This window comes from Rissa tridactyla, chromosome 11 (genome assembly GCF_028500815.1).
Source record: "Rissa tridactyla isolate bRisTri1 chromosome 11, bRisTri1.patW.cur.20221130, whole genome shotgun sequence".
NCBI lineage: Eukaryota > Metazoa > Chordata > Aves > Charadriiformes > Laridae > Rissa > Rissa tridactyla.
Genome location: NC_071476.1, coordinates 8,655,698 through 8,797,702, shown reverse-complemented (window position 1 = coordinate 8,797,702; position 142,005 = coordinate 8,655,698). Strand labels below are relative to the sequence as shown.

At 44.7% G+C, this 142,005-nt stretch overlaps 3 protein-coding genes across 8 annotated transcripts; all 3 read left to right on the top strand.

The window, feature by feature from the left end:
- Positions 1-5,261: 5,261 nt before the first annotated feature.
- Positions 5,262-52,127, top strand: ACSL6 (acyl-CoA synthetase long chain family member 6). 3 transcript variants are annotated; one of them, XM_054217214.1, is made up of 21 exons: positions 5,262-5,495; positions 18,785-19,005; positions 20,205-20,319; positions 22,279-22,343; positions 22,815-22,916; positions 23,061-23,160; positions 23,695-23,873; positions 24,403-24,435; positions 25,544-25,595; positions 30,789-30,862; positions 33,707-33,919; positions 36,421-36,555; positions 37,661-37,795; positions 40,223-40,318; positions 41,139-41,211; positions 42,487-42,575; positions 43,154-43,270; positions 43,515-43,658; positions 44,479-44,580; positions 45,275-45,346; positions 47,522-52,127. In XM_054217214.1, exons 1-21 carry the CDS (start codon positions 5,417-5,419, stop codon positions 47,660-47,662), a joined length of 2,337 nt encoding a protein of 778 aa, XP_054073189.1. In that variant the 5' UTR covers positions 5,262-5,416; the 3' UTR covers positions 47,663-52,127. The 3 variants fall into 3 exon arrangements, with proteins under 3 accessions (XP_054073189.1, XP_054073191.1, XP_054073190.1); XM_054217216.1 differs by having other exon boundaries at positions 5,263-5,495; positions 33,842-33,919; XM_054217215.1 differs by having other exon boundaries at positions 5,265-5,495; positions 33,707-33,784.
- A 2,098-nt stretch (positions 52,128-54,225) lies between these two features.
- Positions 54,226-68,449, top strand: MEIKIN (meiotic kinetochore factor). Of its 2 annotated transcripts, XR_008468928.1 has the most exons (14): positions 54,226-54,449; positions 55,871-55,952; positions 56,182-56,260; positions 57,265-57,325; positions 58,016-58,159; positions 58,594-58,716; positions 58,953-58,992; positions 60,245-60,306; positions 61,093-61,187; positions 61,500-61,676; positions 62,036-62,116; positions 63,354-63,477; positions 64,951-65,093; positions 68,354-68,407. XR_008468928.1 is itself a non-coding variant. In XM_054217833.1 (13 exons), exons 1-13 carry the CDS (start codon positions 54,278-54,280, stop codon positions 64,995-64,997), a joined length of 1,287 nt encoding a protein of 428 aa, XP_054073808.1. In that variant the 5' UTR covers positions 54,226-54,277; the 3' UTR covers positions 64,998-68,449. The 2 variants fall into 2 exon arrangements, 1 of the variants encoding a protein (XP_054073808.1); XM_054217833.1 differs by having other exon boundaries at positions 64,951-68,449.
- Positions 68,450-68,712: 263 nt separating this feature from the next.
- Positions 68,713-138,113, top strand: FNIP1 (folliculin interacting protein 1). 3 transcript variants are annotated; one of them, XM_054217221.1, is made up of 18 exons: positions 68,713-68,912; positions 98,884-99,010; positions 107,842-107,985; positions 112,211-112,311; positions 112,556-112,630; positions 113,158-113,249; positions 115,809-115,892; positions 116,887-116,958; positions 117,704-117,839; positions 118,391-118,592; positions 119,397-119,482; positions 125,863-126,009; positions 127,956-128,125; positions 129,367-130,792; positions 131,158-131,326; positions 133,159-133,356; positions 133,755-133,870; positions 134,842-138,113. In XM_054217221.1, exons 1-18 carry the CDS (start codon positions 68,824-68,826, stop codon positions 134,918-134,920), a joined length of 3,513 nt encoding a protein of 1,170 aa, XP_054073196.1. In that variant the 5' UTR covers positions 68,713-68,823; the 3' UTR covers positions 134,921-138,113. The 3 variants fall into 3 exon arrangements, with proteins under 3 accessions (XP_054073196.1, XP_054073199.1, XP_054073198.1); XM_054217223.1 differs by lacking the exon at positions 68,713-68,912 and adding an exon at positions 88,769-91,941; XM_054217224.1 differs by lacking the exon at positions 115,809-115,892.
- Positions 138,114-142,005: the final 3,892 nt, after the last annotated feature.

The following is a 142,005-nucleotide window of genomic DNA, read 5'->3' as shown; positions in this document are numbered from 1 at the left end:
TTAGCAAATTCCCACTATGGTCTGGGACTGTAGCAGAGGAGCAGCTTCTGTGTATGCTGCTTGGGCAGACACTGGCCGGGGTGTCCGCAGTTGCTGCTAGATGGCACCAGTTGAGAGCTGCAGACAGGGAAAGCACCGAGGTGTTTGCTGAACTGGGATTAACTTCATTTTTTTCCTCCAAGGACAAGTGTGAGCTGGTCAGCACAGGACCCAGCACTGAAATTGCTAAACTGTTTTAATTTATGGGGGTTATTTTTGTCTTTGAAAAAGTACCTAGAAAGAGAATAAATCATTCTGCTGTTGATTTAAATGAATTGGAAGTGATCTAAGCCAAACGTGCACCGAAGTTACAAAAGATGTGAATGACACGGATTTAAGTATCTTTTCTGCTGAGACCAGTACTTGGGTATAGAAAGTGGAAAGAACATTATTTAGAGCTTGTTTCAAGATTCTTTCCAGTGGTGGAGAAAAAAAGACAAATATATCATTGAATGGTTAGAGTTGGAAGAGACCTTAAAGATCATCCAGTGCCACCCCCTGCCCTGGGCAGGGACACCTCCCACCACACCAGGTTGCTCCAAGCCCCGTCCAACCTGGCCTTGAACCCCTCCAGGGATGGGGCAGCCACAGCTTCTCTGGGCAACCTGGGCCAGGGGATCACCGCCCTCACAGCAAACAATTTCTTCCTTATACATAGAATATAAAAATAATAAAATATAAAATAAATAATAAAATTATAAAATAATAAAAATATAAATTAAAAATATAAAATATTATGATCCCTCTTGAAATGTTAAATGTATTTTACTTCGATACAGTTCAGTTTTAGGTAGAACCATTCCCCGTAACTCCAGATGACCTAATTCAGAATTATTTTTTCTTCCAAAAAAAAAAAAAAAGGTTGAAATGACTCCGTCCAGCAGCCCAGCTGGGAGCAGCCTGTGGGCAACTTGCACAGGGTCACCCGAGGGGTCCCCGCGCCCCGGTGTCCGCCGAACCTTTGAGCGGGGGATGGTTCCCGCAGCGCCCGGTTGGCTGTGGGTGTCCCCCCGCCCCGGCTCAGCCCACGCGTGTTTTGGGGACGCCGGGGGAGCGATCCCCAGTGACCTCCTCCCTCCGCCCCTGCGCAATGCCCGAGCCCGGGTTTTATTCTGCCTGAAAAGAGGTTTTTTTGTGGCGGCCGGGAGCAGCCGGCTCTCCCCGGGCAGGCAAATCCCCGGCGCTGAGAGGCTGCCGGGGGTGGTGTGATGCTCTGACCTGCCAACAGCGATTCAGCGCTCCGCTTCCTTTCGGAAAAGGCATTTGCATATCCTCTATTCACTTTATTTGGTTAAACACATTTGAAAAGGCAAAAGCTCTGGGTCATTGAGACTGAAGAATGGGCTGTCTGAGGGCCTCCCCCCACCTTAACTCTTTGAAACCTCCAGTATCTTAGAGGGACGTCTTAAAATATACAGAAAAGGGGACTTAAGGGCTGCTTTTCCAGCAGGGAAGGGAGCTGGAGATGGGGAAAAGCCTGACAGCAGGGAGGCAGAGGAAAGGTGCCGTACACCTCTGAACTGAACATTTGCTTTTGTGCAGCCGTAGAGATTTGGGGAGAGTTTGTAAAATTTAGCATGGACAGAAATGTCTTCATGGAGACTTGAAAATATCTGTGAAAATATGAGAGCAAAAGCAAGTTACAGTAGTGCCAGGCACAGAAACGTACTGCAGGGTGTGAAATCGGAGAGTGGAACTGACTAGAAACAAAAATATAAATAGCCTAATTGCTGATTAAGTTAACAAAATAATGAGAAAACCAAAAACAAACAAAACCCAAAACAAACAAACACAAACTAAGGCAAAAACAAAGATCCTGAAACATAAACCAAGTGGTTAAAAACATTCAAACAATGTAACCACGTGTTATTACTGTCAGAAGAAAGTTTTGGTGAAGTATTTAACTTCAAATATTTAAGGACATCTCAAATCACAGCCCGACCACGGATTTCTCAAAAACCTTCCGTGGGATGATGCCAACCCGGGGGTACCGGAGATGGGTGGCTGCTGTGGTTGGGGTCTCAGGGTGGTGGGTGCCAGGATGCTGAAGGCAGCCCCTTGGACCAGGGCAGGATGCGGCCCCTGCACCTCACCGCATCCTGTACCCACCGCGCTCAGCTGCAAAATGGAATCGGTGCTTCTGGATGCCTGTAAACTGTTTTGAGGATGACAGCTGGGAAGAGATGCATAAGCAAGAAAATCATTACCATCGTGGGTTTATTTTTATCCCCCTGACATCCATTGGCTTCCCTGCGGTGTAAGGAAATGGAGAGCCAGAGGGACAGGAGGCAGGAGGAAGAAACGTTTGTCTGCTAGCCTCATATTAGTGTTCCTAATTATTGAATTAATCCTCTATTCATACAATATGCTTCCTTCCTGCTGCTCTTTGTAAGTGGTCAAAATTATATACTGCATAATCAACACAAGCATAATACCCAACCAAAAAAAACAAAGAAAGAAAAAAGAGACTGCTAAAAAGAGAGACCTTTTACATTATTTTAATTAGTGGCTGGTTTCTATTTTTAATTGCCGCAGGATTTTCCATGGATGGGCCTTAAGGACCATGTTGGCAGGTTTCTGTTCTGTAACTGAAGCTATTGACCTGGGTTATGGGAAAGTCTTGAAAGACAAAGCAGCAGTTTTTATTGAGTTATCCTCAGAATTCTGAAGCGCTGTGTGGGACTCCAGGCCACGGAGCCATGAAAGGCCAGGAGCTCACGGGCCATTTCTGAGCCCAGCGTGGTTTCCTGGTGGCGCAGCCTCGGTCAGCTGCTCTGGTGGCTCTGCATCCTCCCGGCTATAAGCATCACTCTGTTTAAAATTCAACCTTAATCAGTGTTTCTCAATAATTTTGATAAAGCATAGAGAAATTCAATAGGTTACTCTCATCTCTCACGTTGTGTTCGACTGTGAGCATTAAAAGCACTGTGACTTACTGATACAACTTGTTTCTTTTCCTGGACAGGTGGGGTCTCAGCCAAATCCCATAAAAGTCCTTTTGAAGTCTTTCCATTGATTTTACTGATAGTTGGATCTCACCAGGCTTTAGACTGAGCAGTAATCAGCACAAAAGGTGAACTCTTATTTCCTTTGTACTTGTAGAGCATAAACATCCCTGCTACATAACTCACGAAGGTGAGGATGAGTTTTAGGCAGCTTTCTGCAGAAGCAGAAGTCACCTGGGTCCTGGTTTGAAGCACAAAGGGCTTTGTGGCTCGTCTTGCCTTGGCCGGGCCCTCAGCCTCTGCAGAGCACAGCTCATACATCTGCAGCAGGATCTTAACACAGACTTGAACTGTCCTCTGAGTCGCAGCGCCAAAGGCCCTTGGGAGCAAACCCCCTGTTTTCCTTCAGCTGCCCGTCCAAAAAAGGAGGCTGCCGTCCCATAAAAAGCTCTCCCCATTACTCTGCTCTGCAAATCCAAATCACCTGGCAGAAAATGCTGGGGCTCTGGGGAAGCTTTTATTCTGTGTACTACTCAGTGTGCTTATGTCCATCTTCCCTTAAGGTAGGAAACCTAAATCCGTTTTTCTCCCTTTGTTCTGTCTCATGTTTCTCCTATGGTTGTTCCAGCAACTACTGCTCAGAGTATTTACTGGGGAGGTGGAAGAGGCTGAAGTTGTCCTGAAATATGTGTGTTACTGAAGCCCCCCACCTACGCTGAGGGTATATTGCGCACTGCGGGCTCCAGGGAGGTAGGCAAGAGCATCCCTTACCAACGGGAGCTTGAAAGAAGAGCTCTTACAAATAAATGCAGCACAGTAACTTGGTTTTAATCCAATATTATCTTAAATCAGTATTCTCACATCCCCTTTGGAGAACTCCCTCATGAACACAGCTGTGGTGCATCTGTGGGCTACAGGCACCCAAGCGCCCAGCCAGCCCGCGGCTGCTCACACACCTCAAATATTTTCCTAAATACAAACTTTCTGTCAAACTATGGCTCCTGAAGAACAAAGGGGCAAGAATCTGAGCTGGTGAATATTGCTGAGGTCCCATTACACCAGCACTATGATGCTGATTTACACCTGCAGAGCATTTAGGCTAGTACTCCCTGCCCTACCCAGGCAAATTTATGAATTAAGCCTGATTGCAGAATACCCACATCTGAGCCAAATGAGCAATGTTTGACAAGCTTGCCTGAAATCTCATTAAATATCTGTCCCTCTTCATTCACGAGTGTTGAATGTTGTTCGAATATTCTCCATAGAGGCAGTATAAAGTGTCAGAGAATGCGGGGACTCCAAGCGCGTAATATTGCAAGTACAATTTAGGACACGTCAAACAGAAACTTTATGATAACAGTGGGAGTAGGGTTGGACGGCAGCGCCCCCTCTGCTCCCGTTTTTTCTGCTAAGCCATTACCAGACCCTATATATTGTTTGAGAAAAAAAGAAGGTGAGGAAAACAATAATGTCAATGTTAACAAAGCCAAGTATCCCTCCCTGGGGGGGCTAGACTCCTCAAGTGCCTTGCTAACTGCCACAATTCTAAGAAGGAATAACACAAATAACAGTGAAGAAGGTGGCAATATGGAGAGAGGCTCCTGGGGGGCCCGGAGGGGTGGCCCACCCCCGGGAGGGGTGTTATCTTAGCTCGGAAGTGGGGAGTTGGAGGCAATTAGAGACTGGTAGCTTTCGGTTGAAAGGAATGTTCTTTTAGTTAGGATGAACGTCTTAGCCAGACCTCTCAAATCTTAAATATTAGTCATTTTACCACCACAAATGAATTGCAAAGTTTTTGTTTTATCAGTGTAAATTAACACAAACTGGTTTTGGCTCAAATGCCAGTTTGTTTGGTGGGTTTTTTTTGTTGTTGGTTTGGGGTTTTTTTTGGTATCTGTAACAATGTCAGGATGTTGGCAATAGTTATTCTTTTCCTATTGTATTGATTTAGATGATTTACATTTATTCTACTCGAGCTGTGAAGTTCCTAATTTAGCAGATTAGGACTGGCAATGCAGGCTTTCTCAGCGTCAGAAGCTTTTCCCAAAGGAAAAAAAAAAAAATAAAACGATGATGCCTTTCATTTTAAACTGAGCATTTGCAGGAAGGCTTTGCAGCTTTACATCCAAAAGCCTCGCCTGGAGCCTGCGAAGAGCCGGAAAGCTCCCAGTGCGACAAACAGAGGTGTCAAACCCATGCAATGCTCAGGAGGGGAAGGGGGGGGGGGGGGTTCTGCCCATCTGCGGGAAGCTGGAACCAGGCTCCCACGGGCGGGATGCGGCGCCTCCAGTGCCTCAAGGGTTACAGCGGGGCAGGGCTGCAGCCGCGCTAATGCCGCCTAAGCTGATATTAGCCAAGCTTAACTTCTTTCACCAGTTTGCAGATGGGAAGGGGGTGGGCCGGCCCCTAGTCAGCAGTTCGTCGGCAAGTACATGAACGGCAGCCCCGGCGGCGGGAGCCCCAGCCATGAGCTGATGCCTGCCCGGGGACAGGAGCTTTTCCCTGCAGCTGGTAAGGCCCTGGCTGATTTTTATTTTTTTCTTTAAAGTTTTGAAATCCGGGTGAGGAGCCCGGATGGCTCCTGGCGGGACCCCGCAGGGCTTCGCCCAGCCCCGGGCTCTGCGGGGTCGGGCTCCGGGATGCCGAGGAGAACACCACCCCCAACCCCCCCCCCCTAAAAAAAGGGGTGCGGGAGACCCCTCTGTGCAGGTGGGGACCCCGCGGGCGCCGCCGCTGCGGAGATGGGTGGTCTCGGCTGCGTTTCTGGGGGTTGCGGTGCGGGGAGAGCCCGGGCATGTAACACCAGCACCAGAAAGAGTTTGTGGCTTTTGCAGTTTCCTGTTGTTTCAGATGTTTCTAACAGCCGGGGGTGGGGGGGCAAAGCTCCAGCCCGGCTCTGGCTGGAGATCAGAGCGCTGCAGGCGGCCGGGCCCGTGGGGGCTGCTGCTTCCAGCCCCGGGGCTCGGGGACCAACCCCCTCCCGGGGTTCGGGGACCCCCCCAGTAACTCCATGGGCTCACCGGGGACGGCAGCTCCGCCTGCACCCCGGCCCCGCACCGGGAACAAGGTCACTGGGATGCAGAGATGGAGGCTGGTTTCTGGGTCTGCCCCGGGGCGGGTGGCGGTGGGGGTGGGTTCTGCTGGTTTGGGTTTCGTTCCCCAGAACTCCCGGTCCCAACCATTAGGGCCGGTTTCCCAGAGCAGGAGCTCTGCAGAGGCTAGTGAACTTGTTTAATTGTGGTTGACACCCTGCAGGTTTCTAGGCTTTTTCCATAGTGTGTTAAAACCGCCTGGATTTCAAGGTCAGCTCTTCTGGGATGGAGGTAGCTGGTGGTGGGATCTCCAGATGTTGGTGGCTTACATGTGCCTTTGCCAAAGCTACACAGCGGTGGCAGGTTACAAGTGTTAAACACACTATGTGGTCTGGTTCCCGACCAAATGTGGTGGACTCATACCTCCTTTGAGCACATAACCACGTGCTCCATCCACATGGGAAGAGCTTGCTGGTGTGTGGGGTGCAAATGCTGGTGGGGTGTACCCTGGGGTAAGGCACAGAGCATGGAAACTTCATCTGTAGGCATAAAATACCCACTCTGGACGTCCAGTGTGGTTTCTTGCTTGCTGCATTGCGTTGGTGTGTGTCCCATCCTTTGGCGTGATGGGGACAGGTTGGGTTGGATACGTGAAAAGGATGCTTTCAGGGGTTTCATGTCCTGGAGGGTGGAGGGTCCCTGCTTGTTCCTGGTGGTTTAGAGCATGGTGGGCTGGCCATGGCTGCTCAGGACAGCTGCCCGGGTGGCTGTGTGCAGCAGCGGGGCCTCCTCGAGAAACCTGCAGAAACCAAACATGGTTATTTGCTGTTTTGCAGCGCAGTGAGAGAGGTTCCTAACGTGGTGACTGTTTCTGCAGTAATCAGTCTGTTTTTACTGGCTTCATGTGCAAGAAAGAAACTCAAAGTTATGTTCCTTTAAAAGCACAGTGATATTCTTGTGCATAGGAAATATGCAGAGATTATTTTGAGAATTTCTGGCTGCTTGCGGGCACCGTCTTTCGGTGATGGCTGTAGGCTGCTGGCGCGGGGCCCAGGCAGGCAGAGGGCACAGCGTGAGCTGGCAGGCCTGCGCACCGCGATTCTGCCGACTGTCCCATCCCACCGCCTGTCCTGTTCCATCTCATCCCATCCCACCACCTGTCGCATCCCATCTCCTGCCCTGTCTTGTCCTGTCCCACTGCCTTTGGTCCACCTGCAGCAGGAGGAAGGAGTTACTTCCCTTCGGGTCTTTTGGCATATGACCTGCCTCTTTCTTAACCCTTATTTTTTCGCCCCTCGTTGCACTCCAAGGTTGTCAAATGAGCCTTGAGTGACTTTCAAAGCCTTCTTTGGCTGCTAGTCTGCTTTGGGATAAAGCCCAGGCCCAATTCAGGCAGTCACGTATGTGCAGAGGGTCTGGATAAAACCCTGCTCTCTCCAGATGTACTTACACCCATTGGGTCCTCTCATTCCTCCCCATCTGCGTGGACAGGGTCCTTCAGAAAAGCACTACAACTTGCAGGGCACTTGATTGGTAATTTAGCTGATCTAATTATAGACAGCTTACTGTGAGGGACACAACCGTATTTATTATAGTTAGATCATGACATGACTGTTACTTTTTCTAAGCTCCCATTTTCAATGTCATTTTTCAGTGTCAGATTCCAGAGTGACTGTCATAAGGCCGCCTTCACGGGCACACGTTTGACACACAACTGGCAGAGGGCATTTTGGCCTGCTTGTTGTTCATCTGGCTCTGCTTTTACCGCAGACCAGTAAGTTTTGGAGCTCTTCAAGCTGTAATAGTGGCTGAAAGAGAATTGCTTCTTGTAATAAAGACAGTGCTTAGGTGTTACATGGCGTAAGCTAGCAGGTCTCGGTCTATGTCTTCTGCAGCGTCTGCGGTGCCATGCCGCATGGGCAGCATCCTGCAGACAGCGAGGGGCCTGATTTCCAGGATCTTCATGGCTGGAGGCAATGCCAGCTGCAGGTTGGCCCACTCAGCCCTGCTGCAAAAGGTTTGTGCATAACTGTTGATATTACAGAAGGCAACATGAAATTGAAATTTGATCAAGTAAGAGTTTCAGTCCAGTCTGAGCTGTCAGTGAAACAATGCAGGTGAGCGCATGGCTGGGAAGTGGTGTATAAAATGTTCCTGTTCTTTCCTGTCATCTGCAGGACTAGCTCTGAGCTTGCCATTCCGTTGTCTCTTAAGCGTTATGGAAGGTCTTCTATTACAAGCTTGTTTCGGTTTGGGTGATGCACTCCTGAAAGGAGGGTGTAGCGAGGGGGGGTCCGTCTCTTCTCCCAAGGAACACGCAACAGGACAAGAGGAAACGGCCACAAGTTGCACCAGGGGAGGTTTAGGATGGATATTAGGAACAATTTTTACACTGAAAGAGTTATTAAGCATTAAAACAGGCTGCCCAGGGAAGTGGTTGAGGCACCATCCCTGGAGGTATTTAGAAGTTGGGCAGACGTGGTGCTGAGGGACATGGGTTAGTGATGGTTTTTGTCAGTGTTACATTGATGGTTGGACTCGATGATCTGAAAGGTCCCTTCCAACTGAGACGATTTTATGATTCCCAGGGCTGCCAGACTTGCCTGAATAAAACTAAACGGCCACACAGGATGCTCAGAGCAGTATTCAGAAACCACTTTAAGTTGGTGCTGCCACCAAAAGAAACAGCAGCAACAAACCCAAAAATGTTTGCAGCTGGATCGGTCCCCCTGCGCTGCTGCGCAAACATTTGTGCTGGCGCCTGGGAAAGGCCGGGTGGGAGCAGGAACGGCTGCTTGCACTGGCAGGACTCGCTCTGCCATCCAGCCATGGCCTGGGACCGTAGAATTGTCTAGGTTGGAAGGGACAATTCAGATCATCAAGTCCAAGCGCCAGCCACATAGTGGGGCATTGCAGCCTGCGTGGGCTGGGCTGCATCCTGCTGCTGGCCGAGGGCTCTGGGCTGGGGCTGGGAGTGCAGGTGCAGTCGAGGCCGAGGCGCCATTGCAAATCGCATCCTCTGCTGAGCAATGAAAGGTGGTGCTTTCCATAAAAGAAAGAAAGGAAAAGGAGAAACTGGAACGATGACATGGGAATTAGCAAGGTCTGTAGCTGAACTGCCCCAGCCCGCCGGTCGCTGCGGTTGGACACCCCCTTCCTTCCCCCACCACGTCGGGCTGGTGGTGCATTGACCAGCACTGACACCCCTGTGAAAACCTCAGGTTACAGGGGTCCTTAGCTGGACTGTGGCCTCTACAGACAGTATTAAGGTTCGTTTAAATCCAATTGACGTTTGAAGGTGAATGTCAAAACTTTGCCCGGCAACAAGCCATGGAGCTCTTTTCAGAGCACCTTCATCTTTCCCCTCTGCAGAACTGGCCGTGGGTGGGTGCAGCTGCCTCTTCCCTCTCCATTCAGCGCGCTCTTTGTACTCTGCCCCAGATAACTATTTTTGTGCAATTATTTAAGCTGTTTGTTTGCTGCCTGTTGCACGGCATTCAAGAACCATATATGGGACAATTGACCATCAATGTCACTAAAAAAAAAAAAAAATCCACCAAAAAAAAAAGTCAAAAACCTAACAAAGCCCCTTCTTCTCAAGAGCTGAGATTTACAAACGATCACGGGCATCTGTGGGAAGTGGGGGAGCTTTGCAGACGCTCTGGAAGCAGCTTCCAGAACTGAGCCCCAGCCCTGGCAGGAGCAGCGCGGTGGTGCAATGCCCCACTTCAATGATGCCCGCAGGACACGGCAGTTAAACATGAGCCCCAGCAAATGTGCAGAGGAGTCACTGGCACCTGTAAACTTTGCCATAAGGCTGAGGGGCAAATTCTCTCCTGCTGGAGTCACCTGCCTGGGTTGCTCCCAGGGGCTGAGGAAGTGGCCAGGGAAGGATCAGGCTGTGGTTTCCCCAGATGAAACGTTGCAGCCCCCGAGCTGGTTTTGTCAGCGCCGTGTGAGCGGCCCCAGTAGAGCTGCAGGCAAAAGACCAAAGAGCCAGGAAACCACACAACTTTGGGGTTTGCATTTTCTTCTGTCTGAGTTATGATTTAGCCTGGGGGAATCGCCCGAGCCTGCTTTGGGCAAGCACACAGCTGGCACGAGAGAGATGTGGCACCCACCAGAGTGGGTGCAGAAATAGCCCGGGTGGGTTTTGTCATCTGAACTTCATCCTCTGCCACCACAGGCTGAGGTTTTTAGCCTGGTCAATGAAACCTTGTGACTCTGGTTCATCACATGCTGGCGCTGGGTAACGTTTTAAGGACATCTCAGCAGTTTGAGGAGCTTTTTTTGTCACCGTGCCATAGGCAATTGATAGACTTCAGAGGCAACAGAGCTCTGAGCTTGCTGAGTTTTTCCCTTCTAGTAGGAAACTTAAAATGCTTGCACGGGCTTCCTAATGCTTTGTTATCCAGACGAGTGACAGATTTGGACCAGGATCCCAGTCTCAACTTTCCTGTATGCGTGAGTCACGGTGGCTTTGGAGTACTGCTGAGCACTGCTGCGCCGATCTCAGGGGTGCGGAAGGTATTTCTAGGTTGATTCACGTCTGTGAGCAGTGCCCGAGGGCGGCGAGGAGGTGTGGGACCGGGGGATGCAGCTTTATGTGGGGATTTGGCATCAGCGGCTGAACGGGTGGACCCGGCGCAGAGGGACGGGGCATTTCCAGCCGTCCGGGTGGTGGATTTTGCTCTCTGAAACATTACAAGTGTGTAAAGTAAGATCTCTGCACAGCCACTGAATTATTTATTGAATAATTTCTTTTGGCAAGGGAGTGGTATGCTGTGGATATTTTAGATACTTTAAATACCTCTGTTGATGTGCGATTACTGTGCTCTTTCTGTAAAATTGGACTTTCAGGACACTGAGCTCCTTGTTAGCATTTTTCCCTTTCTGGTGGATGCTTGCAAAGATCTTGTGTCTTGCAAATGCATCTCCTTGCAAATGCATTTCTCAGCAGTGCTGGGAGCTGGAGGCCAGCGCCGCTCCTCCAGGTTGCTTGGAGATCCCCATCCTTTGTCTGTGCCTTGGCTTTGGCATTGGGGAGGCTGGAGGAGGCTGGAGGGTCAGCGGGACCCCTGTGCCCAACGCTGGGCTCTGCCACCAGCTGGGTCCCCGGGAGCCGCAGCGGAGCATGGTGCCGTGGTCGTGCTGAGGAGGAGCCCGTGCCGTTCACACACCAGATACCTAGTGGGCAGTGGTTTTTTCAGAAGCGTGAGATGTCTCTGCAATAAAGTTAGTGGCGCAAGTGTTACTCATCAGTCACCCAGAGCAGGGGGAGATTGATATATTTTTTTTTTTATTATTATTTTTTTTACATACATGCATACACAAGCATATACATCTGCATATGCAGATTTATAATTCTATGTGTATATATATATGTATAGAAAATGGTACCAAATCCTTTGGCAGGCTCCTCTCTAAGACAGTCTTTCTGCACCAGGCATTTCTCTGCCTGCCTTTCCTAAGTAATACTGCCACTTACATCACCGGGCCAAACCATGCCACAGCCGCAGCCACACGCTGAACCCCTTTCATTCATCCCTGTCTTCTCCATGCAGTAGCCAGAGGTCACGCGAAAGCATTGCAGGCTTCCTCCCGGTGGACTTTATTTGCCTTATTCCTCTCCAGCAGATCAAAGAGGCTTGACCTGGCTGTAAAGCCTTTTTCCATGGCAGATAACTCTGCCGTGCTGGCCGGGGAGGGACAGCGCTGCGGGGGTGAGGGGGAGGCGGTGGCACGGGGACCGTCCCCGATGGCCTCGCCGCAGCCCCACATCTGCATCCCGTGCCCCAGAGACCCAGTTCGGGGTGCACCGAGCCCCTGGCCAGCTCCACCGGCACAAAAGCAATTCCAGCTAAAGAGGCTTATGGAACCATTGAAACCTCGTTCCTTAATAGTCTTGTTGGCAAAGGGCCAGTTTAACGGATTGGACGTGTCTGATTCCCAAAGGAAGGGGAGAAGGACGTTTTTCATCAGTAAAAATAACACACAAAAATTATAACCTGCTTTTTATTACCTTTCTTGTTCACTGGGTGATTCTCCAGTGTCTGCTCCTCAGAGAGATGCCACAGCCTCGCAGGTGCTCTGTGCCTTTCCTCCCTTCTTCGCCATCCATGCCAATAGATGTCCAAGAGCAAATACCTATTCTCAGTCCATCACCTCTCACATCTTCTCATGTTGTCTGAGTCCTAGCATAATAATAACAAAAAAGCAATTTTATCTCTAAACTGATCCTTCTTCCCCCCCTGCCCTGCACCTTCCCAGTTATGACTCACTGAGTTACAGTGGAACCGTGCCCCATGAGGACTAATGCCTTTGCATTGATTCTTAAAATAAATATAAACGTATGATTTGACCCTGCAAAGACTTGTGTACCTAAGTAAAACACAGTAATTGTGGTTTATATGTTGTTGCACTTGAGAGTCGATTATTTTGCTCATAGGGGGTAAAATTAAGCATATGCAAGAGTTTGTTTTGGTGGGTAGGGGGCATTTTTTTTTTTTTTAAATGACAAACACAGTTTTGATGAAAATATACTGTCCCAAAAAATCAAAGCAGTGATACATCACCCGAAAGCCGTGGGAGTTCAGTTCAGTGTGATCTGACTGAAGGTGAGAGACATTAAATGGGGAAAAGGGCTACAGTGAAACGTGTCCTGCTAGAGGAGCAAAAGCAGGTAAAGTTTAAGAAAGTTTTAAACAGCATTAGCCTTGGCTTGGCCAATAATCCAAATAATTGCTGAATCCCAGGTAATCACAGCTGATTGATCCTTGCAGAGAACAGAGGGTCCCTGAGTACACATTGAGGTAAGTACGAGGTGGGTCAGGGCTACAGGGTCACCGGTGCCCGAGCTGTTCGCAGAGGGATGCAGGCCAGGTAATCTAGGTTTAGATGAGAGATTAGGAAGAAAATCTTTGCTGTGAGGGTGGTGAGCCCCTGGCCCAGGTTGCCCAGAGGAGCTGTGGCTGCCCCATCCCTGGAGGGGTTCAAGGCCAGGTTGGACGGGGCTTGGAGCAACCTGGTGTGGTGGGAGGTGTCCCTGCCCAGGGCAGGGGGTGGCACTGGGTAGGCTTTAAGGTCCCTTCCAACTGAAACCATTCCATGATTGTATATATTTTGGGTCACTGCTGTGGTGGCGTGTTTGTACCACAATCACACGTGTACGCCAGGAAGTACCTGCGCCAAGTATCACTCATCTTCTGCTTCCTTTTGGGGCTGTTGGATTTCTGCACGTTGATTCTTGCATAGTTTCAGATACTTTTGGTGCTTGTGTTTTCCCCTTGATGTTGTCACCCCCTTTATTCTTTCTCAAGTGGTTTGTAGGACTCGCGGGTTGTCTGGCTTCCCATCTCCTGGCAGTGCAGCTCTTCTGCAAGGTTTTCAGTAGTGATCTGTAATGATCAATACGTACATAATGACATTTCCTCTCTGTGATTAACACTGTTCAGCTGGCTTCGTGCCTGCTATAAAGTGTGGCATTACCATTTCCATAAACACCATAATGGAAAACTATTAAAACAGAATAAAATTGACCTAATCTCAAACTAGCTGAAAATAGAAAGGTGGCCATGTGCCCTGAGCTTCACAGATTTTCTCCTCTTTAATTAAGATAAATGAGAAAATAAGTCTGCAGGTTCACGACAGCCACAAAACTGGGCATTGCCTTTGTGGCTGAAGCACAACGAAGGCAGGGCTTCAGGTTTTGTGGTCAGAGATATGGTTAGATCACTTGTTCTCATAAAATCTTTTGTGTTTCTGCATGTGCAAATGTGGGTCCCATCTGCAGCAAAACGGACGGTGTCCCCCCTCCTCAGCTGAGCCCCACCACAGCCTAGACGGGCCTCGGGCTGGGCACCAAAGGTTCATCCAACTCCTCTTCCCACACAAGCAAAACTTGCGGAGGAGCATGTCAGAGGCTGGCTTGGCATCGTAATTACAGCAGTGATTAGGAATTCGTAGCCTGTGGTCTCCCAAGAGCTGCTGCCCCGGCCAAGACAAAGTCAGTGCTACCTGAGCCGCATTTAATGGCAGCAGCTCCTCCCAGGATTGCCGCCCCACCGCGTGCTTGCTTGAAGCTTGGGAAAAAGGAAAAGAAAAAAAGAATTGTACTCGGCAAGCAATGCACAAAACCCCCAAATGCCCTCTGCCTGCAGGGTTACAGCAGCCTCTGCGCACGTGTTTCCAGAAACACGGTAATCATTGCAATAGCTTTTGTTTAAATTAGCAAATGGGTTCCAGGGATGCTGTCCGACTAATACCGGCCAGTTTAGTGTGTCCCTGGGAATGCTGATGCTCCTTTGCCCTTTGTAAACAGAGACTCTCACACAGTGACATACTCAGAGGATGATTTGAAGCCTCATCTCAAAGTCACCTGGAGCTCGTGCTCGGAGCACTGTGAGCGTGTTTTCCTTCTGCAGGGGAAGGTGAGGGCGAATGGACCAAACTTTGCCGGGTGCTTTTCCTTCTGCAAACTTTCTGACACCAATACCATTCTGTGATAGCGACTACAAATCTCAGTCTGGGGTGATGTGAGAATGTGAGAAAACACGGCTCAAAAACCTCACGCTGTTTCACTTGAATGAAAAACCCTCTAAATCTGCCTCTCTGGATTGAGACGTTTTAGATCCTGTAAATTCCATTTCCTCAGTGAAACGCGTGAGCTGCCGGGGCCGTAGCCAAGGACACGGGGCTGCGGCGAGCGCCGGCTGACAGGGATATTCCCAGAATCACAGAATCGCCTTCCTCTCACCACAACTCACAAGGAGAGAAGCTGGGGGTCTGCAGGCTCGGAGCCATCGGGGGGGCAGCCGGCTGCAGTTCGTAGTTCCCCGCTGCAAATAGTTAATTCTCTCAGACAGACTGAAAAGCTGTACGTAGTGCTATAAAGTGCTATAATAGCCCTTTTTTTGTGCTTGAATCTAGGGATAGTAATGAGACATTTCGCCGAGTTTCCTACATAAAAGGAATCACTCACCTCTTCCCTCCCCCGCGGTGGATGTGTGGTGGGCAGGGAGATAAAGGCATCTCCAAAGCATTTCTCCTTCCCAAGCGGGTGCCCGGGTGCTGATGTAAGGGTAGGAAGGATGTGATTGCCCGGCTGCACAGGACGGGTAAAATTTTAATTGCATTATGCATACACCAGTAGTGTGAGGCTGTTCCCACACTGGTTCGTGTCACTAAAACTCCATTGACTGCGCGGGAGTTACGGAATCACTTCCAGCAGGAAGAGATCAAAACTGAATTGCACAATAGCGCTGTTTGTAACGCAAAAAAAAAAAAAGAAATAAATAAGCATTGTCCCTGTGGTGATGGCCTGTTGACAAAGGCTGGTGGGTGATTCAGAGCCCAGTGTCGCTCCTGGCTACCCAGAGAGTGGCTGCAAAAGCCCAGGTCACCCCAAGCCCTGGGCGTGGGAGGTTCCACGTGTGCCATCCGTCTGGGGCAGCCCTGGGCTCTCAGCCGTGGCTGTTCCCTCTTAACAACTAACCAGCATGTCTTCCTTTCTCAGAACCCCTTTCTTCTGTCCTCCCTTGCATGTTTCTTTCTCTTATCTCTGCCATGTGAATACTTTGGAATTCCAGTGGTAAATGTGAAGTCCCGTTTGGAATAACTGGAAATGTTGGTGTTTCCCTGGCTGCGTGCACAGCCGTGGTGCTCTGCCTGCTGGCAGGGAGCACACACCGCAGCCAGGCGTAGGATTCACTGTCGGTAACAGAAATGGGGCAAAAACCACTGGAAGAGGGATGCAGAGGGTCCTGAGGCCGAGCTGACGGCAGCCACTGGTCATGGTGCGCTTTGGGGTGTGTGACACTGCCTTGCTCATGGGAAGCCCGACCGTGCTGTCTTTTTTTTTTTTAATTATTATTATTTATTTTCCTGATCACATGAGAAAAATATTTGGGTAAGAGGGTGCTGGGCTGTTTCTTCCCTGTCTGGACCGCCCTGATCCTCCCAAACACACCTGGGCCCCTTTCCTGGCCGCATTCCCGAGGCAGGTTTGCTGCTCCGAGCAGATCAAGTACGGGCTCATCACGAATCACTTTGGGATGCAAAAATTAACTGTTGCAAAGTCCGGACAAGCTTTGTAGGGCAAAAGTCAAATGTGATCTGAAACGGGGGTTAGTTACTGAAGTTGCAGGTCTCAGGTCGAATAAGAGGATTCAAAGGCACCGGCAGCTTCCCTCGACCGGGTAAGTTCACGCTTGGGAACAGGATCTTGTTTTCGATGTAGATGTTTAGTCTTCCCTGAACTTAGATCACTAAGTGAAAGTAGGAAAACAGAAGCAGATGAGTCTGTGAACTTTCTCTTTACACGTCAGCACGTCTGCTTTACTCTGCCAGGGACCCCAGCACACTTGTTGCATCTGGGCAGAAAACTAAGTGGATTTCTGCTATCAAGCGTATCTTCTGATATTATTTCCCATTGCTGACACTTCCATCACTGTGGCATCCTCTGAGATGCCCGGGGGTGTACTTAAAATGAGTCACTGACTAGAAGTACTTACATGTTGGTTTTTTTCCTTTTTTATTTAATCATAAAGGATCTAAAAATCCGTGCAGACTTTGTGGTCACGGGAATCTCTTACATTCACATGGGAGTGGGCCAGCAGCTTCCCTTGAGCGGGGAAAAGTGAATTTCTGTTTTCCAGTCATACTTATTTATTTAATCCATCTGATGTGGTTATGAATGAAGGATTCGGGCACCTGTTCTGGGGCATGATCTGCTGCCTGACAAAAACTTCAGGTCGGTGGGAAGCAATGGCCCCGGCAGGAATTCAGCAGAAGGAGCAGAATGTGTCACGAGTGGTCAGAAATAATAAATGTACCATGAGCATTTGATTGTGATGAATGTTCTGATTGTTCCCCTGGGAGCGGGTGAAATGAGTGCAATTTAGACAGTTTCCCTGCAGGTCTTGTGCTGCAGCAGCCAAAGTTACCCGTTTTACCTCCAGAGCTTTGTGCGGGGGGGTGCCTCCCTGTTTGCAGGCTGGCCTGCGCCGGCTTCCAGAGCTCGCTGGGCACAAATAGGGGAAAAGGCTGCGAGAGGGTAGTCCTGACCTTCGGTGTAACCCAGACACTGTTCCCAGGAGGAAAAAAGCTGGTTTGTGTTAACGTCAGTGGTGCCATTGTGCGGGAAGCCCCGGCCCCTCCATGGGAGCGAAGCCCCTCCATTCATCACTCAGCAGCTCCGAAGCTGGAGCGAGGCCAGAGGGCAAGAGGAAAGGGGCTGCCTGGGCTCCTGCCACAGAAAAGCTTTTTCTTTAAGATCTTGTCTGCTGGTAAAGTCACAAATAGAGCTGTGGGGCTTAACAGGAAACCTTAACTGTGTGGATCCCCTCCCCTACGGCATCTGCTTGGCTTCTCCCTTGCAGGGCTGGCCGTTATTGGAGACTCCCTGGCGGGGAGTTGATACCGGGGCCGTTGCTGTAAATAGGAGTTATTTAAAATGCGTCTTGTGCACTCAACAGCCAAACGCGAGTCCCCTGAGGACAGCCTCCCCTTGCACCCGGTGAGGCGGGTGTCCCGCTCCTCTCTCCGGTGGCCATTTCTGTACATGCAAAAGAAAAAAGTAAGGCAACCTGCAGGGTTTGTTCTTGGGAAGATGCCACTCAGCGGCATGCCCTCTGCTTTCCCAGTGAGCAGCTCTCGGCCCTGAGCCCGGCACAAGCCAGAGCCGCCCTCCCTGCGCCCGCAGCACAGTGATGCTGCAGGTATAAGGGGGATGAGCTGGGGACGGCAGAGTGTCACCATCCCATGTCATAAAACTTCTCCCCTCGCCTGCCTCCTCCATGCACAGCCCTCTTCACACAAAAGGAGAAGAGTTTTTCTCTTTGCTTTAGTTTCGGACAAGCGCAGGGGCCACGGGGGTTCCCAGCAGACCCTCTGTGTCCTGCCAGGAGTCGAGGCTTCAGCCCTTCTCCTCTGGTGCCAGGGCTGCGGTTCTGCCTGCAGGGAATGGCCTGGGACTCGACCCTCCCGGCAGCCTCCTGTCTCCCCGTGGAGTGCTGGTGGTGGCGCGGCTGGTGGGGTGCAGGGTGGGGACCCTGCGGTGGCGTGTCCTCAGCCCGATACCCCGGCACTCCCTTATCCCCGCTCTGCAGTCACTTGTGGTTTCTTCCAGGAAACATTTGTGCGATGAAATGAAGCTTTCCTTGGCTTGAAGCACCTATAATTTACCCTGATGTAAATCATACGGAACCTGAAGTTGAGAATGTGGAGCTGGCGTAAAGGCAGAGAGTGGTGTTTCGGAGTGTGTCTGCACAACGTTATGCAGAGACACGCTGGCTTTGCCCCGCTCCACGTGAGCTGAGGCCTTGTGGCTGGAGCTGGCACCGTGCTGCCTGTCCCTGTTGGGGGCTGTGGCCACCACGCAGCCCCCGTCCTGCTCGGGGAAGGCAGAACAAGCTCCTGGCAGCCCTGAGGGTACAGTCATAGCTGGACCCCAGAGCTTGTCACAGCATCTGTCTGCTACAGATAACTGCAGCTGCATCGCCTGACCTACACTGGTACCCACGTGTCCTTTAGGAATGAGCTCTCTGCTCCTGCTCATCCTTGCCGGGACGTTTCCTCCTTTCTCGTATCTCTTCCGTGGATGGTGTTCTTCCCAAGTTAAGGTGGTTGTGTGCAGGCAGCCCCACAGGTTGGCAGAGCAGTGGGTTTGCAATGGCTGATGAAGAAAAGTGCGTTCCCCCCCCTTCCCAACCCGCGCTGACCGTGCCCATCCCACAGCGTGTCCTGACCGCGTCCTCCTGGCTCTTGCAGAGTTCGCTGTTTCACTCGTGGAGAAGATGCAGGCTCAGGAAATCCTGCGGAGCCTGCGGCTCCCCGAGTTCGACGACCTCAGCCAGTTTTTCCGCAACCTGCCGGCCACGGCGCTGGTGGGCATTGGTGCCTTCGCAGCCGTCGTGGCTTACTGGTTTGCCAGCCGGCCCCGGGCTGTGAAGCCGCCCTGTGACCTGCGGATGCAGTCGGAGGAGGTCGAGGTGAGGCCAGGGGCACACCAGACGGGGAGGATGGCTTTCGGCCGAGGTTTGCATGCCTGGAAATGAGCACAGGGGATGCCAAAAGGTGCTTTTGTTCGGTTTGAGGGTTCCCCAACCCCATCCTGAAATCAGTCATGTAATGCGCTACACCAGGGATCGCTTTGCTCCTTAATTCACCTTTTCCTGTAAACTGGAAAACTAGAATACAGCCCATTGATTTATTGTCTTAGATATTCCACAACATTTTGGTCTTAGCTTTGCTTAACCATCCAGATCCAAAAACTGCAGGAGCTGCCATTGCATGGGAGAAACCACTGAAAGGCAACAGCTGATAAGATCAAATCAGCCGGCACCTCTTGTGTGTGCCCATTACCGAGTTTGCTGCTGCAAACTTTGTAATGATAAGAAAAAGCAGACCCGAATCCATGCAGGGAGGCTGAGGAGTTATTAATTTCATGCTTGCAAAAGGTTTTAAAGTTTAATAAAGCTGCTCCATTTTAAAGAGCAGAAATATTTCTGAAAATTGTTTCCACTTAAATTAACATCTGAAAGTGTGATGAGAATTTTTAAGGTCTTTTGTGATGGCCCCTCGAAAACCTTATTGTCTTTAATTCCAACAACTTTTGAAAAGGGTAGGAGGGATTTACACTTTCCAAGCCAATTTTCCCCTGTGGTTATGGCTTCAGTGAGACTTTCTCTTGGCTCCCAGTCTGCTCCCGGTTGGGTCGCTCTCGCCCTGCCTGCCTCCTGCTCCTCAAACACCCTGACTGCACCCATGCACCGGGGTCTGGAGTCCGGCCTCTGCCTTCGTCTGTCCTTGGTGTTGGTCTGGATGTCCTTCAGAAGGTGCCCGTGGTGCCAGTCCTGGGGATCTGAGGAGCCCAGAGCAGTCGCCCTCCCCAGCACATCCCCACTCTGTTACTTGCAGATTTATAATTCCTCCTCAAATCTCCTTGGGAAATGGCAACCATCTCCTGTGGCAACAAGCCGGGTCAAGTGCTCCTTTCTGGGCAGGTGGTTCTCCATGTTACTGGGGAGCCAAGGTGGACGTCCCACCTCTCTTGTCCCGTTGGGTGGTGGGGCAGGAACACGGTGGTGGCTGCAGAGGTCTCTCCAGCATTTGGGGAGTGTGCTGCTTTATGGTTCGGGGTTTCCCCATCTCCCGACTGTGTCGCATTATGTCATGTCGTATCACACAGGGCCTGGATGGGGCACGCCGGTCGGTGATCGGGGACAGCCCGCAGCTGCTGACGCACTACTACGATGATGCCAGGACCATGTACGAGGTCTTCAGGAGGGGGTTCAGCATCTCAGGTGAGAGCATGGTGACAGGGAGGCCTGGCGGGGAGAGGTGAAGGATGAGACGATGTAGAGGTCCAAATGGTGTGGGAGGCTCAAAGGCCTAGGGAAGCTCAGACAGTGTAGAGGCTGAAAGAGTGTGGGAGGCCCAAATGGTGTAGAGGCTCATTTGGACTCAAAGATCAAGGGAGCATGGGAGGCCCAAAAAAGGAGTGGGAGGCCACCAGAATGTGGAAAGACACAAAATTGTAGAAATCAAGAGAGTGAGAGGCTGAAAGAATAGGGGAGGCACAAATAGCGGAGAGGCTGAAAAAGTGTAGGAGGCTCCAAGGATGCAGGAGGCACAAAAAGTGAAGAAGCAAAAAGAGTGTGGGAAGCTGGAGGAGATACAATCGCTGAAAGAGTATGGGAGGCCAAAAAAGTGCAGTGGCCCAGAGAATGTAGACCCTAAGAGAGTGTGGGAGGCCCAAAAACTACAGAGCGCTATTACGTGTGGGAGGCCAAAAAAGTGTAGAGGCCAAAAAGGTGTGGGACGACCAAGAAGAGTGGGAGGACCCACAAGTGCTGAGGCCAAAGACTGGGAGGCCTGAGTGGTGAGGTCTGTGGAAGGTCAAATGACTGTAGTGGCCCAAAGAGTGGGGGTGCCAAAAAGGTGTGGAAGGGAGAGAGGACCACAGAGTGGGAGGCCCAGCTGCAAGATCCAGAAAGTGGGAAGTCCAAGGGGTAGAGGCCAAGGATGGAGGAGGCCCAGCGAGGGGCAGGGCGGGTGCTGCAGCCTGTGCTGCCCATGGTGGTGCGGGCACTGGTTTTGGTGAGGGTTATAATTAGGGTTATTATTTGCAACGTGCATTGTTTTGCCCTTAATGCCATTGAATTTTACTGTGCAGTCTCTTGGTACTTTTTGCCGCCACTGGAAGGCAGCTTAACGTCCTGAATATTGCAGCATCAGCAAAGCTCATCATAAATTATTCATTTCCAGAACATTTATGAATACATTAAATGGGGCTGATCTGAGCACAGAACTGTGGAACCCAACAGAGCTTTTCCTCTGCTGCAAACGCAGATACTTATTCCTGCTTGTTGCTGCCTTTTCATCAGTAGCTCCTCCAGCTTACCTTTCATTCCACAGCAGGGCAGGGTGAGGGACTCTGCCAAAAGCTCTTAGGAAAGCTGAGTGTGGTGTATCAGTCCATCACCCTTACCCCATGATCGATGGTACCACCAAAGAGCGCTCGCACAGTTGTGAGACATCATTTCCCCCTCCAAAAAGCCACAGCGACTCTTCCCTGCTCTATCATAGCTATTTCTGTGTCCGCTGCTTACAACGTCCCGCCTCGTTGAACACACCAATTTCATGTCAGATTATTATTTTCGGTGCCACGAAAAGCCTCAGTGGAATCGCAAATGTTCCACCCAGCAGGATAGGGGTAAATAAATAACTGGCTAGGGGCATGGAGGGATGGATCTTGTGCAGGTAAGTACACTTAGCAAATTAATTAAACTTCTCAAATATTCCTCCTGTCACATAATGCTGCATATTGTCTTACCCTCCTCCGGAGTCGGCTGTGCTAAAAATAGCAGTTTTCACTTTGAAGTGTTTAAATCAAAAGGCAGCGAAGGCAGTGGGAGACGGTGTTTGAGATGAAAGCCCTCGTCAGACAGTAACGCTCATGCCGCCTTCGGAGAAGTGTCTTTAAATGAGGCTGTTTGGGGGCAAACTGCTGCCGTCCCCTCTGCAGCTTGGGGACAAGGACTGAAGTGACTCTGGGAGACCCCAGCAGCCAATCTCTCATAATCTGCACCTGTGTTTTTAATTTGATTGGGTTTGCTGTGAGCTCTGCCCCAGGAGTGAGAGTCGACCCTGATAACAACAGATTTACTCCTTGAGGGCTCCGCTGCATCCCCGCAGTGTGGGCAGCGCATTAACTCCCAGCACTCCCCTGTAACACCGTCATCTCTGCTTGTGTCTTCCAGAAAACGGCCCTTGCCTGGGGTTCAGGAAGCCCAAGCAGCCCTACCAGTGGCTGTCCTACAAGGAGGTGAGCTGGAAATGACACCACCGCGGAGTCCTCTCCCCCAGTGCCCTCGCCTGCCCGGCAGAAGAAGGGGGTGTTAAGGCATCCGTCAGTAACACGCACAGTCTAGACCAGGAGGTTGCCAACACGCTGTGCAAGGGCTCCTGGTTTCCCCAGCCAGGCACACCTTGGTGTTACATAGGTGTGTCGGGAACATCCCGGCATTATATAGGTGTGTTGGCTTTCGGGGACCAGCTCGATGCTATTTGCCCACTCTTGACTGCAGCACTGACATGCTCAAAGCCATGGGGCATTGCCAACCAGAGGTCAACTGCTAGTCAACTGCTAATGGCTCATGGTGACATAAAAAATTGAGCTTTTAGATAGCAAATACAATAATTTGAGAGCCTCCCTGTATAAGCTTAGTCTTCACTTAGTTTGGTATTGCTTATATTCCTCATTTTAATGTATTTTTTTTTTCTCTCCAAATTCCAGGTGGCTGAAAGAGCAGAAGCTCTGGGTTCAGGGCTTCTTCAGCAGGGCTGCAAGCCATCCACAAAGCAGTTCATTGGGGTCTTTGCTCAAAACCGTCCAGAGGTGAGGTTTGAAGTTCAACTTGATGCTTTATTGATAATGTTCCTGACTTGTGAGCTTGCTTTATACTTGAAGGTTGTTCTCAAGTGCGTTAAATCTGCCTCCATGACCCCCTTCTCACCTTCATGCCATGATGTCCTCCTGCAGTGGATCATTTCTGAGCTGGCTTGCTACACCTACTCCATGGTGGTTGTTCCCCTCTACGACACCTTAGGTCCCGGAGCCATTCGTTACATTGTCAACACAGGTAAAAACAAGATTGATGTAATCTTCTCAGAAACCAGTTTTGTTGCTCAGAATGGTTTATTTTCTTCAGCTTTCCAAATTTTACTCATTGAGTGTCTTGAAGTCACTTAGAGATGTTTCTGGGGAGCTGTGTCCCCATGCTGGGTCAGGGCTGCCTCTGCTGCATTTCCCACGCGCCCGGCCATGCACAGCCGTGGATGGGGATGCTCTGGCAGCGGGAATTACTCCACGGCCACCCAATCCTGTGCTGCTTCATATTTTGCCTCCTAGATTTTTTAGCCCACATGGTGAGCAATTTTAGTGTTTTGAACTGAATCCCAGGGTAATTGTAGATGTCAGCTACAGCTTCGGCATTCATTTAGGTTAGCTAAAATTGCAGTAATTTTCTAAGAGAAATATATGTTGCATTCTCAGGTTTCTGATGTTAGCCTGAAGTCAATATCAGAACTGATATAATGTTAGCTATCAGCCAGCAGCCTGTCTTGCATCAATAAAGATTTACTGTAAACAACTCCTTTGGCTGCTTTTCTTCCAGCTGACATTTCCACAGTCATCTGTGACAAACCTGAAAAAGCCAGAATACTCCTGGACCACGTGGAGAGGAGAGAAACGCCAGGGCTGAGCTCCATCATCCTGATGGACCCATTTGAGAAGGAGCTGACGGAGAGAGGAAGGCGCTGTGGGGTTCGCATCCAGACCATGCAGGAGGTGGAGGTAAGTTTGCTCTCCCTCTCCTTTTACTGTATTTTGTAGTTTCTGTTAAAAAGACAGTAAAATATCCAGGGACTTGTGAACTGCGTGGCAGGTTCAGTGTCTGGAGAACAGAAAAGAGCAGCTTGTGGCTGATACTGCTGATGCTCAGTGCAGTTGCCTCTCAGTGTTATTCCTTGTTGATAAGAGCCAACATTTCAAACTTTCCTGCTCAAATAAGGTATCAGCTGCTATTTAAGCCTGGGAAGGGGGGTTGCTGTTCGAGACACTGTCCTCCTACACGTAAACCTACAGCCTTACACTTTTACGAAGCAGCCTGGATTCAGCTCAACCAGCCCAAGCACTACGGAATCCAAGAATGGCATTGCAGTTGATGCAAGAAGCTTTGGATAGAAAAGATGACCTAAGTGTTAGCCACAAACTTTTCTGCTCTAGCTCACGCTCTCCCTTAGTGGTTTGCAGATTATTAGCAAGTGGGTTACACCACAGGAATTTAAGTGGAAATCATTTTTGTTACTTTAATGTCTTTCAGGACTGTGGCCGTGAGAGTCGACACGTGCCTGTGGTGAGTGTTGGCATGCCGCTTTTCCCCACTTATGATTGCAGCTGCCTACGTTACATACAGGTTGCCCAGAGAAGCTGTGGCTGCCCCATCCCTGGAGGTGTTCAAGGCCTGGTCTGGTGGGAGGTGTCCCTGCCCAGGGCAGGGGGTGGCACTGGATGAGCTTTAAGGTCCCTTCCAACCCAAACCATTCTGTGATTCTACGATTTATTGCACCGCCAAGAGAGGAAAGGTTTGCCCCGGGCAGAAAAAGCCAGCGTGTCCCGTGATGCTCTTGGGGTGGGAGGCAGTGGAGGAGCCCAGGGACTGTCGATACCACCCATGGAGATGGGCAGCATTTGCTTCATACCCTCCGCCTGGGACATTTAACTGAGGTAGCTCATCCTTGCTGAACATGTTAATGAGACAGTAATTAAATGCCATTTTTAAGCCACACTAATTCCACTACCTTACCGAAGCGGCACTGGGGGAATGTGTTTCCACCCTTGACTTTCCAGTGGGGTTTCTATAGCTCAGAAACGCTACTTGGCAGTATTTCTCTGGGTTATTTCTGGAAAATTGCATTGATATTTTTCATTGGCTGCTCATACTCGTGCAGAACCTTCAAAAGCAGCCTCTGATTTTCAGGCCGCTTATTTATTCGTCGGTGACCCAAAATAGCACACACATGCAGCAGTGCTGAGAATACAGAGATACTACTGGAAACGGGAGCAATCGGCAGCTTCGGAAAGCTGTCCCCTGTTGTGGATAACCACAGGTTTCCAGAATTTATCTGGAAATCAGTAAATTATCTCAAGTTTTCCCCCACACCTACAGGTATAGATGGTATCTTTGAAAATACTAACCGCAAGACAAATATTCCATCAAAGTCATCTTACACTAAAGCACGCCCTTAACGCAGCTGGAGCAAAACATATGGGAAGAATAGTGACTGCGTCAACTGAAGAAACCTGAGTTTTATGATGGTCTTTTATATTTGCCAAGGGGAATGAAAGCTTTTTATGACAGAGCTGAGATATAATTGGTTTGATCTTTAAGTTTATACAATGACAACAGTCTACCATTGACCCGTCTGCATTTGATTGATGTGATTTTCCTTGTGTATTTCTAGCCTCCTCGACCAGAAGATCTATCAATTGTCTGTTTTACTAGTGGCACTACAGGTAAAAGAAGATGTGTTTTAATCCTGACATGTTAGAAAAGATTATTGAATTATTTATTAGCACCACCTCAATATGTGCAAATGTGCTGCTATGCTGGTATGGCAATTTCTATGCATTTTTAATATTTAAGAACATATATGTGCATACGTTTCTGTAGATTGCAAATTAAAAATAATGCTATATTTATTTTTCACTTGAATTCCCTGACATACACTTTGGCAGTACGATTTTCCAGTTGTTTGGAAATCTGCCCATGTTTCTGCTTCCCCTTTGCAGCGTAGCTATGAAGCTCTTGATTGATGGGTATTTACCTTCTGCAGATGTTTTAAAAAAACCCGGAAATGTGAGTGCACAGCTTTCCATTCTCTGTATCCTAAGCACACCAACGTCCTCAGCACCTCTGTCTCCTCTGCTGTGTGTCCCAGCTTGCTGGCCTGTTGGCCATGTCCTTGGGTTGGCCCTGGGGCACCACGTGCTGGGGGACGGGCCTGGGCAGCCCACGCTGCCGGCACTCCCATGCCGCTGGACCCTTTTTCTTGGAGAGGAGCAGTGGCATTTTCCTACTTGTTCGTAGCAGGCACAGTGCTTTCTCCTCTCTCCAGACCCTGGTTTTCGTAGGGCTTGCAGGCCATGTTGGACGGGGCTTGGAGCAACCTGGTCTGGAAGGAGGTGTCCCTGCCCAGGGCAGGGGGTGGCACTGGATGGTCTTTAAGGTCCCTTCCAACCCAAACCATTCTATGAGTCTATGAATTTCCTACTCTCGAGAACTCGACCTACATAACATCTATCAAAAAGCAGACAGTGCAGATCATAGAATCATAGAATCTTCATGGTTGGAAAGGACCTTTGAGATCATCAAGTCCAACCATACACACACAAAAAAAAAACCCTACAATCTCTGCCACAGATGCACAAGGCATGAACGCTTGGGGAACTGCTTTTATACTTACCTGCAGGGAAGGACCACGCTCTGGGGGCTGCTGGAGTGGCTCTTCCAGGTTCACCTGGGCTCTGGGATTACCTAACGCTTGGTCCTACCCCAAAGGATTTGGGGTCCTCGATTTGGCCTCCATTCATTTAGGCAAGCAGAAGGTGCTGTTTGACACCAAGCTGCCCTCTGAGGAGGGAGCTGCTGCTCCACCTGCGGAGTGCGAAGCAGAGCAAGAGGGGACATCCTCATCTTCCACCTCCAGAAGACTCGTACTGCGCAGCAGGTAGGCAGCTGCTTTGTCAACTCCCGTACAAACTCAAAATGTGTTAAAAGGCTTTGGCTTTTTTACCTTCATGCATCGTTCTTAGTTCTGAGGTCTGTGCACTCCGGAGTACACGAGGCAGTGCACTGTGAGAGGAGCCCATGGCTCTGCTCCGTCTCGGCAGTGGGAATTCCTAAAAGGCAAAGGTTGAACCCAGTGCAGGAGGTGGACCTGACAGCCATGTGTGCTGGGAGCGCCGGCTCTGCTGGCACAAAGTGGCCAGACACAAATGGGAGCCGTGCCTAAGGATACATACGGTGGGGCACAATTTGTGTGAATTTTAAAGTGCAGAGCAATTTTTTTTTTCAAGTCACGTTTTTGTTGATATTTTTATTTCTAAATAAGAAATTCTGAATTGAGAAGGGGGTTTTGATTTTTCTTTTTTTATTTGCAAATGCAATCATAGGCTGGTTTCTTTCTGCTTTTCTTAGGAACGTGCCTGGAGTTACAGAAATAGGACAACCAGGGAGCTCGTTTGCTTTCTCCCACCCAAACCAGAGATATCAAATTCCGCAGGTTACGTGCAAACTAACCTCCCGCAGAGCAGTGCTTTGTGAGCCACCAGCCCATCCTTTGCTGCTGGAGGACTTTGCACATCACCTTCTGGCTTCTCCAGGCGTTGCATCAACACTCTGGTCTGGTTCCCGTGGTGTGTTTTGACGTAAAAGTCTTGGTTTTTTGTATAGCCCACATCAGCATATTTTTAACGATCAGAATCGGAATTTTTCTTCCAACAGATATGTACTCAAGGGATTTTTCAATTCTGAAGGGCTCTAAACATTTTTTATGGTGTGAAACAAATCTTAGCTACAGTTTGTAGCCTGGAATTGCAGTACTGGAAATAATTTTAGCTGCTTATAAAAAAAACCCAGAAGTAGACTTTAACATGTGCTGTTCTTTGGTAGGATGAGATGTCCAACTGCCTCCCTGGGGAGGAGGGAGAGGCTGAGGTTGCCGTGCTCAGATGACGAGACCAACTTTCATTGTTTTACCAAGAAACCATCAGCACCCAGAAATGGGCCAAAGCCACACAGATGCCCCCAAACCATCAGGATACAATTTTTCATGCAGGCTGCTCCAGAGAAGCAAACTGTCGCCTCCTCAAGGAAATGTAACCGACTGGATTAAAATTGCTTCCCAGCGGTTTCTCCCAGCCTGCCAGGGCACAGCCCAGAGCCTCCCAGCGGGAGGAAAGCACATGCCAAAGTGCCGATGGATCACGCTACCGAGTTAGTGCTGGAGCTGCTACTTGAGGTACCCGTTTAGTGAAGTGGAAAAGGTTCTTCTGTTGCTTATGAGAAGGGTCAAACCAGCCTGGCACCAGGACAAGGAGAAATTGCCATACCTGGGCTATCAACTGACTGGGATCACAGCGCACCCATTTCCATAGGAAGACACTCGCAGGTGTGTCTTTACAAGGAAATTCAAATTTGAGAGCAGTGTTACTGATTGATTTTTTTTTTTTAATTTTCTTTTTTTTTATTTAAAGGAAAAGCAGTATCACTGCCAACCTTTTTCTCTCGAAGTGTTAATTCTGGGAAAGGGCTCGTAGCAAGGGGCACTTGTTCTGCTGGCTCTTAAAACAGAAGAACGAAAAGAGGACAAATTTTACAGGAATTCCCCAGCCCAAAAAGCTCCAGCTCCCCCGTGGCAGTACGGTTTGTTGTGGATCTCTCCCGATGAAGGCTATCCTGGCTCTGATGCTGCTGCTCATGATCTTAAAGGTCCCTTCCAACCTAGACGATTCTATGATTCTACGCTCTGCTTTGACGCCGTTATCACTGCAGCTGATAATGATGCTCAACCTGCTGCGGGCAGGACATGGGGGAAGGATCCATGACCTTCATGCTGCTTCCAGGCACCTCACAGCGATTTGAGCAGAGGCACTGAATTTGCATTAAAAAAAAAAAAAGTCAGAGTAAGTAAATGAGTCTCAAAGCATCTGAGAAATCTTCCCAAAAAAGTCTGGAGAGCTGTGTCAAGGTGTGGGAGCCAGATCTGTGGCTGGTATAGCCGGAGGGCACAATTTTGAATTTCCAAACCAGCACTGAGCACATTCTCTCCACCGATGTGCAACCCGCCGGCTGCCGATGCAGAGAAATTCATGCAGTGTCGCGGGAACACGGCTACGTGTGGAATTGCGGGGGCTGAGCGTGCGCATTTGTCTAGACGCAACTGAAATAACTGGAGCACTTTCTGCGTCGTTGGCATGTGTTTACAACGGGCATCGGATCGTGGAGCTTTTCTTGAGGTCTGGATCCACGTGTGCACCCAGCTGTGAAAATAAGCACCTTGAAATGAAACCTGCCTGGCTGAGCCAGAGCCCACAAGCCCGTCTGTACAAGACATTAGGGCAGCAGCAGTTGTGGTCAGCAAAGATGTCAGCCCCAGCTTCGCCTCTGAGCTTCGGAGAAGGACGAATGTGAGACCAAAACAGCTCCTGTGCACCCTGTTCCCACGCAAGTGTTTGGGGCTGAAGTACTCAAAGGCACTTGGAACACCAAATGCGGATTTTCAGTAAAATACACTGTGTTCAAAATGTCCTGCTTTAGCGCAATAAATGCATGCAATAATTACTTTTGTTTGGGCCTTTATTCCGTTGTTTGCGAGGCTCAGTGGAAGCGATGTCGGCAAAGCCGGCAGGGCAGAGGGCTCGGCACCCGCAGCGAGGGGCTGCCGGCGATGCAGCCTTGCAAACCGCTCTGAAACTGGGAGAATTAAGCAAATTTTTCTGTGCTGAGACTGATTCACAAAACACCAGTGCCCCTTCCTGATCTGAGGAAGCCAGAATGAAGTTCTGGCTGATTTATAATTTGCTGAGGCCGTTGCATCCATCGTTAAGTGTAACGATGTGGCAAAGCTCCCGCCAGCATCCCTGCGGCAGGGTACCCGCAGGGAAAGCTCCTCCCGTCGGCTTTCGATCGAATTAAAGCAATCTGCTTAAAAACACGCTGGAGAGAGAGAGAGAGAGGCTGGCTCTGTAATCTTTATTCGAGCTGAGCTACACCTTTTGGAAAAAAACCCTTTGAGGGTAATGACGAGGGACAGTGCAGTGACAGGACACGCGCCGCAGGGATGGGGCTCTGGGCTGTGCTTTGTGTCCTTGGAGGCTTCAACCTGCGCGTTTGTTGTTTAACAAACACCGTATTTTGGCGTACGAACAGACACAAAATCCAAAAATTGTATTACGGTGCGGATTCTCAGCTCCGAGGAGAAAAGAGGGTGAAAAAGCAAATGCGGGCGGTGTGGAGGTGCCGACGGGTGACGCGCCGTGGGCGCAGTGCCCCACGCTGGGGTGACACGTTGGGGCTTTGCCATCTCCCTGTCCCCATCTTCAGGTCACCTCTGCTCCGCCGCTGACAGTATTAATGACTTCCCTTAATTGCGGTCTCGTGGGGTCGTCTTGTAGCCTCATTTCTACCATGTATTACCTGTTTTCTGTATTGTTTGGGTTATCCAGCGCGCTGTCTAAGTAAGAGTTTAACAGCCTTTTAAATGAGGTCTGTGGGTGTTCAGGATCGTTTTTAGTCAAAATCTGTATGAAATAAATCCTACCTGGAGAGGCTGGGAAGAACGGGGCAGGGCTGGTGGCCATGCTCACCAAGCGGCTCTGCCTGAGTAATCTCATAAATTATATTTGGGCTATTTTTGGTGGAAACTTGTTCAGAGTCCCCAGTAGAAATGTTCATGTTATACCATGTTTCCAGTATCATTTTCTTAAATTTTGAGGGTTGCAATAAGTGGTTTTGATGCACGTTTACTCCACAGTAATGACTACAAAAATTACATAGATTTTAAAATTCAAAAAGAGAAATTAATATTGTAACCATTTCCTGGTTTTTTTTGTTTGTTTTGTTGTTTTTTTGTTTTTTTTTTTTGTTAAGCTTTTGGAAATTACCTGCTGTCTCGTCTTTTAAAATCGCTCTTTGTTTCCTTTCAGGGAACCCCAAAGGTGCTATGCTGACTCACGGGAACGTGGTTGCTGATTTTTCAGGCTTTCTGAAAGTGACGGAGGTGAATACCCTGATTTAGAAAATGTTTCCATGTGCGGAGTGTGGGGGTTAAGCTGTGTCCCTGCAGGGGCTGGAAATGTGCTCCTGCAGAAGGAGGTGAAATGTCTCTTAGAGGGCCAAATCCGTGGAAATGGGAGCAGGTCTGAGCTTACAGCACTGGAGGGCATTAAATCCCCTTTCCAGCCCTGGCTCCCTGGCTCTGTAGGGCTTAAAGTGCTTCTGAGAAGCAACACTGGCTCCTGTAAATCGATTAATTAATTATTTTCAAATAATTAGGAGAGCAAACAAGCCCTGTGTATTTACAACTGGTGCTTCAAGAAGAGCACACGGTCCACTCCTAAGGGTGCCCACACAATGTCATCTTCGTTTTTTTTTAAAGCTTTCTGCATATGAAGTGTGTATATATGAGAACATGTAAGTTTTTATGAGAATGGTTAATGTCATTGATATTAAAGTATATCTCGGTTTCCATTATACATTTTTTTAAAAAAGCGTAGTGCTGGCCAAGTACCCGTATAATATGTTTCACGCAATGTGTAATCTTGTGTTTAGAAACAATGTAGGAAGCAGAATTGCTGTCGCACAACGTATTAAGGGTTATATGCAGTATGTACCTAACAAATATAAAGAATTTTTTTTTTTTTTTTGGTAGTAAACAGGCAATTCTATAAAGTAGTGATGTACATATGGGATGAACAATTTGTTACCTTACAGCCCTTGCTGGTCTTATCATTGGTGCTGCAAATACTGCAGTTTTATTATCTTAATCCTTGAACTTTCTGAGATTTCCAGGCTGCTGTTACAAAGAAAATTGGACACGTGTATTGTTGGGATTTCTCACATCACGTGTCCAAGCATTTGCAGGGTTGTGACTCCAGTAATTTGCGGTATGAAATGTCAAACCCAGCGGTTCGCTGCAGCCAGCCCTTGGGCTCCGCAGCGCAGAGCTTTCGCTGGGTTTGGAGGCAGCGAGCTGCTGAGGTGAAAGCTAATGCGTGGCTACGGCTGAGTTTCAAAGGGCAGGAACGTTTATTTTGGAAGAGAACTAATTTAGAGGGAGCTGAGGGAACTTGGCATCTTCCAGGACCGGGCCGCGGAAATGGATTTAGTGTTCGCTGACGGCAATGGGACTCTTTGGTTAATCTCTGTGGTATCAGATTGAGACCTAAGTCTGGTGTAAGTGGCGGTAAATTCAAGAGCTTCAGTCACCAGAGATTGTTGGCGAGAGTGTAAATGCCAGTGGCCGATCCGCACGATTTGGGCAATGTCTAATGACATTTCATAGTAATGAAAACAAGCAAAATGCAAAATACTTGAAGGTAGTATCAATTCATAAAATAAAAATACCTAAAGCTGAGAAGTACCATAGGTTTGCTGTTTATGTGCCAGTTTTGCTTAGTTCAGTGATTTTTATAAATGGAACAATTTTAAGTGAACCTAGAGCTTTATTATAAGGTTGATCCCAAATGCCAAGAAGCAGTTTTCATTTTTACATTTAACTGGACAAGTGTGCCAACTGTGAAATTCAATGTCGTCATTTTGGTCTGATTTAAAACCAAATCTTTTATTGTCTGGTCACTTTTAGCAGCGCAAACAAAAAGCAGCATAGCTAGTGATGCTAATGGTTTTACATTACTGTGCTTGCAGAAAATGAGGCCAATTTGAAACAACGTATAAATAGGTCTACAGGCCCTAATGCCTTAATTCAGAGTGGCACATAAAATATTGTGCAAAGGGATGCTGAAAACCCTGCGTTGTCAATCCTGTTTGACTTCCCTAGGTAGCGGTTGGGAGGGCATACCCAAATCTGACTTGCGCAGATTTAACTCCAATAAAATATTCCCCGAGGAAGAAACTCCCGTGCCTCCATCCACCACTGCATCCCAGGGCACAGACTATCGATTCTGTCACAGCAGCAGAGATGCAAAGTGGGTATAAACTGCTAATACTGGGAGCTAATAGATTTTATACCACTGGCTTTGGTGCAAGTTATTGGGTAATCAAGCTTTCAGGTTTTTTAATCCATAATATTATGACAAGCCTTACCCTTGGAAATGCAGGTAGAAAGGCTGATTTTCTTTTGGGGCATGGGTCAGGTAAGGCTCTCCGGGCCTTTGTTTACCCCAGCCTGTGAGACAGAATTAAAACCTTGGCACACCGAAGATTTTGGTCATTTTAATTTTTTGCGTAATCTGTCCAGCCTTCTTTTTCCCCACTGCACCTGTCTGTGGGGCAGTGATAATGCCCTTAAAATCACATTTTAATCACTTGAAATGATGAGAAACACTAACAGAAATCATTAGGTTTTGCAGCTGGAAAAAAAAAATCATAAATTTTTCTGATACATTCTGGTTCAAATCGATGATTAACCTCAGGAAAAGAAAAAACCTGTAGCTTTGGCTGTAGTAACACTGCGAATCTCTGATGGGCTCTGTGGGATGTGGAAAGCTGATGTGGCTGTAGAGCCCCGCTGATCTCCAGGAGGCTCCTGCAGGTCTGCACGTCCTGGGCTCAGTGTCTCGTGGTAGAAAGCAATGGATAAAAACTGGGTCCATTGTCAGGGTGAGCCTCTGTTTCCAGCGTGGCTACGATACGCCTTCTGCCATGGAGAGCCCTCTCCGTTGCCCTCTGTGTACATCTCCATGCTCTCTACTCCTCCTGCTAACCGAGCTTCATTGCCGCTGTGGCTTAACGCTTCACCTTGTATGCTGCTCCCTTCCTCTCTCGACAATCTTTACCCTTTTGCTCCTCTGGTGCCATTTTTCTTTTTATTGTTTTATGACTTTCTTGTTGTCTTCCTGTCAGTGTTTCTTTCCTTTCTGTCTCCCATGCCCTTCACCTGCAGAAAGTGATCTTTCCGAGACAGGACGATGTGCTCATCTCCTTCCTGCCTCTGGCTCACATGTTTGAAAGAGTTATACAGGTAAGAAACCTGCCTGAACTGACGAGGCCTCGTGGGGCTCCTTGTGTTTTCTTCCAGAGTCAGTGGTCTCCTACTTGTGCGGATGTACACATTTCCTATTTGCCTTTAGCACACATGTTTGAGAGAATGGTACAGGTAAGGTCCTAGTGTCAGTGGAAAACATCTTTTTCCACGCCAAACAAACAAACAAAAAAATACTAAATAACCAGCGATATCTTGTAGCACTAAAAAAACTTGTACTCCAGAAGCGCCACGTGCATAACACCAGGGCCCAGACGCTGGTCTCGGTGACATGGTCATGAGTCCAGAGCCATTCCAGGAGACTTTCCCAAGCTCTCCAGCTTACACCGGTGGCTCTGAGATTGGAAAATGGCCCTTTGTCAACAAGCAGGAGCTGCTACCTGCACCATTTTGGAGGCAGCTTCTCAAATCACTCTAGGATGAGGTGTCATGGGAGTAAAAGGATTTTTCGTGCCGTTTTCTACATCAGCTAAAATCCTTTTATTGCATAAATAATCAGATCTGCAAAAAAAAAAACAAGCCAACAACTTGCAGATACTGAAAAAGAGGAAACTAAGATCATGGTGTGACACACGTGATCCTCCTGGCAGGGCAGCGTACGGTGGGCATTAACTGGAAGCCAGCATCCCCTGGAAATAATGGCAAATAGAAGTGTTAACTCGTGCCAGCCCGCAGAACTGACATTTCATGTCTCTTTTCTGAAAAGACAGGTGATAATTTGTGCCGCAATCAGCGTGTTAGGCAAGTCAGCGAGACGATCACACCACTTCTCCCAGCCTGAGAAGCTGCAAACTAAAAACTGATCCAATATGCAAAGATTGGATCTGGATTCAGTTGCAGCTCTGTACTTCCACAGGGAGGACTGTTTCAGGCTGAAGACATACTTTTGAGTCAGACAAGCATTTGAATATAAGCCTCCCGCTTCTGAGTAACATCTGTGCCAGAAATAATATATTCTGCCCTGTTAAAAAAACAACTTGGAAATTGGAAGTGAAAGTCCATGAACGATTTGGAGAATTACAGCCCAGCCTATCTTCACTTGTAAGTCTCATTTTAAAAGGCAAGCTGGGCAGTGTGGCATCATTATTCAGGTAAACTGCTTTGCCAGCAAACAAGAATGTAATTATTAAAAAAAGTTTAATTTAATAATTAAAAAAAATATTTAAAAAATTATTAAAAAGTCATCTGATGGGGGGGCAAAAGTTAAAAACATTTGAAATATGTACATCTGAACCAAAGGATGTACAGGTTAATCCCCTCTACTAAGAAAAAAAAAAGATCATTAATATAAAGATTTTTTCAAAAAGGGTAAAAAGTCATTTTCAAAAGCATGCTGAAGAGCAAGCACTGTGTCAGCTTCCCTTGCTTTAGACAACATTATTGGTTCCTGGAACTTACAGTTAAAATTAAACAGATACCTTCTTCAAAGATAAAGATTTCTAATAGTTATTTATAATTCCCAATAAGACCACTGATTATATTTTCCTTTTTACGTTTTTTTTTTAAGTCATGTGCATGTGCAGTGTAAAACTGAGATTTGGCAGCGTGGTGTTCATTAAACCCACATCACATGCATAAAATTCCTGTGGTTTCAGTTGATGGAGAGACAAGCTCTAACTGGTTGACAGAGCAGTGAGAGCACTCTGGTTAGCATTACAGATTATTCAGGAGTAGCACAAGGAGACGTAGGTGTCTTTTAAAGAATTTTTAACTGTTTTAGTTATTTGCGGAGAAAAGTTGACACAAAGGGAGCTGACATTTTCCACCTGCCCCTTGCAGAGCTCAGACAGCTCAGGAAAGCTGAGGATGCCTCCTCCTGCTTGTGCTCCAAAAGCAGGGAAGGGATGCTGGTCTCGAATTCAGGAGCACAAGCGATAAAATACCAGTTTTACCCAGTTAGCAACTAGTCCTCTGACTACCAGAGCTGCCGCTTCAGCTGCCAGTTGGCTCATCGCAGGCAGCCTGCCCGGCCCAGTCCCGCACTCCCAGCTCCATTCTGATCTGATTAAAGTCACCTCTTTTCCTTCCAAGTACAAAACTTCTGGATCTGTAGTTTCCATACGAGCAAAGCACCTTTTATGAAGTGGGCTTCTATTTCTGGGATACAGGATCAGGCACTGTATTGCTAACGTAGTCTGTATTGTTGTATTTAAACAAAACTAAAGTATTAACACCTAAAAATCGGCTGACCCTCAGTATGTTTTACAGTGTTTCTTAATACTCATTTCTTTATTGACAACAGTTCCTTGTGCTGTGAGCTGCTGTGGTAGGTCTGGGCTTCAGAGGAGAAGTTCAGATCCAGAATCTGACCGTAACTGACTTCTCCATCCCCGTATGCAGGGGACGAGGGGAAATCCCTTCTAAAAGCTTTGTTCTTCCAGGAACAGTGGCAAATTTGGTGGATGCTGAATTGCCAGTACTGAAAAGTGCCCAGAACTATCCATCTATTTCTGTTCAGTGCAAAATTTACGTATATTTATATATATTTCTAAAGCCCCGTTTTTGCCTTACTGAGAGCAGACTTTCAGGAAAGGCACTTCTGCGCGTGGGAGGGATGCTCTGCCACGGGAATTCAAAGGGACGGGGTTACATGTGCTCCTTTTTCTTCCCATCAGTCTGTCGTGTATTGCCATGGCGGGCGAATTGGGTTCTTTCAAGGAGATATTCGTCTCTTGTCTGATGACATGAAAGCATTGCGTCCAACCATCTTCCCGGTCGTGCCGCGGCTGTTAAACAGGATGTATGATAAGGTGAGTTTAATTTTGCCCTTTTTTTTGTAATAATGAAGTTTCTGTCCCTTTAGTACTTATCTGAAAGAATTCCCGTAGTGGCGGGGATTTCCTGAGCAGGGGGTACTGTTTCTGCCTCACTGCAAACGCATTCTTACCCTGCGTAACTGATGCAGCCGCTCCAATCTGTAAGTCTGTATTATGTTGATTTACACAGACTGCAGGCATGGCTATTGCACGTTACTATGAAATCCCTCTGTATTAGGCTCTTCCCCTGTTCTCACTGAGGTTTCCAGTGACATTTCCAGAGACGAGGGATTTTTTCATCACAGCAACACCAGGCAAACCTGGAAGCCTTTTTGTGCCCTTCAACCAGTTTTGGAACTTGAATCTCTCTTTCTGGTGGCAATGATGGCTGAAAATCAGGAACTGCAAAAAGACTGTGAGGATTTAGGCGGTGTAAACGTGAGGTTGGCTTTTGGATCTAGAAATCTTTAAAACTAAGAGATGGTCTTGAAAAGGTATTTAAGCCAGACACGTCTGGTCATCATGGTAAATCTGTTTGAGCAGCTGGGAATATTTATTCCTCAGAAGACTTATCCTCTAAAGATGAGCTTAAGCACAAGCTACTGATTTAATTTTTTCCCAAGGTCGGGACTGTTGGCTCAGGGGTTCTGGTGCCTCGTTAGAGGGACGGGCACTGGGGGCTTCTCGTTTGAAGAGATGTAGCTCACGCTGGTGTCTGATTACGCTCAGGTAAATACAGCCCCCAGCGCCGATACCTGCTCTACCTGCCAAGTATCCAAGTTGCTCATTCCTAGTTGCTCAGATTTCATTATTTCACTGAATCCTATCATAGAAATCATATAGAAATAGCAGTTGTGTAAATCTAGGCAAAGCCCGCCCCATCATCCTCTCTCCTTTTCTCCCCCAAAGGAACAGGATGTACAATAGCAAATAGAGCGAAACAAGCCACTCCTTGGTTTTAATCCAATAAAAAAGCCATGGTGTAGTCTTATTTAACTCTATTGCTAATGTAACCGTGCCCTACCTGGCACGGGCAGCATGTAAAGCTGTAATTGTGGGCACAGCAGGCGATGTTTCCTCTCTCCCTGCGCTCCCGCAGATCTTCAGCCAGGCAGACACGTCCCTCAAGCGCTGGATCCTGGAATTTGCTGCAAGACGGAAAAAGGCTGAAGTTCGAAACGGGATCATTAGAAATGACAGCTTGTGGGATAAACTTTTCTTTAATAAAATACAGGTAAGGAATTTCAGAAAGGAGTCTAAAGTCAAAGGACTGTCATTTCTTCTACCAATGACTGATCTTCCTTGAAGTCAGCGTGGTCCGTTTGCCTGTTGATGAACTGCAGGCAACCGCTACTCACTAGCAAATGGCAGACGGATAAATTGAATAGAAAAAGGAAATGGAACGCAGTTAGTTATTGAATGACCTTTTGCATTAACTTTTGCCACATTTATTTTTATTTATGTATTTATTTTTTAAGCACCGTGCATAAGATGTCAAAATTTCAGCTTCTGTTAGGGATAGTTTTCCAGAGGGGAAGGGAGAAGGCAGACTAAGATGGCTTTTACCACATCCCCCCTTCAGGAGCACCGAGAAATATTTGGGTGCCGTACTTTGGACTGGGACCCGCCGTGGCTCTGTCCGTGTCCCATGGGGAAAGTGTTTCTCCTTGCTCACACTCAGCACCAGGCAGGAGAGGGGATCCCCTCGGAGCCACGCCGCTCTCCTCCCACCACAGATGGCATTCAGGAAGGTGCTCAGGAAAAGAGGAGTATGAGCAAAGAGACATCGCAGTAAAGTTTTCTGCAAATTCGCTATAGATATGATTTGGTTTAGGGTTGGTCTTCAGTTGGGCATATTCAAAACCACTTTTTTTTTCCTAGGAGAACAAGAATAAGGGTGTAGAGAAAAATGCAATGGTTTAACATTAAATGATTTTTAACACAAAATGGTTTAACAAGAGGGGAAAGAAATGAGAATGCCCTGCTGTGTGCCACACATCTCAGTAAAAAATGATTAAATTGGTTTAAACGAGGTTTTTTGGGCTCTGTACTACTCCAGGAGCCTCTGATTACTTCATTTTTTTTTTTTAATTGGATAACTTATATGGAGCCATGCCACTTTATTTTTAACTAGAGAAACTGACTGTCCTTTTTGTCTGCGGATTAGTTGTCCTCGGATTGCGAAGAGAGGCGAGTTCACAGGACGCTGAGGGGAGCGCAGACACGAGGCGAGACAGGCTGCATATTGATTCGGGATCTGGCGAGACTGGCAGACTCAGTCGGGAGCTGTTTTCTTTTGTGCTGGGCTCTCTTTTTACTTGTGGAATAAGAAAAAGGAAAGGAAGAAGGGGGGAAAAAAGAAGTAAGACGCGACACAGGAATTGATGTAATGCCCTCCACAAATATTTGAAGGTCATCTGCCTTAAAAAAGGGACAGCATTGTTTTAGATGGCTTGGGAAGCCAATTCATTAAAAATGATGAGGTGCAAATAAAAAAAGGAGGGGGGAAGAGTCTGGGTTTTTTACCCACTGGTTCCCGGAGCCGCTGCGTGTCCTGCAGGCCAGGGCTGGCTCCCTGCAGGTCAGCCCCGTGCCCAGGCGGCAGGAGGTGAGACCGAGCCGCTCTTCCTGCCCCTTGTGTGACTCCTGCCCCCTGACAACCAATGGTTTTTTCCTTTGGACACTAATTCTACCCGCAAGGGACACAGTTATTAAGATTTAGCTGGGGTTTTATTCCTAAAGAGAGATTCAGGGCCAGTTTGTATTTCTGCATCTATTCTAGAGAGAACATTTTAGAATCATGTAGAACCATGGAATTGCCTGGGTTGGAAGGGACCTTTCAGATCATCGAGTCCAACCATTAACCTAACTCTGACAAAAACCATCACTAAACCACGTCCCTCAGCACCACGTCTGCCCGGCTTTTAAATACCTCCAGGGATGGTGCCTCAACTGCACCAGTTCCAATGCTTAATAACCCTTTCAGTGTAAAAATCTTTCCTAATATCCATCCTAAACCTCCCCTGGTGCACCTTGAGGCTGTTTCCTCTTGTCCTGTTGCCTGTTCCTTGGGAGAAGAGACTGACCCCCCCTGGCTACACCCTCCTTTCAGGGAGATGTAGAGAGCGAGAAGGTCTCCCCTCGGCCTCCTTTTCTCCAGGCTGAACACCCCCAGCTCCCTCAGTCGCTCCTCACAAGACTTGAGGGTGCTCCAGACCCCTCACCAGCTCCGTTGCCCTTCTCTGGACACGCTCCAGCACCTCAAGGTCTTTCTTGGGGTGAGGGGCCCAAACCTGGACACAGCACTCGAGGTGGGGCCTCCCCAGTGCCCAGTACAGGGGGACGGTCACTGCCCCGGTCCTGCTGGCCACACTCTTGCTGTCACAGGCCGGGATGCTGGTGGTTGCCTTGGCCACCTGGGCACACTGCTGGCTCATGTTTAGCCGGCTGTCGACCAACATCCCCAGGCCCTTCACTGCCAGGCAGCTCTCCAGCCACTCTGCCCCAAGCCTGTATCGCTGCATGGGGTTGCTGGGACCCAAGTGCAGGACCTGGTACAATTTGTTTAAGTTCTGTATCAGCAACACTGACCGACACTGCCGGTTTGGCCACCAATAGTAATTTGTGATGTTTTCTTTTGTTTTCTCGTGCTTGCAACCAGGCAAGTCTCGGTGGGTGCGTTCGCATGATAGTGACAGGCGCTGCCCCTGCGTCTCCCACCGTCCTGGGCTTCCTCCGTGCCGCCCTCGGATGCCAGGTGAGCTGATGGAGATGTTCGTTACTGTCAGCTGGGAAACGCACTGCACTGAAGCAAGGTGATCGGTTGGGACCTTAGAACTGCATCTGGGGACAGCTTTCCTATTCCTAGCATGGCTCCAACTGGTGTCCCCACAGCTCTGCTCCCGTGGCCCTGGGCTGGACTGGGAGCCACTGGTGGCCCTGGGAAGGGAGCAGCAGGCGGGCACTGCTTGCGCTGCAGGCAGCTGCCAAAAAAATTCATAGACTCATCCCATCTGTCTCTCAGCACTTAATCGAGTATGTGCAATTAAATGCACTTGTGCATGTGCTAGGCACTTTGTTACAAGAGTTTTATTCTATATATAGATAGAGAAAGATAATCTTCAGATGGCAATTTAACCCACTGAAGATGTCTACTCCGTTATTTCCCTTTGACTGGGAAGCCCAGGGCAACTAAAAGGCTTCACTCAAGAGCCTAAAATTAGTCAAAAAAAATTAAAAGGTGTATTTACAAAACATCCCACAAAGAAATATCTTCTTTTCCCCACTAATAAGTTCCTCTCATAGAGTAACATTCTTCCTGACTCAAAAGCTAAGTGCTTGAACTTGTCTTCTTACTATTTTCGGCTCTACAGAGCCATGGTAACTCATAGGGTTGTAAATGACATCTTGTATACAGTGATAGCCAGGGGAAGTGTCCCTGTGGTAAATGTGCGCCTGTGTGTCACAGCTGGCAGGATCAGCTCACCAGACGGTGCAACAGAGGGCAATTCTTCTAATTTTATTCTTTAATAGTGAAATTATCTACGCTGCTTTAAAGATACCTGTTTCTTTGTCAGGTTTATGAAGGTTATGGCCAAACAGAATGCACAGCTGGATGCACCTTTACCACCCCAGGTGACTGGACATCAGGTAAGAATTTTCTTCCACCGCTTGTAGAATGCACATTTCTTTTGAAAATTCCGGACTGTAACATCGCAGGGTGTTAGGCAGCATTCACCACCGTGTGGATAATCTTCAGCAAATGTGGTGTTCTTGAAAGTGTCACTAGTCCAGAATAAATACACAGGGATCGGACGTTGGGCATGTTTGCCTGGGGAGGTTTGGAATTGTCCCATAAGCTGTTAGTTACAATAGTACACCTTTGCGCTCCTGGCCTGTGAGTCCTCTCTAGAGCATTGGAGCTGAATTTAAAAGAACATTTGTTAGAATGGAATGCTGGAACAAAGAAAAGATTAATACATTCATGTACTTAGTGAGCAAACCCAGGCTTCGAATACAGATCCACCACTACTCAATACTTTATGTATCTCAGGCTTTCAAAACTTCTGAGTCTTGTCAAAATCAGATAAAAATTAGCACTAAGTAAGATTCAGATAATACATACAAGTATTGCGGCTTAATTTCTTCTTAATATAATTCATCAGTATTTATAAAAATTTTCTGAAATGGGTATCATACCCATTTAAATGAACACTAGTAGGAAACCTGGACATTGGATATCAATGGCTCTGGCTAGTTAAACATTTCCTTCTTTCCAACCCAGATTTTCCATGGCTGGAGAAGAACACAGACTTTCTTCTCCCAGCACAAGTGCCCACCATTTTGGTTTTCTTCAAACCAAAACCACTCCCTTGCAGATACCGGTGTGTGCTGGGGCTCGCTGCCCACCGGCCCCTGCCTTGGCTAGCACTGGGCAAAGCAGCACTTGCGCGCCAACACTGCATCCTCATCCTTGGTGCTCTTCCATCTGGCTCCTTGGCAAAACAAGACATGAGCCCGCAAGAGATACAGCGCACGAAGGGCTGTGACGCAGAGTTCTTCTTCCACTTCATCTTTCCTAGTGGCTATTTTTTGGGGGAAGAGGCTTGCTTTGCCCAGCGCTGTGCTTGTTGGCCGTTGCAGGTGTTGTCCTCACTTCATCTTTGGAGAATCTGTAGGGGTGGGGGAAGCATCCTCAGCGTAATTCACTGCAGTTGGAATTCCCAGGGGATTATAGCCAAATAGGAAGTTCAAGTATTTGGTCTTAATAGTGCAAAACCTTAAATAAGGAAATTATTTCTGCACAGAGACACAGCTCCTGCAAGAACATCCAGGGTATCTACAACTGTGCAAGCAACTAATCATAAAATGCTAAGTATTGTTTATAGGAGAGATGACAAGTGACTTGATAACTTTGATTTCCAGGTCATGTAGGAGCCCCTTTGCCCTGTAACTTAATCAGATTGAAGGATGTGGAAGAGCTGAATTATTTTGCTTCCAAAGGAGAAGGAGAGGTAGCAAATCACATTTTTATATCAAATTCTCACTAGTTAACAGTGTATTAAATAGTTATGTAGTTGTAGAAGCATTTTACCTTTGTAAGGTGCATGGTTGCAGATGTGTTACATTTTACAATAAGGAAAGGAAAACATCAATGCAGCAATAAAGCAGCAAAGCACTAATTAAAAAGGGGCTGCGGCAGCACTTCCAGCCAATGCCAAGCCTAAAATTCTTTTAAAAGCTAAGACTAAATTAATTAGTTCAGCTAAGAAGAGCTGAATTGCTGTGAATTCTACATTGCTGATGTTTCTATATTGCACAGAAATGAAACTTATTGAAATAACTTTTTTTAAACTGCAAATTGAATGCTAACCAACTTCAAATGAATCAGTTTTGCAATTCCTACTTCATACTTACATTAGTTTGAAAAAAATCCATCAGTAATTTTATAACAAAATATATTTTAGTTTCACGAAGCACAGGCATTAAGTCAACCTTTAAAATATTTCAATTTTAGTGAATTACGATTTATCTCGTAAGTATTATAGCAGAATAATAAAATAATTTCTCAGCAACTCTGACTGTTTTGCAGATATGCGTGAAAGGACCCAATGTTTTCAAAGGTTATCTGAAAGATGAAGAGAAGACAACCGAAGCGCTGGACCGGGAGGGCTGGCTTCACACTGGAGACATTGGGAAATGGTTACCTGTGCGTACTGATCAGATACTTAGTTCTGATGGCAACTGTATGATCCCATGTAAATTTTCAAGTACCAAACTTAAATCTCCAAGCAGATCTCTCTTTACAAAGGACTGAGTAGTTACAGAATAAGCTTGATATGTCAGTGAAGCATTTTGTGGCAATTTAAAGAGCTCTGTTAAAAGCAGATTGCTTACTGAGTCTCTATGGTTAAATAACTTCTCTGGGAACTCTCATTTCTTTCCCCTAACAGAATGGGACTCTTAAAATTATTGATCGGAAAAAGCATATATTTAAACTTGCTCAGGGAGAATATATTGCACCGGAGAAGATAGAGAATATCTATATCCGCAGTGACCCTGTTGCCCAGATCTACGTCCATGGAGACAGCCTGCAGGTAAAAACTAAGTTTTCAGAAAATCTTTACTCTTTGTAAATAGAAGACGGAGAGCTGGGCATGAAGAGGGGAAAGTGTGCATGGATCACGCATCAGTTTTTGCCCCGATGTCTATTTCCTGCTCCAGAGCCGGCTGCCCGGCGCACAGCAGCTGAGCTGCTGGTGTGACCTGAAGCAGCTTTGGAGGATGCTGTGGCCAAAGGTCAAGAACAACATTTAATTTGCTTTGGTCTCACCCTTTGGGTCTCTAACGCTCTCCTTTGCCCACGCTGCCTGTGGTAAGCCAGACGCAGGCAGAGCCACTGCTGTTCCATGACCGCTGCCTACACATTTTGCCCAATCTTGTCCTGTTTATTCACATATTTATACAAACGCATACGGCTTCTGAAACCACTGAAATTCATCCCTCTACATTCGTTGGCCACAAACATGAGGCTTCCCTTGGCATCGGAGTTTGCCTGAGACTTGCAGGCCTGTGAACTGTATGCGTAAGTGATACGGGGTGTGTTCAGCTCTGGCTTATGCCTGTGAAAAAAGTTAGTAAATTAATATCCAAGCAGAACACAAACCCAACTGAAGGTGTTGAAATTGTTGTCACAGAGGTACAGTCACAGAGAGCCATTTTATCTGAGGAAAAGGCACAGGCACCAAAATTTACTTCGCTATGACATGTTAGTAAATTATTGACATAATTAAACAAGTGACAAACGTGTAGCAAATTCAATGGGCTTCAACGTAGGGCTTCACGTATTGAATTCAATGTAGGGTCTTAAATGTGGTTCAGCTTTTGCCTGCAACTCTCCTTCTCCCTCACCTCCAGGCCTTTCTGGTGGGGATTGTGGTGCCCGATTCCGAAGTTATGCCAGGCTGGGCAAAGAAAAGAGGGTTTGATGGAACGTATGCAGAACTCTGTAAAAATAAGGTTTGTCTTTCTATTTATTTGCAGTACAGACACTTTTTCACTGTAGCGTAACCTAGATAGAGTAGGTATCTATTATTAATGATCTCGGTGACAAGAAATATTTCCTCGCTGAAAATTAAGCAGGGTTGATGTGGATACAGTGATGTGCGCTGACTGTACAGACCTCTGCAATCCCCTGTGGGGGGGGACCAAGGGTCTGTCTTGCAGAGGACACCAGGATGGTGTAGGAGAGGTTGTGTTTGCTTAGATAGCTTAAATAAGGATCCCTTGTTTATGCACACTCATTAATACTGAGTAACTGCATGGGATCCCATCAATGAACACTGATGCCACTGAATCATCCCACTGGCATCTGTGGGAAAGGATTCTGCATCCAAGTCTGGCAAATGGTTGAAGGATGGCAAATTTAAGCATCTGTGCCATATATGTTTGAAAATATAACCTTACTTTTCATCCCGAGGAAACAGTTAACATCACCACACTTAATGTCTGTACATTTCTTTAATAGAATATTTGCTAATTATGTATTAACTATCAATAGTATTAAGTATCAATAGTATCAATTATGTATTAACTATCAATAACTTGAATGTTACTCAGAAACATGTTTTCTTGATGAACAATGATGTTAATTGCATGTAAGGTTGACTGATATTTCATGAAGAATTATGTGCTTTTACGTGCTTTAACCCAGGAACTGCAGCAAGCGATAATGGAAGACATGGTACGGTTAGGTAAAGAGAGTGGACTTCATTCCTTTGAGCAGGTAAAATGAAACAATTAATACATTATTCAATGCGGTCAGGCAGGCAATTTGTCCATTTGTATTGAATTGGGGATTTGTCAGCATTTGTTCTCTTACTGCATATCCTTGTTGCAGCTGCACACGGTGTTTTCTGAGAGCGAGCTTTATTGCTGGCAAATTGCATTTGTTCCTTTGAAAAATATATAAGCTGTGCTTCTACCTTACACTCATGCTTGAAATTTGAATTAAATTTAGTGAAAATTTGGGGGGCAGAGGTAAAAATCTAATCCAAGGACAGGGATAATCTCTCCAGTCTGACAACCAGGGCTCAAGATAAATATCCATAGGACTCTGATGCTTCTGCCACTGAGAGCACTGTTAAGAAACTGGGTCACTAATTACTTTTCTTATAAATGACCTAGGAAATGCTGCCGGTTTATGTATTTTCAACCTGTGCACCAATTCTTTTCTGGTGGTTGTGTAAATATTTCTGCAACAGAGCTACAAACACTTCAGAAGGAGAACTCTGAAATCAACCGTGGATTACATAGCATTAAAAACACAGTAAAAAAAAATCCACCACATTTTAAAATGTTCAATGCTTATTTCTCTTAAAATAATGAACACCTTAATCATTACATATAATTAGCAAGGGCTTTTTTGCTTTTGTTTAGGCTGTTTCTGGGTAGTAATTCTATTGAGTAATTCACTGTATCCGAGTGCAGCAGAGGCACCATTAAACATAAACTTGTTATTCTTCACTTCTCAGTTACATATGCAAATGAAATGATAGTAAAAAGAAATGAATTTTGAAATGAAATTCAAGATAAAGCACGGTTTGCAATGCACATGATCATCTGGGGTAATAAGTCTGGTTTGCTCCAGCCGTACTCTTCACAGTATGAAATAATCCTCAAGTAATCTAGTCTACCAGCAGTTTGCAATTAATAAAGTAGTGAGGAAAGCCTTGGCATTTTTCTAAAAGTTAAGAAGAAATATTTTGCATTTCAAAACTGAAGGGCTTAAAAATCGACATCTCTGTTGCAATACGTAATCTTAAAACTGAACTTTGAGCCAGATATTACGGCTAATGCTGGGATGGGATGGGATGGGATGGGATGGGATGGGAGCCCCGTTATGTGGAAGAGCTGCTCTTTATCATCCCCGTCCTTATCTGCAGTGCCAGCGGCCAGAGCTTGGACCTCGGGCTGGGAAGTGACAACTCTGCCTTCTGTAACCAACAGCCCAGGGCGCAGGCTCTGGGAGCCGTGCAGTGAGGGAGGGAAGCATTAATAGCACAAACACCGGTTTTTGGGAAGGATGTCACTGGGGGAGGAACTGGCCCACAATGCTTGCAAATGAAAAATGAATCACATATCTAATGGGAATTTAAAAATTGATTCTCAATCTATATTCCTGCAACTCCCAGTCTAACAAAATGCAAACTGGTCTGGTTTGGGGAACCACAAAAGCAGCAGATGGGTGGGGAATTTTGTCTTAAATGAGTGGACTGTGACCAGTAACGCAGCAGTTTTCTGCTTTCTCCCGCACCAGCACTCCCATAAATGCACGGGGAGGAAAAGCTGGCTCCCATCTGCGCTGCCAGGCTCCCTGCTGTGCTCAGAGGCACCGCCGCTAACAAGGGCAGCCTTGTAAAATCCTGTTTGCCTAGGATGAATGGTTTTACATCATTTTAATTACCTAGTAAAATGCCGTCAATTCATCTTCTTTAAAGATGCTCATCATGTACACTCCTTGTACCTGCAAAGCTTCATGATAATTTTGCCAGACCACATCCGTGCTGCTTGCTTTCTTTTGCAGTTGGGTTAAGCCGATGTTTTTCAGCATGGCTCCCTGCCCTCCCTCCCTTCCTCGCTCTTCTAGCCCTTACCGTGTGAAACCCTGCAGTTCCAGTGTCACATATGGTGACGCTGTCTCTTGCGCACTGCCTGGCTGCTCTTTGCCCTTGGTTTCATGCGGAAGAGAGATTTCCGTGCTCATTCTCCCTTCCGCGCTGGCTTTTGGGGTGGAGGGATTTAGTGTCACCTTGGAAAAGTTGGGAAGGTGAGGAAAACCCTGGGGACCATGGGCTCAAGGCACAGCCAGAGGTAATGCAGCAGGGCTGGCGTGAGAAGTTGCGCTTCTTGAGTGGGATGCCTGTAACTTTTGCTAAAATATATCCCTTTTTTATTCTAGGTCAAAGCCATTTACATTCACTCTGATATGTTCTCAGTACAAAACGGTTTGTTGACACCAACATTAAAGGCTAAGAGACCAGAACTAAGAGATTACTTCAAAAAACAAATAGAAGAGCTATATTCAAGCATCTCCATCTGAAATTGAAGGAAGCATCTTCTGAATAATGGACTTCGTAGCAATATTAGAATAATACTCAAAAGTACAGAGCCAGAATGACACAGCTGAAATGGATACGCATCTGAATCTTACATTTGAGCCTTTCATTGTTCTAGGACTTCACCACTAACCATAATTTTCCTCCTTTTTTCCATCAGGTGTGATACAATTTATTTTTTACTCTATGTACACAGTAGGGTACTACTAAGAATTATGCTAAATTGCCACAAAATATACAGAAATTTCAATCTATGACCAAGTAAATTATGGAAACTTACCTTATTAATAACTACAAACATTTCTAATTAAAATAGGGAAAGTTTCAGGTATCTCTGTTAGTATTTGATTGTATATAACCTAATACATTAGAAACTACAATTGTGGATAATTCAATAATGTGGTCTACCTCAAAACAATCAGTGATTGATGGTGAAAGTGTTTTCCCTGATCTGGAACTTCAAGCTGGATATCAGTTTATATATTAAGTGATAGTTTTTATATTTTCCAGGACATAAATTACATTGATTTGATTTAATCATTAATGACCCAACTAACAACCAGAAAGAAATAGGAATGAATCTCCCATTATTTGTACTTAATAGACCTATTAGTATATTACATCTAATGGATTAATATTACCTTGAGATTACAAGAACAGGTTAGGAAGTGATAGGATAGAATTCCCTCTATTTCCTTTTCATCTGAACTCAATTTATACATGGCATGCTGATTTTGCATTAGGGCCTCCTTCAGCACAGTACATTCACGGACATCTGAACTACTCAAACCACGAAGGTTGCAAAAGCATCACTGGCTCTGTGGCGGCTTCCTGTGGGAGGTCACGTTAACCCATATGCTCCCGGTCCCTAATTTATTACTTTACATGCTGCTAATACTGCGTAGTCCAGTTGGACTAACTTCCTGTCAGAAACAGTGCTAAAGAAACGGAGCACAAGGTGTACGCTGCACTTCTGAATGGGGCTTAGCAAAACAAATTGGGTTTTTTGGGAGAAAGGCCAGCCTGAGATGCAGTGGTGGAGGGCATCCTTTGGCTGGCCGCGGAAGAAGAAGAAATACTGCTCCAAAAGGCCCCAGGGATGGGCGAAAGGCTGTGTTAGCCAGTGCTCTTGGAAGGTGTTGTGGTGCGGTAAAACGTTGGCTGTGGTTACAGAAAGGCCTGCTAAGAAGAACATCTCTCTGTTCAGACGTCTGGAAGCCCCTGTTCCCACTGTCATCAATTCCAGTGGCCTCTCTGGAATAAAGAGCAAGGAGTCGGGATGAAACCTGGGCTTTCGCAACCAGCTGCAGCCGTTGGGAAGGGAATAAGTCCCATGTGCAACAGGAATGGACTCTAGAGCTCTCTCCTGATACAAAGCATGGTACAAAACAATGAGAAAACTGTAACGTCAAGTCGCTTGAGTACGTGGACTGTCAGTGGCTTCCTTCTGCTAAACAGGGTCCTAAATATATATGTGTATTTTACTAGCTGCTGTTTGTTGCACCAGTGCATACTAGCATGGAGCCGTGCCTGCTGGATCTTCTTTGCTAGGACAGTGAAAGCACACTATTTTCTCTCTCAAACTGAAATCCACTGTAGACTTTTCAAGCAAAAAGTTAAAATTTTTAATTTAAATGATCTCTTATTTTTCTTCTGAAATTCCATTGCATGCTTCAAAATGAAATAAAATGAATTAATGAGTTAGTGTTACATGAAGACTGATTTATTGCAGTAATTTCAGAACAAAACGATACAAAGGAAGCCGTATCAGCTAACTTAACCACTCATATAAAGAACACAGCGCTTTGATTTATCAAATGTGGATGGATTTGTCTGAATCCCTTTTTTGCGCTCGATTCCTCATTCAATTCCAGTGCAATGACTCATATCAGTCCAAAGCAAATAAGAAATACCGCTGCTGTGATCTGATGGCATTGTACATGCATTTGTCAGCAATGTACACAGCAACAATATCCCTGGGGAATTTGCATCTGCCACGTCTACAGGGGATTGGAATTACTATATAAAATCTGGCTCTTTAGGTCAAGTCATAAAGGATTTTCATCTCTGCGGAGTCTAGTTCATCTCCTTTTTGTATCAGCCAAAAGACAGTCATTACATACGCATACTTCAAAGCAATGAAGAATTAGTTCAATTTCCTGTTTTAACGCGACATACTTTAAAAATAATAATTAAAAAAACCCCAACTAGTTATCTAAATAAATACAGAAAAACTAGTTTCCACTGAACTTTTTCTGCCACATGAGTTTAATTTGCTTTTCTCCTAAAATGATTTCAGTTTACTAGACTTTTCTAGACAACTACACTCTGACTTTGTTTAAGCACAGAAGATCCTGAAATGAGTTCGTTTATGGCTTAGATGGCTGTTATTTTTATGTATATAATGCTGAAAAGAATATCTGTATTCTTCTTTTAGTATTTGATGCAAAATGTCAGATGCATTAGAGCCAAAGATATGAACACCAAAAGAATAAAAAAGAAAAAATACAGACTTGGCCACACTTGGATGATGCAAAATTTGGGAGAAACTGTGTTGCCACACTGAAAGTGTGAATACTTTCAGAACTTGTGAAAAGCTGTATAAATAAACTAAAAGCTCTCTTCAGTTCTTTCTTGTGTAATCAGATTTTCCTTTGCAGATCACTCTCACCATAATCATAACAATGTTTTAAGAGATTAAAACTTGAACACATGTGTAATGTGTGAGCCAGGCACAAACAGGCTTCTCTTCAAATTCCAGGAACATTTGTCTTGCATTGGGCTTTCTTACAGTGAAATACTTGCTGTGAACCCCAAGGAAAAATCCCCAGGGCTGTCCAATAACCATTTTTTTCCCCCTCAAGATAATTAATTACAAAATTAATTTCTAACTTTCACCTTGAAAGAGTTGAGACTCAAGCGCTCTTGCATAAGTGGCAATGTGAGCTACCCTTCTCTGTAAAGAGCCCGATTCTTGATGGCTTCAGGATGACTGGTTTTAACTAATCACTGTCATCTGGGGGTTCATTCCGCAATCAATGAATGACAAAATACAGGAAGCCCACTGAAATGAGCACGGCTCTAGTCTGCCATCGCAGGTGGGCTCAGCGCTAGTCAGTCCGGCTCCCGCGACGGGGCTGTCACTCGGTGTCGCCGAAGGATGAGTACTGTATTCTCGGATGTTTTAAATGTGAGAGGTTCTTCCTGGGCCTAGTGCTTTGCCTGTGAAATCCCAGGGACACTGTCTCCAGTGCTCGTATATAAAAAACAGAATAAAATAACATGTTTCCAGGAAGAGAATATTGCTTAGTTATGTATTTTATATGTTCTTTGCTCAATATATTGCACAGACAAAATACTGTTCTGCCACAGAAAGGGTCCAAGACATCCACAGGTGTGAGCAGAACTCATACCTGCCAGTCTTAACCCCAAATTGGCAGGAAATACACAGCGTTGCTCTGTCCTGAAAGGCACATTTGCAGGTTAAAGTAGTTGATGCGCATCAGGTAAGAGAGAGACGGTGAATTGTTCATTGATGAAACGTACTATTTTGCAATCTGTCCTCACTGTTAGTAAGTATAATCAGCATCAGTAAAGTCCAGTGTCATTTTTACCATGAATATGAAATTCTTGCATATAACAGAAAATAATCTGACTTAATCTTCTGGAATGAAACAAATTAACTGTAGATTTTTTTTATTATTATTTTCCATGTGTTAAAAGCACAAACTGGTGATCTATATGTAAATAAACTGCTACAAGATGAATGTAAACTGGGAAAGAATATACTATTTTTGCATGGTAACAGATTACTTAAAGACCTCTTGATGCCTTACAGAAAATTTGGAGAAGCATTTTATTTAGAGGCAATTCTATCTGCGTACTTTTTGTGTCTTTAGCTCACTTTGGTTTTTTCTGGGGGAAAAAAAAAGATCTCAGATCTTTGTTTCCTTTTGGAATTAACATTCTTCAGTACTTTGCACATTCAATGATTTGTACACCATCTTTACTCCTGTTAAATGATGAAGCTGAGGCTGTTCTTTTTGGAGGAGAAATCTGGATGCTTGTAGTCTGGGAGGGAAACAGTTTTAGATCCCTGGAATTGTTCCAAAATAAAATGTTTTCTGAGGCATCTAGAGCCCCTTTAAGCCCTTCACTTCATTTCAGCTTTTTGTTAGGTATTTTAGCAAAGTACAAGCAGCGAACAAATGAGGCATTTTCCTAAGTGTTGCCTATTCTATTTTCAACTGGAAGTGGAGGGGTTAAAATATATACATTTGTGTAAAAAAAAAATCTTAACTGTAACTAAAGATTTTTCAGTTTTGGTATATTAGCATGTATATCAAAAAGTCATCTATGGAAACTTTTGTAAAGAATTGAATTGTCACATTTCTCAAAACTGTTCATAAGATTTTCTCGTGGACTGACAATAAAAGCTCTTTTATAAAATCTGTTGTTACTCCAGCACTCTGTCCTCACAATCGGTATAAAGTCATTCAGAATGTATGCCTATACTAAACATGTTGTGAAAAATAATAAATACATAAAATAAAATAACGACCAAAGGAATATTGGAACCTGAGATTGATTTTAGCAATCTTCCATGAAAAAATTGTTGCAAAGTTCTCTGAAGATGCAGCAGTCTTTCTGTAATGGTTTCATTTTTTATTTTAAATCAATAATAATATAACCAAATGTATATGCTTGTTTCATATGAATTGACAATTAGGAATGCATAGTATTTTTTCAGACTATGTGTCTAAAACAATAAAATTTAAAAGTGTTCAGTCTCTATTCCAGTTTTTGCGTGCACCTGCATCTCTCCCTTCACTTGGAAATCCAGTAACGCCAAAGAATTATCTCAAATTTTTCATGTTAATGAAGCAATGAGACTCCTCTGCTCTATAAACTGAAACATGGGGTCTGATCAGTAAAATGAATATAACGTACATAATTTTGACTGCAAGATGCAGTATTATAAACCCAAATCTCTCAGTGTATTTATTAGGCAAAACCAGTGTCAGGGAGCAGCACCATCGGGCACCAGCACCTTGCAAGGGCCAGCAGCAGGGCAACAAGAGCGGGACCAGGCAGGATAATTCATGATACACTTTAATTTTGCATCAGGAACCAGTGGCTGGTGCTCGGCTCAAGGGAAACAGCCATCCCTGATACTGCCTGCCATCATCTTCCAAGTTGCTCTGATCCCAGCCTGCCCAAGGGCCCTGGGCCTGGTGGCTTGTGCCCGGCCTGGGGCACTGCTCCCCCCTCATTCTCCCCTCACTCTCTGTTTCAGTCAGGTTCATAACCACCCTCGTCAAGTTTGCCAACGACACGAAGCTTAGTGGTGACACGCCTGAGGGATGGGATGCCATCCAGGACGACCTGGACAGGCTGGAGAAGCATGCTCCTGTGAACCTCATGAGGTTCAACAAGGCCAGGTTCAGGGTCCTGCACCTGGGTTGGGGCAACCCTGGTATCGATACAGGCTGGGGATGAAGGGATGGAGAGCAGCCCTGCTGAGAAGGACTTGGGGGTCATTTGATGAGAAGCTCAACACAAGCCGGCAACGTGCGCTGGCAGCCCAGAAACCCCCCGCAGCCTGGGCTGCATCCCCAGCAGCGTGGGCAGCAGGGCGAGGGGGGGATTCTGCCCCTCTGCTCCGCTCTGGGGAGACCCCCCTGCAGTGCTGCCTCCAGCTCTGGGGCACCAACAGCAGAAGGACACGGAGCTGTTGGAGCGGGGCCAGAGGAGGCCCCGGAGATGCTGGGAGGGCTGGAGCCCCTCTGCTGTGAGGACAGGCTGGGAGAGCTGGGGGGGTTCAGCCTGGAGAAGAGAAGGCTCCGGGGAGACCTTGGAGCCCCTTCCAGTCCCTCAAGGGGCTCCAGGAGAGCTGGGGAGGGACTCTGGATCAGGGAGGGGAGCCATAGGAGGAGGGGGAACAGTTTGACACTGAAAGAGGGGAGATTTAGATGAGATCTCAGGAAGAAATTGTTTGCTGTGAGGGTGGTGAGCCCCTGGCCCAGGTTGCCCAGAGAAGCTGTGGCTGCCCCATCCCTGGAGGTGTTCAAGGCCAGGTTGGACGGGGCTTGGAGCAACCTGGTGTGGTGGGAGGTGTCCCTGCCCAGGGCAGGGGGTGGCACTGGGTGAGCTTTGAGGTCCCTTCCAACCCAAAAGACTCCATGATTCTATGATTAATTTTCACTTTTTCAGCAGAAAACTCCTGAGGCTAGACGCCTGCTGATAACGCGCCGGGGAAAAGCACCTCTCCCCCTTTCTCCGCCTCCACCGCTTCACTGCCTCCCCTCAGAGAGCCGCCCGCCGCCGGGCCGCGACCCGCCCATCCCCCCGGCCCGAGGGCGGTGGGCGGTGGCACCTCCTCCTTCTCAGGCAGGGCCGGGCCCCGCCCCGCGCCCGCCTCAGCGCTGCCGCGGGGCGGTGGCGCCCCCTGCTGGCGGCCGTTGGCGCCGCCGCGCCGCGCATGCGTGCGGGGGGCGCTTGGGGTTGGCCAGGGGCGGCTGCGCGGCTCCTGAGGGGGCGGTTATTTTGCCCCCCCCCCGCCTCGTCCTTCAGGGGCTGCTGAGGGGGCTTGGTTCGCTATGGAGGGGCTGCGTTGGCCGAGCGCTTTCCGCGGCGGAAGGGCCCCGCAGAAGAAGCGGTGTCCGTCCCCGCTGCCCGGGGCGGCCACTCTCCCGGGCAGGGCCGGCGCCTCCCAGCCGTGCCGGCGGCGCCTCTTCGGGAGCGCGGGCTCCCGGCGGCCGGAGCCCGGCTGTAAGCGCTCTCCGTCCCGCTGCCCGCCTTCTCTAGGCCCCGCGGAGCAGGCGTGAAGGGCGGCGGGGACCGGGCCGGGCCGCACCGGCGGGGAGGTGGCTGGGCCTGGGGGAGGCGGGGTGAAGGCGGGCGTGGGGAGAGGGTCCTGTGCTGTGCTTTGTCCAATCCTTGTGTTTTCATGGCAATTTCAGGAGCCAGTAAGGATGCCGGTCAGGTTAAGGCACCTCCCGGGGAAGGTTCTTATCAACAATGATCTGATAAATTTTGTGTGGTTTCAGCTTTATTTCCCCCCCATCCGTGTAGTGTCCGATTAGTAGTGTGTCCAGCCGTTGGGTTTGTGTCCAGCCCTGTGTGAGGCTGGGAAGCAGCTGCTTGTTAGCCATCTCCCTTACAGCATGGTAGGTAGAAGGTAGCTGATCTGGAAACGGGACTGTTTCCTCTGTTTTAGCTGCTAGTCAGTAATAAAAAGTGTTTTTCCTTTTGTAAGGTACTCTTTTTTTTCCCCCTGCCATCTAGTAAGTTCCTTTAGAAATGTCACAGTAAAGCCCTTGCCCATGTTTGAGTGGGTACTTTAAAAAAGTTCTTAAAGCTGTCCTTCAAAAGGAGCAGCCTCATTACTGAATGTGGCTTAGCAGACCTCAAGTTAGGAATTGGAGACCTTAAAGGAAATGTGGCCTAAGGGGAAGGTATGGGATTCAAGGGAAGCCTAACAGTAATATTGTAACTTGCTAAAGCAAATGGGGAAGACCAGTGCGGGCTGTCTTGGTCCCACACTGATCTTGATAATTTAAGGGTAAGACTTTAAATTCCTGTTACAGGGTACAATTAACATTATTTTCTGTCTTGATCCTACTCTGCTGGCTCATGCTCTCATAGGTGTTTAGTACTCTTGCATACCTGACTGGTTGCAGCTAGTGGCCTTGAGGTCTGTTTGCTTTTCATGTGTTGTTGTGTTCTGAACTTCCAGGGAGTTTCGGCTAAAGGGTTCTGTGCAGTGCTGGGAGATTCAGTAATTCAGACCCATTTGTAGAAATGCTTATGATACTGCTATTAAACTCCATTTAAAACTGGTTTAGACTCAAACTACTTTGAACTTTGATATAGTAAAGGTCACTTCCAAGGTGTGGGGTTTTTTTTTTTTCTTTTTAGTCAACAGGTTTCTAAAACACCTGTAGTATTTCTGGAAGCTTGTTTTTTTTTTTTTTTGGTCTTGTTGATACACTGATGAAAAAAGCTTGGGTAAAAATAATAAAATTGTGTAAAAAGAATAAATTCAGACTTTACAATTTTTGTGATAATAGGGACAAAAATGTTATGGGCATGGAAGAGTGGGAACAGCTAAAGGATCCCTATTTGAAATAATCATCTAAATTTTAATCTTGAAACTAAAATTACTGAACGAAGTACTTATTCTTCTCTAGGCCTGAAGGGAAAGTCCAGTTTGAAAACCCTACCAAAAATTAAAGAAAATCTTGAAGTCACCAAAGTGACAGGCGACCAAAGGTCTGTTAGAACTCAGTCAAATACACTATTATTAACATTAACTAATCATTTATATTGTTTTGCCTGCATGAGAAAATCTCTTGGAGATACACAGTCTGAATTATCAGTAAACTGATGTTTGTCAGACTATTTGTTGATAACTTATAAAGACATTTTTGTAGTTTTTGTTGCCTTCCTCTACAACAGTGTAGTTCTGTGTGCTGAGCTTAGCTCTGTTCTCCAACTGCAGGAATCAAGTGAATGTGAAAGAAACGACAAACTTGGAAAAAAATGAAGAGAAAATAGAAGAAAGCACTGTATTGCTGAAGGTGAGAATGCTGTCTTGCTCTTCTAACTATTGGTATCTTATGGAGGATAAGTCAAAGAAATGTGGCATGTTAAATTCTTTTTCTAATCAAGTAGAATTTGCTGTGAGTTACGTGTGTGCACACACATTTTTCAGGCTGAACTTGGTCCTTTACTTTGGTGACATTTTTCCTGTGTCTTTGGCCAGAATAAAAGCTGTTGGAGCTATTGGTAGCATGGGAAAACATCAATACTAATTATCCATAATGAATAAAGGCCGTAGCAATTGTTGTGTGGAAGATATCTCATTAGAGTGTGATTCCAGAGAATTGCTCATTTCTGGTTCAGACACAGACATTTGGCAAGTCACTGTTTGCGCTCTTCCTCATGTTAGTAAAACTGGAACAAAGTATTTTGAGATGACTGAGCAGAAGTGGACAGTTAATACTGCAACGGCAAGAAAAGTTTGGTGTGTTTGAACTAAAATCTGCTACAGCAAAGGGCGCAAGTGATATTGCTGTAAAAATATTTTTCTTTAAAATGTTAGCTCTTATTTAGAGTCTGCTAATTATTTGTGTTTCCTGGAAGTGCTTAGTTTTGTAGAATATACTGTGTACACAACACAGTTGTTTGTATTTACAGAAATGGTCTAGGATTCTGAAAGTGAGTGGCATGAATTGGGCCTCTTAAATAAATAAAAGTCAGGGAAATTCACTACTCCACTGTTGTCTTATGTATAACTTCAGTTGATGTCAGTATGCCTTCACTGGAAGTCTCATCCAGCAAAGGTTGTAGGATCAAATTATTGGGTATTCGTTAGGAATTTTAGAACTATAAATCAGATTGCAGATTTGTTAATGATGCATGAAAAATCCTGGTACAAATTACACTGTGAATAGCAAGTTTAAGTGGTGAAGTACCAGACAGTAAGTTTCTGAACACTTACTAATGTAGGAATACATTTAATTGCATTTCTTTGTCTGCATCCAGTTTTCTCAGGTTGTTTGTTTCGGTCACTTAATTTTAGGAATCCCTGGTAATCAACTCTGAAAGTAAGGAAAGTTTGAAAAATGATGAAATGACTTCAAGTGAGTATATTAGCAATACATCATATTAAATAACTTTAATATCTGTATAAAACTAATTTGAAAATTTACGATATACTTTTAATTATATTTCTGTAAAAGTACTGGTGTGCTGATCTTGTACTGGTTCTGACTGCATGATATTAGAAAGTAAAGGCTTTGAGACCACTAGCTGGACTTCTGCCTCTTATTCCAGCATGTGGCTTGGTTCACATGACTTGATTGTCGGCAGCACGGGCAGGATAGGAGCCCCACAAGACCTGAGACAAGTCTTGAGCCCAGCCTGTTGAATGATCTTGGTTTTATCTGTGACAGAACTAGTCGTTGACATGAGTTCTTCAGTGTACTCAAGCCTGCATTTTTAAAAGCTTGTGCCTAAATAGTTTGTCCTTCTGAAAATAAACCTGCCCAAGAATTACCTTATCAGAGGCTGAATTCTTCAGGTATTTCTAGTGAGCCTTGGCAAGGAAGGAGTCTTCTATTAGCTTATTGCAGTACAAACTGGGCTTCAGGATGCCCTTTGTTTATTTGTTTCTTTAACTGTATTATGATTAAGGTACTGTATTAAGTTTAAGATGCTGACTTGACAATATTTAGCTCCTCACAGAATGAAATTTAGGTAAGGAAATCCTGATGGTTTGTAGAAGATGATACTTTTTTTGGGTAGCCACCTTTTTTTGTCTCTTTCTCTAGGTACAGGAATGACTCTTCCCACAGGTGTTTCAACCTTTCTCCTAGAGTGTTTGGATGTAGACTCCACTGCAGATTATAACACAGGTGCTAGTGACAGTCTGAACAGTTGCCCATCCCCTGAAACATTCAGAGATGAAGGTTCAGGTGAGACTTCTGGGTTTTTTGAGCTTTATTTAATGAAGAAAATGTGGGGGGACTATCTACGATAGAAAGACTAGTGGTCTCTCTTGCTGTGACTCACCAGGTCGGATCTTTGCTATAAGACAACTGCCGCTTAACATCAGATCTCTGTATCTTATCCTCCAGTCCAGTGTGAATCAGGTCCTGGTGTAATCTGAATCATACTGTAAGCTTAAAGTACTCACTGTCGATACAAGCTGTTTATTGAGGATGACCAACAAATCTGCTTTGAATCAAATTCCCCCCAAACTTTTCTGTGGCTGTTTTGAGCCAAGGCAGTGCCTTCTCTTTGCTTTAAAGGTCCTGTCTTGCCAATGTGATTGCTTTCAGTTTGGTCACAAATTTAATAACTCAATGAACATCAGCATAAGAAGCTTGCACTTGTATCTTTTATATAGAAGAAAGAAGTAATTTTTACTCTGAGGACTCTGGCAAGTACAAGAACTCTACTCTCCTGGACTCCAGCAAAGCAGTGACCATAGACAAGATACCACAGATTTCAAATCTTTCAGCAATATTAGGTAATTCTTTTCTACAATACTTAAGAATATATACATAAACAAATTTCACTCTAGTGGAACCTGTATAAAATATGTAATGATAATTTCATTTAAGGCGTGCCTACATAAAGGGGGACAGCTCCCTGTTAGTAGTCTGTGCTTGCTTCTAATGCTTTGCTTTATAATTTAGTGTGCACTAAAACTTTGTCTGGTCTGCTTAGCCTTTTCTTTTAAAGTTTGGCTTTTATGTTTTTTAGAACCTGTACGGGATGATTTTCAAGAGCAATACGCTAGAAGGTAATCTGCAAAACAGACTCTTTGATGCACCTAAATGTTCAGGTTTTTCTCTCTTGAATGATATTTAAAAGAAAGGCCATTATGAAACCTCTGATCCTGCAAACATTTCTGTTGAGTTTCAGCTACCTGTGTCCTCGCTAACTTTGAAATTGGTTCATTAAGTCAGATAAGAGTTTGCCTTAAAGACTTTTGTCTTGGTCTTGCAGCTGTAGGGAAATCAATGTAAGAAACCTCAGTGAAGGATTTTATGGAAGGTGATGTTTATTTACAAAATCCCTAAGTAAGTTGCTTTTATCCAATTGCACTTAGTCTGTCAGATTTCATTCAGTCACAGGCAGCAAGATGTGTGCGCCCAGGTGGTCTGGCCAGGATTGCCTGTGCAGTACAGAGTATGAAGGGTACCTGTTGTTAAGTCCTCATTAAGTCTCGGGTGTTCTGTGCTTGCCCAGGACAAAATTATGTTTTGGCAAATCTTTTATGTTCTTTAGGAGTCATCAGCTTACATGGGGCAGCTTATATGAAGTCCTTTGCTTCAGACTCTTGCTGGCCTGGCTTCAGCCTTCGTAAATCTTGGGCCAGGTTGTTGCCCACTGTCAGTTTTTTTTTCTTATTTGGAATACATGTCCACAAGGAAGTGGAATGGTGTACGTGATATGCAGCAACCCTATTGCCACTCTCCTGTTGCTAAGATGCCAGGTTTTCTGTTGACAAGTCATCTCTGGTGTGGTTTTATCACAATGGAGGGGTCTTCTGTACTTCGCCTTGTCACAGTGCCGCCTTTGCGTCCTGACATAAAAATCTGAGTAACGTGAGTGTTTTTCTAGGAACAGTATCATTTCTTTTAACCTTTGTGCTGCTGTTTCCAGTTCTACATGCAGACATTTCCATTTATAACTCATTTATACTAACGTTACAGTGTTACAGATATCTACAGAATCTGAATTTTCTTGTGAATCCAATTTTCCCCTGCATCCTCCTTAAATACTTCTGTCCTAGTATGTTTCAGTGCTGAGTACTTTAGTGAATGTCTTTTGTGGGTGTTAAATTGCAAGTATCTTCAGAATAAGCTGTGCCACTTGATAAACTATCAGATAACTGTAAAGTGTGATGAAGTGATTTAGTAACAATATTTCTAAAAATAGGCCTTATCCCTTTTTACTCAGTCTGTGTTTTCCTATGATCTCCTTGTACATTTTTTTGAATGATAACATTAATTCAGAATAGTTGTTTACTTTTTTTTTTCCTCTCCTAGAAAGAGACTGTCAAATTGCAGTTACAGTTCTTCAGCATTAAGTGTTTCAACTACTCTGGCAGGTAAAACATGACCTGAAGCAGTTCTAGTAGCTGTGAGACAACAGAATATTCTACCCAAACTTAAATGATGGCAAAATGTCAGAATTGGGCTTTCACTGGGTCATTGTCTCTGTGGTACAGGCTAAGCTTAAGTGTGTCTAGAAGGGAAAGTGTGAATTGAAAATCTTCCCTGTAAATAAGACTTGGTTCTGACTAATGTATTAGAATAAAAAAAACCACCCAAAACCCCAGACCTTGTATTTTTCCATTTAATTACCTGTGGTGCTCAATGAAAACTAGCACTTCTTATTTAACTTATCCAGGAACAGAACTGTTTGTGTCATGCTCCTTACTTGAACTTATTTCCTATCAGCTTCACAAATACTATTAGGAGTCCCTCATGTAACTACAGTTCTGAACCGTGACTGATGCAATTCTGGCTGTGGCCCAGGTACCACATAATTTTCCCCGGCTTAATTTGGACTGTAGTAGCAGCAGAAGTTGCCACTGGCAAAGACTGCTGTGATTATGCAATTCCTCTGCTCCCACAGTGTGTGTGTGTAGCAGTAAATAGCCAGGTGAACATAAGATTAATAAGCAGCCTTGCTTCTTCGAGAAAAGGGATAGGAGTAAAGCAGCCCTGTTTGTGGGAAGAGGGAGATGAGGGTTATATTGAGGGGAGGAAGTGTGTTTACATGGGTGGCTTTGAAATGATCCCTCTTTGAAAACCATCCTGTAAGACATGGGTTGGAGAGTAGCCGTGGTCTTTATCTCGAAGTTAATTAATTTGTTGGAAATTTATCACAGGAAAAAAAGTCTGTAAAATTACAGCTGCAAGAGAGAGAACTCCAGACCTAAAAACTGGTATGCGCTGTTCTTCACCGTTAGGACCGGAAAGAAAGGTGAAAGAGCCTTAATAAATCATCCAGCTTGTAACATAGATGACTTGCTACTTCCTTGTATAGGTAGAAGATTCCACCTAGAAGTTCTCTTGAAAGGGGTGCCTGCAGAGAGTGAAGATGTAGCTTGTCTCTACCTCTGGATAGCAGTAATAGTCATGGGTGCCCCCTAAGCTCACTGTTTTTCAGGCTGACTGTGTCAGTGGTAGCGAATCAGTTGTGTAGAGCTCAAGTATGACAGTGGGACTCTGTTAGTGCTTACCAGACTATAGAGATTCACTTTATAACACAAAATGTAATTGTTTCACCCTTTAGCCTGACAGTCAAACTGCTAAACCCAAAAGGCTGAAGTGTGAGAAAAAAGAAAAAAATTCTAATACATTAGGAGAAGGTACGTCGTCATTCAGTCAGCTTGATGCCCCAGGAAACGCTTTGGCCAAATCAGTGGGGTTGACAGAAGTACTGCCATCGAAACAGACAGATGCTGTGGTGGTAAGTATTCCCATTGTGCCCTGCTGATTAGCAAAGGCATAAAATTGGAGTGAGAGTTTTGAATCATGACAAAAGTTACAACTGAATAGGAGAAGTGGTAGGAAGTGCTTTATTGCCTAGTTGATACACTGAAATGTGCGTTCTGCGCTGCACTAAATAGATTCTTTGTCTTAATTTTGAAGAGTGTAAGACCAAAAAAAGTGAATGACAGGAATTCAGTAGTTAAACCCTAAGAACTGTTAGTAATTCTAAATGGAGTTGTTATTCCCCTAGTACACAGTACTAGTTATACTGTAGGACTAATAATAAACAGCGAAGAATTGGAAACTGATACTGAAGTCTTCTCTGTTTTTGTTTAGGAGATGAGTTCGACCATGCTGATCATGGAGGAAAATAAAGCCCTAAAAAATCCTGGTTATGCTCAGCCTGCAAAGCTAAGTGTGAGTGTCTATTCTGATACGTTTTTTTTTTTTTAATGATTAAAACCAAATGACTTGGTCTTCATGGCACTGTCCAATTCTGGCTATACTTATGCTACAATACAAATTGCACAACAAACGACGCGTTAAATTCAATCAGCTGGGCAGTTAAAAAACTACAACAAAACCCCTAGGTATCTGGTTTGTATTTTTGCAAAATCTTCTAATGTAAAACCAGCACCCAGTAGCTTTACTTGCATTGCTTCTCTGATACAAACAAACTTGATATTTAAATGCCAGTTTGAATTCTTTGTCAGTAAAGGTAGTATAGTACTACCACTTCTCTCAGCAGGAATAGAAGTAATGTCCCTGTCACTTTCATGCCATAGCTCCCAACTGAATCAGCAAACTGTACAATTTCTTAGAAAAAGGGAAACTGTTACAATAGAAAATCTGCCTAATTTTGCAGGAAAACCTACTGGGCTTTCCTAGTGTTGTAAAACTCAGTATATTGTTGCAAGCATACTTGTGTTTATGGATACTAGATTAACAAATAGAGAACATCAGGGTCTTGTTGGAGGCTGAAGACAGGAATCACTGGAGTCCTAAATCATATTTTTTAAGCAATTGAACGTCTTTTGCTTGAGCCAAGAAGTGTTGGCCAATTTGAATTGTTGTCTGTTACTTAATTGGGCAGCTATTGCTGTATGTTTTGTATTTTGACGGGACTGTAGCTTAGCTTGTCACCAGCGTGCCAAGTCAGGGAAGACCTCTTCCTGAATACCACAGGTCCATATGTAAATTCAGAAGAAATTGTTCCTGCATCTCTGCGCTCAGAAAAAGAAATTATTCCTCAAAGTCCAGAAGAAAAGAATATTTTTAAGGTTCTAATTTTATTGCAGTCTTGAAGTCCGGTTTTGGCATGCTAGTATGTAATGTACTATATGGGAGTGGGAGGTGTCCCTGTCCATGGCAGGGGGGTTGGAACTAGATGATCTTTAAGGTCCCTTCCAACCTGAACTATTCTGTGATATATTTAAGCCTTACAATATTACAAACAGCTGAAGAGAATGTTTAAGTTTGAAGCTTTCTATCACCCTTTCTCATAGCATATTAATTGTACACAAGTAGTCTTAAATGTTTTCTAATGACATCCCTTGAAATCTGTACGTCATCTCTAATTGCCCCATAGGAAAGCTAGAAGAATATTTCTTCAATGGAAATAGTTGTGTGAATGAAATGTCATTTATCTTTTCAGCCTCTGTGTGGCAGACGAGAAATCTGCTCCATTGTTAGAACTTCACCGGGCCAGAAGCCTCGGGGGCTTCACCGAATTCCAGTTAACAAAAAAGCCTTCCGCCCTCCTGAAGGAGTGCCTGAAGGTAATATAGAATTGGTGCACTGTGCAGATGGTAACTGGCTATTTGAGTGTTTAAAGGTGTTTGGGTTTCTTTTGAAAGTATGAATATTTGGAAAAACCACAAGGCTAAAGATTAAAAGAGGCAGAAGACTTCAAATTTCTGACATAACAGTGTTCTCGTGCAGCAGTACTTCAATAACAGACTACACTAACGTTTTCTGCTCCAAGGATCTCCAAGGACAAAGAAATTAATACAATCTAGCTATTTCCTAGGCTAGATCATTAAGGACAGAAGGTGCTACTAGGTAACTCTGGGAATATCTGCACCTCTTCAAGTTACTCCTAAACTCAACTTTGAGCTTCACTGCTGGTATGGAGACTCCCTAGAAAAGATACCAGCTTGTTTAGTAGACTGTTGTCCTGTGCCTTATTTCTAGGGTGAATATGTATGACTTGTGCTTTCAGCCATTGGTGTGTTTTGTATCTTGCTCAGCTAAACTGAGCTCTTTAGCATCCAGTATTATTTCCCCCTGAAAGCAGTTCAAGTAATAGGGTGTGTTTTTCTTTAAAGATTATCAGTTTCTTTCTAAAGGTTTTTGTTCTTTTTTCCTGAGACCCTTAACATAGGGGAAGCTCCTTTTCTTCACTTCCTAGATTTTTGTTAAACAAAAAGGAGAACTGGGTACAAAACTATCTCATTGCTACCATAGAGGTAAAATTCCATCCCCTTCTGATCTCTTGAAGTTTCTCAGTGTGCCACTGGATGGCATATGTCTTCCCAAGTTTAAAGTAGTTCTTTACAATGTCTGCAAGTTTTCTGCAAGTTTATTTGTCACTTATGCTGTATTAATTTAATACAGATACTGCATAAGCATAATAACTCTCAAAAATATGTAATATACACAAATTTTTCGACAGAATTGCAGTCTCATAGGTCCAAATACTGTCCTACTTTATTACAGATTGAGCTACATGCAGCATCTAGAATGCAGGGAAGTGCTTTTAAATGTGTGTATGTATTAATGACAATCATCCGGTGCTTCTGTACACATCAAAGAATAAGGAAGTTAAATCATGTGCCCAAGAGAACTGTGATAATACAGAACATAGCTTGTGCTTGGTAGGCAAGTGGTTCTGAGAAATCAGCAAGTGGTGTTGTCAGAACAAAAGTTTGGTTTTGTTACTACTTTTCTAGCAGGGAATCGGGGATTAGAGTGCTTAAAGTGGCGGTGGTGGGTTTCTTATGCTGGATGTTTTCATCTCTGCTCAAGGAATCTTTCAGATGATGCTCTTTTTCATTAGGAATGCACATACACTCAAAACTATTGTTCTCTTCTCACTGGTAATTGATCTACAAGATTCAGATCCTCCCAAACAAATGATAGCATAGATATCTATAGAACATCTAAACAGCTTGTCAGATCAATGAGCTTTCTCTTACACTCGAATGTGCCACTTTACTGATAGTATTTAACTTATCACTTTTTTTCCACAGATCCTATTACGAGTACTAAAATTTGGATCTGCTGTAAACACAGATGAGACTTAAAGATTTCAGCAGGAGTCCACAGAAGAAATAACTGTCTTGCTACTGTGGCAAGGAGGTGAAACAGAATTACTTGCCAGCAATTAATGACTGTATCTTTTTTGGCATATACGTTGTTTGAAGTTTAGTATAATGCTTTGCAGTAAATACTTTATTCAAGTACTTAATATTAAAGTATTTTGTACAAGCAACTAGATCTGATTCTGGATGTTTTTCTGTAAAGAGTTCATATAGATGATTCTTCAGTTCATCTAGATTTTTAAAAAGTGTGATTCAAGAACAGCCGACCAGATTGTGTTAATGGAATTATTTTTGGCTCTTGTTGTGCCAAGATTTCTAGATTTCCCTAGTAGCATTAGCATCTAAAGATGTGACCTCTTCTTGGGTTAAGAAGTGTTAACACTGTTTATAAAGGTAAACTGCATGTCCTGGAAATGGCTATGTGAAGCATTCATGTATTCTCAGCAACTCAGAAGTCAATAGTACACTACCGTTAAACTACCCGAATACTTGGGTCTGCAGAACTTTGGAGGTACGGGACTCTGTGTGTTCTGCTGTGAATTGATTTCTAAACATGAATATAGGTTACCTTCACCCTACTGCAGGCTAGCTTTTTATGATCAGCACTGTCAGCACTCTGGACGCATCCCCTGCCCAACTGCTGTCATCTCAGGCTCCTTCCCATTTCATCTCACTTATTTTATAATATCACCTGTCTCAGTCATTGTTTCTTCTAGTGGCATCAGACTTGTGCAGAGGAAATAGGTGCCTTACATGAATACAAGGGTGGAAAAAAAACCTTTTTTATAGCTGAACTGTTTCAAGAGCTGGATATTGACACTCTGGATTTTCAGGTTACTGCTCATGCTACATGGCACATAAATTAGATTCCCAGTGCTTAACAGTTCAGCTTGTGGATTGTTAATCTATTAATGTCGTTCTTCAGCAGCGTGATGAATGCCTCAGAATACACTGACAAGAGCAATTATTCTCCAGTTGCATTCACTGCAGTCTAAAGTAATTTGGATCCTGACTGTTCTCACTACAACACCCCCTACTCAGACTCTTTTGTAGACATAAAGGAAGTTTTTTTTAATGTTTTAAAATGATAGTATAGCTGTCCAAACCTCTTGAACTCTGAGTTTGTTTCTCAGTCTTATAACCCAGAATATTCATGCCCTGTAAAATAGTTCTGTGTTTCCAAAAAGAGCATGTCAAGAAGACACATAAAATCCATAACTTTTAATTAGTTTGACTACGTTTGAAAACGTCTGTGAAAGTTCAGACCCTGAGCCTTTTCCCATTGCTCTGGGGTAGAAGGAAGTGCAAATAAATGCTGCTAGATTGGTCTATGAATGAGTATTGTATAAACGTACTATATGGCTGAAGGTTAAAAATGATACATTAAGTAAGTTATTTTTCCTTTAAGCATTAGTAGAATGAGTTCTGCCAATAACTCCTTGGAGTTCTCTCGGGTATGCTTCTAATTATCAATATCCTTGTTCTTGCAAATACTAAGCCACTGGTAATTATGCAAGAATCTAAGCCCCTAGGAGACAGAGGTGAGCTCCTTCATGTAGCTTTAAGCAAAATAGGAAGTTATATATCTAGTAAGTTGTGATTGTGGTGATCGTTCAAGTAAAGGATGGTCCAGAATGAGAGATGTTTATTGTAAGGGTGTTCTAGGAGTCCTAGGAAAAAGCATTTTGCCCCAAAACCCTTTTGTAGTTTCTATACAAGGGACAGAGTAATACTGACAAACTGATTGGAGAGCACAAGAGAAGAAAATATGGCATGTAACTGTGGAGTTGGCTGTAGCAGGCTGAAAACTGCCAAGTTTTGTTTTTCCTGATGTGATGAGGCTATATAGAAGGACAGAAATATCATGAACCACAATCTTTCTTGTCCTTCCCTTCAGTTACGAAAGTGCTGCTTCTTATTTCCATCTTTTGTCTGACTCTTGGAGAAAGTATAATTAATTACCCGGCTAGCCTCTGCCCCAGGGAAGGAAAGGCCGCAACAATATCTACTCTTGTTCTGCTTTTCTCAAAGGGAAGGCATTTTCCCATGTTTTGGTTTTAAACTGAAGAATGACTACATAAAATTTCATTCAAAGTGGAAACTGTCTCTTCCGTGTTAGTGGATAAAGGTTATGGGTCGCAGCCAGTTAATGGGTCGTGCAGAAGAGCTTATTTGTGCAGTGATTCAGGAGAGAAATCTGTTCAGTGTCAATAGGGCAGCGCTGGCACGTCCCAGACATGATGAAGTCTTAATGGCTTGAATGGAATCGCTTACAGGGAGTCAGTCTGCACAAGAGCCGTGATAATACTTTATCATGAGGAATTGTGCATTGTAGATGCATGTTTAGTGAGTGTATTATACATAAATCGACAAGAGGTCTTTCATTAACACTGCTCAGTTATTTTTGTTATCTGAAGTGTACTTCTAGGAGACTTTGACGCAAAGTGCTCAGAGACGATGGAAGATGTGTGATTCCAGCAGCGGAGTTCTACAGGGGCTGGCTGTTGGAGGGTACAGACCTGGCAGGCGCATGGTTCTGGTTTGGTTCATAATCTCTAAACACAGAAAGGATGGGTTTGGGGCCCAAGGCAATACGTGCTGAATGGACACGTAAATTGAAATTCATATTCTTTGTGTAGGTACCAAGATTTGTCTACAGGGAAGCTTTTACTGGAAAATGGATGATGAAACTTGTATTTATCCCTTTTTCTCTTACTGTCCATCTTCCCCTCCCTTTATTAAAGTATGTCAGTCAAGCCTATCAGAATCACTTGCTATTAATTTAGGAGTTTTGGAACAGGTTAATATTTACTTCTCGAGGGACTCTATCAGCTTGAATTGTAATGCATTTGAGATTAGCTAAACCTGCAGTGCTGCAAATTCTGAAAATACTGGAAACTGAGTTGTATATCCTGGCCAAAATTCTATTATTTCGTAGTGTTCCCTCAGGACTTTTTATATTTGAGACTGTATTTACATGCCTATCTCGAAGGCAGGAGGCTTTCATGTGGTGAAAGGATGCAAAGATCAGCCATCTGTAGGTCTGTGGCAGGCATGTGTGTCTTCATACAGAGCAAGGGGAAAAAGATGCATCTAAACATTAAATCCTGTTTTCTGTTATACTTATCTTCAACTTCTAGTGAAACCCAAAGCTCCTACAGATGGCTGATTGTGAGAAACATTATATAGATGCGTTAGACATGTACTAAACCACGCCTTTTAAAAATAATCTGCTTAATTTAATCTTACATCATGTGCTGTTTTACTTCAATTCCATTTTCTAGGGAGAGCAGATGCGTCTGTTTTGTCAGTCCTTAATTAAACTTTCTAGTAGTGTTCTATCTGAGCAGCGAGACATTGAAGGAGATTCAACTGTACCCAGTGCTTCCATTTCATTTAAATTCACTAATAAAGAGTTTTTGCAAGAATCTGCAGATTTTTGATTTTTATAAAATCGATTTTGATTTTATAAAATCGATGACGCTTTTTTTTGTTTGTTTGTTTTGCTTATATCTCTGTGCTGGGTTCGCCTTATGTCCTAAATACTATTTTGTAGATGTTTGTTTTTTCTCGGTTTAGGGCTAAAACAAGCCGCCTGTCCCTGCTGCGTCCCCGCCCCTGGCCCCGCCCCCCGCCATGGCCCCGCCCCTCCTCCCCGCCCCGGCCCCGCCGAGTGACTAATGTCTGTCATATGACTGTGACACCGAATGGAGTCGGGCGGGTGGAACTAGCCGCGGCGAGGGGACGGCGCTGCGCGGAGCCCAGCGCCTCGGCGGCGGGGGCCAGCGGCGGCGCCCCAAGATGCCGCCCACCCTCTTCCAGAAGCTCTTCAACAAGAAGCACGGGCTCATCTCCCCGGCCAGGGACGCCCGCGACGACTGTGTCTTCAGGTAACCGCTACCGCGGCCGCCCTCCTCCCCTCACCCGAACTTCTGCGCCGAGTTCCCTGCCGCCCTCCGCTGCCTGCTCGGCAGCCGCCCGTGCTGCAGCGGGGCCGCTTGGCGCGGCTCCCCTCGGCCTCTCGCGTACCGCTGGCCTCGGGCTCCGTCCCCCGCCCCGCCGCGGGAGCCCCCGGGGCGCTGAGGTGCCCCGGGCCCCTTAGGCGGGCGCTGGGCGGGAGCCCCCCCGGGGCCGCCACGTCGGGGACGCCGCGCTGTCTTCCCTCACGGCTGCCTCCCCTCCCGGGGGCCGCCTCTTCTCACGGCCGGGTCCCCTCACGGCTGTCTTCCCCCCTGGTGGTGGCGTCTCCTCAGGGCTGCTTCCTTTCAGGCTTTCTTGCCCCTCTCCTGGGGGTCGCGTCTCCTCACGGCTGGGGTCACTCCTGGTTGTCTTTCCCCCCCCCCGCCCCGGGGGCCGCCTCCCCTCAGTGCCGGGTCCTCTCATGGCTGTCTTCCCCCCCCGCCGGGGGCCGCCCTGACGGGAGGCACGACCTGGCCCTCAGGAGAGGCGGCCCCCTCGCAGCGCGGCCCCCCCGCAGCGGAGCGGGGCTCAGCTCCATCTCGGCCCCGTCGCCGCCTTCCTGTCGGTTTCGCCTGGTCACGATCGGCGGTGGGTTGTGGGGCCCCGGGCTCCCCGCGGGGATGCTGCAGGCCGGGGAGGAGGGAAAGGCGCCATTCCGCTTGAGGCGGGCAGGCGAGTGGCCATCCCCGGAGAGCAACCTCCGAAACGTGAAGGAATGGGGGGAGAGAAAAAACGCGAAGTTTTGGCCGCTGCCAGGAGAGGTGTAGGGTTTCTCGTGAAATTTGTCATGCTCTAACCGCAACAAAACTGGATCCGCCGAGGGGTGCCAAGCACAACACGGGGAGGCCGGAGGAAGGCAGCCTTTCTCCCGCAGACCCTTCTCTGCCCCCTCGGCCCTGGGGTCGCGAAAGCTCTCGGTGGGGTTTGGGTGGGGGCTGTGGTGCACGGTCCTGCATGGGGACTTGGTGCGGGGAGAGGCTTCCCCCAGCACCGGGGCCTAGGACTTCCCCAGGGCCTCCTCCAGGGTCGGTTAGCTTGGAAACAGGTAGTTTTTGTGGCTGTGAAATACACGTTGTTCCACGAGTGGATCACGATTACGCTGGAAAGCAACACAGTCCCAGCAGTGGTTGGCGGTGTGAAGAGGTAACCTGCAAAATCATTTTAAAGCACAGAGTTTGCGGCTTGGATGCAAGTACAATGTGCTTTATTAGTAAGAGTTACGTACTTCTTGAAACACTTCTAACAGTGTGGTGACGCTCTCCTCCCACCCGCTGCCTCAAAATTTATTGCCTGCAAATGACCGGCCCTTGGGTTGCTCTGTGAAGGGAGATCTCTGGCTGACGGGCTTAATTTTATGCGGTGGGATATTCCTTTTAGCTGCAGTGATACAATTGAGCAATTTAGATGGTTAATAGTATATCTGCAGTCTTTTAAGCGTCACGGTTTTCACAGAATATTGATGGCTCTTTTTGTGTCCTCATAGAGTCAGGACACAGTCCTGGACACTACCTGAAGTCCAGAGCTTTAACTGCTAGCATGCGCCTTTTAAAGACACTGATCACAGCTGCTCGCACACCTCTCCACTTACTGTGAAGGTGGTTGCTTTTTTTAAGTGATTTTTTTTTTTTTTTTTTTTAGGGGACAAAACGTTTTAATGATGTCTGTGTCATCTTATTTTCTAAATCAGTGTAATACTGGGATCAGAACCCTTGGTGGGGAAGAGGCACTAAGACTGCTCTGTATCACTGCCCTGCCTTTTTCCCCCTGTTAAGTTGTTCATTAGTGATGGATTTATGTAGAGACTCATGGCTCATTCAACAGCTGCAGTGCAGACCCTGGGGCAGAAATGTGGGGATCACGCCTGTGTTGAAAGGAGTGATAGTCCCGCAAGTCCTCTTCTTCCCTCTTTACCTGCATTGTTCTGTGCCAAACTGGATGTGAAATTTAAGATAGGTCACTCTGCTCTTCTCTCCTCCATTCATGTAGTGCTGTTTCATTTTGTGATGTGAACTGTCAACCAATAATTAGTGAATTTGCAGTTATTTTTTTTGGCAGACCCATGGGTAGAAAATTCCGTAGGAGACTGACGGCTCTTCTGACTAAGGCCTTGGGGCGGTGGGAGACCTGGCTCTTGCTTAGAAAGCCAAGTATCATTTTTTGAAGACTAATACAGATGCCCTCTAGGCATGTTGCCTAACGACTGCTTTCATTTTCCAAATGGGGTTAAGTCTTTAGTTAATCCTCACTATGTATGGTCTTATCAGTTACTGGTGAAACTTCTGGATAGTACGCAAAATAAAGACTGTTATTTATTACAGCTGGGTCTTTAGAGGCTGGAAACAAGCACTCTGGATTTTTAGACTGTTCCTGGTTCCAGTAAACCTGAAGGCAAGAGCCTCATCAATTTCAGTGGAGCAAGGTTTTGTTTATGGATTGATATATTATTATCTCTCTATATTCTAAATAACAGAACACTTTCCAAATATTCTGAACGTTGTTATTTCTGTCTTCACTTTGAAAGCTTGGTCCTGTTACTGAGGAGACTGTGTAGAATAACCATGAAAAAAATACATACATTCTCTTAATATATTTTGTGAATAATATGTACTTAGAGGAAACTCCAACTACTCTGGCAGTGACATCAGTATAGCAGAACACTTAAGGATGATTTTGATGCTCATTCTTTTTTCGAATATGAATATATTTTGCATTTCTGTCAGGCTTATTGTGAAAATTTACCAGGACGTAAATTCTACTTCATCTGTGCTTACACTGCTTCAAAAATAAAATTATTAATACTTTTTAGGGGAAACATATTTTGTTTAGTTGTTTGTTTGTTTGTTTGGGCTTTTTTTCCTACTCTTTCTTTCTGTGCTGCGAGTCTGTGAAATTTATGCGTCTGGGTTTAGCCAAACTCTGTGAAATCCTTCAGAACTAGGTGCTGGAGGGGTTAACAGTTCTAGTGATGTGACCAGTAAGTTAGCAACTGTAACGTACCAGTTTGCCTTTCTTCTTTTTTTTTTAATGTATATATAAAAGCAGATTATTTTACAGAGGGAAATCACAATAGATCTACTACATGTTGGTATCTTAGCTCTTCAGTTTAACACAGTGCAGTTGGCAGGTTTGGCGCTTTGTCTGAAATATCTCAGTACAGCTCGACTTTCACATGGTAAAAAAGAATGTTCAGAATTTTAGTGGTACAATCTATTTACAAGAAACACAGAAACACCTGCAAGTATTATAGAGAAGAGACAAGCCCTTAAGTTCCAAGGTGTAGAGTACCCGCTGTCTACTGCAAATAATACTCACGTGAGTGGATTTTCCCTGAGGGTAACTTTTACTATAAATAGGAGCTCTTGGCCGTACTGTAGCATCTGGCACTGGTGGCTGCGGGTGACAGGAGAGCTCAGCCCAGGCTTGGGCTCTTACAGTTATTAGGAATATGAGATTTCAGGTATGTTGTTTTCTAGAATTTTAGAATCAAAGTATTGCTGTTGCAAAATTACACCGCTGTTCACACCAGTTGTGTGCCATGCATGTCTAAAAATGTATATACACTTTTAAATAGCAATTCAGTGATCCTTCCTCCAGAATTTTCTGATCAATTTCCCCAGTAAAATGGAAACAATCTTACAAAAACTTCCTTAAACCAAGCAGAAGCAGCCACACATTGCTAAATATTATACGGGCACACAAAGTATTCCACTGCAGATTTACATTACTGACTGGCATAGATCCTGATTTTTAGCTACTATTTATTTTCTGGCCTTCTAGGGGTCTGCTTCAGTGCTTTGGAGAAGAGGGAGCTGCCGAACCACTGATAACCAGCTTTTTGTTCTTCAAAATGGGCTCAGTAGAATGAGCCCAAAGCTCAGTCAGGCTTTGTATCTTTGTTGTTAAGAAATGTGGGCAGTATTGCCAACGGTAAATACAGCTGTAAGGACTGCAGCAGAGTTTTTGCAGGAGAGTGCATCTGTTGAGATAGTAATTGTGCTTGGAGCAATATTAAGCTGTTACAGAGGGAGAAGGATGGTCCTGTAATACTGAACTACAGGACTGGTACATTTTGGGGTTGTATGTAGGAGGGAAACTCAGTGTTTCTTTCCATCTTATGTGTAAAGTTCAAATACTTGTTCCCTTATATCTCTAGACATTCTTCCCACCTAGCTGGGGGGTAGGGGGATTATTAATTAGGAGGGGTTTTTTACACTACAGCTCAATAAAAGTTTCAGTGTCTCTCTTTTTTTTTAATCTAGGGAGCTCTAAAGAACCATCTCACCCCGAGGGGCATTCCACCGATGTTTGCAAACTCTGTTTTGCTCTTGTTAAAGCACCTGTTGTAGAGGTACAGCTGTGTGGTAATTGTTCAAGCTTGAAAGAACCCCTTCCAGTTTCGAGTCTTACCAGCGGCGTGGAGTATCTTTGGGCACATTCTTCCTTTAGGGGTTTGCTTTGGTTATCTGGGTATTTCTGAGGACGAGCGCAGCTTTCCAAGTGGGAAGGTACAGGAATAAATAACTTTAAACACTCTTTATTTATGGAGAATTGTTGGTCATCCTGGAAATGTGCTTTCTTTGGGTGTTTCTGTAATATGTGCTTCTCCTTTATTGGGAGAATAGATTGCCAGGTTCCTGAGATATGAATAGGCCTAAGGCTGTCTGCAAAGTACTGTTTCCTGAAATCTGTCTAGGCAAGTATCCCCCATCAGCCCAGACTCTTTCTGTTCTCCGTGGCAGTGACTTTAAATGGTATCCTGAGATTTGTTTCCTTTCACATAATTTTTGGCAGCAGGATTCATCAAGGGAATTGCAATAAACCCAGTGTTGGAAATGGGTAGCATGATGCAAAGATGCTTCATGAGCCAGTTCCTCTGCAGAGCTATTGTTCTTGCACAACAAAAATGTTATATGCTTTCTTACAAAGGCATAAGTGCTTCTTGAACCAGGAGCTAATTTCTTGAAATAAACTGTGAAGAGACTTGGAGACATCTAACGACATGTAGCTGGGGACTTTTTAAAGTGGAGGCTGGAGTAAGGTGAAGGAGGAACATGAAAGTTGTCTTTACATTGATTTTCCAGTCAAAGTTTTACCCACAAAACTTCTTGGTAAGTTTTCGAATTATTTCTGAAGGTGGCTAGCATTGGTGACGTAAATGATGTGGTATTGTTACAGGGACTGTTTTATGTTTGTTCCTCCTGTGCTCAGAGCAGGGGTAACCACCACAGATTGCCATGTTGCTTTCCATTTTTAAGGTACGTCTTCATGAGATGCCAAAGGACTTCAGAGCCAGTGGTGTCTGGACACTGTAGTGTCATCAAACAGATAAAAACACTGCCAAAATTGTTACTGAATTTACCTTCCACAGCAAACAAGGTATCCCACTCCACCCAGTCAAAGGCTTTTCTGTCAACGGCAGGTAGCTTTGTGTATAGCAAGGCTGAGCCCAGGGAAACAAATCTCTTACCAAGCTCATGAGCAATACAGCTAGTGAATTCATTATTCTAACAGCACCACACAAGGCTTTACAAAGCTGTTCCTCAACAGCGCTGTCAATGTGTCAAGCTAGTCTGACCAAAACCTGCTATTAAAGAAATAGTGTGTTTTGATATTTGTTCACTTCTGGCATTCTGCAGGTCTTTCACCAATAAAAGTAAAACTCCTGGAGTTTCGTCATCTCAAAGTCTATCTTGAAAAAGAGCTTTAGCTGGACTTCGTTTTGTAATAGCTCCAGCTTTTCATCTTTTCCAGTAACCTGATGAATTTAAAATGCTTTTGTACCATAATTTTTTAAGACCATTCAAATTCTTAAACATCCAAAATGTTCTTTTGTTTTTACTAAGCTAATTTCTGTCCTTTAATGTCCCTTAAGTTTTGTTTTTTATAAAAAAATCCATCTCTTCTGTAATATCTCTGGAAAAGTTTTTGGCTTTTTGGTTGCATTCATTAGCTTGAGTGTAGCAAGTTCTAATATTTCACTTTGATTTATGTGCAGTTTTCTCTATCACTATGATGACTTTGGCCTGTATTTTGAAATATATTGCTGTTTTCTAAAGTACTTCTTTTTGCCAAATTCTGTTTTGCATTTCCTGTTATCTGAGCTTTTATGTATCTTCCAGTGCTTTAAGGCAACTTTTATCTTGGAAGCAGAGAGATACAAATTAATAGGTTCCAGTAAGTACCTGTGGAGCACAGAGAAAGTTTTGACAATTTCTGCTGAAGGGGCCACTCTCCAAGCCCTCCTTCACACCACGCTGTAGGTCTCCTAGAGCTTCTCCAGGTAGGCATGTGTTGCTGCTAAAAGATCCAGCAAGTCCTTGAAAATTTGCTAGCTCTGAATAAGGCAATGCTGCAAGCTGGGTCTGGACAGTGCCTGAAGGAGCTGCAAATCAGAGGGTCAGTGGTCCAGCCGGTGATTGTTACTTAGTTGTATTATTGTCGTATCCAAAGGAATTAACTTGAATCAGTACTCCCATCATGATAGGTGCATGTGAACACAAAGAATGACCAAATAATTTGAAAACCGTTAGGGTGCTTGTGCCTACCTGACTTTGTGCTTTGGAAAATTTTCCTCTGCCCTGGTGGGAATAGACCCTGCCTAGCCATCTCTACAGTGGAGTGGAAAAGCTCTCTGCTTGTTTTTTCTCTACTTTTTTAGAAGGAAGTAAAGATACAAAATGAGCTAACACACAGGTTAAGGGTCACCCTTATTGTCTTGCTTACTGGCATCTCCCATGGTGGTTGGGATTTGCGGTGACTTGAGAACTTGGCATCACGAGGTTGTGCTGCCCTTAGTTGACACCATGAGGTTGGTGCTGTCAGCGTGTGCTTGGCTTCCTCCCAGCCTGCAACATCGCTTCCTCCCCCTGGGATGGTTGTCTGAGGATGGCCTGCGGTCTCTTGCTGCCCTTGGAAGAGTCATTTTCTTGGTTCCTCTTCCAGCTTTTCAACTCTTTCCTCTAAGTCAGAAATCTTTTTGAGGAGAGGTTGGAGTGAGTGAATCACATGGTGCCTTTTTTACCATTGGGATCACCGCTGGTTAGGTTTTCAGGCCGTGGTACTAGTTTGGATCTTGACAGCAGATCAGATGAATCCCTTGATTTTACTTCGAGTTTTTCTTGGATTTCTGATGGTGCGTGCCAGACAGGTGAATGTAGCAGTTTTCCCTCTGGAAGGCATGAATGTCTGCTGTCCTCTTCCCCAAGGGTTTGACCCAACAGAGCTGAGACAAACCCTGCTCCCATGCTTGTTCTATGGAGACAGGGTGAGCTGGCCTATCATCTCAAGAATGAATATGTTGACTTCTTGACATGGTTTCTGCGTGTCTGAAAATGTATGTGTAGCTATACTAGAGTAAAAATGCTTCTTTCTACTTGGGTTACGCTGGCAAGTGTTTTAAGAAGGTGCTTCTGCAGATTTAAGGGTACTGGTTCTCCAGGTGAGGTCATGGGGGTATGAAGATGTGTCAAGAGCATGGGGTGTATGTACCTGTTTGTCCACTGTGAGGTCTTCTCCTTTTCTGAAACAATTCCACCATTCGTTTTCTGGTGACTGAAGGCGTATTTACATCTCTCATGTTGTAAACCTTGCCCTCTTGAGATGATCAGCTCCTCTGGTTGACTGATGGATTGTCTTTGCCTTTTCAAAGGGGTTTATCCTTTGCTCTGCGTATGCTTCTGAGTTAGTGTATGCTTATGGTGACAGCTTGGATGAATTCAAGCTCCTGTTCTGGAATAAACTGGTCCAGTGTCACTTGGAGCCTGAAACTTGTGTTGTAATTTTGGCTGACTGCTGGAGGTGACCACTTTAGAAGCGTGTTTTACGAGTGGAAAGTAACGCACATGGTGGTTTCAGAGCCTGTGTTCCCTCCTCTTGCTACATCTGGAGCAGAATGTCTGCAAGATCACATGTTCGTGAGTAACGTTAGGAAAAATGCAGAGCTCAGTTGCACCAGCAAATCCACAGTGTGGTTGTGCTGGGCTTCCAGAATCAGCCAAGAGCAGAATTTGTCTCTGAGGACTTGAAAAATTTTGTGTTTGTGGTATAGATAGAGAACCTTAATCTATAAAATATCTGCTGGAGGAAAAAAAAATTATGCCCATTAAAAACAGGAAGTAATTTTAGTCGTCTGTAAATGACTTGCTAATGCACCAGCTACTCTACCTTACAGTGAGTAGTAACAGAATTCATGTATGGGAAATATTCCTTTGAAAAAACTCATTTGCACAAAATACACATGCGATTCTGCTGTGCCTAAGGAATGTGACTATAATGATTACATTCAAAAGGGGCAGTCCTCTCTGCAGGATTAATCACTTATTTCTAAAAATACATGCTCAAATGTGTTCTGCTCCGTAGAAGTGTGAACGGTTATTATGTAGTCTTTGTATCAAAAAGGATTTATTTATTTTTACAACAATGCGTTGTGCTGTTGCTTAGTGCTCAACCGAAGCTTTTAATTGAGGTAATTCTGCACATTTGCGTAAGAAGTATGACCTTTTTCTTTTCTGAAACCAATAGCTTCTGTAGATACTATTATTCAGAATACAATACACTACAGAGAAACTTGTTCAAATGTGTGAATTGCAGCACAAAATGCTAAACAAGCTACATATAGAGTTAGAGCATTATATAGAGCATTAACAGTGCATGCATATAGCATTCATCCGTGAGTACAATGTGTTTGTACGAAGTTTTCCGTCTTTTCTGAAAAAGTAATTTCATAGCTCTTATCAAGTGGTTAAACTTTTGGATTTAAGCAGTTTGACTGCATGTAAAACCTCTTTATTTTAAACAGCTTTGCCTGACGCTTTTGGGGTGATAACCTGGGTATCTTCCAGCTTTTATGTATTATCTGTCTTTGAAACTATGGCCTTGGAAGACCCCCCCGTTTTGTACAGGTGAAGGACTCTTTGCAGTGATCCCAGTGTGGCTCAGTAACAAGCAGCTCGGCTGGGGACACCCCCTGCCCACTTCAGTCTGCACAAGTGAACACCCCAACAATATTCCGTGCTGGGTTGTAGCATTGAGCATGGACCTTTGCTGAAAGCCGTGATCTTGAAGAGTGGAAATGATCTATCACACACGACTCATCTGCTTTGTTTCTCCAGGATGTTTCCACAACTTCGTCAGCAGTGATTTTGGCCTAAAATAAGTAAAATACATCATAGAAACAATGGTATTTCCTTTACTACAAGTACTGTTTGTGCCCTGTGTGTTCATGGCATTTGATACACCTCTGGATCTGCGTGTGCCTCATTAGCAGTGTCTTCAAATGTCTTTCTCTTGCTCCAGCCCAAATGTCAACAAAATGTAAAACTTCCAAGAGCACCACAAACACTCTACCCTTTTAGTTTGTGTGATATATAACTGGAAAGAAATGGAGCCAAATTACAGTTCTCTGCCATCTGTTTTAGTTGATAAATGAAGAAACTTTGAGCTCAGTTCACCCCTGACTTGAGGTCCTGGCATTGTGCCTATTTAAGCCTGAGCAGTATCTTCACCCCAGTTCCTGTGTCGTTTCCCAGTTAAGGAGAGAGAAGGTATATTGTTTCTTTGAGCATTGCCCATAGGAGCAGTTGCTTTGCTATATGTTCGCTTTGGTTTTTATTTTGGCCTCAGTACCTGTGGAAATGGTGGCTCACGCAGCGCTGCGCTCAGTCTCATGCTCCCCTCTTAGTAATTTCTAAAGCTTTTGATCGGCTTCAGTCGTCTGTGGTGGAGAATGCGAGAAGTCCGAGTGAGATGAGTTTCTGTAACCTTAGTGAAAATCCTGCACGTGCTGTTGGGTGCCTCCTGCCCATTTGTACCTGGGAAGCTCCGACTTGGCTACACCTCGTTGTGTTGCATTTTCTAGTGGGCAAGTCAGAGGGAGCCTGGGGACAGCCAGAGTACAGGCATATTAGAAGAAGACGGTAGACGTGTGGCTTCACAGTTTGCTCAGGGAACAGCTATGCGTGACCACAAGAAAGGCCAGTCCTGGACTACTGTGAATACTAGAATATAAAAATCTTTGTTTGCTGCATTATTCCTCTTTCTAGGCAGTGCTAAAATATACACTATCTACTACATACCCACATTTCTCTTGCCTCATGTGCATTCCTTGCACAGCTTTGTCCCATGGAAAAAACAGTCCTTCAAAGATTGTAGACTCAGGATGTAGTTTGCCATGTTTTGGGGTAATTATGAAAGAGGATGGTAAGTCAGAAGGAAGTCAGAAGAAAGCAGTTAGCTGAGAAATGAGCTATCAAATAGGAATAAGATTCTTGTTGGCGGTTTTTGCCCGTCTGAAGGCCTACCTGGAAAATGTTCATACCATGTGAAGAGTTGCTCGATACCAGAAATTGGTAGAAAAACAGTGTTAGTTCAGGTGTTAATGAAAAATAGGTGCAAGTGATAAGCTGTGTGGTTGTGTGTGCAGAGAACAGAGGCTGCAAAACATGGGGTGAGCGTGCTCTTCTTCTCGGAAGCTTGTTCTTTTTGACATTATCTGAACATCTGAGAAGCTAAGGAAGAATTCTGCCAGGATTTTCTTGTTCCTACAGGAAAAATAACAATATTACCCTCTAAGAGTTAAAGAAATGCCTCAAATGTTAGGACGGTGAATTGGCTTACAGTGCTAACAGTGTGTCTATTTAAAGACAGCCCAAACTCTGACATATCACTTAAATAGTCAGACAGAAAAAGGTGGTTGGTTTTTTTTCAGTACTTAAACATATTTCGGCTGCTGTGAGTTACTGGAAATTACTCTACTTTCTTAGTAGAAAAGGAAATTGTTCTACTGACAGCATGAAGGGCTAATAAGCTGTGAAAATAAGCATGTTGGTTTCTTAACTACGTGTATTTTCTAGTCATACAAGAGATGCTAATCGTGAACTCATGACCTCTTTTTTTCCAAACCAGACATAATTAAAAAATATAAAATAAAAAAAAAATCAAAGCCATTTAAAATAAATTCTTATGAGACTGTAACAGAATTATATCTTTCTTTAAACAGAAGTGTTTATCAAACCTTCAGATAAGCAAAAATACCACTTTGGGATGAGACTGATTTAATTTACTTGCTTTAAATTTAAGTGCTTTTTTTCATGGTATCTTGTGGCCGTGATGTTAAAGTGAATTACTTTGGTTAGTCTGAAAGTATCTATTTTAAAATGTGTCATCAGATTTTCTTTTTCAATTGAAGAATGTTCACAGAATGGCTAGAGAGCTTGTGTTTGTGTGTTTGGCAAGACTTTTTTTCACTTTGGGGTCAGAAAGTAAGAAACTGGGTATTAGGTTTTTTGTTTATTTGGGTTTTGGTTTTGGATTTTCGTTGGGTTTGGTGGTTGTTTTTTTTCTCCCCACCTGGATTTGGTATGTATTCATTTAAAGACTGGTCTTTTCTATTAGAAGCCAGCAGGACAAATCAGGTAAATTACACTCGAGATGACATTAGTCCACACCCACACTGGAGAAGAACCCATGCAAGATAAAATAAAATTCGCTAATGGCAATTGTGTAAACTTAGAGTAGTTGGAAGATCATTCAGCAGACCTTGTTCAGCAGTGCTTGGTGTTGTCTTTGTAGTAAGGTCTTCTGTGTTTCCCCCAGCAGTGAGATAGATGAATTCAGTATATGCATACACTGTGTAGACAGACCTAAATAGTTTTAATATAATGCTGGACAGACTTGTTTGCTTCTTAGATCAGAACCATAGTTCTAAGATTCTTGTGGTGGGTTTTAGGGGGGTCATAGATGCTGCATAAGCCAAGATACGAGCAACAAAAGAGATGGAGAGACTTTTGAAAACTATAATCTTTATTTTCTTTCACTTTTTCTTGTCCCTGTGTTTATCAGTGCTGTTTATATCAGTTTATCAGGCCCTAGAGCGGCTGGAGACCACCACTGATGTATCTGCTCACGGAGAGAAGGGGCTGGGGATAGGAGATGGTCTAGCTCCACCTTCTGCACAGCGGCAGTAAAGCAGAGGGGAGAGGGGTGCAGTGGGCTTTTATTTGGAAGTTATAACGTGAGGAATGACAGCTGCTAAGTACAAAAAATAAGAGTCAGGCTGGAAACGCTGGGTGTGAAGTGAGCATAATGAGTATAAAGTGGCATTTTAGCATTTTCGAGTTGCTCTGTGGTCAGAAAGATGAACAGATAGGTGTGCAAGTGTAGTTGGGAGCAGTTGGATGGTGCTGCTGTGATTTAATGCATACGTTTTACAGGATTATTTCTGCTTGGTATTCCCTGAGCCTTGTAATGTTCTCCCTTATCATCACTGCCCCTGTTGTTTGGTGCTCTGCTTTGGAAACTAGTATTTACACACATGCGCACACACATAGAGGAAGAAAAGGGTTAAAGCCCAGCTCACTTTCCCTTCCATTTTTCTGTTCTCTTCTTAGTTTTGTCCTGTCTGAGACCTGCGGTGCTGCCTCTCCCTTCTGAAGGTTTCCCCTGGGTGCTGTACCATCCCCTCCTCCTCCTGCCACAAGCAGTAGGGTGCATCCTGTTTGGGGTTACTGCTGTGTCACTTCAGATGACATGCGCTAGCATGAGAAGGGGAAAGGGAAACGAAGAGCCAAGTGAGCGATTACTTTGCCAACAGCTCCTTTCCAAAAAAAAAAAACCCCGACAAAACAACCCAATCCGAAATGTCCTGGTGGCATTGACAGCTATTGCTGTCCAGCACGTGAGCTTTTCTTTCCTGTTGATGCAGCAGAATAAATAGCCTCATGTGGTGCTGTTACTGGTTCACAGCAGGACACCCACAGCACTAGGCTTCTTCCATTTTCCACATCTTACAGATGCTCATGTGGACGACTTAATAAGGGGAAAAAAGATGAGGCAAGAAAATACTTTTGAATGAGAAAGCAAAGCTGAGTCTGCCACTCCATAGGAACAAGAGGAAACAGTTAATGTTTTGGGGTTTTTTTTGTCATGTTAGACTGCGGTACATGAGCTACAGAAGATGCAAAAGCTGATCCTGAGTGGATCGGAGCTAATTGGGAAATAGCTCATTCTGCTGCAACCCCAGGAGAGTCCCTCTGGGAGACAGTCAGGAGTTGCCCCAGCCACATCTGTTGGCGACCCCTTGTTGGCTAGGAGTATCTGCAACTATGTTGTCACCAAAGCCATTACCACCAGCAAAAAGGGGTTTATTGAACATACACTAAATATATATATATCTTGATTAAGTACAACCTCTCCCAGTGGAACAATGTAGGTTTTATCAAGGGTTTCTGTTGATTCTGTGAGCTGTGAGGCAGAGCTGGTTTGGAGTGTGTGTTCCACCTCAATCCCATGATAAGGAAGGCGTGTGTTTGGAGTGAGTTTCAGTGCTGATACCCAGGGAGGGCATGCCGAGCTGAACCTGTAATTTCTTTATCACAAGGCCAAGACTTTAACAGTAAGAAAAGCTGTGTGGGCACATAGGGGCTGCTTTCAGCTGATGCTCAAAGCTTGCATGTGTCTGGCTTGTGGAGTTTTCAGTAAGACTTGACCAGTTCAGCTGTTCTGCAGTGGAAAATCCCTCTAGATGAGTAGTTGTTTTGAAAAGCTTGTTTTATTTAATCATCACAGGGCAATGACCAGTCCTACCCTGTATTTTCTGTTCCTACCAGTCTCAGAAACCAAAGATGGTGAGTGTGTAGTGAGACTTAGAAAACTGAAGTGGACAGCGTAAAATGTGAAAGTACAGAGTTTAGAATGACAGTGAGCAAAGCACTCTAGTTCAAACCCAGTACAGCACTTGGTTAAGCTTGGCATAAAGACTGGGGAGCTCCTTTAGCTGGCTGACAGCTAAAAGCACCCTAAAGTGCTTTGGTGAACCAGATATTTGGGACCTCACAGTTTTAGTGCATTTGTTTGTTGGCTGTTCCATTATCTGTCAGTCTGTATTTTTTTGCAGATACTAAATGAAGTTGTATGGCCATGTGGCTTGTTCAAGCGATTTCTATTTGTCCTCGTGCCCTTATGAGTTACATAAAAGTGAAGTCAAGCAATGTCTTTAGTGTCTGCTCTATATAGATCTACCTGAAATAGTTTCAGGTCACCTTTGCATGCTTAATTTGGAAAACAGTTGAGCAGCATGACTCTTGCCTTGGAGAATTGATCAGTCTGCGCACCTCACGGTAGTCTTGGGGCTCTTGCAATATCTACGCAAATCAAGATGTCATCCCTTCTGCAAATTAAGTAGGGGCCCGTTCAACTTGTAGAGCCAGTAAGGGAGGGATGTTCAGTCCACGGGTTGGAGACAAGTTAGGAAAGTCTTCCCTCCTGAAAAGCAGCTGTAGGATAGATCCAGTCCACCTAGATATTCATTAATGTTATTTGGCAGATCTGTTAGTGCTCCTAGTTGTTTCTGATTCAGAGCCTGGCAGTAGTCTTGAAATGCAGTGACCTTCCTGGTTAGCAGTTCTGAGGGTTAACTAAGGGGGTTGGTTAAAGGCTCCCAGGCACAGAGCTGTCATGGAAGCAGGTAACCGCTCTGTGTGCGGAAAGGTTGCAGAGTTGGGCAAAGCATCATGTAAGACTTTTGAAGGTGCTGGAGGATGCTTAGATCACAAGTGACAAACACACTGGTGTCAGACAGGTGTTGGTTCACAGGGAATATCTATCATTAGCACTCATGGGATATTGGTATCAATGAGCATCACGTATGGATAGACCAGACTGGGATTTCGTTCCATAGGTATTAATTTGTTATACTTGTTTATACAATCATCCTCTGTCTTTAGTTCGCAGTTGTTCCTGTGTAACTGAGACCTTTTTTTTGTGAAATCTGAGGGGGGAATAAGACTGAGTCAGCGTTCTGCTTAAGCCATGTGCTTTACTTTAAGTATGTAAGTAGTTTCATTGCTCCCAATGAAACCGCTCATGTGCTTAGCATTAGCATGTGTTTTAAATAAGTTGCTGATCCAGAGTCTAATTTTTTTTTTTTTTGAGTAAAATCTACATAAATGAGGAGGGTAAGACTACAAATACACAGTGTTTAAAATGCTACAAATCAAAGGTTTAAGGTGGTATTCTTCAGGAAAAAAAATCTTTTGGCATTTAATGCATTTTAGTGACACACTGAGCTTAAATGTCACCTTTGTTGGAAAAATGATCATCATCTGTTAATTTTATGTGACACTCTTTATAAATGACCTGGTAACATAACAAGCTAAAATTCACTGTAGTCCTCTACAACACCAGGCTTTAGACTGAAAGCAGCATTTTGGGATTATCCCTACATCAAACCTCAGCTGAACTGAGTACATTTAAATAATTGTCTGCCAGCTTTTCCTATTACAAAGATACACAGTTTGTGAAATTGGTTTACCATGTGCTGAAAATTTCTTTGATATTTTTAAAAGCCTGTTGCTATGGCAACCGGACCCTATAACAGAAAAGCTTTTTGGTAATAAGAAGGCTAAGAAATTTTGTTAATGTTCAGGAAAAGCAACAGAGCTTGTATTCTTTTTTTTCCAAAAGCAAACAAACCAACCAGCCCCAGAAGAAAGCGTGATATCCCGAAGCAGCTTGCACCCGGATTACCAGCTGGAAGGGCACACCCTGCTTGCAGGGCTTGCACTGCAAATGCTCACACTGGGCTCAGCTCTTATGGTGGAGAATAATCTGGAGTTCACGAGCATCTTGCTCTGAAATCCTTGAGATGGTTTTTGTTTTGTTTTGTTTTTTTATATGGAAAGGTTGAAGTGATTTGATGGTTTGGCTTATGGGCAAGGAAACACGAGTTCTGCTTCTCAGAACTGGATGTCCCCTTTGTGCTTTGCTAATACAGAAACTGGCAGAACAGGCATTACTTTTTCTTTGACGTTAGGGCTTGCAGCCCTGTTTCCTTGTGTCTCATGACTGAGTGAATCAACACCTAATTAAACAGTCACATGAGGGACAGAGTAAAATGCTGCTCAGGCGCTGATCATTGTGAATCTTTGGAGAGTAACTACTTACATCTGTCTTCCTCCTTCTCCAAGGAACCCTGAACAGCTGCAGCTTTGCTTTTTTTTTTATTATTATTTTTTTTTCCAAGGGAAAAAAGATCACATAGACCTCAGCTAAAGCACTGCTGTCTGTGCAGATAAATGAGACCTGGGTAGGGGAAAGAGAAGACTTGGAAGTACTGGGCAAAATCTTGAGAAATCGGAATTATTTGAGTTTGTGCAGGGGGTGACTTAGCTGAAAACTTGAAGCTGTAGTCCTTGTGCATTTGACACTCCTGGTAATTTAACTGAAAATGTGAATGTTGGATGAGGAAGTACAGTAAGATCTTCAGACTGGTCTGGAGGGATTCTTGGTATTTTTAATATTAGTTGTAATTCTTTCACTTGCAGCACGCTGCAAAGGGTCCATAACAATTGCTTTCCATCTCTGAGTGGCAAATACTTGTGTGGAGATTTATTGGGCTCTCAATTATCACCCAGTCACAAGTGCAGCCACCTTAATCAATTACACGGACGTGGCCTACAGCCAAGGAATGCTCAAATCCCCATGCTGCCTGCTCACGCTGTATGACTTTCACCACCAAGGCAATATTTTTTCCCCTTATAAAACTCACGGAACAAGTATTACAGGATGTTTTAATCGGCGTGAGCAGATGGCTACCTCCACCCTGACCTGGCAGTGGGCCGTCGGGGATGTGCTGGGCTGTGCAGCGGGTCTACAGCAGGGGGTTTGATTGCCCTCATGGAGGTAGCGGTGGTTTGGGTGCTCCATGGTGCAATATCTCCAGGCCGAAGATATCCACCAGGGGTCATCCTGGCCTGCCTGCTTCAAGGCTGGGGGGGTTCGGGGCTGTGCTCAGCCCAGGAGAAAGTAGGGTCACCCGCTGCCTCCTGGCACCCAGGGCACAGCATTGCCCAGCCCCACTTGCCCATCCCGGCACAGCTCATTAAAAAGCATGCCACAAAAAAATGCAACTGTTTACATTCTAGTCTTTAAAAAGTTATTTGTTTCTTGATATATCTATCTGATAAAAAATAAATGCTTATTTAGATGTGTTTACTCAGTGCAGAAATCACATGGCATGTGAGGCATAGCCCGAATACACTAGCAATCTGTTTATGCACCTTCCATCTTTTATTTTTTATATCTCCTGAAGTAATGTATTGAGAATCTCAGTTTTCACTTGTGTAAAAGGAAGAAAACTGGCACAGTCCTTACAGTTGCTGGGAAGAGCATGAAAATAAAAGCCTTAAAGAGTCTTTAAGCTGAAGATAAATACAGGGAATTCAGTGTTTGTCTATTAAAAAATGAAAATGTCAGGATTCCTCAGCCAATGTACTTTTGTTACATCAGGAGTCATTGAAGGGCTTATTATTAATATTGGAATTGATAGTACTAGCGGAGCTATAGTGACCCCTCTAAGATGTCTTCATTTTCATGGCACCAGAGTTCTTGCAGTCAACCTTGACTCTAATATATCTTCTTTTCATTGTATCCTCTATTAATATCTGTGATCTCCTAAACAAAAAGCAGCAATTCACCATTCAGTTACCTAAGCAATAAACTTTGCAGTTGATACACCTAAGCCTGTGAGTTTGTCTTTGTTCTGTGTCTAGCACTGTGAAATGGTCACTTTTTTATCATAATAGTAATTCTCAACAGTGGTAGCTCAGATGGAACGGAGATGCTGGTTTTCATGGGCAAAGTTCGCTTTATTGTCTACTGGAAACTCTCGTGTGTCGGGCAAAGATAGATGCTGCATGTCACTGGGTGTCATATTGTCATTCACATTTAGAAGAGGGGATGGAAAACAGAAGTTAGTTTTATGTGTGGATTTAAGGATTGAAGAATCTATCTAGACATCCCCAGAATTACACAACATTAAGGGGGAGGGAGGGGGGAAGACTTCCCCCCACAACCCTCCTCTGCTACACTAGATAATTCTGTGTGACTGTAGAAAATTCTTCATGTCCACCAACTGTTTATGTGCAGCAAAAGCGATTTGTATTGGAACTTTTTTCTTCTCAACTTTTCATTAAACACACACAATAATGAACTATTTACACTTTATTTTTAATAGCTACAGCAAAAGATTATTCTGCTCTGCACACCCGAGAGTGCACAATAAAATAACTGTTTGGCAGGGGGAAAATGCCCTGTTGTCTTGCAGTACCAGTTGGTATTATGGAGGTTTGTTCGGTGTCTTATTTATAGTAGATTGCACTTGGAAATGTGATACAAAACAAACACCAATGTTCCAGTAGCTTAGCCATGCATCAGATTTTTACTTTGATAGTTATTTTTATTTTAAGCATCTCTTATCCTGACTTGAAAAAATTACAACAGTGAAGGGACAGTCAATCTGCTGAGGTCTCAGCATCCGCATTCTTAAAAGAAAGATAATGTTCCATGTCGCACCCTCCAGGAATGCTCCCAGGCAGATTTGTATTTATGCTGATGCTCCTTTACAGACAGTTTATTCTAGTCATGAGACCTCCTCTTGCTGCTAATGAGAATCCTGTGTATGCAGAGTTTATAAACTTTGGTTCTCTGTTGATCTTTTTTTTTTTTTTTTTTTTTGTACTGCATATGAAAAGCACTTTTTTTCGGTATGTAAAAAATCTGGTTTCCTTTAAAGAAAATGGGGCCTGGGTGTGAAAAACCTGCAGACTGCTTGCAGTGATCTTTCGCATCATTTTGGCTCTTGCTGACCTTTGGCTGGGCTTATGTTTGTGTGTGTATATCTATGGTGCGTGCAGGTATGTGTGTGTGCTCCAGTTGTATACGGAGGGTTTATGCTTTAATACTGTCCACTCTTCCTCTCCAGCAGTGTGGAATTCAGTGGGATTTTTTTTGCAGGCATACAAGAATGCACAGAAAGCACATTTTTTAAAAAGTCTAGCTCAGTGGTAATCCTGCTAAGGCGAGTATTTTGTGGAGAAATGGTATCCAAGTATTTCTAGTCATATTTCAAATAAAATCCTAATTGGTTTTCTCTCTTTTTCTCTTGTGTGACTTCCAGCTCCTACCTTTGTGCATTACTAAGCAATAAACATTTCTTGGCCAGTAAGCATACTAGCTCTTTGTTGTGTGCATTTACAGCATGTGTGAGGGAAGCCTTCTTTCAAGACAAAGACTAAAAACACTTATTAAGGCAGTGGAGAACAAAAATGAATAATTTCATTACATTTTTAGCTTGTGGCTAGAGCAAACTGTTGTCTCCTTGGTTTAAAACCAGATGATTTATATCCAAAAGGTGCATGTGAGCCTTTGCGGCAATTCTAAATGTTTTCAGAAATGCCTTTGGATAAAATGAAGAAAGTAACTCTCTCCGGTGCTCTTTTGTTTTGAGGAATTTTTTTGGTTTATGTATGTTTAAGAATGAGCTACAGCCCCAGTCTGGCATCAGGGACTGCACAGAACCCCTTGGGTGGGATGTACCTCATCCTCTTCCCTATTAAATGTGGCTGGACACCATCACCCATGTCTTTCCCATCTGCAGTCAGATGGATATGCATGGATGTGCATGGCAGTGCTCTCCCAGGATCTCTCTGGAAGGTGATGGGCTAAGGCAGGAGATTTTGATCGCTTTATTTTTTGAACTTATTAAGTGTTTTTCTGAAGCTAGATAATATTATCAGCTTTGATTTCTGAGTTCAAATTTATACACACACACAAAATGCCTGCACCCTTTCAAAGAGATGAAGAGTATCATATTCCCTGCCAAAGCCAAAACTGCCTAGGTGGTAAACGAGGGACTTTGGGGCGGGGGGGAAGCAAGCTGCCTTTCTGCAGATACCTTTCAATGATAGATGCTATAGGCCTATTGCAAACCCCATAAAGCTTTCACAGCATAGGTTAAAATAAGTTACTGTATCTGGAATACAACTAATATTGTAATTACAGCTTTTTTACTGCCCAGTGGCCCATTTTGGGTTTTATTTTTATTTCCCCCCCTAGAAACAGTGCAGATAAGCAGTGAGGAGGAGTGGCTGAGGGGCTGTGCCCCTCTGCACTGCAAGTTGCTCTCAGTTGAGCAGGGGGGTTACATTCTGCGCACCCACCTTGCATTCCCCCATCCCTGCCAAGCCTGAACCGTCTCTGAGCATGGCTTTGTGCCCGCAGCTGGCAGCCAGTGGGTTTGGATTTGAGTGCAAGCTTGGACCCAGGTTTAAAACACGATAGGTACACCCTGGTGTGACAGTGACATCTCACTGTCCTCAGAAATTTAGAATCAGATGTTGTTTTTTAAAACTTACTTCATCTGTTGCAGATCAGTAAATCGGGTGTTCACTGTACCTGGATATACATCTACAGAAGAGAATGGTGCATGTTTAATCTTAAAGAGGCCTGAGTATTTTCTAGGATGTGGGAATGGTGACTCTGTTTGAACTAACACTGAGTATCTGAAGTCCTTCCTCAAGCAATAAATATTCACTGATCTGACTAAAGAACTACTTATTCTCCATACGCTTTGAGTCCCTCTCTATTTGAAGGGAAATTCCTTCCAATATTTTTCCTCGGCAGTTGTTGGATGGAGGTTGGCTCTGCTTTCAAAGCACTTGTCTTTAATATGCATCAGGTTACCCTGAGGTAAAATGGAAACCTTAGATGTTACTCCTGTAAATAAATGTTTACATAATACATTGCACTGAACTTCTCACCATTGCATGTCTAAGAAAAAAAGGTCACTTTTGACATCAGTAACCTTTAGAGAGTGATGCCTTTGCCACGCAGGTAAAGAAAGTTACTGTGCGCAGCACATTCTTTTCACTAGATCAAGAAGGTAGGAGAGGTCAAATGTTATTGCATACAACTCCCAAGGCTTGGCATTTTACGGTTTAAAGGCAAGATTTGATTTTAAGGCATGTGTCCTGTAAACAGCTCATGCCCAGTTTTGCTCATGTGAGTAATTCCATTGAATTCCCTGACACTAGCCACGTATGAAAGGCTAAGTCTATAATGTATGTCTGTGTGGGGTCAGGACCTTGACTCTTGATTTCTAAATGAGAAATTCCGTATAAAACATTCAAGGTCACAAAAGATAGTGGATTTGGATTTTGAACCAAGTAAGTATCTATCTCTTAGTTTTACTGTGGTTGTGTCAAAACACTTGCCCAGCATCAAACGTAAAAATATTACCTTCCTATAAGTCAGCAGCAAAACTGCTGTTGCGTCAATAGATTAAGGATTTCTCCCTGAACTTAATCCAGCAGACGTGTAGCAGAAGAGGTGTTCTCTGGTGGAATCCATCCTATGGGGGCAAAACATCATCCAGGCATGCTGGGATTGTTGGGTCTTGGAACCAGAGCCCATGAAGAAGTCCATCAGCTCACCCACTCTGTGATACAGGGGAATCATTGGGAGCCTTAAACTCTGTGTTGTGGGATGCAGTGGAACAGGATGTCCTGATGATAAATGGATTTTTGCTGCCTTTGTTTTTGAAATACTGGCAAACCCTGTAGGTTTTCAGGCACTGAAAAAAACTGAAGTAGTAGCTATGATGCTACACTCTCCTGCCTTTATGTATTTCTTGATCTTTGTCCAAAGATAATACAAAATTAATAGTATGAATTATTAGCCCCACATACGCCTGTGACAATACTTGATGGCTTTTAATGTGCACTGCTCTTTTGGATGCCTGGTTCCTTCTTCGCTTCCCTGTCCATCTCTCTCGCTCCTCCCCCACAATTTAGAGAAAAAAAGTTCTTTAAATAGAAAGCTCTTTGCTTTTGTGATGTACCGGGCAGCCGTCCTAGCATGGCCCGGGTTACCACAAGAGCAATCACGAAACCTTGTTTACAGCTATCAGATCGGTCAGGATTTCTTTGTGGGCATTATTTCACATACTTTATTTTATTTTTGCCACCCCTAAAAAAGCCTATATATTGCCATCCAGTTGTTTTGCATGCTCCTGATGCTTCACTTGTAATATTAATGAGCCCTTCCAGGGCATACAGTGCTTTCTTTGTTCTTATAGGAGCAGCTGGGGAGGGGGAGTGGGTGCTGCGGCGATGCAGGGAGCGGAGCTGGTTTCACTCAGCCTGCGGACACGCCGGAGGATGGAGCACCGGCGATGCCAAGGCAGGCAGTGAGCATCGGGAGCTGTAGGCACCTCTTTCCCGGCACCCATACAAACGAGACCCCCGTGTAGTTAAACACTGAAGGGCCTCTGTTTTAGGGGCGACATGGTGCGCAGGGGTGGGCGCTGGGATTGGTGGCGGCGGATGGCGGCTCCAGGTGGCACGCGCTGACAGCTGGGTCACATGATGGCTGTCAGCGCTGGCTCTTCCACCCCTCTGCCTCCGTGCTCCGGGGCTCCGGCACAAGCATCCCGTCGCTTCCAGGAATGTAAAGGCTGGGGGTGCAGTCTGGAAGGGGGCTGCCTTGCTTTGCGTCTCCCCCCTCCCCCCCAGCCTCTCCTTGACCGAGCAGGCTGAATTCCCGACGGTCGCGGCTCGTGGAGGTGCAGGACGGCAGCCACAGTTGCCAGGGGACTTGGGTCATGCGACTCAACTCCGATTGCATTCGCTAGAGGAGGAGGATAGATGGGACTGACATGTATGCTCCGGCGGCTGCCAAAGCAGCACTTAGCTTCCCGATGAATTAGATTGATCTCCTCTGCAGCGATACCCTGGAAGAGACAGAGGAGCGGGGAAGACGGGCGATATTCACTTGAGCAGAAATCCCGGGCTGTGCAAGAGAATGGAGGGACAGGATTTCGGTTATGAAACTCCAGGGCAGTGCAAACGCAGCCTGGTGCAAACGCCTATACTGGGCTTCAGCAAACTGCTTTCTTTAAGGTGGTTTTTGTGATCCTGTTGCTAGGATTAAGCCTTTTGCATTGCAGCATGGAGAGTCTTTTGTTTGAGTTAAATTCAGACCTCTTGATATGTCACCTGACAGTCTTGTGGTTTTGGATGAATATGGCTCATTGCTATTATTAACCTGAGTTGGCAGCCGGGCACAACAGGAGTTTATAGGGATTTTGAAAAGTGGAACTGCTCGGGGGACAAAGATGCTTCCCAGGTACAGTCACTGCACAGTTCTTGAGATTATTTTAATTATTTGAAAGCTTAATATTTTCACTGTGGTGAAAGTATTTCTCTTCCAGAAATGTGAAGCTTTATTTATGATTCTTACAATTGTATGTTAAATGGCACTAATGTATTTTTTTCCTGAATTGCTTCTATCTTTTACAGTTTTGCAAAGGGAAGTGCAGTCTACTTGATTAAGACCTTGTGTTCAGTGCTAGTGAATTTAACTGAAAGGAACCGTGTCTTGCTTGTGTGTGGTTTGGGTTGTTTGGTTTTTTTTTTATTAAAACAGGTATTTCAAAAGAGCACAGAGCTTGCGTGTGTGTGTGCATGTGCGTCCATATGTTTGCATGCATATATGTGCTTAAATCAGCTAAAAGCTGAAAGGACATATGTGAAGTAGTCCCAGAAATACTCTACGAAATTACTGATTGCAAATTCTGAAGCCATGTGAAGTACAAAGTTCCTCAACATGCTACATGTCTCTAACAAAACCTTCCAACCTACTTATTTTCAATATTGCACTCCAGATTATGATTAATATGCTGACTAGGCTGCACCTAACCTGTATATATTATGTATTTTTGCTTGTGGAAAGGCATCTGGCTCATGTATTGGATTTTAGAGCGTAAATTAGCTACCTTAACGAGAGCCAAGTGACTTGGTAGAAGGGAGAAAAAAATAAAAACAAACTAAAGTCAGCTTCGTATACCGTTAAAGAATTGGACAGAGCCAAGGACCTTGGAAGCCAATTGAAGTTTAGGTCCAAGTTTATTATACTGAGTGTGAAATATCTGGCTGACTGAGTATGTGCCTGGTGTACAATATGTGCTTAGTATAAGCAGCAGAAGTTTCCTGGAGCTCAAGTCGTGCAGCTATTCAAGGTGAGGATTGCTAAGCTGGTAACTGAATGAGACAGATTTATAGATGTAGCATGGAGCTGACCTCTACAGTGCTGCAGTGCCTGTGGACTGTCGCCCTCCTTCAAGAAATGAAAAAGGGGAGGCTTGGGTTTTTTAAAAAAAGAAACATTATTTCCTTGGGATGAACCTTAAAAATATAACTGCTACAAGCAGTCGCCCATCGCGAGTGGTTGTCCCTGAGACGATCCACCATCTCTCAGTTCTTCCAAGCTACCCAGGGTACAGGTCCTTTGACTTCTGCGAAACCCCAGCTGGGGTCACAGTGCTAGAGGGCAGCGTCATCCAAAGTGCTGGGTAAACTCCTTCACAATCGATCGTCATGGGCTCCCTCTGTGGCCTTGGTCAAGTCACAAACGCCAGTTTTGTCTGCAGAATCAGCAGGCGTTCGCCACAACAGTCGCACAACCCTGCAGTGACCTCAACTCTTGTAAAGACAATTATCTTGCAAAATTTTTTCTAAGTATAAGCCCTGTGGTTTCTCTGCTTCAGGGATCTTCTTCCTCCTCATAGCCTTATGGTCATGTTATGTCAACAGCATTTAAATGGAATCTCTCACTGAAAATGCCAACTTTGCAAATCAGCGATGCAGTCTGGGTCATCCTTATCACAGGAATACCAGTAAAGTTCTTTGGTACTTCAGGTGTTATTATTAAAAAATATTGAACATGGCCATGCCACTTTACAAAAGCTCTGCTAATGGATGGTCTTCCAAAGCTGGAAGCATCATTAACATGCCATATATGGCTCTTTTCATTGCTTCCAAATTAGTTGTGCTCTTTCAGAAAGGCGTCTTTGTACAATAATGGTCAAATAATAAATGAATAATTGAATTGCAGTAAGAAGGTATTAAAATACCCTCTCCTTGTGTCCTATATACTCAGCTTTGGTTGAGTCTTCTCAAAGCTAAAAGAAAAAAATCCAGTAACAGATAATAGAAATGCACGGAGGAATTCGGGCAGGAGAAGGAATCCCTTGTTGGAAAAAGCATCTCAGTAAGGAGTGAGACATGTATGATGTGATGGTTGGACTAGGCAAGGACAATTTGCCTTCTGCTTCTGTTCACCTTTCCTATACTACTATTCCAAATACTACTAAGTTTATATGTACAGGTGAGCGTGCTTTGATGGGAGTGTATGTGGAGATAATCTGCATCTGAAGTATTCCAGTGCACCCAGTGGAACAGTCTCATATTTACAATGTAAGTTCTTCAAAAGAGGGGCAGTCTTTCTGTCCAACGCTCGTGTAGAAGTTAGCTGGGTCTGAGCACTGCTGTAACAACAGCAGGACACAAAGGGGATCATCTGCAGGAGTTAGAGATAAGCGCTGGGGATCCCTATACCTCTGTTCTCATGCTCGTCTTAACGGGAGTGAAGCAAGATGTTTCCTTCTGTGCAGAGCCCCGTGAGGAGGGCACGGGGCAAGGTGGACCCGCTGTCTGCTCTGCCCTGGCTGTTGCTGTCAGCCTTTTAAAAAGGTGCTAACATGAAAAACACGCAGAACAGATAAGCTAGCATAAACTATAAATATCATTTGCGTAGATGCATTTAAAAATAGTTGGAAGTGATTCATCACCAGGCAGTTGTTATAACTATGGGTAACATGATGTAGGAAAACAATAGTTTGACTGATAATTTCAACTTACTTTTTCAATGATGAGTCATATTCTGGTTTTGAGCAAGTTTACTTTTTAGCAAACTGTTTTACGGTTCCTACCTGCTTAATATTCTTGACCAGTTTGCTTCAATTACTTTTCTTTAAGACTTCTAAAATAGCTGTGTTAATAATTAAAAAGTAATTGGATACTACCTAAGCCGTGTTAGTATGAAATTGTTTTAAAAGTAAAGTCTCAGTCAGGAGGAAAGACAGTATTAAACTAAACCCTGAATGTAATGAAGAAGCGCTGTTCATGGTGTAGTGGAAACAAGGAGGAAGGAATGTACTTGCTTTCAATTACAGGGGAAAATATTGTATTTTAATTGGTGGAGTGATAACAAAGGATTTCTGTGTCTGTCATTTCATCTATTAAAACTTGCACAGAGTCTAATAATACCAATTGAAAGCCATTCAGTTGCCTCTTGCTGAGAAATGTTGAAGGCAGTAATAAACTCCAGGAGCTAGGCACATGAGAAAATCTCTCCTTGGAGAGAATTTGGAGTTTGGGATTGTCATGGAACTCGCAGTAGAGGTGTCAGGAAGCGTGTAATGGATCTGTAAATGTAAACTACAAATAATACTCCTGGTGGTTGAATGTGAAAAAGGCAGGAAAACAAAATAGGTGAAAGAGCGAGAAGAGCTGAACAACGGTAGGGCTTCAGCGTGAACCCGCATTAAAATACAATTTTTCAGGCCCTGATTTCATTATTATTACTTTCTAGTAATTTCATCATTATTCATGTGGAAGTTTGCCTTTCTGTCCCAAATAATTCCTTTCCCCGCGTGCTTTCTACCTGCCTTAGCATCTGTGCGGTGGGGTTGGACCAGATAATTTCCAGAGTCCCTTCCACCCTCAACCAGTCTGTGACGTCTGGTTTGATGTGATTGGTTTCTGAAATATCCCACACAGCATTTATACGTCAATGATTTCTACCCCATTCTGTTCATGTAGGTATTTCTGAACATGTCATTCTAGAGGAATTACTATTTGTGTAGTGGAAATCTCCATAGGACTGGTGTCCTGCTCAGAAATAATTTGTTTTTCACTATTTCTTCTCTTGGTTGACGCATGAACTCACAGCACTAACTGTGTGGCGAAGTCACAAACAGTTCCGTTGGTGAAAAGATTGTTGGGGTTTTCTTGGTGGTGGTTTTTATGTTTGTTTGTTCTAGGTTTGTTTTTGTTTTTATTTCTTTAAATATAATCAGTTTCAAGGAAAGATCAAAGAGTGGTAGATAGGTCATGCAGGAAAAAGTCCTCATTAAAAGAACCGTCATTTCCAGAACAGCGTGGGAGATGGAGACTCACCTTTCATTAACATTGCTAGAACATTTGATTCTACGTCTCCTGGTTTTCCTATAAGAATCTCAAGAAAACATCAGTTAAATGGCAAAGTTAGTTTCCATTTATAAACAGAACTAATTATATTCAGAAGATCTAGGTCAGTTTTCATCCAGCTGAAGAGCGGTGCTGGAGTATTGCCCTGTTACGTTTGGTTTGAGAACGTGCCCTGTGTATTGCACGCAGGAATTGGTATGTTTCTGGGATAATCTATCCACATATCAAGCTTAACGGTACTTTAAAGCTGCTGACAACACCAGCAAAGCTACTCTGTGTCCTGCTTCCTCCAGAAAAATGTGCCTCGCTGGGAGGTGGGGGGGTGAGCCGGAGGTGCCAGGCTGCCTCTGTTTACTGTCTGTCTAAATGAACTTTCCCCCAGCTCTCTTAAAAGTTTCTTCTGGTTTGGGAAGTGGCCCGCTATTGCCAGGGAATGTTTTTTGCAAGGCTGAAATGTGCTTAAGGACTCTATTATGTAACAGAGATAACGCTTATTGGGAATTATCACAAATTACGATGGATAATATCTACTAAATGCTTGTCTAGAGAAAGTTAAAATGTCATGTGAAGAAGCTGAGAAGTAAACAAGCTCTTGTTACCTTGATCAAATATGTTTCCGAATACAGCAAGGGTTTTATATTTAGCTTTCTCTCCTCTTAGTGTGTAATCTGCTCTTGGAGCTTTTTATAAGTAGACTTTCCTAAGATCTGGAACAGCTACTGCCCTTCTTTGCCAGTAATTTCAAAGTCAAATATCAAAAGTACTAGGTAATGGAAGACACGCTTTTGTCTGAGTGTGAAGGAAATTCAGATGCGTTGCAAGGGTGGAGCAGGCGATAGCACCTTTTTGGCAAGCAGTTCGTTGTTATTGTCACATAGTGTTTCTTTATAGGAACCACAGTGGCCTATCTGGAAACAAAATGAGTTTCCAGACTTCCATTGATTTCACTTAAATATTAGGAGACCACAGAGTCAGTCATAGAATTAATCTGTGATTCTATGGATTTTTTTCTCTTACATTTTCTGAAATGCAAGATGGGGCTCATTTGCAGAGCCCCCGGTAAATGCAAGCTCTGCTATGAGTTTGTCACTGTGCTTGGGTTCTGGTACAGAATTTGCTCAGTTTGGCGTCTGCTCTTCCTGCGGACATGTCCCTCTGCGGGCGACACTTGGCTTTCGGTGCCCAAACAGAGAGGGCACGCGGCTCTTTGCCCCCAAATCTAGACACCAAGTTATTTCAGTTTCAAGTTGCTCAAGGTTTTTTCTTGTAATAAGTTGCTTTTGACGTTTATTGCATACTATCTTCCCTGCAGCTTCTGTTTTTCTCTCCTGTTGCTAAATGGTGGGGCTAGGCAGATTAGGAAATGGATTTCCTCTTCAAGAGACTGAGTAACTGTACATCTTGGTGCTTAGTTTCACCTTGCTGGGACTACACTAGTTGTAAAGCCTGTGAATATGTATTGGACAGTCTTAAAGCCTTTCTGATAGGCGACCATGGCAATCAAATTGATTCTCTCCTGTGACCTCTTATAGAAGTTGGGTTACAAATTGTCATTAGTGTGCTGATCACATAAAGCGTGGATGTAGAGAAGGAGACCTTTTGGCTGGTGAATTAAGAGGGATGGAGGAGAGGAAAATTTACCAGAGTCTTGGAGTCTAGCATGCCAAGTTTACTTTAATCCATATTAATCACTTACGAGTGTCTTTTTTCTGAATAAATGTGCAGCTCCTTCTTGTAAACTGTGAGCCTGTATCCTTCATTAATGGCTGGAAAGTTCCAGGGCCTTGTTTCTTACTTCTTGGGGTTTCATGCTGACACTGTGCCTAAAAGCCAAGGATAAGGAAGATAGAATTTCACTTGATCTAGGAAATGGCTTGTAACTGGCTGAAAGATGATTCCTGTTGGTTTCATGGATAGAGCAGGCGTCTTGTTTCCTATCTTCCAAGAACTGAGTAGGTATCAGTGAAAATGGATTCCCAAGCCCATGGGCAACAATGCTTGCTGGGCTTTAAAGCATGGCTGGCTTTTTGAAATGGAAATGCGGTGATGGCTACAAAGCACCCTTAAAGGCAAGATTCTGCAATGGTATTCAAGCCTGAGCCCTGCAAGTTCTCCCTTTGCAGAGCACCTCTGTAGTCAATGGCACCGGGGAAGGCAGAGGCTCAGGAAAGCTCCTTTCCTTTTTATTGACTGCAAAACCAGTTTGGGAATAGGTGTGTTAGCAGGGGACTGCTGTGCGCGTTTTGCTGACCCATGCAGCAGCATGGCCTTGAATCACAGTGGCTTAAGTGGAGATTATTTCTAAGTCTGAACGTAGTGAGGACCTGAGTATATAGTCAAGCTACACGTGGCTCTCTTCCCCAGCATGAAAGCATATATATTAGTATGAACGTTGTAGTTTATAATATTGCAGTTAGTTCTGTACACGTATGTTACTACAGTGTTTGTGAAACCTGAAGAAGGGTAGGAAAGGTACTTTGCATTTTTTCAGCCATGGAGTTCAGTGCTTTGCCAACCCATGAGACTGAAAACCTATGACTGCAAATGCAGAAATTCATTACTTAAGGGAGAGGCTGGTGTAAATATATACCTTTTTTCTTTTTGCTTTTGATTTGTGAATGCTTTCAAGCTAGTGCTTGCAATGATGAGGGGCGCTCTTTTTTGTGTCTTTAAACACAAAAGCTCAGTTCTTCTATGATTTTGATTTCAAAAAGCTGGAACTTGAAGGAAACATTAAATATCACAAGACAGAGCACAAGAGCTAAGAATGCTGTGCACATCATTGTAGATGATTGTAGTGGATTGGTGCCATTTATGCCAGTGTAATTTGGCAAGTGTAGGGGAAAGAAAAAACAAAAGACATAGTTCTGGCTACAGGATCAAAGGGTTTGATGAAATAGCATTGCATTTGCTCGCCTTTATGTTTTAATAAAGTTGTATATACAGATAATGTAGAAAGAACAGTGTAATAAGGAGTTGTGGTAATTGATCCTTCTGCTCTTTTGTTTTTTCATTAAAGCTGGCCTTTGCCGGAGTTTGACCCAAGTCAGATCCGACTGATTGTGTATCAGGACTGCGAAAGAAGAGGACGGAATGTCTTATTTGACTCCAGTGCTAAAAGAAAAATAGAGGATGTTTCAGTGTCGGTGAGCATTTTACTAATTTGCATGGTTATAGTCTATATTTTTTAAAATGCCAAGATTGATAAATCACAAATGTTCTGTTTTATTCCTATTAACATTTAAACGTCAGTTATATGCAGGGCTATATTTAAATGCCTGTTAAGTTGCAAATTATTCAGGCTTCAGTGATTTCACTCTTAACAGCTTTAAATACTATAGTGATCTCCTTATTCTTGGGCTTGTCTACTTTCTGCTCTTGCAGAGAGAAGGATTCCTTCCTGGGGCTGCAGCAGGCAATGCTGGGGGGCCGAGGGCATAAACTGATATTTAGGGATGTACTTCTGTGCCATGGTGGGGTCTGCATTCTTAATTGGATGGTCCTCCCAGTCCTTTGTCCTCTTGTGTCCTGTTTGGTTAGCTTTTGCCAATTGTTTTTCCAATGCTTTGCTGACAGTTTTTTGACACGAAGTTACTTGAAAACTTTTCCTCTGTTTTTTCCTTTTGGCACGGTCTGCATGGTAATCTATTAATTGAAACTGTAATGGATGCAGTCAGATGAGGATACTTCCTTCTAAGGGCTCTGGCCAGAAGATTAATTTCTAGCCACAGTGCTATTGTAAGTGGTTGTGTGAGGTTGGACAGCTTATTTTGCCGCTTTGAACTTCCTTTTTACCATCCCTAAAAACATTTACAAAGCATTTTAAGCTCTGCAAGCAGAAAGCACTGTGTGAAGTGAAATTTATGATCCCAGTTGCTTTTACCCGTAGGACCTACTGAGTTCTGTAAGCAGGAGTACGCAAAATAACGTTACCCCCAAGCCCTGGTTTTCATGTTGGGTGTTGGAGTACAGCCAGAAGATTCTTCATCCAGCTTTGTAAACTCTTCCGGCCTGTTGTCGGATGCTGCCAGCCTGATGTTTCTCATCCCGGTCCTGAGTGCTTCCTATGGCCGCGTATCCTAACCTCTGCAAGTCACTTTGTGTCTCATCAGGCACTAACTTACAGGCTTCTCCATCACTTACTCTAGTGCTTTTATAGCCATGACTCAAGATCCTAATTTCCTAGTTCTTTTGGGGAATTTGTGAAATAAAGCAAGTTTCACAAATGTTGAACAAAATGCATCTTTCTTTTTAAATTTAACTGGTTAGAATGGCTTTATAATTTATAAGTTCCTGCTTATCTAGGTGTTCTTGCCACGAAAACAGGCTTTTAAAGACAAGAGATCTTTAGGAGTGGTTTATTGGTACGAATTTCTGGCCATGCTTATTACTATTACTTCATTAACTGTAAACTATTACTTCGTTAATAAAAAAGATGTCGTACATGTTGCCGTATTTCAATTGATTTCTTGAAAGCCTAAAACCTCTGTAAGATAGCTCTGTACTTGCACAGTGAACTTCCAGACTTCACTGTTTTGGTTTATTTCAGAAAGATCGTTGAGTGTAGTAGCTCAACAGCAACAGAATAAACAGCTAATAATGAAGCCAATATAGTTCCATGTTAGTCTCGCCTTTATTTTTCTTTGCTGAGGATGAAGGGGGAGAGAAATAGCTGTATTCACCATCTCTATGAAATGAGTATGTGAGACTGGTGGAGGAAGACTGTTCCCAGGGGGCTTGAAATGCCCAAAACTCATCTCTAGTAACTTGATAAGTTTCTTCTTTTTTTGTGGTATTAGGAGACTTTGAAAGAGAATATATTGAAACATTTGCTTGCCATGGTATCAGCCTTCTGCGGCACTCAGATAATGTCATGTCAGGCAAAACTTCTCATAAAACAAAACTTTGCAATAGCAGAAACATTATGCAGGTAAAAACGTGCAGAGGAGTCCTCGGCTCGGCTTGCTGCGAGCTTAGTACAGGCTTGTGCAGTTAGCAGTACGTACTGGCCATTTCCAAGGAATTGCATTGTTTATTTTTCTCGCTCTTTATCATGATTTTCATTAACAGACACACCCTGCCTATACAAAGCCAGATCTTGGCTCTAAGCACATTCCAAGGCACTCTTGCCCTTTCGCAGCAAGACATGTGTGTGGGCTGGGCACTCTCCCCTCTGAAAGGGTATCTGTTCACCACCCCACAACAGCCAACACTTTCTGCATCTCCCCCCCCCATTTCCTAACATGATTTATACCTCTGGATTGACAAATAACACTAGGGGAGAGATTTGCAAGAGTGGCTAGCAGTGTCCAGACTATTACGGTTGAAGTCTAATTAGTCTAATACAGAGAACCGAGAGGGTTTCAGTTTGCTTTATGTTGCTGTGCTCTTCAGTTCCCATTTTCTGTTGCTTCTGAGACGTGTAACAAAATTGTCTAATTGAAAGCAATTGTAATTTAAGAGTTGTATGGCTGCAGCAAGGTGAGATACACGTCGCTCTATTTTATATATCTAATCTCTACATATGTCAAGACTTGCGTGCAGTGGACCAAGGTTAAAAAGATGGCTCAATCATTTGAATTCTGTAAGGGAAGGTATGGTTATAAAATTTAAGGAGCATCAGAGCAAACTTTTCCTGACACAGATGTTTCAGGAAATAAAACAGTAGTCTCCGGCTTTTTGATGAGTGAAAACTGCAGAGTTTGTGCTCACACCAAGCTGGGCTCTAATTATTTAAGCATTACTAGGTTCATATTATCCGTGAGGGAAATGTGACTATAACACAAATAAGGATTTTGTGTTTTCATTGGATCAGCCTCTTCATGTCTTCAGTAAAGCTAAACATTAGGTAAACAAGAATTTTGGGAGGGTATTGCACAGAGACACATAGAAAGCAGCTGCGAGTTTGCCATATGGCCATTGAGATATTTTAATTGTGCAGGAGAATCAGTGTTTTCCCTGGGTCTTGCTAGAGTTAAACTTGGCAAGCAAAGCTGGGCAGCAGTCTGGTGACACGGAGGGCTGGCGGCTGCCACACCGGGAATGTTGGCTGAGGGCTGTGCCAGGCGTTTCCACCCAGGCCAGGCGGAGATCTGCCTCAGGCAGCTGTGGGCACTTGGCATGGGGCAGGCAGAGAGATCCCCTTTGTGAGTCCTATACCTTTTTTGGTGCTAAGCAGGAGAGGTTCTTCCCCAGCTTTCCAGGGGATGGGCTATTGATCCGCTGGGCTCTCTAAGCAGACCTGAAAGGCTGCTGCCTCATGGGCATCCAAAAATTGGGCAACTCCCCTGTCTGTGTTCTGCCAGGGCATCCCAGAAGAGAGCGGCTGCCCTTTCCAGCCCTGTGACACTAGGTCATGAGCAAATGTATCAGAACAGGCATTTGCATACTGAGTATAGCGGGGCAGCGTGTGGTATGACAAGTAGACATTACTGATGCCTTTACTAAACAGCCTCAGTCCACACCCAAACATCCACATCCCGTGGTTTTTTGGGCATCAAAGTACTTCTTTGGGCAAGCTCATGGGTTTGACCCCCTGTCTCCTCTAGAGAGTTACTTCAGAATTTGTTCCTCATGCTACTAAGTATCTTCTTTCTAATGAGACTCTTACTTGATTTGCAGGTGGTAGTGTTAAAACGTATGGCTGATTTCTACTAGTAGACTTGTTTCGGTGCTTGTCTGCCCCTTTTTCTCTAACACCTTCCCGCCTGCCTCCCGCTCGCAGGTACCACCAGCCCCACTCACTGCCTGCGTGGTGCCTCATGGCTGTGCCAGGTCCCGCACGCATCCACCCTGATGGCTTGTACTGAGTTTCCAAGCCAGGAGCCGTGTGTAAACATAGGTACACTCCTCCAAGAGCTCTGATACCGGGCCTGGTTTGAATTTCAAATCAAGCACAACAAGCAGTTCCTTTTCCTTCTTAAGGTGCAGAGGGCAGGTGGCCCGGCCAGTGCTGAGCTTTCAGCCTTGGCTCTGCCTTTCCTGACCCCTCTGTGCTTGGCTTCTCAACCTTGACACTGCATTCATGCTCACCTTATGCAAAGGCCGTGCTGTATTTTACTGTGCTGCTGCTGTTGTGCGGCACATGAATTATGTTGCCATAAATGTCAGTGTGCAAAGGCCAGCTGAAGTACGAGGAATTTTCCTCCAAGGGCCAGCAACTGACTGGGATAAGGATGCCACAGAAATGATGCCATGAGGGAGAAGTGGGGAGTAAACCAAAGAAGAAGCTGGGAAGGGGAACCTTGCGTCAGGGCTTTCCTTGGAGCAGGCTGAAGGAGTTCAGGGTTATGATCTCATTTAGCTGCTCGTTTTCCTTTTTATGTTGTCCACTGGTGACTTATGACAAGATGGCGTTTGCCATTAGGGCTTTGACTGAAGAGGGGTGCTGACAGACATGTAAGAAGCTAAACGATTTTCTGAGCCTAAAGATCAGCCTAGAGGAAGGCGTGGAGTGCAGGGAGGAGGAAGAAGAAGGGGTGCCCGCGAAGAAGAGGAGGGAGGAAAGAAGGCAAACGCCAAGTTGTGCAATGTGCTGAGCAGGGATCCGGAGTTTAGGTGGTTTGGGTGGGAACAGGGAAAGGCAAGGAATCAGACAAGGGCAGTGACTTGTTCCCAGGACCCAGAGCAGAAGAGGATTTTCAGAAGCAGGGTTTGTTTTGTTTTCTTGAAGAAATGAAAGAGAAAGAGTGGCCCAGGGTACAGAATTGGAGATCTAAAGGTGCAACAGTGGACTTGGATTTAGGGAGCAAAAAGTTCGCTTTTGCCATGTAACCTAGTCGTCTTTCTCTTTGGGATAATTTAACTGAAAGGTCATATGATATTTGATCTCCTACTGTGGCAATTTCTTTCACTCCGAATGTCATATTTATCCCAAAGTAGAAAAAAGGCATGCTGTTTTAAACAAGCCAGGATTAGCCACGTGTTCTAATATACTTCAGCACTGGATAAATGTTGAACAGCAAATTGCTTTGAGGGATTAGTAATTGGATAGTGAGCCTTTTGCTTTTAGGTGAGTTGTGTGAAATGGAGACTCTGGTCTCTCTCTGGCTCTCAGTGGACAGGTTTCCAGAGAGCCAGGCTGAGCAGACAGATAAAGACACCAGCTGTAAGCACAGAGACCGAGTCCTGCCTTCTTAGCTCTGCTTATTCTCTCGAAACAGAAACAGAAGAATACTAGTGAAGTGGGGGAACCCACGGTTGTTTTACTTCTTTCACTGACCTCTGAGCAATAGAGGAACTTGACAACTCTGGAAATAAAGGGAGAATGGAGCACTTGACAGCTGCATTTTAAGAAAGACACCTGGATTTTTACAGCAGCAGTTGAAGGGAAGGAAAGAATGCCTGTTTAAGTTACTGTCACGTCCTAGGTGGATGCATACATTTAATTACACATTCAGACCAACACATATTAATAAAGCAAAAGAATTAATTTATGTATTTTTGGAATAATATTTCATCTTTGCTGAATAACCTGCTCTAGAAATGAGGTATACAGAGGTCTCGAAGAATGGCAGCTTTACTTGGATATATAGATTTCTCTGTCACTACCGCCACAGTGGTATTTGAGCACCTGCTGTTGCAGAGAGGTAGAAAAGAGTGAGGCATATGATGACATTTCTCTTTCCTTCTGTCACTCACAGCCCTAACACACATGCACACACTCTGGATTCAGTTTAACACACCAGGCTCCTTTCAACTGTCTTATTATCCCCAACCAAAACCTGCCCAGCAGAAATTCTTCTTCCTGTGCACAGCACTGGGCACGTTCTTTCCACTTACTGAGGAATGTATAGACCTTGTGGCAAAGAGTTAAAGGTCTTTGCTGATAGAGGTGGAGAAAAGAGATTCCAGAAGCAGAACTGTAGAAGAAAACTACTTTGTACCCTGTTGTACTGTAAAGACATTTTACTCTAAGTTATCTTCAGTACTATCTGATACGTCTCCAAGACTTTCAACAAATTATGACCTCTAATGTAAGAACTCTGACTGCCAGGAAGTCTTTGGAGCTGGGCGGTATCTGCATCGAGCTGGCAGAAAAAGAACAAAGAGTGTGACCACAGCAGGGAGAGCAGCGTGGCAGCCAGGAGCAGCACTGTCCGCGGCATCCTTCCAGCAGATGTTCTGCTCTCCAGCAAAAGTGAGCATTTCGGAGGACTCCAGCAGCACTTCGCCTAGGGATCTGATTTGCTGCAGCTATGTCTATTTGGAAAGAAAATCCATAACTTTGAATCTTTCCCTTGTGCGGCTCTTAAATCATTAGGTTACCTTTTTATTTTTGGAAACCTGGCTCGGATATCTTTGGAATATTATATTGGAATGCAAGTAATCCCAGTCCTTTGATGCATAATATCTTGAAATTTGTACCATCTAAAATTTCAGTGACGTTTGGAGTCAGAAACTGCAGAGGAGAGGGACATTGCAGGTACTTGATCTCATTGTCCAACAGGTTATTCTTAAGCACATGCTAAGTTTGAAAAAAAGCAAACACCAAAATTCATCAGTGATCTGCATTTTAGGAGGGATTTACTGTTCACAAGGTTCTGAAAAGTGGTGTCTGAAAGATCCTGACCTCCTTTACAGACTCCTTGCAGCAGTCTTGGTTCATTAAACTCCACTGCAAAGACCAAACAGCCATTTTCCTGGTTTGCTATTTAAATTAGGCAATTACTTCAAGATACCAGACTCCCCAATGGATCTGGGGAAAGCTGCTGTGTAGAAAAATGCAGAGATAATGAGAAGAAATTATTTAAAAGTAAGTAATTTGCAAACTTAGTCTATTTTTTTAATGAACAGAAATTTTCTTCACCTGTAGAAATGCCTTTACTGGCTTTACGGTCTCAAGGAAGCTTAGTTAGAATTGTAACTTTTTAGAAGGAACTTTCAACATCTGATGAAAAATGCAAGCTGAAATGTGGTTCGCCTGCAAAAGCTTCTGTAACCCTGTGGATTTTATGTGGTTTTATCACATGATGCTTGCCTAGCCGAGGACATTGTTGTTTGTGTCAGAGATAAAATGCAATTCTAGTTCACGAGTTCCGACTGAAGTCATATGATGATCATTCACATGTTCCAGCCATTGTGTACTGTGCTCAAGCCACAGATACTAGCAATTAGCAAATCTACATATTGCATGAATTCAACGTACTCACCACGATGTGGTAATGAGAGGATACTACTCTGGGAGGTTGTATATGTCAGTAAAGCACAGGACTCAGCAGCTAGTGACGGTTTCCTTCCCCTCTGCCACAGAATTACTGATTTGTCTGCACATTTTTCCTTAAGGCTTTCTGCGGCGGCAGCTCTCTAATGGGAGCAGCAGTGCAGGCTGCTGTGTGGAGCTCCATAATCCCTGATATTTTCTGCTGTTTTGCTAAATCTCGCCCCCAGTTAGGGCCACATAAAAGTCACCTGTCCCTAACTGGGGTTGAGATTTAGCCAAAAAAAAGAAAGAAACTTGCACAGCCTAGGACAGAGGCATGGGATTCTCATCAAAATCCCTCCACAGCACTAAGGGCAGTCGCCTTTTTCTACAGTTGTTGCTGATTATTGAGTGGAGTCATGAAGTTACCACCCTGTGTCTTGGGTATTTTGCACTTTTCTGTATGCTTTTTATTTTTTTTCATCGCTATTAAAGATCGAGACATACTTAAGATTTTGAATGAAAGGGGAGCTTGTGATGTGAACCTCTGAGTCCAGAGATCAAGCATGACAGCACTTCTGTATTTCCATCTCTCCTGCAAACCGTGCTTCCAGTAGGGTTTGCTTCCAGCTTGCTCTTACTGGTTTGGTGATTGTGTAGGAAATGTTAATTAAGAAAGTCTTAGGGCAGAGTTAGTATGTAATTTTGAGCAGTGTAGACTATTTCTGTCTCCTAGCGCTGCCCACTAGCAAATGTAAATAATGTTAACCTTATGTGAGTGTTTTGAAGTGTAATGAGTATATGAAAAGTATGTTGAGATCTTTAGGTGAAGAGGGTTGCCTAATGCTAGTGTAAATAGCATTAACTAACATGGATAATGATTCTGCTTGGGATGCTGAGATTCACAGGGGAAGTCACAAATGTTTATAAATCGTCAAAAAAACAGTAGTGGAGCATCTCCGGTGCCAGTGATTGATAATACAGACACAGATCCTACCCATCCTCTATGGCAGTTCCAGCACCATCTGAGCCCTCTTAACTCCCTTTTTTGATATGTTTCCTCTCTGAATCTCTACCAGAAATCACCCCTTGGACCATTTCTCCATTGTTTTGTGAAACTTTTCTGGCTTCCCTGTAACACTGACTGTTTTTCAACTTTGTCCATTTTCAGCCTCACAATTGCCTCGCACTGAAAACAAGAGGAACATGTCACCTCTGTGCCACTCTTTAAAAGGACTAGGGGACTTAGACGCAGCTGTGGAGAGATCTATAAAAATAGTAGCTTTTCTCTCCACCTATCCTTGTAACATGAATCTCTCTGGAATTCTGGTGTTCTTGCTCGATTACTCCTAATCAGTGTGTTTTCCTGTACATCGTAAACTGCTCCTTGTCGTGATCAGGCTGGCATTGTTGCTCTGGAGGGCTGTGCCCATCACACTGCGCTGTCACCTCTGCCCCAGTGGGCACGGGGAGCGAGATGGGGACAGATGGGGCCTGTTGTTGCCATCCTTCCCTTGAGCACTTTGTTACCATCCTTTCTCCTCCTGATCCTGAATCTAAAAAAGTCATTTGTAAAGCTTCAGAGCCGGATGGCTGCTTAGGAAAAAGAAGTTGCAGTGACCTATTAGCTCCTGGCTAATTGAAAGTAAAACAGCTCAACTTTCTCTTGTACAGCCAGGCTGCAAGAGACACTAATAAATATTCTTTTAATTGTTTTTCTGGGGCATAAGCCTTTCAGCTCTTAAATATCTTACCTAAACAGGTAAGTACAGTGCTGCTAAACAGTGATTTCAGGTTGTGGGTCTCAGTGTATCATGTATGTTGTCTGTATTTCAGAAACTCTGCAGTGATGCTCAGGTGAGAGTTTTTGGGAAATGTTGCCAGCTGAAGCCTGGAGGAGACAGCTCCTCTTCCTTGGATAGTTCAATCAACTCATCATCTTCGTTCTCTGATCCAAAAGAACAATGCCCAAAATACCAGGTGAGTCACTCTTCCTTTTTTTTTTGCATAAGCCATGTCAAATACTAACTGCAGGTGAGGTACTGAATGTTTTCAACTTCTTGAAAGTGGAGAGCAGTTTTCAGTCAAAACCAGACTTTGGTTCTGACTCAGTAATGTTTAATTCTGTAGCTTGGGTTTCAACAAGTCTAAAAGTAACCAGCTCATTCTCTCAGGATGTGTCTTGAATGGCAGCGATTTCTCCGGGGCATTTGTTCTGTCTTATGACCTGGGTGATAACACTTGTTCAGTACACTCAGACCTGGCACAAATATCTTATCTTGGTATAGATGAGGTAGTTTATTTTACTTTATTGCTAAAGGACAGGGAAATAACAGAGAAATGCATTGTCTGTAGGGACAGTCCATTTAACAGCTTTATAACAAGGGATTCAGTGCACTTGAGTTACGTTTTACATAAGAGATTTTGGCCACGAGAGTAGCTACAGTCATCTGACACGGATATATTTCTGTCATCTCTCCTTCCATGGATCACAAGTGTTTTATATTAAGCCACCCTAAAATAGAACTAAGCCCTTCCACTCTTTGTAATGAAGTAATTGTGTGTTTGAGGGAAGCTGCTATCTCCACAACCTATTCTGAAGTACAGTACTACTGATGTCTTAATCTACCGTAGATATAAATGAAGAACCTTTCAGTGCTGACTTTCCCACTGTCGCGTTAGCTCTCGCTATATTCGGCGAGCTGCGTATTCTTGTTTTCTCTTTCTCATCACACTCTTTTCCACAGCTTTAGTAAGGTGGCTGAAGATCTGTTTTCCATTCCTCCCTTCCTGGAAGGGCATTTAGCTGCGGTTATGAAAGGAAGAGACATTTCTGTCAGCAGCTTCCTTCCAGCACAAAATAACCTCCTTCGTGCATTGTGTGACCAAGAAAAATGATGCCCCCCACTATCCAGAAATTGTCTCTCCTACTGGGCAGGCTGTGTGCAAACAATGGTCAACATTATTAAAGGAAATTAATTTTAGTTGTTGGCATGACAGTGTATTTTAAAGCTGTGGAAAGTTTTCCCTTTTAAGTCTGCATTTCCTCATGCGTATCACTTAGTCAAAATCTTACTGAGTTGAACTGATGTGTGGCTTTGTGACCGGCTCAGAAAGCGTGCAAGAAACTTTCAGCTTAAGTTGATTTTCCACAGCCTATTTGTTGTAAATCATCTACTGTGTTCCCCGTACTCCTTTCAGGCTTCCCCAGCACGTGAGCAGAGAGCCATAAATACAAGAGTTCTTTACTGCACAATAAAACTTTGTATTGTGTATGCAGAAGGGCCAGAGTAATTTTGTCCAGACATCAGTCAGCCCGGCATTTCCTATCTTCTAACTGCTGTGTCTGGTAACCTCAGAAGTTACCTAATGCATTTGCGGTATTTATAAGTTCTTTTGTTTGTTTTTTTTTTTTAAAAAGCTATAAAATGGAAGTCCAAATAATACAATGTTATAAGACTTTTTAAATAGTTCTTTATGTTTCCTTGTTTAAATACACTTTGACTATATATGATCAACTTTAATTGCAAGGTGAAATACAGGGCTTTCTTCCAGGCTTCCATATTTTTAATTATGCTCTATCCAGATCCCTCACAAATGTGATTAGAATCCATTAAGGTGAAGCTGAATACGATTCTAAGCTTGCCCACGATTATTTGCACGTTATGATACTAGTGTTAGCTCTGTACCTGCTTGTCAGTGCAGTCAGGACTGAAAGTCTTTCTGATTTGTTGGTCGCGACATTTTACATTTATTTCTGTGCTGTGTTTTTAATTTACATATGGACTTAGTTATCAATAGGACAATATGTACAGTAAGTGGACTATTACATGTGGTAAATGTTATATTCAGAAATGTAATTTCCCAAACGTGCAAATTTTACTACCTCTAATATGCTAATGTGTAATAACAAACACTTGTGGATATTTTATGTTCAGTTTTTATGTGAGCTGGTAAATATGACCTACGGAATTGGTTTGTTTCCAAGCTGTCAGTGCCGGAGGTTGTGCCCTTTTTGCCAGATGCTCCTTGGCTATTTTTTGTTTGAGTTTTTAATATTTAACCCCTTTCCTCAGTTGATTGCACTCTACTTTGGTCTTGAGTGACCTTTATTTTGCAGCAATGAAGGCCCAAAGAGTTGAGCTGTAGCAGTGTTTCCATATTAAATGCATTAAATATGTGCATCTTCTGTTATGCATGGTAAAATTATTGTTATTAAGTGTAGATGAAATGCCAGACTGAAACAGGCCATGGGTGCATCTTATGCTCTTTGTCTTTGACTCATCGCTTGTCTCTGTGTTTCAGAGGAAAGGGAAACCCCTATAATTAAATTTGAAAGTAGCTGATTTTCGCTTGCTTTTTTTGATTTGGTTGCTTGACAAAGAAAATCAATACTTTATCTTAAAGTATTATTCCTCAGCTTTAGAATTAGATTTTCACAACAGCAGAAAGTTGAAACCAAAACCGGCCTTCAAGGGCTTGACATTTATTCAGAATGAGTCCTTCAATAGGAGATCTGCAACAGATTTAAAAATAACAATCATAACATTTGGCTGTAGTAATTTGCAGTGGCCTTACTTCAAGATTTCATGATGCTGGCAGACCTGTTATTTCCTAGAGCCATTAACATGTATGCTTATATTTCCATGGAGCTGCTAGGTCATACTGCCTGATTTTAAAGTCCAGTTTTTCCAGTACCGCCTAGAGTGCACCCAGGCAGTATGATATCCTGGCAGGTAAAGATGGAAATTTCTCTGAGACCCATCTAATGATCAGATTTTGCCCTGTCATATGAACACTAACAAACCTTGCAATTGTATCCTCATTTTTATAACTGTGATTGCTACTTTTAGTCATCCCCTGTCTTTCTTGCACTGATAGCAGATTTCAGAGGTTAATAGTACGTCTGTTAAAGTACCATCATCTTAATTGAGAGTGCTTGAGAAGAGCTAAAAATTGAAAAGTGTTATAAGTGTGTTGCCTTTTGGCTGATTAGCATTTCCTTGTTCCTGCCCTTGTTCTGCGGACTAGCGTGAGCAGAAACGTCAAGCGGGCATTTTCATATCACTCTTTACTGCTGGTAGGAATCCATGGTGTGGACACCCTGTCCTTGGTTGTGCTCTGAGCTCACTGTCTGACGCTGGGGAAAATATTTAGATATATTCTAAGCCTGTGAAGGAATCTGGGTGAGGATCCTGGTTGTTCAGAGCTTGGATAAGGGACATGGAGAGATATGGCACTTAGCATTTTCCAAGCACAAGGTTATTTCGGTGACTGGTTTTAGGGACCTTTTGGAAGGATTTCTCCAAGGAAGGAGTTATTAGTTACCATGCACCTCAAAGGAAATGTGTTGCCCTCTTGCACGGTACCAAAGTACTTCACCTTGAGCCTGAGCTCTGTGAGTAAGTGGTCATGATATTGTAAATTATTCAAGGCAAGGCACAAATGGAGAACCAGCACTAATATTCTGCTAGCCTAGAGATGAAACAGCCCTTGATAAAGGGACAGTAATCTCAGTCATTAAAAGTATACAAATAAGATGACTGTCAGCTGAGCAGTCATCTTCAGTTGATTGCCCTGAGTAACTTTTTAATTTCAGGTTTTTGTTTGCAGTATTTGATCTAGCCTGTGATGCGGCATAGTGACATTCCTCCTTTGTATTTAGCCAGTATGCCTTACAGCAAGCTCTCACCAACCGAGGGGCAGGAATTGCACAGCTTAAGCCTGGCACCATGATGCTACAGCTCTTTGCTGGTACCATCACAGAAGCAACAGGGAAAGATGCATCAAATATAAAATACCATCTCGGGATATGTTATAAATCAGTCTTTGTCAAGAAAGCACTGGTCCAGCTTGGCTCCGAAGCACAGTCTATATAAAATCTCCAGTGAACTTGTGATTCTTCTTGTGAAGCAGACACGAGGTTTAGGTTCTTATTCAGTAGAGTGTTACCACACCCCCTGTAGCTGAGTTAGGTTTGTTGGATGATTTTAGTGCCTTAGCTCACAGCCAATGTGAAGATCACTTGCTATGCTAGCATTACCTTTATTGAACTGTTCAACTTAGTGTATTCAACAGTTTTATAGCAAGATATTTTGCATGTTTATCTTTTAAGTAAAGAATATTTTCCTTAGTTCCGTGTTACTTTAATAGGAGTGTGCTTCTAAAATGCTTAAAACCAAGTGTTGGTGGGGTTTTTTTGCAGGGTTCTCGGTGCTCCTCAGATGCTAACATGCTTGGAGAGATGATGTTTGGCTCTGTGGCCATGAGTTACAAGGGCTCCACGTTGAAAATTCACCAGATCCGGTAAGTTTAAGTTTTTTACTGCTGTTCTTTTCAGAAGACTTACTCCTTAATGCTAATACGTAATGAATTGAATGCCACAAGTGCAGAGTAAAAGGAGTTTCTGGGTTTGTTTTAAAGTTGTTCTGATGTCAATTTTGACACCAAAGGCTGTTTAGGTCTATAAAATCTGGAGGGTTGTGAAATGGAAAGCAAAGCTTGTCGTGGCACTGTGTGTCTGACTGACATCTTCCTTCTTGTCCTCTAGCTCACCTCCTCAGCTCATGCTCAGCAAGGTTTTCACAGCTCGCACTGGAAGCAGCATCTACGGAAGTCTGAATACGTGAGTCCATTGCAAATTGTATCTATTGCACATAAGCAGATGAGTGTAAAGAACACAGAAGACTTTTTTTGGACCCTTTCTCTAGAAAAATAATTCATTGTTCCCTGATTTGTTACATCCTGTCACTGACGTCCACCTTTCCCTTGCCGTTGTCTTCACCTCAGTTTGCTTTAAGCAAATGAATGAAACGTTCCTTTAATGCTGATATAGTGAAGCTTGATATTGTAAGGTACATAAGTACCTGCAACCACCAAAGGAGAAGGGATGAGGACAGAACACTGGAGTTGGGGAATGCAGTCTGAGATGACGAAAAAGGTGTTGCAAAAACATCTGGCTTCAGAGGGTTCAATATTTAGTTTTCTGTGTATTAAGTGACCCACTGAGAATGTGGCTTAGGCTATGAAAGCTTTTTCTAGTGGAAGCCTGTGTTCTTATCTTGTCCATTCCATTTGGATTATAGTGAGGTGACACTATATTCTACTGCAATGCAAATCACTGTTTTTGTTGTATCTTTATGTTTGTTACAGGTTGCAGGACAGTCTTGAGTTCATTAATCAAGACAGCAATACATTAAAGCCTGACCACAGTACAATTATGAATGGGCTTCTTGGGAATATAGGTAATTACAAACAGATTTTATTTTCTGGTATTTTTAACCAAGTAATCATAGATTCTAGAATATGAAAGTCTTCCAAATAGAATAAAATAAAAAAAAAAAAAAAGCTGACGACATAACAGAAAATTAATGTTGGTAGTGTTTGGAGGTGAATAAATGAGAGAGTTCAAGGAATTAGCAGTGGTTCAGTATATACAGCTGTATATGTGTATATAAAATACATAACAGAAATATTTAGATATACAAGTTTAAATACAGAAAATGTTGGAAAATAACAGTCTGTAGAACTTGTAAGCAGCATATCTCAGATCAGACAGGATTGATTCTGCCTGGCTCAGTTCCCCAGTTTTATTTTCATTAATAATTTTCATTCTGTTCCGTACTCTGGGCGTGTGTGGCCACGTGTTTCCTACTAGTGTACGTAAACCTTGCACAGTTGTGCTGGAGTTTTTGATCAGATTAGACAGAATATCTTTTTGTTCTCTGCTCTTTCTCTGTCTGATGGTGGAAGCTAAGCAGTCTTGAAAAACCATCTGGCATCTTTGGTTCTCAGCCTTCATGGAAGTGCTGTGGATGAAGGCTCGAAGAACAGATAAGAGAAAGGGTGGAAGGTTTTGGCATTTCCCTTGGGGGACAGTTGAGCTGATAGTAAAGATCCTGTACTTCAGTGGTTGGTCGTCCAGTGTAGCAGTCTGATGAGCTTTTTAGCACGTCCTCCCTTTCCATTGGTTTAGACTGTTGACTTTCCAAGCAAACGTCTGTTGTAGTAGGTGGAATTAGGGGCTGCTTTTTATGTTTGCTTTACAGAATACTGCTGTATGTAAAATACACTTTTCTAGGGTTGGAAGTAAGGAATAAATCACTTTAACCGGATTTCTGGCTTTGATGTGGTCCTAATTCTTGTTGGGTGTGTTTACTTCTCTCCTTCACACTGACATTGATAAGACTACACCTAAGCATGGGCTTAAATGCTTTTCAGGCGCAAAAACTGTATACCTCATTAAAATCATTCCCAATAGTCTATTTATAACGGAAGCCAATTAAAGCCGTAAGAACCTATTATATACTAAATGCTTCCTGAATTTACTAAGTCAGGAAAATTATTAAGAAAAATGCATCTTTTTATTCAGTATTACTTTTAGACTTCAGTTGTGATTTTTCACAGTGCATGATGAATGAGGTGCCCGACCTAAGAGGGAGGAACTCACTTCATCTACTTCTAGGATTTTGCTGCGGTTTGCACTTGGCAAAAGTTTGCTGTCTCACCAGTGTCATCTAAACTGCAAATTCAAATTCAGATAATGCAACTATTAGGCATGGACTCGATATGATTTAGGTGTAGCCAGGGCCACGTCCATCTGTGTCTGGCTGTGTGAGGGTGACTCTTCCCCACCACCTTTCAACGAGGGGTAGGCACCTCAGCGCAAGGGCGTGCAACAAGAAGTGCCAAGATTGCCTGCTAGAAGAGGATGCTGAAACTTTCTTTGTTATTGAGCCGCACAGGTTTGCAGTCGGTTTGACAGTGTTTGTTTACAGTTCCTGTTTCAGCGCCGGGGGAACCATGGGTAAAGGAGGGAAAGAAGTTAATCTGTAACTGCAGCATTTCTCACAACTCTGTTCAATGGCAAAGACCGCTCTGGGCTCACTGGCTCTCGCCAGCCTGTGATAGGAGAAGGCTCTATGTGTTTTGGTTGGGAGCTATTTACAAGCTGCTTTTTTTAGATACGATGGTTAAAAAAAAAAAAAAGGGAAAAAAGAAAGAAAAGCAGCACTGGTCATGTTCTTTAATGACTGAAGACCTAAGAGAATGGGAGGGAGCTTTGTTGAGGTGCAGCTTTCATGTTTTGTGTAATCAGAAAACTTTGAGTGAGCAGTAGCTTCAAATTTAGGAGAGGGACTGGCAATTAACTCATTAAAAATACCCATGCATTTTTCCTGGCTCCGTGTACGGTAAATACACTCTTTCTCTGGTATATCTACAAACCGGTATTACTTTTAAAATGGACTACCAAGACTGCTAACATTTATTTTTTATATGATCATTTCACTAAACTGATGTACTGACTGGTCTCAGAAAAGCTACTTTAGCCTATAGTTTTCTGTTGGTTCTACTAAGACGGATTTCTGCCTGCGTTTTTCCCCCTTTCTCCCATCATCTTCAGCGACTGTGTTCCTCGGCCACCCCACCAGTGTGGACGTTAAAACAAACATTGTACTCCACGATGAATCTCCTGTTTGTGATCAAGTTAGGCTTTGAGCCTGCATAAATTAATTATTTTTCAACTAAAAAAAAAAAAAAGCCCTTGGAGAGAAACCCCACCCTTCTATGGGAGACAGTGTAAAGCTGGGTCTATTATTTAATTCTATAAATACTATATAGTTCAACTGTAAGCCATATCTTTGAATCGACGTTCTTGTTAAGCGTTAAGAGCTGTTCTCCTGCATACGTTAGTCTGCCTTTATGTTGGCTTATATCTTCTCCCTGCCCTGGCCCCATCCCTACAGACTGTTCTGCTTTACTAACCTCATTCTTTCATGTGTATTTTACGTTTTGCCATGTAGGTCTTTCACAGCTTTGCAGCCCCAGGCGGGCATTCTCAGAGCAAGGTCCGCTCCGCCTGATCCGGAGCGCCTCTTTCTTTGCAGGTTTGCAGTGTGCTGTGTGCTGTGCTGTGTGGCTAGTCTAGCTGGTGTGACAAAACCGTGTGGAATTGTAGTTTAGCCCTGGAAATAAGATTTTTATTTTTAAAATACAAAAATGGACGGTGATGTTTGCGCTCTTACCTTTTTGGGTATGTGCTTTAAATCCCCAGAGGACAGCAGACATATTTTAATACTCCTCCTTGGGGTTGGTTGGTTGTGTTGTGTTGTTTTGTTTTGGAAATTTATATATTGAATGGTGGATTTCATATTTCTGGAAATAATATTTCACAATAGTGTTGAGCTATTTTGATCTGGACTTATTTCAACCAAACTGTAAAAACTAAAGCTAACCTAGGTTCATTTAAAATGGACACGTCTTGCTTTTAGTGGCTGGGTCTTATTTCCATGGCTGAGTAGCTTTATTTCACACACATATTTGTAAAATATATCACATTTCAAGACTGTTGAGCCTGAGACACTTTTGATCTTGTGTATATGCAGACTGTGAATCTGGACAGCTTATGGCTTAGTTGAACAACCAATGCACTGCTCACAATTTAAAAGTATTTTCTTCAAGACAGCATTGTAAAATCCTTTTAAAATTATATATATAATACCTAAGAAAACTGGTCTATGGAAGAAGTCCTGTTTATATTGGGCTTTGGTGGGGTTTTTGTCTGTACACTAAGTACTACCCATGTGACCAACATCCTTTTGCTACATTAAAATTTCATTGAAAAATATCTGTGCAGAGAAACAAAGTGTACTAGTTTTAGTTTGTACTAAAATAGGTGTATGAACTTCAGAAAAATACATACAAGCTTTTCAGATAAGTGTTTTGGCTTGTTCGGCTAAGCAGCCTTTCTTGGTGATGGCCTTGTGCAGTGCTGTTGATCTGAATTAATGAGCATGTTTTTGTTTCATTAATTACATGGAGATCTGCAAACAAGAAAGGAACTGTATATTCCCCTGCTAATTGGTATTCCTTGTTTTACAGTTCATAGCAACCCTATGGATATGCCTGGGAGGGAGCAGAATGAGGACAGAGACAGCGGTATAGCAAGATCTGGTAATGTCAGTTACATGTGTTAACCCCGTAGACTCCAAAAATATGCAGTAATATTCGTCACTGAGATGTCTAGACATCATCACATAGTTTTTCCTCTGCTGAAATATGATTGTTCTGTTTTGTTATATATAAGCATTAATGCATACCTATATGTCTACGTACAAATGTTGTAGGCGTCAAGAGTATTGCATTAGGAACCTCAAAGAGGTAATCTGAACAGCAGTTCAGTTTATTTAAGCATGCTGCAAATAAGCAAGCCAAATTAAATATTGAAATGAGTTTGCAGCATTTCTAAACGATACTTGTTGTCATCTCCTTTCCAAATTGAGGAGGATGGTAATGTTAAAACATGAATTCGCCTCCACAACACTCCTCTCCTCCCCCCAAATTCAGGATATTGGGCATGTAGGGTTAGGATTGGAAAGGCTGTTAAAGGACATGATTAACGTTACTCCTTTCCACAAAGAATTTATTTCCCGATACTCAGGGTTGATGAGCACGGTGCAGCCTGTATGTTGCTTATTATGGAAAGCTGCAGGACTGTCCCACCCTTGTAGTGCTGGTATATCTTGTTAATGTTATTATAAACTGGTTATTTTTAGATAAGAAACATAGATAAGCAAAAGAGAAGGCACTTGACAACCAACTGCAGTTTATCTTGAGGGGCTTCATTTAATTGCTGGTATTATTTTCCAAATGCTCTTTCTTCTAGAGAGATTTTTATTTATTCCTCTTATTATTGCAGCATCTCTTAGCAGTCTGCTCATCACTCCGTTTCCATCTCCGGGCTCTTCGTTTAACAAAAGCTGTGCTAGCAGTTACCAGCGGCGTTGGCGTCGCAGTCAGACTACCAGCTTGGAGAATGGGGTCTTCCCTCGATGGTGAGCTGGGAATGAAAATGCTGGTTGCTGCCCATAAATTTTCCACCGTTGTCAGCTTGATTCTGCTCTTGCATACGTACATCTGCTCTTGCTGTTGCTTTCTGTGGGGTATTTACAGAGGTGTAAGTCAGGCTGCACTTCAGCGCCTGATCTTTTTTAGTATCTGTTTTCTTGGTGACATTCGTTGTTTTGCACTAACTAGAAAGCCTTCAGCAAAATGTAAACCTGTAGGCTGTACTTTTGAGGATAAGAAGCCCTAAAATCCCACTCAAAACACAAATTCTTGGCAGAGATGCGAGAGAACTAGAATACCATATTCTAATCCCACAAACACTTTGAGTCTGGTTCCAGCTTTTGTGACTGCAGGATCAATTAATGAGTGCTTGTAAAAAATTGCAAAGTGGATGTTATCAAAGGTGATGATTTGACAACACGTGCCAACAAAAGTTGTTTATTGGAGTTAAATGTTCAAGAATTTAATTACACGGGAAACCAACGTACAACTTTAAGCAGTGGATTACATTAACCTTCTATTTTTTCCGTGCTTCAAGGTCCATGGATGAAAGCTTTAACTTGTCAGATGACAGCTCTGGTCCCAGCCCAGGAATTGTTAGGAAGAAAAAGATAGCAATTGGAGTTATTTTTTCACTCTCAAGAGACGAAGATGAAAACAACAAATTTAATGAGTTCTTCTTCTCACACTTTCCTCTTTTTGAGAGTCACATGAACAAACTGAAGAGTGCAATAGAACAGGTAAACACAGTCTCTTTGGATTCTTGCACTTGTATTGCTGCATGTTCCCCCCAGCTGTCAGATTTAATTTCTAACTCTTGTTACTAGTTCACAAAAGTGGGATCGACTTGCTGTTGGGTATTGGAATTGCACCAGAGAAGAGCTTTGCTCCACAACATCTTTGATGAGGTTTCTTATTGCTAGCAAAAGCACAACACAGGGTGAGGACACAGTACGCTGCGTTACGCTACAGGGGTTGCTGAAAGCCAGAACAGCCACTGGGCTGTGTCAGCTCCCAGCAAGCCCTGGATCAGCCAAGGGGGAAAGGTGCTTTTAAGGCCACCTCTACCTCCTGGTTTCAGCTGTGTCTGAGTCTAGCAAATCGCAGGGTAAGAACCCATCTCTAGGCTATTCCAGACCGTAAATAAATAGCGAGCTTTTTTTCTTTTCCTTTATTTTACCCCCTGATTCTGATGTGTAGGAAATTTTCAAAGATTGAAGTTTCATATATGCAGTTAGATTTGCTTCAAATCTCTCTTCTAGGAAATACTTAATGGTTACTTTGCCGCTGCAATGAAAATTTTGACCGCTTTTATGCCTTGAATGATGAAAAGCACAGAAGAAGCAGAGGCTGCAAATGCATGTGCCTCACCTATCGTTCCTCAGATATGAAAGCTGGCACTTGTACCATCGTTTTATCACTTAAAAAAAAATTATTTGCATGACTAGTTGCATGAAAGATAAAGTCAAACACATGACTTTGTTTTCCATTTTCTGTGCTTCTGTAGCTATGTGTTACTTATCTGTTTAATGATTGTTTTCAAGGCTATGAAAATGAGTCGTAGATCAGCTGATGCCAGTCAGCGGAGTTTGGCTTATAACAGAATTGTTGATGCCCTTAATGAATTCAGGTGAGCAGTTTGTCTCCTATCTTTTGTGTCTGTTTCTTCAAAAGCATTCAAGTCTGTTTTAAAAGGATCTTCGCCTTAGTGCAGGATAAGTAATTTATAATGTCTAAAGTCTTCTGCAAAAGCAAGTACTAAAAAGGTATTGATGGTAGCAAGCCATTATAATCTCTCTGTTTAGATTTTTGCCAAGTGTGTATATCCGTCAGAGCTTCATCTGAACAGGACTTAGATGATCAAGGTTTTCTGTGCTTTAGGCGGTAATGAAGCTCCAGCAACCTCTTAAATTGTCTTTTATGGCCCGTTTAGAGGGGGAAAAGAATTGCAAAGCCACATTAGGGAAATCCTCCTCTAGGGTATATTTTCCTGATGTGTAAGCAAAGCAAGACCTTTACCCGGCTCTAAATTCTACTCTAAAGACATTTCAGATAACCGGCTACTAAGAAAGAGGACTATCTTTTTCACACAGTAAAATGCAGTACTGTAATCTCTTGCTATCAGAGCGTCCCTATTCAACAGTTAATATACAAAGTAACACAGATAAGCACATCCCTGGCATTTAACTGTATTTTCTTTCCATAGTTTAAGTCATGGGGAGGGAATTAAGATGAAATCCGTCTGTTTCAAGTGATTCATCTCCTCTCCGATGGGAGTGGCAGGGTGCTTCCTTTTACAACCAGTGTAGAGCTACTTTTTAAGGACAGTATAGAAGATAGTGCTCTGATGTTGTAAAAAGAAAATCCGGACATCAGGATGTATTTTATCAAACAGTGAAGGATCATGAGGGCTCACTCATTTTTCTACAATTCCACTTACTACCTGAATGCCGTGGATTAGGTGGTGGTGCAGGATGAAGGCACAGTATATTTTATTTTTATTTTTATTTTTTAGAACCTCACCTCCTGGCAGTTGCAAGGGAGGGCAAAGGATATGTTTGGTAGGGACAGGAGGCAGGGAAGAGCGAGCACGTGGGCCTGCGGTGAGGGTGGATGGGGATAAGCAGTGCCAAGAAAAGGAGCGGAGGGAGCTCGTGACTGCTGGGAGCCGCCGATCCTGCCCAGGGGCCCGAGACGAGTTTGGCAACTCCAAGCAGCCACGGTGGTTCCTCCACTCCCCCAGCTCTGCTCTCCCTCTCCTCCCCGTTCTCACCCAGAGCCACTTCTCTGCATTCCTGCCCCCTGATAACACCACCTCCCCGTCTGTTTTCCCAAAATTTCCCCCAAAACATTCCCCCTCAAGATACATTCAGTGGACTTTGCCTGTTCTCCTTTGTCCTTCCAAGTTAAACAGTTCCAGAGTGGTGGGGAGGGGCACGTATCCCGAGTCAAACGCAGGAAAAATAACCCTGAAAACACAAGCCAGGTCCCCCTTGCTAGCTTTTTCCTCCTTGGAGGGCAGCTCGGCGGTGCTGAGCTGGGGTGGGACGAGGATGGCTGCTCTGCTGGGGCTGCGGAGGAAAATACTGGCCCCCCGGACATGGGAGGATTGGCACTCCCCCAGCCGAGCCGCCGTAAGACGGATCATTCACATGACGCAGCCATTGCGCAACCAGCACTGGAAGCATGTGTCTAACTACCAGTTTTATGCAGAGGTTCCCATGGTGATATAAATATTACTCTTTAATAGTGTAACAAGGTAAATTAAATCCAGTTTAATTTCATATAAATGAGTTTCCTGGGGCAGCAGACTTTGTCAGTTCTGGTTTTTGGTTGGGGTTTTTTTGGTTGGTTTTTTTTTTTTTTTTTAAGCGAACGCATTCAGAGACATGCAGGAGTCGGTGCCCCCAGCCCGGGCCGGTCCTGCAGAAGGTCCTCATGCTTCCTTGGTGTCTTGGGCTGTCAGTTCATGCAGCCATCGAGAAAAGCATTTCTGTAACATGTAAGAGCCACTTGCTTTTCAGACCAATGCAATATGTGTCTACTAAGAAAAAAAAAAAGGGTGTATTTAAATACTGAAGGCTGAATGCAAAGATGCTTTGGCACAGGTTCAGCAAACCCATTTAGGCCACTATTATCTCTTCAGGCGTCTGCTTTCCCACTGAAGTCACGGGGAAGTCAGGAGCTCGAGTCCTTTGCTGAACCTGAGACTTGTGTTGATTCCTGCCCTCTTAGCAAATTATGCTGGAGGGAAGAAGGGTGCTGACTTCAGTGGGTTGGTGTTTCTAAAACGTAATCCTCTGCTGGTTTAACTCATTGCAGCCTGTCTTTTTTCTTTTTTTTTTAGGAGAATTATTTTTTGTTTTAAAACCCAGACTTTCAGAGGTTTTCAAGTGTTGCTGGTGATGAGAATAACCTCAAATCACTGGGGCATGGGGGACCAGCTCCACGTGGCCGTGCTGATCAGAGAAGGGAGGAGCGGGGGTGAGGGTTGTTACGGTAACCTGTCACCCAAAAGTCCCCCTCTGCAGGGACCGTGCTGTGGCTGTAGCTCAGCCTGGGAGCCGGCAAGGAGGGTTATTGCAGAGGAGCTGGCTGCAGCAGTAGCCAGGCATTTACAGGCATTTACCTGCTGGTCCTGGGGGCCGAGGGGCAGAAAAGAAGACAGCAAAACAGACCCCTTCCTGGGCTCTTCTTGTCGCATCCTGGGAAAAACAAAGCTGAAAGGCCTAGGCTGCTTCTGCAAATTGATGGTATTGATAAATTTGCCATCGATTTGGTGCCCAGCTCCAGGCCTACCCTTGCGTCATCATTCACTTTACAGCAATTTTTAATTTTCTGAAGCACTGATGGGTTTAGCTGTTAACACTTGACTTAGAGGCTTAAAACTCTTCAGATGTCAGCTGTGCAGACGCATGACTTATGAAATAAGCTACTGTACTTGCATAAATATTTCGACTCCCCCGGTCCCTGAGGCCAATGCAGCACATTGATAATACAGATTATGCATCTGACTAATACCTGTGTGGCACATACACAGGCTGGCAAGGAAACACTGAGCGCAAGGCCCAGGGAAACACCCCTCTCTGCTTTCTGGCAGCCAAATTCGATCCTATTTTATGCCAGTAATTTTTAAGCAGCTTATGCTGCTGTGAATTGAGCGGTGCGGGCTGGTCCCTGTGCCAGCACGGGCACGGGAGTTGCATGGGCACTCATTGCAGCAATTACTGCCTTCCTTTTCTTGTTACTTTTTAAGGAAAAATCACCTATGGAAAGTGGGAATGAGGGTAGGGAGCAAATGCATGTTAAGTAAGTTTTACAAACCACTGATGTTTTTTTCTTTTTTGAAAGAATCCCTAAAGGGATGGTAAGCTTTCCCATTGTATCGCAGCTCGGAAATAGCAGAGAGCTCTCCCAGCAAGGTGCTGAGGGATCACAAGCTGGATGTGGATCAAGGCCAGGTTGGACGGGGCTTGGAGCAACCTGGTCTGGTGGGAGGTGTCGCTGCTCAGGGCAGGGGGTGGCACTGGATGGGCTTTAAGGTCCCTTCCAACCCAAACCATTCTGTGATGGGGGGCTGCAGAGGGATGCTCTCATGCACGAGGAGCCGTCTCTCTTGTTTAGTTTGTGCAGCAGCAGGGAAATACACCTGGAACCGGTACTAAAGGCCAGGCCAAAGGCCGGGGAGGTTTGCGGGTGTGTGTGGGGGAAGCAGCAGCACCGCCTGACGCGCGGCCGTGCCGCACCGTGCCGCACCGTGCCGCTCGCCTCCCTGCCATCTGCACCCGCACGGCAGGCAGACCCCGAGGGACTGAAGGAGGGCTTGTGCTCAGGTCTTCGTTTTCCTTGGCCAGGCTGTGCTTTGTTTGGTTTCAAGCCGCTGTTAGACAGGAAGGTGTTTCCTGAGGAGCTCCCCCAGCCCCTGCTGCACCCGTTGCTGGTGCCAAGACGCCTATCAGCTCCAGGCTGGAGTTCAGCCTCCCTGAAGCATTTCCAAATAGAAACCATTTTAAATGTACCGTAACCCTCAAAAGAACAGAGTCTGTCATTAACTGAACTTTCCCTTGCGTGCTGGTGTAGGGGGGGAAGGTGAGCGCAGGGGAGGGGGCTGCTTGCTGCAGATGGCTGAGGGGGATCAATCTGATTTTTAATGGTTGTCATTTTTTTAAATCCAGTTAACTTCCCTGTAGCATTGTAGGGTGGGGTTTTTTTGTTGGGTTTTTTTTTTATTATTATTTTTTGGAAGGAGCCCGTTCCCCCGCATGTTTGCAGAGCTGGAAAGCGGTTAATCCTTGCCCTTGGTCTGTGTGGCATTGCTGCCCGCGCTGGCATGGAGGGTTCCCTGCACTGCAGTCACATGCCTGCTGGCCGCCGGCCAGGGCAATCTGATCGCTCTCTGAGGAAACACTATCAGTTGCAGATGCAGCCAGGGTTACCAGAATAGTAAATAACGAATCACAAGACTCGGTCTATCTTTTCAACGAAAACAAATATTTTAATATGTTGGTTTTAGTATAGAAGTAGTTTCTTTTTTCAAAACAGCCGAGCTGCAGGAGGTTTAGCTTGGGTTAGTTTGCATAGGAAGGAGAAATGAGCTGTATTTTACGTTAAGTTGTTTGATTTATCTTCAGCTTCTAAGGTCAGCTGTGTTGGGGGGGGTAAATTTTGATACTTGTTTTGAGCTTTGAAACTCATGGAGCTTTGAAGTCCCTGGACTTGGGGTTTCTCCCTTTCTTTGGGCCTCTTTAACATCCACTCCAGTTAATGGGCTGTGAACAGAAAGCTTTCCCTTAATGATCCCACCTCTAGTCCCAGCTCCCTACTGGTGAGGCATGAATTCCCAGTGCCCCAAGACTGCTGTGCTGCTGGAGACCCTCCAGTTCCCCCACCGAGCGGCTGTGCTGGGCTCCCCCGGCTGCGTGCCCCACTCACGGCCACCCTGGCAGGACTGTTGTGCCCGGGTTTGGAACCAGTCCGTGCTGTCCTCCCAAGAGAGACCGGCAGCAGAGGGTTAACGAAGAGCAGCTCCGAGGCTGCTCTGCACTGACCCAGCAAACAGCAACCCTGTGGGTCTGGTAACTTGATTTTTCCCCCTCTCCAGCCCATTGACTGTTTTCTGGCTTTCCCATTGTGCCCGTGGCAATGGAGTGGCTGGAAATCTAACCTTTGAGGAAGACAGGGTTGATTTTGACTGTTATGAACACACAGGATGGATTTTGTATTTAATGAAAACCAGTAGAAAAAAAATAAAGCGGAAAATGCCACTGCCCCCCTCACCCCTTTCTTCTTGAGCAGTCCCGGTAACTTCGTATGGCGCACGGTCACCTTTGCTGCCCTTTGGGGAGCTGCTCTGGTCTTGTCACGCTACATCTGCTTTCTTCTCTGCCAAATAACTAGGGAATAATTCCTTCCCCCCCCCGAGTGCCCCTTGTAGGGGTGCCGTTGTGTGCTGCTCTGCTGCTCTCAATTCCTTGGGAGTTTCACTTTAAACACTAAACCACGGAAGATTTGGCAGCTGCTGCTGGAGTGTGTTTGCCTGCCTGGCGCGCACGGCCATTGCTTTGCTTCTGGAAATGACTATAAATTTTTAGAGCAACATATCCAGAGAAGATCTTTATAAATCAGGGGTGGTACCAGGGATAATGGGATAATGTAAATCTTTGTCTTGTAAACCAAAAATATCTCTTCTAGAAAAAGTAGTGCATTAGGTGAGGAGAAACCTGAATTGATCAGTCATTTCCTGTCTTGTTTTGGTTGTTTTTCAGGCTACATTTTTACTGTGATAAAAATACTTGTCCCCATAGTGTCATAATGTAGGCATTGTACTTCAAAACAAAGCTATAATTTTAGAGGAATTTAACAGTAATCTGAAGGGTTTTGATCTGGTGTTTTACTGCAAAGCCAAAGTTTTACTTGTACATTTACTGTCCTCTGTAAATTCAAAAAAGATGTGGGTAGGTGCATAATACTGGAAACCGTGGGGTAACTTTGATTCTCATACTGTATTTAAAGCTAAAGAAGTAACCTGGTCCCCTGCTCGACAAATCCACACTTTGGTGGGTTTGACCTGGAGATACATCAATTTTTTTAAAACAAGGAGGAAGTTAAGGTATTTTTATAAGTCAGATACACGTAAACTTGCCCCAAGCAGAACTATGGAGCATTTACATGTTTTGAACAAACTGGAGAGAAAGCAGGGAGATAACAACAACAAACAAACATCATTCATTTCTTCTGCATTCGGAAGAGGGCAGCTCTTGACTTTTGACAGTGAATGTTGCTGTGCTTGGGCTGAGTTCAGGCACACGCATGAAGAACCGTAACCTGCCGAGGTGGACGGGTGAATTCATACTATTTAATGAACAACACGGTTTAGGTAATGGTTGATGAGAGAAATTTTGTTTCTGATAGAAATGACAGCTGGAACTAAATGTTGCATTAAACTCTGTGAATCGGGATCTCTGCCTTTGGTTATTTTATTTACTCTTCTGGATTTATTTTTTTTCCTAGAACAACTATTTGCAATCTCTACACGATGCCACGGATTGGAGAGCCTGTCTGGCTTACTATGATGTCAGGGACACCAGAAAAGAACCAGCTTTGCCATCGCTTCATGAAGGAGTTCACTTTCTTGATGGAAAACGCTTCTAAAAACCAGTATGGTGGATTTTAGTTTTTCAATTACATTATGTGTTCATGCCGTTGCATTTCAAGCCAATTTTTGAATCGGTTTTTAAAATCCGGGTAATCAAATAATCAAAAGACCATACTAAATACCTTCTTTGTAAAACAAAAAAGAAATAAGAAAGTATCTTATTAAACGTCTGCTTCTCCACAATCCTCTAAATCTTGGTAGAGGCTAAACATTTGAAACATGTCCATAGGAAGCGCGTGATGGGTGTGTATGTCTGGAAGGGGGTGAACATACCTTACGAAATGCATTAATCTACCTTTCAAAATCAGTTATCATATGATGAGCAAGGTTAGACATTCAGTAAGAGCCATGGCTGTAATACTGTCTGACCGCAAATTGCTCTTAAACTTGACTTCTGTAAAATGCCACTAAGGAAACGGTGTGCTTCATTAGTACTCACCTTTCTGTCCTCAGGACAAAGCCCTGAGCGGTTGTTAAAAACTAAGAATGTTCTTGATAAACTCAGGAGAATCTGATAAATTTACTCGTTTGTCAACACTTCATCCTCTTTCCCCAGGGCATGAATAGGGGAAGTTTTTAAAGCGCTTGGCTCCACTGAAGTCCTAAAACGAGCACAAACATGTGAAGTTTGAGTGGGAATGGCACTGAGAGACCAGCTGTTCGCTCCGGGGAAGCTGCTCTCTGCAGGGTGGGGAAGGGGCTGCTGCTCACCATCTTCCAGCTTTACCACCAACTTTGTCACCTTTTCCCTCCTGCAGATGGGAGGGTGACAATTACTGGTCAGCGTGGTCCCCCTTCTCCTGCCGCAGAGCAATGGGAGAAACCATAGGGACTTTTGAGGGGGTTCAAATGTATTTTCTTAGTGGAAGCTTTTTCCTGGGATTAGCCCCTTTGGTCCTTGCCATTCTGAGCCCTGTGCATCTTAGTTACATTTAAATGGTCATTTGTTTGGGTTTGTTTGCTTGCTTTATTTGAAATATAGTAAGATGTACACTGATGGAAGCAAGAGGAAAATCAAGCCCCATATCCTCGTTTTCAATCCAGTTTTAAGTCTCCTTTCCTCCTTTAGCTGTCTCTAGTGAGGTAGCGGGGCTAAATGTAAACTGTAGGGTTCCTGATGCTTGTAAACTATTAAGATAGCATTATTTTGAGGCTCTGTGCCGTTTGACTCTTCTCCTCGCCGCGCACCTGAGTCGCCAGCACCATCTGTCGGCGTGCAGGCGGCTCTTGGGCTGTGCTTCTGCATGCTCCTCCTGCCAGGCAAGGGGTCTGGGAAGGAAAGGCTTCCCTCCACGGAGCAGAAACAGCAATAAATCAGATAGTTAACAATTTTCAGAAAGGTTTTTTCACCTCGCTTGCTTAGCTAGTGAAAACTGTTTTGCCAGTGTAAGGACGCAGCCCTTCCAGCTGAGCTACAGAACTTTGGGCGTTTTTATTTTTGAAAAGGAGCAACCATATATGCTTAAATTGCTTAACAGTTCTATGAAAGAACACTGCAACTAACTGTTATACAGGTTTGGCAGCAATTGCCTTCCTTTTCATTAATAGTTACAGATCTTAAGGGTTTGGGATATCCCTCTTGGAGTACAGAGGCCACACGTTGCCAGTCTTTTCTTGCAGGAAACAAAGTTCGTTTTGAGGTGTTTTACAACATAAAGCTTGCAAAATAGGAAGTCTCATAATTATTGCCAAACAGAGGAACTGAGATGCCACAAGTTTAAAATTTTGCATTTTACTTTAAATGTGTGTTCTAAGAAAGAGCTTTGCAGGGCGGGAGGGAGGGTACAGCCTTCCCTTCTTTCCCCAGAGAGCCGAGACTGAAGGGATTATCTCTGCCGACTTTGGTTGTTTCTGTAATCCTTGATCCATACAGACTGTAGAACTGCTGTCAGTTTAACATCCTGAGTGTGTACTTGGAAAAAAACAATGTTGAACGTTTTGCTTTCAGGTTTTTACCAGCTTTACTGACTGCAGTCCTGACTAACCACTTGGCCTGGGTCCCTACCGTCATGCCGAATGGGCAGCCGCCTATAAGAATCTTCCTGGAAAAGCATTCTTCCCAGAGTGTGGACATGCTGGCCAAAACTCATCCGTACAACCCACTGTGGGCACAGCTCGGTATGTGACAAACAGTTCTAAACCATCCAACAGCTCTACATCAATGGATATGTGCATGGTGGTTTTTATGGATGCTTGTTACTTCCCCCCCAGATTATTTTTTTTTTATTCAAAATGAGACAAAAGTGTGTATTTCAAGCTTAGAGGTGGTTGCTGTATTTTTTTTATGTGTGTTGTAATTTCTCAAGGCATTAATCAATTATAAAATGGCAGCCAAGAAGTAAAGCCTTCTTTAGTCATCTGTGGCAGGTCTCTTAAGGTCCTCTATAAGGAAAATAAATTTTTATTTTTTGGGATGCTGCTATCACTAAGCCTGGCTCTGGAAAGAGCAAATCAAGAAAATTCATCTTTTGATAAGAAATGAACATACTCTCCATACAACAGGCAAAGAAGCGACACAGTACAGGAAATCATGATGAGGCGACCCCCTGGGGAAGGTCTCAAAGCCCAGTCGATTGAGTAGCTCTCTTCTAATTGCTAAGTAGGGAACAGGAGATGAGCTTCTTACTCTGCTCAGATTGTCCTGCTCCGTACACAAACTCTCAGGGAATTTGATTAGGGAAGGGAAAGGAAAGTCTTGCAAGGTTGCCCTATTCTGGTATAGACAGGAATGGCCAGGGACTTGGCAAGAAGACAAGATTTCAGAGCTCATGGGACTCAAGGGGTCTGCTGAGGTGAGTCTGGCCACATGCACAGGCACTTCCTCAGGTGAATCTGGAATACAGTCAGGACAACCCATCCAACCCATAGTAGAGCTCAAGGGGAGGGAAGAGAAGAAGGCTGGCCTCAACTATGCACCCGCTACTGTCCCTTTTTGCCCTCGTTCTTGGCATAGGTTTGTTTCTCCTTACAGCTTTCTCTTGGTGGGTAAAAGTTCACCCAGTTTCCAGACTGTCCAGGGTAATTCAGAGTAGATGCCTCCTCTGTCCCATGGCTATATAAGGAACCCAGGAGAAGAGCCTCCAAAACTAGGCACTGAAGTTAGGTGTTGCGAATACTCCCTAATGTGTGAGATCACATGTCTCCCTGACCAGCGTGTCACCTTACATACGATACCAACAGCATCTTTGGGATTCTCTGTATTGAAAATAGAATTACTAGCATAGCTGTCTTCACTCTTCTGCTTTAGTATTTTTCTGTTGTAGACATGGCCTTTGAAAACCATCCACAACAATTGTCTGTTAGAAGAATAGTTTGTTTTAAAGATGCAAAATAATTGTCAGTTTTGTTTCCTATTCCAGGTGACCTGTATGGGGCTATTGGATCACCTGTGAGATTAGCAAAAACAGTTGTGGTTGGCAAAAGGCATGACCTGGTACAGAGATTGCTTTATTTCCTTACTTACTTCATCAGATGCTCTGAGCTTCAAGAGACGCATCTTCTAGAAAATGGGGAAGATGAAGCCATTGTCATGCCTGGAACTGTTATAACTACCACGCTGGAGAAAGGAGAAGTAGAAGAATCGGAGTATGTGCTTGTGACAATGCACAAGAACAGGGGCAACTTGCTCCCGACGGAGTCTGAAGAAATGAGAACTCCTAACTGTAGCTGTAAATATTGCAAATGTCCGATTTCCCTTGCACAAAACATAGAAGGTGTTTCACAGCAAGAGAGAGAAGATGCTCAAAACACTCCTAAGGTAGAGCTGGAAACTTCTTCAGATGAGAACAGAACTATTGTTCCTGACGATTGCCAGGAAGATGCTGTCGATGGTAAGCAACCGAGACCCTGCCTGGACACAAAACTAGAGACCGTGGTGTGCACAGGGTCAGCTTCACCAGAAAAACGTGGAGTGACGGAATCTGGTTTGGAGCCAACAGCAAATGTGTGGAGGAGCGAAGACTCTCTGGAATCGGGCAACCAGGCAGTCAGTGTAACAAGGTCACCCGGCATTGCTGTGGAGAAGAAGCCGCCGGATAAGCTCTTCTGCGATGCGTTTCCTTGCAGTGCTGCTGAAGCTCAGACAAAGGTGACTTTCCTTATCGGAGATTCCATGTCTCCTGATTCAGACATCGAACTCAGAAGTCAGGCAGTAGCGGAACAAATTGCTCGGCATCACAGCCCACCAGCAACAGAGGAAGGAGTGTCTGCTGATCAGAACTGTGAAGCTAAACAAACTGTTGAGGACCAAAATAGAGACTGTGGGACAGCCGAACCCTTTCCTCAAGTTGCTAGTGAGCATCAGGGCTGGAATCCAAATCCATACAATGCTGAAAGCATGAGTCTGTTTGACGAATATTTTACTGATGACAGTTCAATTGAAACCCGGACTATTGATGATATTCCAGGGCAAGCAGCTACAGACCTTCTTGCTCACAACAGTAGTTTAGAGTTTCCTAAAAAGCTGTGTACAAAGACTAACAAACCACCTAGTGAATTTTGTAAATTCATGGACTCTGTTCGACAAGAGACCTACAAAAACTGCTTTAATGAGCAGGACCAAAGAGAGAACATCTCTATTCGCGTCCCCCATGGGGACAGAGAAAACGTAGAGAAAAAAGTCGCCCCGGGAATTGACTGGGACATTCCAAGAAATGAGAGTTCAGATAGTGCCCTGGGTGACAGTGAAAGTGAGGATACAGGTCATGATCTAACTAGACCAAGCGGTAACTATTACGGAGGAGAGCAAGAAGACTGGGCAGAAGAATATGAGATTCCTTTCCCTGGGTAAGTGCCGTTCAGCAGTAAGAGAGCCTAAAAAAGATAGAGCCTCTTCTTATGTCACATGTTTGGAGGAATGTAGCCTAACTTGGCATCGGTGGTTGGAAAAGTGTCTCTTGAGCTTGCTGGTTGTAAAAGAATATAGAGAGATCAGTGGTCTGGAAAAAAATATTAATTGTGCGTTGCGATCTTGGCTCATCTCTGTTTCTTCCACAGTGGTCTGACTGCAAAAGCTGACTTTAAACTCTTTCTTTTTAAAAAATGCTTGAATGAAAGTTAGAAGAGATGCGACAGATGTGAGAATGCAATCTGTCTGTAGGCTGAATTTGCTGTTTCCTATTGTACATCTCTTTGCTGTGCCTTTCCTGCAGGTCAAAATTAGTGGAAGTGAACTCTGTCCAGCCCAGTATTGCCAATTTTGGAAGATCCTTACTAGGTGGCTACTGTTCATCTTATGTCCCCGACTTTGTTTTGCAAGGAATAGGAAGCGATGAAAAGCTGAGGCACTGTTTGGTGTCAGATTTGTCTCATGCTGTGCAGGTAATTAAGCTATATTTGGTAAATGTATTTGTCACAGTAGGGAAGGGCAAATGTTTTTGAATATACAAACCTGCTGGAAGTGGAAATATTTACTGTCACAGCTCTCTTCAGGTTTCTTCAGTCCCAGGTCACCAATTTTTTCTCCTCTCTCAATTAACGTATCTGAAAAATGTGGTTATTTCACTACAAATCTGGAGCACAAAAACTGAGGCTCCCGCTGAAGCCAGCAGAGAGGCTTGTGCCCTTGAGAAGATGGATCTCTCTGCTAAGCCACAGAGAAATCATCATCTCCTGCAGACATGGCAGCCTGCTGATGGTTGTCGTGTGCCCACAGGATGGAACGATGTTAAACGAGACCAAATGCCGAGGGTGCTGGGCATCTCCTCCCGGGCACGGAGTCTGGCCGCAGCGGTTGTGCAGAAGCTGCCTTTGCTCCCTCCTCTTCTGGCGCGCATCTAACCAACCTGCTGCCGCTTGTGGGGCAGAATGTGTCCTCTGCGGTGAAGCCATCAGGAACACTCAGTATTTTGGGGACATTACTCCTTTTTTAGGATTGTAGTCAAAGTGTCCAGTAGTGCCGGCTTCATCAGAAAAGGCGAAGGGGAGAAAGGGGACTCACGCATCTCATGCTGGAAATCTCTTCTCCACAGAAGCTTTTTCGTAGATGAACTGAGGCGTGACTGGGAAGTGGGGAATTTCCTACCCCTTTTGTAGTCACCAGGAGAGGAGCGGAAAGCAGGCTGGCACTGAACAGCGGGATTCCGCTCCCCTCCAGTTTATTCCCAAGGGATTGGGGAAGGACCCGCCCACAGACTGGTAGCATCAGTCTGCTTTGCTTAGCGCTCCCCTGGGAGCCTCCGAAATGCCCCTTCGTCTACACCTCTCGAGGTAACGACGTGCATCACACCTTACACAGGTGGCACGGCCACCTGCTGCGGCCATTCCCCGCGTTACCGTCCCCTTCCCTTGTGCCCAGCCCTGGGGGGCAGTTTCGCTCCCTGCGCGGCTGTTCTGGGGGCTGTTTTAAGCCATTGTGGTTTCAGCCATTTGTGAAACGTAACTGAACTTCAGGCAGCAGAGGCAGCAGTGTGAGGTAGCTGCTGCTATGAAACACATGTGTGAAATATAAGCCGATAGCGGTGCGTGTCCATCAGCAGGCTTCAACCTCAATCGCAGAAGTCAAAGATGGAGACGATACAAAAGGAGGAAGCAAGATTTTAAATGCTTATCTTCAAGTAAAATAATACCTGCAGCCTAGTCCTGAGTGAAGGAAGGAGGTGCTTCCTAACAGTCCAGCCCCAGAAATGTATTGGGGCGGACAGTGGGGTTCCAAATACACTCCCTTTTTACCACCTCCATGGCTTTGGACGGGAGGTGAAACGCTGCTGGGAAGGAAAGGAGGAGCTGGGCGCAGGCTTGGGTCCTGACTCCCTCTGCTGGCCCTGCCGTAAAGGGAAGCCAGTGACAACTGGGAATAAAACCGGCCTCGTGAACGCAGCCATGTTGAACAGCAAGTTGGGGTTTTGGTACTTTCAGTTAGAATATACTTTAGATACATCAGAACTCTTTATATAAAATATCAAATGATTTAATTGTCAGCCAAGGACACACTTTCAAACCTAGAAGGAAATGAAAGAAAAGAAGCAACTGTCCTTAAACAGTTAAAAACAGTGTTTTTAATAGATGGAATGCAGTTCTTGGCACATGTTACTGTATTTTAGATGAAGCGGTGCCTGGGACGCTCTCCCTGCTATCCAGGAGGATGACGTTTTGTGAAAAGACCGTTGTCCTTTGTCATTCTCAGGGTTCTGCTATTCTTTTTTTGTTTCTAGCATCCTGTTCTGGATGAACCGATTGCAGAAGCCGTCTGCATTATTGCAGACACGGACAAATGGACGGTGCAAGTGGCCAGTAGCCAGAGACGAATGATTGATAATAAGCTCGGAAAAGAAGTGTTAGTCTCCAGCCTCGTCTCCAACCTGCTTCATTCCACTCTTCAGCTTTACAAGCATAATTTATCTCCAAACTTTGTAAGTATGAATGATAATCGAGAGGGCGATGTTTTTAAAGCATCCTTTCACTTTGTAAGTTGAAGAGGGTGTAAAGTTCTGCCTAGCTTATCTGTAGCCCCAGTTTTAGTAGCCAGGGCATTCCCTGATGTAGCTTTTTGAGCTGTCCATTTAACTGCTGCGCTCTAATCAAGACAGCTGTCTTATTAATTCAGATTTAACATGCAATCGAAGGCTTCTGCTCAAAAGTGAGAGTCTTGCCAGTGAAATAAAATTTGCCAGTATCTTACTAACTATTCACCTGGGCACGGCCACGGAGAAGGCAGTAGAAGTGGGGTCTGTGCTGTTTTGCTTTGAGGCCGGGCGCGGTTTGGACGTAGCACTGTCTTCTCCCTGACACAACCCCCTTTGCTTTCTAGTGTGTTATGCACCTGGAAGATCGGCTGCAGGAGCTGTATTTCAAAAGCAAGATGCTGTCCGAGTATCTCAAGGGCCAGATGAGAGTTCACGTCAAGGAGCTGGGCATGGTGCTGGGGTACGATCCCTCCCTTTCTCCGAGCGGTGCCACATCCTCTGCCTGGCCTTGTGCTAAGCACAGCGAAACGGATTCCTAAATGGGACTGGAACCGTGGTGTGGCGTAAATCACCCGCAGCTGCAGGCTTCTCCTTTGCCATTGCTTGATCCCCAGGATCCCCCAGCCTTTCTCTCTTCCCTCCGGGCAGGAAGGTGGGCTCAGCACCCCAGAGCTTGTCAGGCTCCGTCCTTAGTTGGTCAGTCACCACTGAACAATGTGGGGCACCTGATTCCTCCGCGTTGACTTTCCCTACATGGCAGAAAACACCCTCTGTGTCATTTAAGGCACATAGTTCCTCCCTGGGGGGTGTGGGGCACGGGCAGAGGAGCTATTTCAGGGGTGTTTATAGGACGGCTCTGAATGGTGTTCCGTGCAGAGGAGTACCGGGGGAGCAGGAGGGCACACGGAGCGCCTGTGGAGCTGGAGATGGGGAGCAGCTGCAGCGCGGTGAGCCCAGTGCCAGCGCTTCCTCGGCAGCTGCAGAAGCAGTTTAGCCTGGTCCTCTGCTCCTGCGCCTTGTCCCCCAACTGTTGGTCCCTTTGAGGGTAGGAAGGAATCTGCTATTTTTCCTCCCTTCATCTACTTTCTCACCAGTCTGTTGGCCCTATGGAAAAACCCCCAAGCAGGCAGGCAGGAGCTGAGGATCGTTGACAGCGCGGAGCTGTCGCTCAGCACGAGCTGACACATCTGGGGGTGATGTTAGAAACAGTCTGGTGGCGGCAGCGCGTCTCCCTGGTGGCAGCGCTGCGGTAGGAGGGAGCGCATTCGGCTTCACTGTTGCTTGAGGGACGTCCTGCCACTCAGCGCTGTAAAATCTCCCAGGCCCAGCACGACGGCTGGGGCCTGAGCAGGCAATGTGGCGACTGATGCACGTGTTCAGCCCAGCTACGCTTCGCCTTAGATTAAATGTGACTCTTCTGCTTCCTTCTAGGATTGAATCCAGCGACCTCCCTTTACTGGCAGCTGTAGCGAGCACTCACTCTCCCTACGTTGCCCAGATACTACTTTAAAATGCCAGAGGCCAGAGATGTTGACTTCTTTCCCCCTCTGGAAACAAAGTGGAAGACGACTTGTTCTGGCTCCTTTCTCTTTGAAGCAATTAAAACAAACTGCTCGTTGAGCTGCAGCACCTCCATATATGACTGCACGGTATGCAAACAGTTGGAGACTTTTCCTCTCCCACTCGATCTTTTATAAAAAAGGATAAAGAAAAAGAAAAGTGAGTAAGGCCGAGATTTCAACCACACAAAAGGAGAGATTTTAGCAAAAGCTGAAGATCTGCATTTTTTATCAGTTTCTGCCACAGTGGCTGACTGTAATTTATATTGGGAAATGTGCGGAAGAACTGCTTTGAGAAATAGATGATGCTATCGGCAATTACAAACTTAACAAGAGAACGCAGCAGCTGGCTTCAGACTGGCTTCCACTGATTAGGATCTCGTTAAGATCTCTAATTCTCAAGCTGCAATGATTTGTAAACAACTTCTACTTTTTCATGTCATGGTCAAATTGTGGATACTTCCCACAGGAAGAACAGGGGTTGGGGGGGGGGTTTGGTTTGTTTTGTAAAAAGCTTATTAATGACGCTCAGCTCCAAAATTTATTTATGCTCTTTCTCCTGGGGAGAGGGAATAGCAGGGGTGCCGGGGGGGGGACAGGGAGGAGGGAGGAAGAGGCCAACAGACAAACCAGCGATGGAGATTCCCTTTCTGGGCCGGATGTTGTAACCAGTATTAAATGTTTATAATGTTTAAATGTTGCTTTATACCAAGTGATGCTTTTCTTCCACAACGTAATCAAAATGTTAACGGGGAAAAAAAAGAAACCACAGAGAAAGTTGGCTGAAATTTCCCCGTGGGGTCCCTGGAATGACACGACTCTTACCTCTAACTTTTTTATGGTCTATAATGTTCTCGCAACATCCTATTCTTTTTACAGCAGTCAGTCAGCTATTGAAATAATGAACTAGAAATAATTGTACCAAAGCATCAGGGAAAAAAAACAAATAGACTATTACCCTTAATTGCTCAGGTAACGAATTGATATATTTTTTAAAACCATTCTACAAAAAAAAATGAACGTTGATTACACCATAGTATAGAAATATCAAAATTATTTTTTGACAAATAGACCCTTGATGCAGATGACTCTCGTCCCTTTTCTACTCACTTGTGTAATTACCAGCAGGAAATGTTGTTTATTTTATTCTCAGCATTTCTCCTTTCCTCAGCCATCACTGGTTTCTCCTTGTATATACAATAGTTGTAGGAATAGCTGATGGACCCAGTCTGGTGTAAGTAATGTAAATAGGCAGTGGTAGGTGGATTATGTTTGCAAAGGCTCTACTACCTCAGTTTAACTGGACACTTCATTACAGGCTTTTCTTTGCGTATTTGTCCTAGCAGCCAATTCATGTTGCTGATTTTTAGGTTCTGTTTTCATTTTGAAGTTCATGGATTATCCACAGAAGTAGGAGATACGCGTTCACTTGGGCGCTGAACTCTATAAACAGTTCTATAAATACGTCGTTCTGTAATCTTCTTTTCAATAGTATAGCACGCCTGCTATTGTTGTTTGCCGAGTTATTTTAAATACGAATCTATTTTAACCATTTGATAAACTTGAAGACAATAGGAGAGATCCCTGCCCCGCCGCTGTCAATGACAAAACTCTCCTCCCTTCCTTCGCGGGGGCCAGGATTTCACCCGGAGGGGTTTTTCAGTAATATTTCAAATGTGTAACTGAAGACTGTGCTCCAGGGCAGACCTCTGTGGCAAACCCACAGCCCTTTCCACGCAGGACTGCGTCTCCGTCAGGGAGTAAACCGGAGTTAATATAAGCAGTGTCATTTGAAACTCTTTTGTATATAAAATCTAACGCTGACTGCTGCAGGGGAGAAACTTGTGTTAATACGCTATCTAAGGATGTGTTTCCCCCCTATTCTTCAAATGTCCTTTCTTTGCCACACAGTTACGTTACGTCTGGCTTTTGGAATGAGCACAAAACGTAGGGGCCCAGTTGTGTAAACGCATTTTTAATGAAATGTCGGATTGAGCTCGGAATATGAATTTTTAACTCTTTGCTACAATACATTGTATAGCCAATAGTTAGGATTCCGAACATTGTACATAGATGTGCGGTAGGGACCGGGCGCTGTCGGCACTGCCGGGGGCTGCCCTTGTGGCCCTGGTGGAGGGTCCCCAGGGAGCAGCTCCTGCCCTTGCTCCGGGGAGGTTCCTTCATCCCCAGCACGAGCCCAAACAGCCCGGCAGCGCCGCTCCGTAGTCCTGGCACCTCCAGGACCACGCTTATAATGCATCCTTACAGGAAAATGCCGTGTTCTCCTCCCTTTAACCGTTATTAGGCGCATTTGACTCTCAAGAAAGGCCCTTGCACAGCTGAAAATTAGTATTAACTTGAGAAGGAGCAAAGGGTGGTTGTTTGGTGGCATCTTTCTCGGCTGTCCCTGCCTAACACAACCCGTTCACGCCGTTGTGACAATGTGTCCAGTCGGTCCCGGACGAAGCAGCCACAGATGCGGCTTCCTCCTCGTCCTCCCGCCAGGGCCGGTCCCCGCAGAGCCCCCGGGGCGGTGGCACCCGGCGGTGGCACCCTCTGGAGCAGTGTGTGGTGAAACCCCAACCAAAACCCTCGTATGACGGGAAGTTACTCTGTAAGTTAACTTTTAGGGTACGTGAACAATGTGGTACGTGAGTCTATTTGTTAAATAATACAAAAAGGGATCTTTTACAGGACTATAGCATCGACTTTTTAAAAGTATATCGCGATTGTTTTATGTGAATAGAAAACTAACGTTTGATTTCTTTTTTCCACTATTACCAATCTCCATTAACATGTCTTAAATTTTCTGGCTGAAAACTAAATGTACTAGGCACACAAATTAGCAAATTTGGGTTTTGTTGCAATTGGCAAACACTGGGCTGCTAAGAACAAAAAATATTTAAAAGAAAGGATTTTACACCTTGCGTATGTTTTCCCTATTAGTTGTTATAGATGTTTTATGACAATTTTTTGCTTTCTCTAAATTATTTAGATGGTGGTACTTGTAAAATGCTGGGTAAAATGTACATACTTGTTATCTCTTCTGTTTTTGTATATATTTCCCAAGATGTGCACTTGTATTATAATAACCGTTCCCAATTTTAGGGGAAATTTGTGCAATAAATACAGTATGTCAATTTACTTCTGCTACCTTTTTGTGTCCATTTTTTGTACTGGTAGTACAAGCGTGTTGGTGACCGTATGAACTGTCACCATCTCAGGGTTGATGTCTGCGCGTCTCCTGTCACCCATCCCTTTTGGGACGTGCATTCTGGTACACAAGGGTGCCGCGGCCATTTCATTTGGGGTCTCATAGGGAATTAGTCATTTCAAATAGGAATTTGTGTTTGAACTTACTGTCCCGTCAGTTGTGAATGTCGTTGGCCCAAAAAAAGCGATTGGAAGACAGGAAGGTGGCCCTGGCCGTCCGTGCTGATGCGTGACTTTGCAGGAGGAGAAAAGTGTATGCACAGAGCCGTGGTGCCTGCGCTGCTCCGTACATCCCAAATTCACCCGCAGAGCCGTTTGTCACACCAGCAGTGTCTGTAATTCCTCTCCTACAGATTACCGTGTTTGTGCCCGTCTGCCCTATTACAATCCCTTTTCTGTCTCTCTGGGTCGCTGCGCAGGAGTAAAGGTTACTGAGAAGTCTTCGTAAGGTTTTATTAAATGTAAGTTCAAATTATGATACAGTGCTGTCAAGGACAGTGAAGTGATAATCATACAACAGGTAAAAAGAATTCACTTGGGAAGATGTAGCAGAGCGTCCCTACGACGGGTTTTGGAGATTAATACAGGTCCTGTGTTCTTGAAGAGGGAATAAGTAATTGGCAAACGATGGAGACCTTTGTCTGAAGTCGCTGCATCCTCTATTTTTGATGAGCTTTCTCCTAGTTCACTTTCCCGGTACGTGCCTCCCCCAGGTGCCCCGGCTGCAGGTGAGGGACAGGGACGAGCAGAGGTAAGTGGCCGCGGGTCCATCCTGCAGCCGCCGGACCAGGGCTGGCGCAGGGAGAGGGCTGGGAGCGGGGCTGTTGAGGATTTCCGCTTGCACCTGCCAAGGCCCCTCCTGTAAAAAGATACCTGTTACCCCACTATTTTTTTTTTCCCATCTCTAGGGGGAATGGAGCCGTCTCGGCAGACTCGCGGGCGTTTCGATTGCTGCAGTAACAGCATTGGGAGTCTCCCTGCCCGCCGGGAATGGGTGAGTTGCTCCGATGGCGCCTTGTCAGTTCCCAGCCCGAGGAGCCTGACATCAAATGGCTCAATGCTCCGCAAGGGTGGGGTGATGTAAAAACAATCGATAGAGGATCGATTGCCTTTTAATAATTATAACATAGGGGTTTATTGCTTGGCCTAGAGTTCCTGTGCCATGATGGACTCGGAAGGCAGAGCCTGTGGTCCCTGGAGGGGAGGAGCGGGCAGCACCAGGTCCGGGCTGTGGCAGGAGATGCTTGGCCTCAGCCGGCGCCGGAGGAGAGGCAGCGAGACGCTGCTGTGGGATGCTGGTGGCGCACACGTGTGCGCCGCTGCTTTCCACGGGCTGTCAGACTTCCCGCAGTGTTTTTCCACCTAAGGGAGGACAGAGAATTTTGTGTTACCAGAGTAGACAGTCATGAGGTGCCCTCCTGACAGGGGACGCGCGAGGTGAGCCGGCGATCATGTGTCTGGGGGGGGTGTTTGGCAGGCGGTTACGTTAGCAGTAAATTCCGCAGTATAATCACTGCAGCATCCAGAAAACTCTGATGTTAATGCCCAGAATTTATTTCCTTTTTAACTCTGCAGCCAGACTGGGATACAGCGCTTGCTAGCCAATATTTTAAATGTACTATTACTCCTTTTCTGCAATTCCCTTAGTTTTCCTGAAGCAAAGGGGAAAGTGAATTCTCTTTTGCCTGGGCAAAGGCAGGGCAGTGAGCCATAGGCACGCCAGTACCACGGTGTCTTTCATCCAGGAGGGGGCTGCAGAAGAGGAGGTGATTATTTTCTGTGCTCTTAGTGCAGAGTAAGTGCAGGGTGATGGCTGGAGCCGCGGGGCGGGAGGCAGCTCTCGCTGTGTCGCTGTCAGCTGCACAAAGGCGCAGAGCTCCCAAACTGCTCGCTGCCGAACCGCTCTCGCTTTCTTCTCTGTCTGCAAATGTGACTTAAACATTTATCATGAAAAAATAGTGAGCTGGAGTTAAAAATGAGGACTCGCTGATCCAGGGTCCCTGCCCATCTTTCCTGGAGCCCCTTTAGGGACTGGAAGGGGCTCCAAGGTCTCCCCGGAGCCTTCTCTTCTCCAGGCTGAACCCCCCCAGCTCTCTCAGCCTGTCCTCACAGCAGAGGGGCTCCAGCCCTCCCAGCATCTCCGGGGCCTCCTCTGGCCCCGCTCCAACAGCTCCGTGTCCTTCTGCTGTTGGCGCCCCAGAGCTGGAGGCAGCCCTGCAGGGGGGTCTCCCCAGAGCGGAGCAGAGGGGCAGAATCCCCCCCTCGCCCTGCTGCCCACGCTGCTGGGGATGCAGCCCAGGCTGCGGGGGGTTTCTGGGCTGCCGGCGCACATCGCCAGGTCGTGTTGAGCTTCTCACACCTTAAATATCTTTCCTCCGGGTTTCAGCTGCAGCGTGCCAGCTCTGTCATCGTCATTGCGGGACACGCAGCTCACTCAGCACTGAAGTACGGTGGTGTGAGGGCCTGCCCCGACTGGCAGAGGAAGAGCAGACATGGAGCTTCCCACGAGCCATGGATCCCCATGGGAATCAGCTGAGCAGCCGGCAGGAGGGGCTGTGTGTCGGAGGGGTGCTGCGTCTCTCCTCTCCCCCAAGGGACCACTGCTGGGCAACGTTGTCTGCAATGTCTATGGCTGGACATGTCGTGTGGCCTCTGGAAACAGAACGGCTTCCTGTGAGCCATCACCCGCTGGGGTCTCGTGCAGGTCCTTTTGCCTCTTACAGCCCATCAGCTCCTGGGAAGCATAGCAGCAGGAGGGAGCATGTTACTCCCATGTCTTTGTTTATTTTCATTACTGAAAATATTTGTACGGCGGTAGAATTTGATTTCTAAACCTCTGCCTGTTCCAGCTGTTTGTTCCCAGCTGGAGCTGAAGACATCTGCTCCGACAGTGGGAGTCACCGCCTGAGCTCCTGAGAACCAGCCACGACAGGGCACGGCGAGCTCTGAATGTGATCACCGGTAATTACTGTGCAGAAGGAGAAGGTGTAGAAGTAAGGCAGATAACAGTAAGTAGCTGGTCCTGTGTTTTGAGATGTTACTGCTGAAGGAGAGGTTCCCTGAAGAACATCACAAGCGTTTTTGTGGGCAGCACCGCCTGCGCTGCTGGCGGAGAGGGGGCCCTACGTGGTCACCTCTGCCACCAGATCATATCTCGTGAACGAGTCAGAGCCACCACACGGCAACACCTTCCCCGAGCCATGACGCTGACACACGTCAGCTGAATGCCCACGCGTGGTGGCAGCCCCCACGGCTCTGAGCCATGCCCAGTGTGGCCGATCTGTGGTCAGGGCACCTTGCGCAGGCGGATCTGGTCCATTGGCACCCACGGGAGCCTCATGATCCAGGCTGTGGCGGGCGCGGGGTGGAATAACCGGCCCCGGTGGTTTGTGGGGCCAGCCCGGCTCGCTCATGCCAGGGCTCGGGCCCTCTGGTCCTGCCGCAGACACTCCCTGGTGTTCCGAGGCCGGATTTCCCCCAGCGCTCCATACCAGAGCCTTGCAGTGCAGTCTGAGCAGCAGCTGGGTGCTCAGCCGCCAGCGAGAGCGAGGAACCCTGCCTGGCTCCTGGGCAGAGCCGGGCAGGACGCCAGAGCTCCGCTGACAGACGGCATCGATGAGGCATCCCGGACCAGCCGGCAGCTCCTTATCGCAGCATCCCAAAGGAAGTATTTGGGCCGTAGGTTGGTCCTGGATTTCAAAAGCAGCATGGGAGATAAGATGCCTGTTCCTTGTGACACAGCTGCTCTGCCTGTCCCCATCTCCAGCTGGGCCCTGGGCAGGGAGAGGAGCCTCAGGCCATGGGCTGGGGGGGTCCTGGGTGA

Bases quoted from the DNA above. Each gene is read 5' to 3' on its own strand.
- ACSL6 (XM_054217214.1), top strand. From the start codon at position 5,417: ATGAACGGCAGCCCCGGCGGCGGGAGCCCCAGCCATGAGCTGATGCCT. The intron at 22,344-22,814 runs GTGAGCTGGAAA...TCCAAATTCCAG, and splicing joins AGTGGCTGTCCTACAAGGAG to GTGGCTGAAAGAGCAGAAGC. The intron at 23,161-23,694 runs GTAAAAACAAGA...CTTTTCTTCCAG, and splicing joins TCGTTACATTGTCAACACAG to CTGACATTTCCACAGTCATC.
- FNIP1 (XM_054217221.1), top strand. From the start codon at position 68,824: ATGCCGCCCACCCTCTTCCAGAAGCTCTTCAACAAGAAGCACGGGCTC. The intron at 115,893-116,886 runs GTTTGCAGTGTG...CTTGTTTTACAG, and splicing joins GAGCGCCTCTTTCTTTGCAG to TTCATAGCAACCCTATGGAT. The intron at 128,126-129,366 runs GTATGTGACAAA...TTCCTATTCCAG, and splicing joins CCCACTGTGGGCACAGCTCG to GTGACCTGTATGGGGCTATT.
- MEIKIN (XM_054217833.1), top strand. From the start codon at position 54,278: ATGGAGGGGCTGCGTTGGCCGAGCGCTTTCCGCGGCGGAAGGGCCCCG. The intron at 54,450-55,870 runs GTAAGCGCTCTC...ATTCTTCTCTAG, and splicing joins CCGGCGGCCGGAGCCCGGCT to GCCTGAAGGGAAAGTCCAGT. The intron at 58,160-58,593 runs GTGAGACTTCTG...TCTTTTATATAG, and splicing joins ATTCAGAGATGAAGGTTCAG to AAGAAAGAAGTAATTTTTAC.